General features: G+C 35.2%; 14 protein-coding genes and 1 long non-coding RNA gene across 22 annotated transcripts; 6 read left to right on the top strand and 9 right to left on the bottom strand.

Annotated features, from left to right (window-relative positions):
• Positions 1–3632: 3632 nt before the first annotated feature.
• LOC116123304 (probable serine/threonine-protein kinase DDB_G0292354) lies at positions 3633–9644 on the bottom strand. Of its 3 annotated transcripts, none has more exons than XM_031409097.1 (8): positions 9413–9644; positions 9171–9310; positions 8934–9084; positions 7508–7907; positions 6499–6540; positions 5133–5502; positions 3826–3903; positions 3633–3749 (listed from the first exon to the last, which is right to left on the bottom strand). In XM_031409097.1, the coding sequence occupies exons 4-8, from the start codon at positions 7891–7893 to the stop codon at positions 3699–3701; spliced, it is 927 nt and encodes a 308-aa protein (XP_031264957.1). In that variant the 5' UTR covers positions 7894–7907; positions 8934–9084; positions 9171–9310; positions 9413–9644; the 3' UTR covers positions 3633–3698. The 3 variants fall into 3 exon arrangements, with proteins under 3 accessions (XP_031264957.1, XP_031264958.1, XP_031264959.1); XM_031409098.1 differs by having other exon boundaries at positions 9440–9644; XM_031409099.1 differs by lacking the exon at positions 6499–6540 and having other exon boundaries at positions 9413–9643.
• A 2732-nt stretch (positions 9645–12376) lies between these two features.
• Positions 12377–16832, top strand: LOC116123284 (protein starmaker). 3 transcript variants are annotated; one of them, XM_031409073.1, is made up of 4 exons: positions 12377–12536; positions 12681–13017; positions 13777–16033; positions 16247–16261. In XM_031409073.1, exons 2-3 carry the CDS (start codon positions 12683–12685, stop codon positions 15995–15997), a joined length of 2556 nt encoding a protein of 851 aa, XP_031264933.1. In that variant the 5' UTR covers positions 12377–12536; positions 12681–12682; the 3' UTR covers positions 15998–16033; positions 16247–16261. The 3 variants fall into 3 exon arrangements, with proteins under 3 accessions (XP_031264933.1, XP_031264931.1, XP_031264932.1); XM_031409071.1 differs by lacking the exon at positions 16247–16261 and adding an exon at positions 16322–16832 and having other exon boundaries at positions 12379–12536; XM_031409072.1 differs by lacking the exon at positions 16247–16261 and adding an exon at positions 16322–16832 and having other exon boundaries at positions 12379–13017.
• A 601-nt stretch (positions 16833–17433) lies between these two features.
• LOC116123287 (vacuolar-processing enzyme) lies at positions 17434–21021 on the bottom strand. The gene is made up of 9 exons (XM_031409078.1): positions 20726–21021; positions 20489–20653; positions 20245–20401; positions 19785–19870; positions 19495–19694; positions 19016–19064; positions 18626–18835; positions 17984–18190; positions 17434–17800 (listed from the first exon to the last, which is right to left on the bottom strand). Exons 1-9 carry the CDS (start codon positions 20942–20944, stop codon positions 17618–17620), a joined length of 1476 nt encoding a protein of 491 aa, XP_031264938.1. The 5' UTR covers positions 20945–21021; the 3' UTR covers positions 17434–17617.
• A 3694-nt stretch (positions 21022–24715) lies between these two features.
• On the top strand, positions 24716–28164 carry LOC116123306. Of its 2 annotated transcripts, none has more exons than XM_031409101.1 (5): positions 24716–24820; positions 25301–25574; positions 25677–25782; positions 27412–27555; positions 27642–28161. In XM_031409101.1, exons 2-5 carry the CDS (start codon positions 25309–25311, stop codon positions 27888–27890), a joined length of 765 nt encoding a protein of 254 aa, XP_031264961.1. In that variant the 5' UTR covers positions 24716–24820; positions 25301–25308; the 3' UTR covers positions 27891–28161. The 2 variants fall into 2 exon arrangements, with proteins under 2 accessions (XP_031264961.1, XP_031264962.1); XM_031409102.1 differs by lacking the exon at positions 24716–24820 and adding an exon at positions 24832–24976 and having other exon boundaries at positions 27642–28164.
• A 199-nt stretch (positions 28165–28363) lies between these two features.
• Positions 28364–30140, bottom strand: LOC116123305 (probable protein phosphatase 2C 72). The gene is made up of 5 exons (XM_031409100.1): positions 29909–30140; positions 29448–29774; positions 29240–29357; positions 28924–29147; positions 28364–28845 (listed from the first exon to the last, which is right to left on the bottom strand). Exons 1-5 carry the CDS (start codon positions 30083–30085, stop codon positions 28654–28656), a joined length of 1038 nt encoding a protein of 345 aa, XP_031264960.1. The 5' UTR covers positions 30086–30140; the 3' UTR covers positions 28364–28653.
• Positions 30141–31904: 1764 nt separating this feature from the next.
• Positions 31905–34278, bottom strand: LOC116123295. Its single transcript, XM_031409089.1, has 3 exons — positions 33938–34278; positions 32855–33013; positions 31905–32442 (listed from the first exon to the last, which is right to left on the bottom strand). The coding sequence occupies exons 1-3, from the start codon at positions 34208–34210 to the stop codon at positions 32086–32088; spliced, it is 789 nt and encodes a 262-aa protein (XP_031264949.1). The 5' UTR covers positions 34211–34278; the 3' UTR covers positions 31905–32085.
• Positions 34279–35232: 954 nt separating this feature from the next.
• LOC116123297 (PITH domain-containing protein 1) lies at positions 35233–38764 on the top strand. The gene is made up of 9 exons (XM_031409091.1): positions 35233–35394; positions 35844–35924; positions 36194–36243; positions 36439–36516; positions 37114–37171; positions 37259–37308; positions 37510–37618; positions 37759–37820; positions 38476–38764. Exons 1-9 carry the CDS (start codon positions 35311–35313, stop codon positions 38516–38518), a joined length of 615 nt encoding a protein of 204 aa, XP_031264951.1. The 5' UTR covers positions 35233–35310; the 3' UTR covers positions 38519–38764.
• A 705-nt stretch (positions 38765–39469) lies between these two features.
• Positions 39470–43890, top strand: LOC116123294 (serine hydroxymethyltransferase 3, chloroplastic-like). 3 transcript variants are annotated; one of them, XM_031409088.1, is made up of 12 exons: positions 39470–39687; positions 40781–41021; positions 41102–41297; positions 41399–41573; positions 41677–41794; positions 41886–41998; positions 42107–42229; positions 42383–42487; positions 42625–42711; positions 42794–42901; positions 43306–43378; positions 43489–43890. In XM_031409088.1, exons 2-12 carry the CDS (start codon positions 40811–40813, stop codon positions 43761–43763), a joined length of 1584 nt encoding a protein of 527 aa, XP_031264948.1. In that variant the 5' UTR covers positions 39470–39687; positions 40781–40810; the 3' UTR covers positions 43764–43890. The 3 variants fall into 3 exon arrangements, with proteins under 3 accessions (XP_031264948.1, XP_031264945.1, XP_031264946.1); XM_031409085.1 differs by lacking the exon at positions 39470–39687 and adding an exon at positions 39852–40109; XM_031409086.1 differs by lacking the exon at positions 39470–39687 and adding an exon at positions 39852–40125.
• A 5637-nt stretch (positions 43891–49527) lies between these two features.
• Positions 49528–50917, top strand: LOC116123310. The gene is made up of 2 exons (XR_004127016.1): positions 49528–49880; positions 50172–50917. It is a non-coding gene; the product is annotated as an uncharacterized LOC116123310 (long non-coding RNA).
• A 15788-nt stretch (positions 50918–66705) lies between these two features.
• On the top strand, positions 66706–70391 carry LOC116123290 (ferrochelatase-2, chloroplastic-like). The gene is made up of 9 exons (XM_031409082.1): positions 66706–67030; positions 67750–68059; positions 68143–68286; positions 68480–68581; positions 68927–69030; positions 69130–69256; positions 69378–69530; positions 69733–69833; positions 69940–70391. Exons 1-9 carry the CDS (start codon positions 66945–66947, stop codon positions 70274–70276), a joined length of 1464 nt encoding a protein of 487 aa, XP_031264942.1. The 5' UTR covers positions 66706–66944; the 3' UTR covers positions 70277–70391.
• Positions 70392–71235: 844 nt separating this feature from the next.
• LOC116123292 lies at positions 71236–72574 on the bottom strand. The gene is made up of 3 exons (XM_031409083.1): positions 72470–72574; positions 71880–72073; positions 71236–71520 (listed from the first exon to the last, which is right to left on the bottom strand). Exons 2-3 carry the CDS (start codon positions 72059–72061, stop codon positions 71334–71336), a joined length of 369 nt encoding a protein of 122 aa, XP_031264943.1. The 5' UTR covers positions 72062–72073; positions 72470–72574; the 3' UTR covers positions 71236–71333.
• Positions 72575–73441: 867 nt separating this feature from the next.
• On the bottom strand, positions 73442–74527 carry LOC116123270 (calcium-binding protein P-like). The gene has a single exon (XM_031409064.1). The coding sequence runs from the start codon at positions 74525–74527 to the stop codon at positions 73442–73444; it is 1086 nt and encodes a 361-aa protein (XP_031264924.1).
• Positions 74528–77500: 2973 nt separating this feature from the next.
• Positions 77501–78575, bottom strand: LOC116123269 (far upstream element-binding protein 3-like). The gene is made up of 5 exons (XM_031409063.1): positions 78557–78575; positions 78166–78452; positions 77818–77907; positions 77679–77744; positions 77501–77563 (listed from the first exon to the last, which is right to left on the bottom strand). The coding sequence occupies exons 1-5, from the start codon at positions 78573–78575 to the stop codon at positions 77501–77503; spliced, it is 525 nt and encodes a 174-aa protein (XP_031264923.1).
• A 4538-nt stretch (positions 78576–83113) lies between these two features.
• On the bottom strand, positions 83114–85991 carry LOC116123281 (NADH dehydrogenase [ubiquinone] iron-sulfur protein 7, mitochondrial). Its single transcript, XM_031409070.1, has 2 exons — positions 85456–85991; positions 83114–83692 (listed from the first exon to the last, which is right to left on the bottom strand). Exons 1-2 carry the CDS (start codon positions 85860–85862, stop codon positions 83458–83460), a joined length of 642 nt encoding a protein of 213 aa, XP_031264930.1. The 5' UTR covers positions 85863–85991; the 3' UTR covers positions 83114–83457.
• A 1359-nt stretch (positions 85992–87350) lies between these two features.
• Positions 87351–90007, bottom strand: LOC116123268 (receptor-like protein EIX1). Its single transcript, XM_031409061.1, has 5 exons — positions 89818–90007; positions 89133–89197; positions 88888–88983; positions 88452–88513; positions 87351–87897 (listed from the first exon to the last, which is right to left on the bottom strand). The coding sequence occupies exons 1-5, from the start codon at positions 90005–90007 to the stop codon at positions 87351–87353; spliced, it is 960 nt and encodes a 319-aa protein (XP_031264921.1).
• Positions 90008–114176: the final 24169 nt, after the last annotated feature.

Raw genomic sequence — 114176 nt, 5'->3', positions numbered from 1 at the left:
ACCTGATTTGTCGCGTGAAATTAGAAAAGAGTGGGACCTAGTAGTAAAGCAGCTGTCAACAAACCTATAGAGTATAGACAACCTGGAAAATTCGGGCAGCTGCCCAATCAACTGACACGCTGCCCGAATTTGTCTATTTCTCTCACAAGAGTCACAACAGCCTATAAATGAATAAACCCTTCAATTTCTTTCTGCCACAAAAATTTACCACTTCACATCACAAGCTTCTCTATCTGTTCACCGAAATCCTCTGAAACGACTCTCATAACTCAAAAACAAAAAATGGCTTTTTCAAAGGCTTCAGTGATCACTTTCATGATGGCGGTGGTGGTAGCTGCCATGGCTCTTGGTGGTGCTGCTCAAGAAGCAGTGTCTCCTGCTCCAGCACCTCACTCCGGAACCGGCTCGATCTCGTCTTCTATGGCCTCTGCTGGGTTGGCTCTCGTCGTGGCTCTTCTTTTTGGTTCTACTCTCAGGATCTAAATGGCAGTTACAGTATGTTTGATGTGGCATTAGCTTAGAGGATTTGATCTAGGGAGTGGTTTCCTTTTTTTTATTTTAAATAATTTAATTAGGATTTGTGGAGTTTTGTGACTGGTAGATCTAGTGTTTTTGGAGTGAGTATATATACTATATGGAGTATGCGACGACGATATTGTGTGGTTGCGTTGGCCCTTAGTATTAGTATATAATAAGAGATTTATTGTATTTGGTGCTTCATTTCTATATATTTGAATCGTATTTTAATATTTTTATGAATTATTTGAATTTTTTTTTTAATTTAGTTTGATTAATTATGACTCCTTGTCCTTGTGTTTGGTTGTGGAGGAGAAATGAAAGACGAAGGAAAAAGGAATTTGATTAATAATATAAATATATAATTCTGAAACATTGACTCAGCATGTTTTTCAATATCAATGACAATAATTGACCAAGTGAATATATGCCATTCACATGACCTGCCAACTTGCAGTATTGGTACGTGTCATTTTTCCAATTCCTGCATTATTATTAATTTTATGAGAAGATTTTTATATGCCATTCACAGAGTGGATTAGGTGAGATTACAATTTTTATATTCACACCATTTAGTAGTTATCACCCTTTCATCACCGTGGAAGACATTTAGATCATGAATTTGCAGCCAGCTCTTTTCCTGTCGTTGAATTACATGTCTTTTCGTCTCTGCGTCTTTGACTCCTTTCGCCTTCCTATTCTTACCAATTCAGTTTTAAAGTAAATGGGAAATCGGCAATTAGTTTCAATCAATTCAGGATTTTTCTTTAAAATGAAATTACATAGAAGTTTAGAAGAGGTCAACAATGTTTGACCCTCTTTTCTCTTTTCTGATAAATTGTTCGGTCAGTTTGCACTTTGCATTACTTCAATTAATTTCTTTAGAATTGGTCTCCAAAGTGGTTTGAACTTATGCACTATTTCAATTAATCTCTTTAGAATTTGTCTCCAAACCACTTTGAACTTATGCATTACTTCAATTAATCTCTTTAGAATTCGTCTCCAAAGTGGTTTGAATTTAAAAAGTTAAGGCAATGAACAAACATTTTTAACCAAAAAAAAATACAAATAAAAATTGACCCCCTTTAAAATGCAATTAATTTAACGTTCCAGCGCATGATTAGGGGCGCATTTTGATACATTATTCTCCTTTTTCGAAGCAGCATTTTCGTTTTGACACATTATTCCTCCTTTTTTGTTTTTGGTTTTCCTTGGCATCGAAAGTCTCCTCAATTCCCGTTTCTCTTTTGCTGTTTTTTTACGTATGATAATGTGAATGTACTTTGAGTTTGTGGGTCCTGCTCCCATTAAACATTTCTTCAAAGGCCACTATTAATGTGACTGCTCATTACCATACATAGTTTCTGGTCATCCCGTGCTTCTTGTATCGTCCTATAACAATATCATGAAACCAAAAAAAAAAAAAAAAATTTGAGGTCGAATTTTTTATTAAATATGCATTAAAGAAATATTAATTTTGTTAATACAAAAAAATTGCATTAATAAAGAAATAATAGAAACAAAATTATTATTAATTTAAAAATAAAGGAAAAGAGTATATTGAATTTTATAAAAAATAGTATAGGAAAATAGAGAATTTAAACCACTTATTATAATTAACAAATATTTTTTTATAAAATTAAAATAATAATAATAATATATAACAATTTTAATTTTTTTTTTTAAATACAGTATTTCCAAAATCCTCCACTTCTATTTCACTCAAGAAATGGAGTTGTTTTAACATATACCGTCAGATCACATAAAGTCTGATAGATCATAGACTGATAAAGAAAATGTTACTAAAGTTTTGTTTAAAATATTCAAAATCAATGGGCACGAAGGCTTTCTGAAGACATCTCTTCTTAACAGCGGTCCAAAATGTTGCTTCCCTTACATCAAATCAATACTGTCCCGCCGTTTGCAGCAACAAACCAGGGTTACCCCACAGTGATTCAAATTCTTTGGCCTATTTGCCTAATGCCGCCACCACACCAGCCATATCAATCAACACAAGATATTAGATATTTACGAACGTAAGAACTAAGAAGCAAGTATCTTGTTAAGAAGCAAATATCTTATTGCTTGTATTACTAAAAAAATTTGAATTCAAATCCTTGTGACTATTAATAAAAGATAACTATTCCAAACTTATCTAATTCATTAATTTCAAAATCTCAAAAGATTAATTGAGATACCTACAAATTAATCTGAAAAAAAATAAAAAAATAAAAAAATAAAAATAAAACAATGATAATGAAAGTATAATAGATATATATGGAATTTTAGAGTAAACGACATATATTCCCACCCAAAGTTTTGCAAAATCCTAGGTTGGTACCCTAGGTTTTATAAATTTTAAATTCTCACCCTTAAATTAGGGGTGTTCAAAATAACCGGTTGGAACCGAAACCGACCCGACAAGTATCCTGGGTTTGGTTTCGATTCTTACCCAGAACCAATCGTCAATGGGTAGGTTCCGGTTTTAAATTTTTGGAACCGTTACTGTGCAGTTCCGGTTCTGGTTCCTATAGTTAGGAATCGAAACTGGAACCAGAAACCAGGAATAGAGATTAATATAAAATAAAATTAAATATTAGGGGAGTTAATAAAAACTTTTGTAGAAAAGTAACGTGAATACATTTATATTTATATTTCATAACATTTAAAGTGAGTTGGTTTGACTTTTGAGAATTTAAAGTAATAGAATTTGTGATTTTGAATTTATAATTTATAATTTTATTTTTGTTAACAAGTGCCTGGGTGGGTATTGTAAGTTTTTAAGGGTTTTTTTTGCCATTTTAAAAACTTTTGAGGGGTCATTGTGATTTTACAAGATACCCAGATCTAGAACCAAAACCATTGTTACAGGTTCTGATTTTGGATACCTAGGAACTGAAACCGTCGGTTCTGGTTTCGATTCCTTTAAAAAGTGCAGAATACCCAGAACCGAACACCCCTACCTTAAATAGATTCCATTTTATTTTTTTAACCCTTAAAGGCTTAATAGATATGGATGGAATTTTATCATTTCATTCTTCCAAGGGTTAAAAGTGTGAAGATTTACACAAGTCAACATTTCTCAGAAAAAAAAAAAAGAAAAAAGAAAAAAAAACCAACGCCTTTGATCATCCTCTTCATTATCTTTCTCCTAACAAATACAGCCTACACCGGGATTCCTCTTATTCTGAATCTGAGTCCATGTTACCCATTGCCTTTAAACCTCTAGGTCTCTGCATCAGACAAAATCAATAAGCTTCAACTAAAACTATAATTGAATTTGTGGGTTGTCTTTATAAGCTTAACTACCTTTTTAGAAATCTTCTTCTCCCTCACTTCATACCGTTCAAGGGTTAGATCACATAACCATGCACCTGGGCTTACCAACTGCAAAAATAAAACATACAAAAATGTCAAGCAAAAGAGAATCATTTAAAGTACCATTGTGCTTTATTTTATGAAGTTGAGGATCTCATGCCTTTAATTTATTTTTTTTAAAATGCTTTCTTCAAAATAACTTAGAAAAGGAATCTTCAACAGTAATGGCATTTAAAAACAATCATATGCAAATTGTGCTTTCTCCTCCCAGTTAGTGTGGTCCAGGCTGGACCAGACAGGAACCCACTATCTTAAATTATTATTATTATAAAATAAAAAATAGAATTGAAGAAGAAAAGCACATTCACCCCACCCAACAATCCACATATATTACAGGAATGCCCGCAATAATGAGCAAAGGGCCGTCCTGTCCTTTGCCCATTCTGTCTCTTTGTATCTTTATTTAGACCTTACTTTGTTGATAAGTCTTGTGTTGTCTACTTAATCACTATCGTCCACGTGTTCACCGATCCACAGTCCACCTAATCAGATACCAACATAAAACAACTGTACCACAAAGTTCCACTTTCCCATACCCTAACAAGCTAGCAGCCAGCTTTTGTCTGGGAACGTATTCCCTGACCCCACTTATTCACCCTCTTATTTTAAAATAAATAAAAATTATGTAAAAAAACCCAGTAAATAAAAATAAATCTGATTTGAAAGGCAAATTATTGTTAACATCAATCTGAAAATTCAATTCATGTTAAACAAACCTAATCAGAGTCTAGATTTCAATTGATCTGAGTGATGGTCCCAGTCCCACCGCAAAAAAAAATTATCTCTAATTTTTCGCACCCAAAATAGGACTTGGTCACTAAGACGCTAACGAACTTTAGGTCATTATTAGGTACATAGTCCAAGCTTTGATTGACACGTGGATATGTATATCTCACTTGTCACTTTACACAGTTTTATCTATTTTTTAAATAACAAAAAATAATAATAATAAAAAGCAGACCATAGTTTCACATATATCACACTCCGACCCAACAACCAATTTATAGTATAACTGCTAACATCCTTAAAAACCGTGTTCTGTTCCACCCCAAAAAATATCACCCTGCTGTTACTCACTTGTACCTTGTGCTCTAAATGTTATACCTCAACTTTTCCAATAATATTCTAATTCTAACCCATTTTATTTTCTTTTCAGAATAATTTAATCAAAACTTGAATCCTGATTACTAAAACAAGCTCAAAGATCTAAAATACGATGAAAACATTAGAAGGCTTACATTGAGAGTGCGTTGAATAAATTTTGCTCTCTTTTTGGGTCTTTGTGGGAGCTTAGAGCCTTTAATGGCCATGAAATCCTCTTCTTTTTCTTTGTTGGTCAAAGCAATCACGAATTTCGGTGGCCAAACAGATGGTGCCGCCTCGCCGCTGGCAGAAGAAGACCCTCCTTTTTTGCTGTCGTGGGCTGTTTCCGATGATGCCCCTGACTTGTTGTAATCATGATTATGATTATTGTTGTTGTTGTTGCTGGTGTGATGGTTATTGTTTCGGGTACCTCTCTTATCGTGCGCTCCCCTATCTGGAGACGCAAAACCTCTCACACCACCACCGTTGCTTTGCCCTCTCATGGCACTTGAATTCTCAGTGTTCCTAAGAATAACACAATTCACATACGCATCAAATAATTTGGCAAAGCATGTGAAAATATTGGAAAACAATTAAATTAAGTAAAGTACTTTGGAAAAGTAAAAAAAAAAAAAAAGTTGTGTCCCAGTGAATTTTGTAGTGGGAAAGTACGAAAATAACCTCGGAGTGATCTAAATTACAATCTGGACGAGTATTGCGTGAAAATGGGGGTGAGGTTTTGGCTTTCTTTGAGGAGACTTTGGCTTCCGCTTTTAAATGGGAAGCGTTGCTAAATTCAGTTTCTAGGAGAAAAAAAGCTAATGTTATTTGGATCTAACGTCCACACCTGGGATTTTAGGCCGTTGGATCAATTTCGCCTTTTGGAGGTTAAGGCTACGTGTTAAATTTTGGGTAGGCATGTAGGATAAAGCGGACCAGATTCCTTAACAAGTTACAATCGACGGCTGGAAATTTGTGGGAATTATAAAATGGGCTTAACTGGACACGTGGCACAGAACTCATTCATATCATATTTCCAATGAAACTATCTTACATATACGCGTATGGGATATAATCAAACATGATCAGTTGTAGATAAACTAGCTACAGCCTACAGCCGACGCCAATGCTAAAAGCCAAAATAGATAGCTAATAATTATTCAAACCATCTATTCAAAACAAATCTAAATACTCACAATTAGCAGCCAAAAATAAACAAATAAATAAATAAATATATTTTCCACAGCTAACACTTCCATATAGAGAAAATGCTGACCTTAGTTTATATAGAATTGCAGAATTTATACCCCGAAATACAAGAAAGAAGATTCAAGTAAAAGCTAACAACTTGAATCATGAGTATCAATTCTAGTATTCAAGTGCGCTGGATCTAGACACTTCTAATGCATGTAATTACACAGAACTGAGAGGATTTTTTTTCAGCGAATTGTCTCCTACAGTTTAGTTGGACTCAAATTCCTAGAGAGTAAGCATACAAAGATGGCGCTCTCAAGCACTTACCATGAGCTCTCCTTCTGAAAACCATTATACACTTGGACCAACCTGACCAATTTGAGAGTGGACAAATAAGAGCCTCATAAATATTCAGCCCAAAAACATATATATGCTTAAAACGTTCATGGTCGGTACAATTATCAAATCATCTAACTAACCTCTCTCTAATGCAATAACGTTATTTGAGGCTGAAATGTTATAATATGAGACCCATATGGTGCCATCAAAAACTGGTACAAGGACCATGTGTGCAAAGTGCAAACCTTTAAGAGTCAATGGCGCCAGCTCTGTATTCTTATCCTGTTATCCATTCCAGTTTCTACTACTTGAAGTAGATAAGATAAAAATGTCAATCAAAGTATCAAACACTGCAACTGACACACTTTCCCAACTATGTAGACAATCCTATAATCACGTAACTGAAACACGATCATTAAAGTTCTTCATCATCATATATAACATTTAAGTCATGTCAAGCGACAAGTACCCCAAAGAATAGTATGTACCACAGTACCAGTACCAACAACAATTAATGAAAGGAACTTCACCAACCCCCTATTCCAACAATCAATTAAGGAATTTACCACGTTCTCAAACCATAAAGTAAATCATGTTTCTAATAGTAAAAATTATTTATTTCAGAAATAGTATTTTTAAACAAAAAAAAAAGGGGGACCCATTAAATGATAGTAGATCCGGATCTTTTTCCGCGCCAATTTGATTAGAAACCTACCAAGAATAACCTATCAGTAATCTAATAACACAGACCCAAAGCGCGTCATGGGTCCACGCGCAACCGATCCGATTATCCCAATTCCCAACGGCAGACTCACACCAATTTCCTAGCAAACACCACCCCGTTCATAAGAGAGAGAATTATGGAAAGTTGAAACCAAGAACAAACGCCCAAGATCTACTATCTCATCGGGCAGTCTTTAACACGCACCGAAGAAATCGCGTATACATGTCTAAAGAAATTAACGGAAAAAAACTCATCCAACTAATATAATAGTACCTGAGAATGCGCTGAGGAGGCGGAGGTGGAGGCGAAGAGGGCCGTTGACGGAGATTAAAGTAACCATTACCGTGGTTATTACTACCATTAATATTATTAGCAGTAGCAGTGCTCGGCTGAATGGAAGTGTCCTTGTCAGTTCTGACGACCCGAACCGTTGTCCGATGGGCCGGGGCTGCCGAGTCGTCCTTGACCTGTACTTTCATGCACCGGAGCCTCTTCCGGTTACCCCATTGCAAGACAAAATCAGTCGATGTCGCTTGCCTTGTGTTAATCTCTGAGCTCGCTCTTAATAACCCACCGTCCCCTCCGCTTCTATCTCTGCCGTTACTGGTAATACCGCTACTGGTACCGTTATTACTGCTTCTCAAAGGACTCTTTTCCATCTCCTTCTGTAGACCTGTCCCATTCCGAACAACATCAACAATTATAACTAAACTACGATTATTTTCTGTAATCAAAGGTTAACTTGGACCGTTAGGGTGGTAACAAAGAAGGGAAGAAGACAATTTGGTTATGGCTTTCCCTTTCCGGCAAAATCCGCAATTGGGATTAAAATTTAAATTATAAAAGGATAAATACAAATATGTGATAGTTGTAAAAGATAGCATCTGACGGCTTAGAATTTCCCCAAAAATTCAAATAGAGAATAACCTTATAATAAACACAATAAAAAAAATTCAAAAATGAGTTAAGGTTGTAGAAGACGAGCACCAGAAAGCAGAAACTTATTGAGGAAGAAAAAAAAAACTATAAGAACAATAGGCCGGATGAGGCAACGAAAATGGTTAATATGAGAATTCTTTAGGTGGAATAATAAAATTACTCCAAAAATATACGCACAAATTACAGAGGATCTGAGGAAGAGTAAGGACAGAAAATACAGTACAAAGAAATAGAACAAAATAATTTTCTGAGGAGAAAGAAAAATGATTTAAACCAAGCTAAACAACCCATTTGGTTGAATGATTTAAGTTTTTAGATGAAGAAACGGTTTCAAGATGTTATTTTGCCTCAGTTTTCTTGGTAAACAGACGAGGCGTAGCTGGAGAAAAGACTGTACAGCAGCCATCGAGTGAAAATCCAAGAGGAGACTGAAGAAAATTCACCGTAAAATGGGAAAAAAAAAAAACCATCCCAGAAAGAGAGAGACCAAGTCAGAAGAATCATATCGACTTTTTAAATTAAAAATCGAATCAACAAAATATTTCGTCAAAACAGGTCGAATTGATCCTCCGACTGAAATTTATGGCAAGCATGGCCGGAATGCCTGAAAACTCAGAGCCCAGCTGAGCTTAGTTTCGAAAACCGAAATAGGAAGAAAAGAAATAAAATCAAACACAGAAGCCGATTCGAAACTGCAACCAGGGAAAACCATTCTCAAGTCAAATTGAGAAATTCTTGTTTATATCACACGACTCCATACCTCCAATATCACCGCACCGCCGTTAATTAACCAGTATATTGCTTTCTTTATATCAAAATTTCAACAAAATAATGACATTTCAAGGGCGTTAAATCTTCAACTCCTCTGATCTTCACTTTATATAACTGCTCCAATCTCTTTGAAAATGTATCTGCAAAACATAAATCGTAAATTCAAAAGGCTTGCATCTGGACGATGAATCAGACAGAATTAATAACTTTGTTTCGCGCTACATACCTCCGAAACTCCAACTACGTCACCTTCAATGAGTAAATTTCAATGAAACAAAGACCTATCTTCACAATCAGCGACTGTAAATCAAACAAATCTAGTACAAATTCCTTCTGAACAACCCCTTTAAATCTCTTTGAATGTATCTGCGAACAGAAAAACAAACAAATAAACAATTACCAGCCATATTTAAATAACTTTATCTCTTAAAAACAATACAAAATTACAGTTTGCTCTCATTTACACACCTCTAAAACAACTCTCTCTATCCCTACCAGATTCAGATTCTTAACATTCCTTTACAAAAAATTTGGCGAGAACTTTATCAAATTCTTGTCAATTCCCACCCAAAATCCTCTGTTTGGTTTCAGAGAAAGAAAGTGAACGAAAATTAACAGAGAAATAATAGAGGACAAACAGAACAGAACTACAGAGAACTTCTTCTTCTTCTTCTTCTTAAGATAAACGAAATACCCTCTCTCCCTAACAAACCCAGTTTTATACCCCATTCAGACTCTCCGTTCAACACCGAGCATTTCTGACCTTTAATCAGCAATCAGACGCTCCTGATTACTCCTCTTTCAAACCGTCAAGTCCCATCTATTATGAAGTTATCATGTGCCCGTGGCAAATATAAATTACCTCACGGAGTTTATCGATCTAACAGAATCTTTAACGACGTTGAATTTTTGTTAAATTATAGCACTTGTTTTTTTTTAAAACAATAATTTCAATTATTTTATCCGTAAATAATTTTTTTTGGAGCCGGTGGGGTGGCGCTTAGAACAGTGAATTGGCTAGGGTTAGTTAGTCAAGTGAGTGAGCTAATCATGGTTACTCTTAACCGGACTAGTGAATCTCTCACTTGGATATATCGTGTACATCAGTTTCGTTTCTTATAATTAAATTATCTGAAAACCAAATCACAAGAGTAAATGGATACCCTTTCAATTCAAATCCCTCAATTGAACTTAACATTTTTTTAAACAGATGTTAAAAAACCTCAGTTGCCGAAGTATTTATAAGATAGTTGCCGAAGTATTTATAAGATATTAATTAAGTTATTTTATTTTTATCGATTATAAACTATTTTCAAACTTATTTAAAATGTTAAAATTTTAATGTTCTTATATTGGTTTTATAAATTTGTTTTACCATTACATGAAAGATTATTCACTAACACGAGAATTTTTGAGATAATTATTGTGATTCATGTAAACAGTAAAATCTAAGGTTGAATCGAACAAGGTTAATTCAGTGAGAACAAGAGACACCGGTGTAGTATCAACCATAAGAACTTTGACACTTAAATCAACACGGTTGAGATGAATATTTAGTAAGGCTGAGAGTGGGAAAGAGTTTATCGGGAGTGTCTAGCTAATATGCGAGGCAATTACAAGAAGGTTAACCTCTTTATATAGTGAGCTACTGAAGTTTGAGTTCTTGTAGAATTATACGTTACCATAATAGGAGTTTGAGCAAATAAGAAACTAGTAGTCCTAATCCATGCAGAAGTAAAAGTATTAGTTCTGTAAGATTAGAAACCTTTGATGAACTTGGAAGTAAATATAACTCTTAATCCTATTGTGAGTGAATATGGGCTAATGGATTAGAGCCTAATTTAGCTTAAATGGCAGAAATGCCCAACCCGTGAAGTGGTCCAAAATATAAGTTAATCTAATTTAATCGTAGAGTGATCTAACTCGTGAAATAGCCTAACTTGTGGAGATGGTTGACTCGTGGTGTGGATTAGCTCGTAGAATGGGTCAACCCATAGAATGAATATTCTTACAAAATGAGTCATCCCGCTAGATGGTCTTTCATCATGATGGATTTAAGTATAGACCCAACCGGAATTAGGTTAAAGCACTAAGCTGTATATAGTGTTTACTTCGTTATTGGGTCTGATAAGTTCTAGTACGAATTTTGGCTTATACAATACATAATTGTTAAAGAAATCATTTTCTAAAAACTCTTTTTTCACAACCATTTCATTTTACTTAAATTTAGGTAAAAAAATTGTTTGGTCTTTTGAATTAAAAATTTCAGATTTAATGGTTTGATGCACTTTAAGCAAACATAATGATAAAAATGGACTATTAAAAAAATTTGATTTTTTTTTTAATAGTTTTAATTAATTGGTAACTAAAATGACACTTAAAAATGTTAAGTTGAAATAGATTTAACCAATTATTAAAGCCAATTAAGAATACTAAATAAAAAATATAGTATTTAAACCAATTGATTTTTAATAATTTAGAACATGTTTCACTATAATTCGTCTCAAATTCCAACTCTTAAATTTATAGTATTTACATAAATAAGCATATTTTCTGTTATAAATTAATAATTAGTGTTTAATAGTCTTAAAAGTGATTATAGATAAATAATACTGACATTTTGTTATGCCAATAACCTAAAATCACTTGTGAGGTGTCATTTGGAGCTGACGTGGAATTCTTGTCACTTTAATCTTGAATTATTTAATAATTAATTTTAAAAATTATAAATAAACACTCCTTTTAAAATTGTTGTGATTTTTAGAATCCACAATTATATGTTTGATAAAATAAAATTTTAATTCCTTGATGGATGTATAATAGCAGAAAAGGAACATGTTTCATTTCCTTGATATAGTTATTAATTTAATTTATTATTTAAGAACAAATTAATAATTTAAAAGAAATTAAAATAAAACTGGACTGGGGATGTACCCGGACCGGCCACTGCAAAAATAGACCCACTGGGGATGTACCCGGACCGGCCACTGCAAAAATAGACCCACATACAATAATAAGACAGCATTGCCTGAAGTCCTTGCTTTTATGTAAGGCCCACGATGGACCAAATAAGAAAGTAGTGGCCCTTGATAAATTTCAGAGTTTTTTTTTTAAGTTCAAATACCTGTATTATACATTCATAATACATTAAAGAAATGAGACTATTGTAATTTAAACAAATATTATAATTTATTTATTTTAAAGAAAATTGGAAGTAATTATTTTTATAAAAATATATTATCAATAATAATGCAAATAAACTGAACTTTCTCTATATTAAGGATTTTAACTACATTAGTTAATTAATTGTTATTTAATACAAATATTCATTATAATTTAAAAATAATAATATTCGTTATATTTAAAATATTTCATAATAAATATCTGCACAGTCCTTATCCTTGTAGAATAACCTGACAACCCTCGGATCAAAAAGTTCGTAAATATATAACCCAAGCAAACAGAAGGGAGGTTATTTTTGTCCAGAGAGTTGTCCCCTGAATCAATCCGATTAGGGTTCTTCGTCGAAGCTAGTAACATCAAAACACAGAACAATCAAACCACGCGGTTCCTGTAAACCACTGCACACCAGGTACGTTGCACGCGTTTCTCAATTTCTCATTAACGCGTCGAATTTGAATCGCGACGTTTCTTACTGAATTTTTTCTCGCTTGCACGACCTGGATCGTGACCGTTAGATCTATACTTTTGAACTTGGAGTTGTAATTGTGATTAGATATGTACAACGGCATCGGGTTACAGACCCCGAGAGGGTCCGGGACCAACGGTTACATTCAAACGAACAAGTTTTTCGTCAAGCCGAAGACGGGTAGGGTTACTGACAACACCAAGGGTTTCGAGGCTGGTCAAGGCACGGCTGGCGTCACTAGGAAGGCCAACAAGGAGATCCTCGAGCATGAGCGTAAACGTCAGATTCAGCTTAAGCTCGTGGTGCTCGAGGACAAGCTTGTTGACCAGGGTTACACGGAGGCCGAGATTGAAGAGAAGCTTGAGGAAGCTAGAAGGACGTTGGAAGCCGCCTCAGTTTCTGAGGAAAGTGGTGGAGATGCAAAGTAATTATTCTATCTCAATCTTTATGTTAAATTGCTTTTTCACATGCTAGTTATGGGAATTGGTTTGGTTTTATGGAAATTATGTGTTGATTGACTTTGCCTTTCCTTTCGGCTACAAGGTGATTACTGTTGTCTTCCTTGTTGGCTTTGTTCTGGAGGCGTAGATGTAATTCAGACTGGGAATTATTGAAGGGGAATTGTTTTTAATATTTCTCCTTTGTTCTTGACTCTGGAAAATTCTTGTGTATTCATATCTTTCTTTTAGGGTTTTTTTTCTTTTTCTTTTTTTTATTTTAGGTAAAGGAAGGAGCAAAAGAAACATTCTTTTCGTTCAATTCTACTTATGCGAGTTGTTGGAATGTTGTACGCAAAATTGTTTTCTAATTAGAGAAAATTTTCAGATAGGTTATGCTTAAGAATCATTTTTTTATCATTAGCCTTGCCATTATTGTTTTTATCATGTGCGTTTATGGAAGCTCACAGTTTTCTTTTAGTCTTGCTTATTTTATTTTCTATTTAATTTATATAGGCCATGTGTATTCACGCAATTGTCTTCCTAGAGTTGTCAACTCTAAATTATAGTTTTTACTGTGGTTCTTTTTTCAGGTTTAGTTGGAAAATGGTTTATGATTCAAGATGGACAATAGTTATTATCATTTTTATGCTTGTGATTTGGTTTGATGTGCTAGAAGATTATAATGATAACCTTTTATTGTCATGGGTTATTGATTTGGATTATATATTTTTTTGCTTGATCAGGGTGTCTGCAACAGAAACTCACAAAATTGCCGCTAGAAAGGAGAAGCAGATGGAACAATTTAGAGCTGCTCTTGGTATAAGTACGGCTGAAACTAATGAGAGAGCTGGAGGAGGGGACGATGGAACAGGTGGTCCAAAGAATGGTTTGAATGATGATAGCAATTGGCTTGAGAAAGGTGAACATGCTTTTTTGGATAGAGAGACCAGCTGGAAGAGACATATAGCAGAAGATGGAAAAGCTGAGAAGGATGATAAGAAAAAGGTTGATAAAGATGTGAAACATAAGAAGGATGAGCCTCGGCGCCACAAGGGAGATAGTAGAAAGAGAAGACATAGGGATGATTCTTCTGATTCGGATAGCAGTAATAAGCATAGCGAAGGGATTTCAAAGAAGCATCATAAACGTAGCCTGAGGAGTGATTCTGAGAATGAGACTGATAGTGACCATGGTAAGAAAACAAGTAAATCTTCAAAGAAGCACAAGAAAAGCAGAAAAAATTTAAGTGACAGTTCTGATTCTTCTAGTGATGATGATGACATTGGTAAGGTTAGTTCCAAAAGGAAAGTTGATAAATATGGAAAATCTCATAGGAGGCATGATTCGGATGATAGTTCTGATTCTGATGAAGGCTTCTATAAACAGAAGACTCAGAAGGGGAAGCAGAATATAAAAACAAGAGCACCACATGATTCTAAGGATGACTCTGATACCAGCAGTGGGATGGAAAAGAAAAGAAGTCAAATTGGAAAACAGAACTATCAGCAGGGTGGAAGCCATAGGAGAGAGGGAGAAAATTCTGATGTGAAGCCTCATAGGAAGAGCAATAATGATAGATATGGAAAAAGCTCTAGAAGTAAGGATGATGATGACTTGGTAAAAAGGAGCCATAAGAGGAATGAGTCAGATGATGATTCTTCTGATGCTAGTATTGATGAAAAAATTGAGAAGGGTAGGAGAAGCAGGAGACATGATTCTGGTGAAGAAGATTCAGATTCCAGTTATGAGAGAACAAGGTCCAAGGCAACTGAAAAGAAGTCATCTTCTCTGACTGATGACAGTGATAACAGTGACTCTCATAAAGGAAGCAGTGACAGTGATTCAGACAATAGTGGGAGTGATGACAGACATGAGAGAAGTGGGAAAAACTCTCTGGGTAAAAAAAGAAGTGGACGTGGAGATGCTGTTAATGATAGAGGTGGACAAAGTGGTCCTGGATCAAGTCTTGCTTTAAGTGACAGAAGGCGAGGAAGAAGTGATCTTGACAATGATGTCGCATTAGAGACATTGAAAAAACTAGAAGAGAAAAGTCTGCACCATTATAGGGGAGATGCTGGGGATAGGTATAGATCCACCTCTGGACATGAGGAAAGGATGGCAGGTAAGAGGAAGTTTGATGACGGAAACAGGGAGGAGCATACGGAATCAAAATTAAGAAGTCGGATTGTTGGGAAGGACACTGAGCACAAAGATCATCCTGCAGATGTGAACCTTGAGTCTGAAATGGGCTCTAGACTGTATAGAAACAAGGATATTCAGAGGGTGGATGATTGGGATTACAAAGAGAATGCAGGGGGAAGAAAGCAAAGCAGGGATAATGGGGAGCGTAAGGAGAGAAAGTACCAAAGAGATCAGGAAGAGCATGCTGGGGGAAGAAGGCTCAGTAGGGATGAAGAAGAGCGTAAAGAGAGAAGGCACCAAAGAGATGAGGAGGAGAATGGAGGGGGAAGGTGGTATAGCCGAGATGAAGAGGAGCGTAAAGAGAAAAGGTTCCGAAGAGACGAGGAAGAGCATGTAGGGGGAAGAAGGCACAGCAGGGATGAAGAGGAGCGTAAAGTGAGAAAGCGCTATGAAGATGAGGAAGAGCATGCAGGGGGAAGGAGGCACAGCCGGGATGAAGAGGAGTGTAAAGAGAGAAAGCGCAATGATGATGAGGAAGAGTATTTAGGTGGAAGAAGGCACAGCAGGGATGAAGAGGCGCGTAAAGGGAGAAAACACCAAAGAGATGAGGAAGAGGATAGCAAGTATAGAAGGCATGGAGAATATGATGAAGGGCTTCATCAGGGTAGTCGAAAGCATGGAAGAGGGGAGGAAGATGAAAGAGGAAGTAAAGGTCGTGAGCGTGAAAAACAATCTGATTACTCCAAAAGAGGTAGATATGATGATTCTCGGTCAAGTGAGAGAAAGAGGTACAAAGGTGATGATGATTGGGGCAGATATTGAGACTAGAGATTCTTTATGAGATTCAGAGTATAGCTGGTGAGTGTTTTTGTTTATAATAAACTATATTTAAATTTGTTAAACAAATGTCATATTTCACAAGTTTAAGCTAGAAGATGCCAATTTCTAATGCGTTGTACTCTGCTAAATTTGATTTTTAAACTTAATTACTGTAATTTCGGCAGAATTCTATCATTTGCTTTGTTTTGTGGTTTCTTTTTCTTGATTGAAGTTTTAAATGGATTGTTACAGCCTTGCCAAACCAATGATTGTCTTGATTTTGTGGGTTTATTTTTCCTGATTGAAGTTTAAATGGATTTTTTACAGCCTTGCCAAACCAATTCCGACTAAGTAGACATTCTTCAAGAGCTGAACGAGTTCATTAAGGTTTAGGGAGGTGGAAACTCTGCTGCATGTATTGGGTGATACAGAGCAACTGTTGATTTCTATGAGAGGTTTTTGATCTCTCATACAGTTATCTTGTACCAGTTTGTGAAGGCGTATTGCTGAATAAGATTTTCACTCTTTGTTGAATGAATGTGTACTTAGTTTATTATGCTAAGGTTACAGTGGGGAATGCTCGTGGCTTGGCTGGAAAACTTGGGTGACAAATATTACTTGCTATCTCACAATGTACTTGGTTTGATCTAAAGGGAAATGAAACCCTGAGTAATATGTTTTGATATTGGTAGATGATGATGATCTACATCTACCTGGTTTTGTTGTCTTTTAAGGATTTTATTATTTTAACATAAAACTTATTCCATGTTGTGAGAAACATGATTCTAATTCTTGAATCATAGTATAGATGATAAGAGTTTTGAGTATTATAATTTAACGAATGGTGTTATTATTTTGAATATAACGAAATGCTTAGTCATCCTTTAATCGATCCTGGAAGAGCTTAAACTGGCAATGGCAGCAGGCCAGCAGCTTGCATTATGGCTCTCTTGACAACGATTTTTATCTGCTCTGCTTCTACTGCTAAGCCCATGGATACTTAAGAGATTGTTAACATGTTATACATCTCCCTAGAATTACTGGCTGGATTTTTTATTTTTATTTTCATTTTCTCAAACGATTCCAGTTGGCTGCAAATGCTCGATGGTCTTTTATAATCCTTCTCATTTGAGATATATTTCGAAAATATGTGCCTTCGGGATGGCTATGCTTTTTTCAGGTGAATCTGACGGCTGAAATATGAGGCTACATTACAATTGTTTAGAATTACAGGATATACGGTTCTGAAGATGGCACTTTTAAAAAAACATTATAATTCCAAGCTTCTAACAATGTGTCCTTACTCGTCAGTTCTTAAGCCTCAGGGACAAGGCTCAAATCTGTGCCCGTTTTGAACATGCCTGCCACTCCCACTGGGAAAACATGTGGGCCAATATTGATATGAAAGACGAAGGTAAACATAAATTTACGTGCATACATTTGAAATATGCACTTTCGAATAACAACTGCTGTTCAGCAGAAAGGGGGTCCAAACGTCATATTTACACCAAGCAATCACAAGAGCAATCAAAATACATTAAGGTTATAGTCTGTATATGTTAACACACTGACACTATCAGACCCATGAACTGGCTTTATCATATTTGCACAGTTCTGCACCATTTATGCACTGAACCCTTTGTGGAGAGAACTCCAAGGATTCAACGGAATGCTGACACAAGCTTGTTCAGATGCTTCAGCCATCTTCTCCTTCTGAATTCCTGCGTTGCAAATGTTTGCAAGAGAACGCATATGTTTCATTCCATATTGGGATAGGGATCCACAGTGCGTCTCGAAAGTCCTGACCTGCATAGCGTAGTATGGCACAAGTTTTCAATGATTAAACTAGCCAGAATAAACCCTTTCTCAATAGCAGAAAATTTTCATGTTTCCAAAAATGCACCATCAGCAGAACTGGATTATATATGTTGAACAACATAGGAAGAAATAGGCACAAATATGAACAAAAAGGTTTAAAAAGAAGTTTACCAGCGATTTCAGGCAGTCCCAGTCATCCACTAGAGGTTGACCTGCCTGTCGAACAGTGTTCAAGACCTCTGGACCTTTCTCAATTCCAAATAAGAGCTTCCCAACGAGTTTGACGCTGTGGTCTATATGCACTCTATGAGACATTGCTTCAACAAACTGCTTCTGAGCTTCAACCTTCCTCAAAGAACCCTCAGGGGCCTTGCGGTACTGTACAAAATAAATGATAGCCCAAGTGAGTTAGGGTTAACACGTCAAAGAACCAGTTTCATAAATTATTGAAGACAGGGCCATTATTTTATCTCATTTTCCTTCACACTTTTCACATAGTGAGAATGTTAAATCAGATAATAAGATGTAAAAATTACATCCTATTGTAATCTTCCACCAACTTATTTTAGGCAAATTTAACCGTGCTCTTATTTTGCTCATCAGAGCTCCTCTCATGCTGCTTTTGGTATTCTAGAGAAATTACAGATCTAAAAGCTTCTGAAAAAATCACAAAAACCTCATGTTATCTACACCAATCTTTAAAGGAGATGAAAAACTACCAAGCATGTGTAAACCACATCATTACCATTCCATTCCAAATTAGAAAACAATACATCAATGAGATATACAAGTAATGGAATAAAAAGTACAAACCTTATCCCAGAAGTGCACGAGATCAGCATCACGCTGGTTAACAGCTTTTGAGGATGGCCTCAAGGAATTTTCGTCAATAAAAGTGTAATTATCGTTTGCAGGATTTGTACCCAAGTACAAGAAGAGATTGTCCTTGCTAAGCCCAATATCACCATATTGCATGACATGAGAGCCAAAGGCAGAATTGTCACTAGCAGTCCTCCTTTTAACCTGAAAACGCCAACATCATTCTATTGATGGTCAAAACCATTTTAAACTGGAAGGCATCCGTAACCTTCCAGGTTTGACACTATTCAGCAACCAATTATAGCACTTGTATGCACCCAATATTAGAGCCATCTGTAGATAATGAAATTCCACAAGATGATATGGTTGACAATAAGCTCTTACCAGTTCATACTGCTGGTGCAAAGTTTCTGTCCTCAGGTTGTGTATGTCACTGTACAAAAAAAGTAAGAATATTACAGTTTACACAAAACACTAAAACAGTGAATGAACTTTGGAATTTTCATTATTAAGGCAGACAATTTAACCAACCAAAGACAACCGAAGGGCTAAAATATGCCCAAATGGCAATTGTATAAAAGTTGGTCAATAAGTTGGCATGGTGCATAATTTGTATGAATGAGAAGCACATCAGCCACTTAACCCCTGTTTTTTGTATTTTATAACAGCCACTAAAATTATTCACGGGAAAGACTAGTGTGTAGATGTCCAGTCAAACCAAATAATTGACTATTTCTGATACTTCTATGACTAAGCTGCATGTTTCACTACTAGGATGAAACGAATTAAATTAAAATTGTTGCCATTAAGCTGCATGCTTCACTACTAGGATGAAATGAATTAAATTAAAATTGTTGTCATACCTGTCCTCCATCCAAGCAACACTATACAAGTCACCCAAACAGGTTTCGTATTCAGGTGGAGGACTAGGATTCTCCCCAGGGCAATAGGTCCCCCAACTGCTCTCTTCTGCATTAGATGCTGTGGTTGCATAGATATTCAAACCCTCAGGAAGAAGACCCTCAAAGATACTTCCAGATTCACAGGCTTCAAGATAAAATACCTACAGTTTTACATATGTAAATCAACAAAGTTGCAACTTTCCAAAAACTGTCAAAACACATACAGTAAACAGCAGTTCACCAATAATTACCAAGCTTTTGTAGGTCCCCAAAGCAAACTTCTTCTTTAAGACATCGATCAAATCGTTTGCATAAAGATATGGGCTGGTTGGCATCCCTTAATAGATAATGAAATAAATGTAATTCATGAAATGTTTCATTGGATTGCCATGAAGATAAAGGAAAGGAGAAAATAAAGATTTTACACTTATAACTATGCAGTTGTTTGTCCTAAATGTATGGTTCATATTAATAATATTCATAACCACCAAACCATATGTTTTTTGGGTATCCATGCAATATAACACTAAAAAAAGATGCAAATCTCCTATATAATAACATAAAGAAGAAACACCAAATTTAGTGATTGCTGCTCAACTCAAACCATAAATTAAAACATAAGATGAATACTGATCAAATACACTGAGAACAGAACACTTAATAAGAGGTAACAAGCCATGAAATCTAGTAACGAAGTTATGAAATACTAACCGAGCACCCCAGGACCTCCATGATCTGTGTAGTATATAAAAATATGATCGTTTGGACCACTATCCACAACCTTTCCGCTGCCCCCTGTTAGAGCAGTTTTGTTTCCAAGGATAGCAGCAAAGAAGTTTCCAACAGTAACATCTTCCCCAACATAATCCTTCCATAACAAAATAAACCACATCAATCACTTTGCAATATTAATATCAGATCACTGGGTTCCAGTAAACGGACAAACCAAACTAACCTTTGGAACTCCGTTGTAAACATCATCACCGTGCGGACTGTTGATGATCACTCCAGGCCTAGGGTTTTCTTCATTGGAAGCTATATCATCGTACATGAAAACAATAATATTTTCCTCTTTCAAACCGCCTTTCCTCAAGAGTTGGTAAGCGTGACAAACATCAGCCTGAAATGCAGAATTTGAAAATTAGAAAACAGATATCGCTAAATTTTGATAATTTCAAGGAATTTATATAACCTGGTGCCTGTAATTCCAGTAGCCGTTTGATCCTGCAATCAGGACCGCCCATCTCGTCCCCACAGTATCATCGTCGCCGTTGACCGCACCAGGACGGAAGAACCTAGATGCTTCTGAGGGTAATCGGAGGACGTCACCGGATATGTCTCTGGTTCCGACGACAATTCCGGAAAGGGCGGCAAGGAGCGTGAGCAACACGCTAGCTGTAACGCGCGTCATAGTCGAGGGGAGAGGATTGATTGGTGGAGCGAAATTTACAAAGGAAAGGCGGTTGCCGAGAGGAAATTTATAGTGGCGGGTCAATCACTCTTTTTTTTTTTTTAAAGATAGGGCGATTTCAGCTGGCACGTACACGTCAGCGAGAAAGAGAGAAACTTTTGTTAGGGACGGTCCCGATGCAACTGATTTTTGTTTATAAATTGTTAAATCCGGTGCATCTTGTCCGTTGGTTTGCATGACCCTTACTTTAACGGATGGATTATGGAAGCATAAGCCCATCGTTGATACGCAACGTTGTTTTATTGGCTGGATTTAACATTTTCAACTTGTCCAAGGAAAGAGCTAACTCAGCTGAGTGGAAATAGGGATGAATGTGTGAATATACAGTACTTTTGCTTTATCAATAAACATCAATTAAAAAAACAATAATTTAAAATAATTCCATAAATAATTGTCATAATTTATTATATGATGTCAAATGTGAAGGCAATTTTCAAGGCGTTTAAATATACTTATCCTTAAAAGACTGGTTAACAGTACAAGGATGTATGTAGCCTTGTAATGACTAATGATGCATTAAACAGAATTGATTTAATTTCAAAAGTGTGAATCTGTTGACCGTTTCCAAGCTCTCGTGATTTGCACACGCATGTACACTCTACCTCTTGTTATGCATTTACTTATTACGATCATTTAGAGTAAACTAACCCACCCAATGTTTGCCTTCATGACATTTTTCACCCAAATTAATATTATGTTACTATCTAAAACTGATTCTTGCAGCAAAAATTTTCTCTGTCACCACCGTCTGGACCTCCAGTTTCTTCTCTACAAAACTCCTCTCACTCTGACATCTGATTTCTCATCGATTGCTGGCCACTGCAAAGCTAGAGTTTCTTATTCTTAATTGATTTTCAACTGATCTTGACGGTAAATATTTAATCGATTACCACCATTCGATCCACCAACCTCTATTCTATAAAACCCTCTTACCCTGACTCCTGATAACTTGCCGAATGCTGACTGAGAAAGTAAAATGTATTTTGGGTATTAACGAAATATAAATGTTGGATTGGAAAGTTGTATTTTGAAACTTTATAGATGAAAAAGTGTCATTAAGACAACCCTTGGGTGGGAAAAAGTTTTACCTAAATTTTAAAGATTACATTTGATTATCAAGTAAACTAATAAAATTAAAAACTTAAAAACAATTCAAAAGTCATTGTTAATTGTATCAAACATATATAACAATGGACAATTTGTCAATTCATTACGGTATAAAAACTCTTAAGAGACTACTTGTATTATAAATTAGGTACTATATAGTCTCTATTACCGTAGAGATTATCATATTGAATAATACTATACTTATAACTGAATCATACAACCAAACAAAAAACATAGGACAAAATATTCATTTTACTTGAATTTTGTAAAATTTTTATCCGATTGTATACCTAGTTGTATGACACAGTTATAAGTATAACATTATTCTTATCATGTTTCGTGTTAGTATCTAATAGATGATCATGATTATGACATCATTTGAATGTACTCTTGAAGGTGTATTGTAGTATGTAGGGGTGTTCGGTTCCGAGTACCCTGTATTTTTTGAAGGAACCGCAACCGATGATTCCTTAAAATTTGGAACCGGAACCGGAACTAACGGTTCCTAGGTACCCAGAATCGGAACCTGTAACAACAGTTCAGGTTCCGGTTCTGGGTACCTTGTAAAATTACATGACCCTCAAAAAGTTTTTAAAATGGCAAAAAAACCGTTAAAAACTTACAAACATCACCCCCGCACACAACACGCCCCCCCCCCCCCCCCCCCCCCCAACTTGTGAAACTTGTTAACAAAATAAAATTATAAATTCAAAATTACAAACTCCATTATTTTGTAAAGATAGATTCTCAAAAGTCAAACCAACTTACTTTAAATGTTATGAAAATATATATAAACGTATTCACATTACTTTTTCTATAAAAGTTTTCATTCACCCCATACTTTTTAATTTTATTTTATTTATTCTCGGTTTCTGGTTCCGGTTCCCATTCCTAATTATAAGAACAGAACTGGAACCGGAACCGCACAGTAACGGTTTCAAAAATTTGGAATTGGAACCTACCCATTGACGGCCGTTTCTGGTAGGAACCGAAACCAAATCCTGTGTACCCGCCGGTTTCGGTTCCAATCGGTTCTTTTGAATACCCTAGTAGTATGGTATGAGTTAGATATTTTTGTGATTATATGTCCTTGTTGTGACAACATTTGGATGGATCTATTATAATAGCATACAAAAAACAAAGCAAGTATGGCCCATTATTTTTCTTGGGAGAATGAGTTGGGCGGAATCACTAGAATCATTTATAAAACAAAGTGGAAAAAGAAATGATGCGGACACATACTTTACTTGCACTCTTCATCCACTAATTCTACAGGCCCCTTTCATTTTCATATGGGTAAATCACCGTCCCTCTTTGTTTTTGTACCCAAATCCAAAAACTGGGGGCTTCATCTCATTACACAACATCATAATTCCTTGTATTTTTTATAATTTTATTATTGATTTCTCCTGCAATAAAATTGTAGGTTAGATGGTAGTGTGCGATTTACGGTAAACAAAAACGTCAGACTCGGGAGTTTTTATTGTCTTTATTTTCAAGCATGTTTCATTGAGTGACCCCGAAACATCCAAGACAATGACGCCTCCTTTAATTTGAATTTCTTATATAATTAAATATTATGTATATATTAATTAATTGAATGGACGAGAATCACACTATCATAATTGGCGGTGCTTCTTAAATCTCTCAATTTTTGAAAGCAAATGGGACACTCTTTTGGTGGGTTCGTCATCAATATCACTGTTTTAAGTCCTCATCAACTTCATTATTATTCTTATTGTTAAATACATTTCTATTATATTTAAAAAAAAATTAGTTTAAAACCTTATTTAATTCTAAAAATAACCCTAATTAATTTGGTTTAATTAGGATTTTTATTTGCATCTTTTTTTTTTTTTTTTCCTCTAAATTTCAAACTTAATTAGGGTTTTTGTTTACACCCCATTTTCCCTATTTCTTAATTAGGTTTTTTGTTTATACCTCTTCTTTCCAATTTCAAATTTGAAACCGACATTTCTTTACTTTAGATTCAGTAGCAGATACTGAAATTTCTGTTAGAGTAGGCCAAAATAAAAACTAATTGCACATTAATATTTTTGTTAAGGTGAGCCAAAATCTAGAAATTGCACATATTAATATTTAGAAAAAAAATTGAGGGTGGGCCCAAAATTAGTCTGGATCCACCCCTGGACAGATTCATATTCATATTGAGATTCAAATTCATCCAATTATGTGATTACTTTCTCCATAGTATTTAATATATTTTCACAAAACAAAAAATTATTTGAAATACAAAAAAGAAATGATTCGATGATTAAGAAAAATTCGATGTAGGGATTTATGCAAGCATTAAAATTAAAAAAAACATAAAATAGAGAACGAGTGCTTTAGAAAATATTATATCATTAAGGTTAAACTTGTTAAGGAAAAATATGTTAAAAAGCAAGGATTTAAAAAAAAATCAAAATTTTATTTTTTGGCCCTTTTAAACAAAATATCTGCGGCCCAAACTGGAACCAAAGCCTTTTACTAAAAAGGAGTTGGGTTGGGTTTGGATAATGGGTTGAACTGGGCTTGGAAATATTCTGGAGAAACCAATTCCTACTTCATCACCTACTTCCCTACATGAAACCCTAGCCCATAAAAAACGCACCGTTTGAAGCTCAGAGCGATATAAACTATTTCTCTTCCCGCATCGAAGTTCTTTCCATTGCCTAAACAAGTTTAAAAGGTTTTAACACTATACAGGTAAACAGATATAAAACAGCTTCATTCTTATATATGATTCTGACTAGGGTTTTACCAGGATTTGGTGCTTGGTTTTAGTTTATAATTATCTCTTAATATCACTCGTGGTGTTGTTTTTGCTATTTTTAGTTCTGTGCGGGGTTTTAGGTATAAAAGGTAACGAGTCAACTGTCATTGCTGTGAAGTTTTTGCTTTCTGAAAATAAAAACTTCTTTCTATTTTTTTTTTTTTTTTTGAAACACGGATTATCTTGATAATGGCTGCTTCTATGCTAATTTATGTTCATGATTTATAAGGTTTTTTTTTTAGTTCGTTTTTATTTTTATCTGTTCTCTATTACCTGAAACATATCAGTATTCAAGTCCAGTGTTACTCACTGCTTGTTTATGTGATTAGTTAATTTCTAATTGTTCTCTTCTTTTTTCTGCTTGTGAATTGTTCTTGAAATTATTAATACAACTGTTCTCTGCCTGTTTTTAGGAGCATTTATGGAGGAAGGAGAGAACATATTAGGAGCCATTTATGAAGATGACAACTTAGAAGATCTTGAAGATATTGAGATGCTTGATGTAGAAGAGGGAGAGCTTTTGGAGCATGATTCAAGCACACAAACCAATTTGGAGCAAAGCCATGGTGGGGATGCCAATGTTGGAAATGTGGAATTACAAAGTAAAAATCGTAGGCGTAGGGCAAACAAGAAGAAGAATAAGAAAAAGAGGAGTGGTCTAGGCCCAAAGTTTACTGACATAAACAGGTTATGTTTTTAGTGCACATTTGCACACATTTTTCAACTTGAAAGAGGTTGGGGTTTAGGAGTTTTTTGTGGTTCTAATATTGGAATAATTTATGTTCACAGGTTTGTTTCGGATACATGTAAGCATCTGAAGGAGAGAAAATCATACATGGTATACACTGCTGTAGGTTGCCTGGGGGTTTCTGCACTCAGTGATCTCATTAAAGAGGTATATCATATTCCATTGATTCTTTGTCTGTTGGATTCACAAATATATGATGCATGCAGTTTAAGGTTTCTGGTCTGCATTTAAAATTTTCATTGTGGGATGTGCCTGTGCAACTTGTTTTGGTAGAATGTGTGTTTATTTCAATTTCGTTTTGCAAATTGTACCTTTAGGTGGAGATCTGGGTGTGCTGACATTTGTCTTCAAAGTTCATGTGTTATGCACATAGTAGCTTTTCTGTTAGATACCACATTGTACACCTTTCCTCTTCACGCTAATGTCAGTCCTGAATCAATAATTATCATTAGTTCTGAATACTTCTGAGTATGACCTCAGCTTATTTCCTGATCTCTTTGCCTTGTTGACCATATGCTGGTATCTACTGTGTGGCCAGAAGAGGCTCTGGTCCCCCAAGCCTGTAAAACTTGTTTAAATTACTTAATCCCTTGCTTACAACTTTAACCCTTATATTTTTATTTTTATTTTTTTTATTCTTTGGCCCCCATAATTTACTGGTTTTTCAGACACTGGTTCCCCCAAACCTTAAACTCTGGCTCTGCCCTTGTGTTGGTATGTTTACCAATGAAACATTTAGCTGGTGTGCAAAAGTAAGATTCACTTTGTTCCTGTGAGGAAAGGTGAGAATTGGGTTGCAGTTGGATTTCGACCACCCTAGTGCTGACAATGCATATCCACTCTGTTTGAAGCCATACTACCATTCTTGATATCTGATGCTCTATATTTGTCTCGATACACTTGCAGATTTTTCTGGCAGAAGCCATTTTGCTGCTTCAAATTATGTGCTCTGAGCTGAGACATACCCTGGCTGAACCAATTCATCATAATCTTTTTGTGTAGGTTGATATAATTTTTTTCTTCTAGTTTTGTCACTCATCACTCATGTAAAAATACTTTCTTCCATGTAGTTTTCTGAATGTCATATGTAGAAACAGATATTTTGCCGATTTTGATCCTTGGAAAGGTGCTTTACAAATTTTTGATAGAAAAACTGGTTTGAACCTTCCATATAGATGAATTCAGATTATTTGTCATGCCAATGATAGACATAAGTGAGTGTCAAGATTGTTTTGGGCCTTCTTGTTTGTGTTTGTGTACTCTTTTTGTTGTTTGGCTCAACTTAAATTATTTAATAGCAGAACATGAGTACCTTTTTGGTTTCTGGGTCCTCATTTCACCATGTTTGATTTACAAATCAGTACATTTTTTATATAGTTATTTTAATTATGTTTATTGAAATTTTCTTTCATTATACATATTGCACTATTCTGCTGATAAGACATCATATAAACTTTACGTTTGATAAGTTCTGATTTGATCTCTGTTAGAAAAAATGTTGGTTGAAATTTGGGATCGAGCTGTGCAAGTATATCTACATCTTCTCTGAAGCAATTTCTTACAGTAATACGTAGGGAATTTATGGTTTACATATCTGAGCTATTAATTTCTTCTAGTCATGCTCATGCATATTTTTTTGTTCTGATGCTACCCCTCGATTTTGTTTATTGGGGATATTATTTTGTTATTAGATTTTGCATTTCATCTTTGCTGCTCCTGTTTGGTGAAATGCCACTTTTCTAATGGGATATCTGTGATGAAATGTTTAATTTTCAGGTGGATGCAATCCAGGCATGTGGAGGTCAGATGACTGCTGATGGCAGACGTTCCAGAACAGGTGGTGGCATATTATGGGGCATAATTAGAGCACGATCACCAGGTACCTACAAAGAGATAATGAAAAAAACAAAGGAATTTGAGGTGAGTTTATGGAATTTTTTGTATTGTTTATGTATTTTTTACATTTTATATTAATTTTTATAAAAAATTTAAATTTATTATCTCAGAAGCAATTCAAGCAACAAAATAACAGGCAAGCAGTAGAACAAACCAAAGAGGATTCCTCACACCGAGCAGATTTTGCTCTGACCAATGAAATCTCTCCCAGTATTCCAGATGGTTCAGAGATTGTGCCTCAAAATCAGCAGAAACAGTCAAGTGTTGAAGGGAAACACAAATCTGTTCGTGAGAGGATCAGGGTACCTGTATCTTATGATGATCTGCTTGTAGAGGATTCGAGAACTGAGTCACTGTGATTCTCAGAAATATATTATGACTCTGATTGATTTTTGACCGCGTGGAGATACATTTGTGGATACACCTTTATTGAGGCCAGAAACAGAAAATTTTTCCATCTTAGAAAAAGGGTACTGAGAATATTGGCTATTACTTTTTGTTGAAAATAGCTGCTCATTGTTATTGAGGCTTTTGGTATTTAATCTTGAATATATGATTCTTATAATTTCATATTAAGAGATTATTATAGTAGTATGGAGAGCCTTTATCTGTTTTAATTCTTGTCATAGCAGCTCCAAACATGGTTTTCATGCAGTTGAGTTTAGCAGGTGATGAAAATTAACTAAATTGAAATGGAGTGCGAAACATTTAGTCATAATTTGTGTGCAAGTTTGCTATCTTGTTCTAATATTATCTATATGAGTTGGTCAGGATTGTCACACTCTGAGAGTTGTGAACTATATAGGTAATGCCATCAGTGAGACCCTAAAATGGGCTTTTACCATTGTTGTCACCGTATTTAATACTTCTGAATTTATCAAACCAACACAATTGATGGTTTGATAAGTCCAGGAGTTTAATTTAGAATCATAAGATATTATTGTAATTTCCAGATCTGTAGCTTGATCTGTACTGAACCTTGGAAACCCATTTGATCGATTGGTTATGGTTATTTATCTCAAAAAAAAAAAAGCAACTGGAAACATATCATGTAGTAAAATGACTATTAAGTGTTGCAAGATAAAAACTATGGCTGCGCTGCGCCACGGCGTTACAAAGACGTCAAGGTAACTGGTTTTGTTGCCTGTCTTGAAGGTAGAGGCAAACTGCAGTACAATCATCTACTTTTGAAGACGGAAACTTCTTTTTCCATGCCATGGTTGCCGCCTCCACCACAGCTCTTGCAGCTTCCTGTTCGCTACCTGATTCCCATACAATGGAGGCAACTTGGTTGCTACTAAGCACATCGAATACCTGTTTACATAAACACAATCAGGATTATTTTACTGACCTTATAATCAACTTTTACCAGTCATCATGTACTGCACTTACCCCATCAGTTGCAAGAACAATAAACTGGTCTCTGGAAGTTAAGCGGTGATAGGAAACATCAGGGACAGAAATTATGCCATGGTTTTTGAGTAGGAAGTCTCCGAAAGCTCGAGACATTGCCAGGCCTGGGGAGTCCTCATGGGGTAGCCACACTCGCTGGATATGTGGTTCTTCCTTTAAAGCAAGTACTCGCCCATTGCACTTCCTTATTCTTTCTGCTTCACCTGCATTACAAAATCATTGTTATGATTAAATTTCTGAAGAAATATGAAAGAGTCTTGATAAAAAAAAAAAAAAAAAAAAAACAGTTTCTTACTGGGTAAGCCCGGCTTTAAATCAGTTGTTAATTGGACAGCCTTGACTTCTCCCTTCTCATTCACTGTCCCCAACACAGCCCTCGAGTCCCCAAGATTTGCTATAACAAGATCTTCACCCTGATGACAAAGAAGAGAACAATGAATATGAATTTTCCAAAACAGATTATAATTCTAGGATTTCTGTTGTGATTTGCTTTCATTTAATACCTGTCTTATGACAACTACTGCTGTGGTTCCACTGCAAGAACAGTCCAAATTCTCTTGAAGCTTGACTTCCTTGTCCACCACCTTGAAAGCACTAACACAAGCCTCCTGCCATTTATAAAATTCATTGCTTGGCACCTCTTCATCATCTACTCTGTCAATGCGGTTTTGCAAATTTTGGTTATTTGTTACTGTATTCTTTGCAAGAGCATTCATTTGGTCTAGTACCAGAGATGGCAACCGATCTCTCACAATCCTGCTCACGATGTGACCAGTCTTCCCATGACCATCAAAAACTCCACAAAACGCTCCATCTTCCATTCCATATCCCTGAAGAAAACGACAGGTTTAATAACAAAAGCTTGAAGAGCAATAAGGCCAAACATATCAAATCTTGAAGAAATTCGAGAATATATATCATGTTTAAAAAAAATCCAACAAAAGAAGGAGAAGCCGATACAAACCTGGCAAAGAATGGCGGCATCTTGGTTCAGTCCTTTGCTTCCTTGTTTGGAATAAAGAGAACCAAGTTTCTTAGAAACAATATTTTGTTCAAGGAATAACACATTATCTTCATGACCTTTGTTAATCTCAGGTTGATCATGAATCTCTGAAGATGCAGTGGATATGCAGATTCCCATATCAAACAGTCTTTACACAACCTTTCTTAATTCTTCATAGTCCACCCAACTTATAAAACTCCAATGACTCATGAATTAGTCTCTGTAATCATGGATTTAAGGACCCTAAACTGCGCATGTTAGCACGATAATAATTGTATATTGATGCATAAGTGGCTCCCAGCGAGGTCAAATCACACTCTGTTTCAATAATTCTTATTGTTTTTTATGTATGCTTTGTGTAATATTTTAAGACTGCCCCAAGATTCACTTAAAGAGGCATATGATGTGTATCATTAATTATAAGATTAATTAGTTTCTTAACTTAGGCACTATTACTAGCCATGTTAGCCGGTTCAGCTACGTGCATATGCCAATGCTTTTCCCACAAAAGGTGCTGTAAATATGAACTGTTTTGGATTATAGACATAACCATTTCTTAAAAGGAAAAGGATTCTTAGTGGATTAATAAAGAGAGTGTTGACTCTGGGACAACTTTGAAGCGCATTTACAGAGAAAAGTAGATTGGTCCCGGGTAATTGGAATTCGTTAAGAGTGGCTTAACTGTTCGGACAACTTCATGAAAAGAGATGCATACAGTTGGTTGGTCAACCCACCAAAAAGAAAATTTTTTAGCCATTGGATTAATATATAATCTATAGGCTTATAGAGAACAATTATGATTTATAATATTAATGCAAGCATGCACAGATGGAGTAGGACCACTTTTGATGAGTCATGCCCAAGTAGATCTCTTATCAGATCAAGTTTATCAGACGATCATGACCATTTAATCTGTAGACTTTTCTCTGCAGATAAGTGGGTGACCATGATCATGACTTGTTCTCAAAATTTGTTGGATGGGTTATGCCATTGTCAAACAAGTTGGAAGAAGATGACTTTCAACATTATGAAATCTTTAAAGAATTGGTAGAAAAACTTTAGCCACACAGGAAAGGGCAAGAGCGTTGACAGATAATTAAAAAAAACTTTAATGTTTATCATTTAATATGTATTTTTACTAATAAGGAAAACATTCCCAGCACCCACCAGTAACAGAAATCTTGCCGACCATTACAAGCTATCTTGAATTAACAGGATGACTTGATAACTTGATCATTTTTCAAATGAATGCATATTTTAATAAATACGTAGCTTTGTAAAATTGGGTTGATGAGATACTCTTGGCAACTTGGGTGGCTCTTGGTACTGCAAGGAACCATTGACTACATTTAAAGTAATATTAAACTTCATTGAATCTACACGATTATTCCTTTTCTTTAGTATCAATAATTGATCCCATTGATATTTATATTCATGAGGTAAATCATATGAAACTTGTTAGAATAATTAAAGAAGCCCTAATTTCAATTTTCAAGCATAAATCAATGGAGAGATGGCTTATGTTTATACATTTTCAGGTGGGCACTTGTACATGCCCTCAGTTTAGATGACAATAATAATCACAATCCCAGCCTCTGTGATCCTTTCATTTTTTTTTAAGCAAACTTCGTGCTTCTTTCTTTAATCCCATATCAGATCCTTTCACATGTTCAAGGAACTTCAATAATTCAGATTTCAGATAAATTTTATTATTGTAGACTTCATATTCCTGCTGTACAAAGATTGGTATAGATGACTACGAAATCTTATCATGGATTGCAACTTCAGAATTTTTAATATATCCATTATGATTCAAGGAAGCTAATAAGAAGCTTGAACATTGGAGGAGCCTTGTATAGTCCACGAAATGCAAGGGTAGAAGGATAACTCTGGATCCAACAGTATGCTTATGTCATTCACCACATAAAAACTTGGATCGAAAATCTGATACTATTTCATATTTAATAAGCCATTAATAATTTAAAAGAATTCACAATTTGTACACCGGAATTGGAGGGGCCGATCAGAGTATACATTCTAATTCAACAAATTATTTCAACAGAATCTAGAACCATACAAGTGAAAACCAGCTGCTTGGAAGCATAATGAACTAGTAATCAATTTGATAGTTGACATTCTCACTGGCTGGATACAGGAACACTATCTTCACCATTTGTTGTCTCAGCTGCAGGTGACTTCTTTGCAAGAGGCTTGGGTATGTCAACATCATCCTGTGAGCAACGCTGCTGAGGGTGTGATAGCAGCACACACATTTGACGGAACAGGACTCGTGCTGATCCCTGTCCACTTTCAAAGATATAGCCTTCATATTCAGAAACGTGTTCAAGGGCATCAACAAGAGCATCATAGACCACCTGCGGGCAGTTGTCAGGTCCAGGCTTGTCGTGGAGGTACATCACATCCATAGTGAAGGATTTCTGGTTTACAGGCCATTGATGTTGTGGTTTTATGGATGATCTGCAGTATAAAAGAAGCTACATGCAACAGAACATCAGAACCTAAGTTGAATTTCAGGAAAAAATTCAAGCACTACAGGAATGCTATATACAGGTCAATATAATTGCCATCCTATTATGATTTCAAATTCAGAATTAAGTCATTACATAGAGGAAATGGGGAATCCACATATCGGTAAGGTTTAAAATAAAGATGCCTCAAAGAAAATCTTAAAAATAAACGAAATTGTTGCAAATACTTCTTAAACTCCCAGAGGGGCCATAATATTGAGAAATCATATGATTTTCAAGTGAAAATGCACTAAGATTTTCTAAATTGAATACTAATAAGTTTGCACAAGAAGTAAGGTCAATAGATATAAAATTTTGCACTTTTTTGGAACAAAATGCATGGGCAAATAAATACAAGTGCGAAACGACTAAAGCTTACCACCCTGAGAATCCGGTTTTGTGCACGAGATTTCCTTGCTTCATGAGCAGCTAACTTGAAGAGATGGGTGAGATCTGCCTGACCACAAGAAGAAGTGGCCGAGAGCCCCCGAACTGCAGCCATAGCTGACTCTACATCGCTGCTGAACTCTTTCCGATGCTACAACATATCAAATAAGAAACATGGATAATTTCCAATCATTATAAAGTTTCAAAATTTTTGTTCACATTATATCATAAATTATTACTTCAGCAGCATTTTCCATTTAATGTAAGCATGTAACATATGAGTAATGTTATTGTTATAGAACTACGTGCCTCAATTGTCCTTAGCCGGGAGGAGTATCCTATGGACATACAAACAAATCAGAATCAAATATAACTTTAAGATTAGTCTGAAGGCAATCCATAAAATTATGGGTTATAAACGTCCAAAACTCTTAGTTTATTCAGTCATTCATACTGAAGTCATCAACTACCTCTTACCTGACAGATTTTGGCAATAGGAAAAACTTTGAAAGGATATCCAAGCTTGCATAACATAAAGTTTAGGAGAACCTATATTCTATAAATTTCTGCATCTTTATTCCCATTCACAACATAAATTAAGACAATTGCAAGCAAGAAAATTTAATAGATAATAAACAACCTAAAGAACCTTCAAAATAGCAAATGGACAAGTTACAACTTCAGGCAAGTGATATAAATACAAATAAATGACAAGTCGTTTACAAAATGGACAGTTAAGAGGAAATGAGCGGAAACTAAGAAAAAAAAATGTAGAATTGCAAAATAGTTAATTACCCAAGAAGCGGTTTTGGCGAGAGTGGCAAAAGNCCTATACTCTATAAATTTCTGCATCTTTATTCCCATTCACAACATAAATTAAGACAATTGCAAGCAAGAAAATTTAATAGATAATAAACAACCTAAAGAACCTTCAAAATAGCAAATGGACAAGTTACAACTTCAGGCAAGTGATATAAATACAAATAAATGACAAGTCGTTTACAAAATGGACAGTTAAGAGGAAATGAGCGGAAACTAAGAAAAAAAAATGTAGAATTGCAAAATAGTTAATTACCCAAGAAGCGGTTTTGGCGAGAGTGGCAAAAGCAAAACGGTGATCGGGGTTGATTGAGAGCTTGGCATTAACGAAGAGGAGGATAGCTTGCTTGATAGAGTCCAATCTAGTGAATGGTCTCCCATTAATTCCTGTTGATTTCATTTCCACAAGGGATTCACTGTCCACATCTATGCAAAATATTATGTCTTCGTTGTTTATGCGCCTTGGGGGCAACGTGAATCGCCCTGCTACTGAGCTTGATCCTTCTACTCCCTCCATCTCTCTCGACATTTTTGGTCGATTTCTCGGCTTCGGATTTCGGAGACCCCAATATCAACCAGATGAAAGAAACGCAGCGTTTTTTCTCTCTTATGGGAAATTTCTCCCCGAACATTAACCCTATTACTAAAAAGTCCAATGGTTTACAAAATATTGCAACTATTGTCCATAACTAAATGGGTGTTCGGTTCCGGGTATCCTGCGTTTTTTAAAGAAACCGGAACTGACGGTTCCTTGAAATTTGGAACCAAAATCAAAACCAACAATTCTGGTTCCTAGGTACCCAAAATCGAAACCGGAACCTGTAACGACGGTTCCAGTTTCATTTCTGGGTACCCTGTAAAATTCATGACCCCCCAAAAGTTTTTAAAATGGTAAAAAAACCCTTAAAAACTTACGAATATCCCCCACCTGGCACTTATTAACAAAAATAAAATTACAAACTCCATTACTTTATAAATATAGATTCTCAAAAGTCAAACCAACTTATTTTAAATGTTATGAAATATAAATATAAATGTATTCATATTACTTTTTCTACAAAAGTTTTTATTAACCCCTTACTCTTTAATTTTATTTTATATTAGTCTCGGTTCCCGATTCTGATTTTTAACTATAAGAATCGGAACCATAACAGCACAGTAACAGTTCCAAAAATTTAGAACCGGAACTTACTCATTGATGGCCAATTTCAGGTAGGAACCAGAACCAAACTCCAGCTATCTGTCTGTTCCAGTTTCAATCGGTTCTTTTGAACACTCCTAATAAATTATGAAGAGTTCGTCTTACAAGTATATTTATAAAAAAAAATTAAAATAATTTCTTTATAGACATATTTTAATTTCGGTTTTGGGATAAAATAAATTATTTCAACTACGTATTTTTTGTATTTTAAGGTTTAGAAATTCTGAATCGATATAAAAATAATTATTTTATTTTTTGAACCCTTAGAATTGAAATTGACGAAACGGTGCGTCTTATGTTTATCCATACTCCATAGATCCAAACATGACCGTTTTGCCCACTGCCTTTTTAATTTTTATATTACCCGAAATTTCTTCTGCTTCAGTGTTGATCGCGCGGTAGCATCAGCAGAGATTTAGAGGGCAGAGATGGCGTGTTTACATGATCACAGTTGTGAAGATCATGATTGTTCTTCTGATTGGTCTCTCTACCAACATATAGACCTCCCCAAGGTTAATCTTTTATCTCTTATTACAATTTTTATTCACTACAACGAATGAACGATCACCATTTTTTTTTTTTCTTTTTAGTATATTGGTCTTAACTATTACTTAATTCGCACCAGATACTGACACTCAAACCTTTTAAACTGCAATTCTGCATCCTATAATTACTTAAGAGCATCTTATTTGTGTGCCCTTGGCCCCTTCTGGGAGATTAAATGAAATTAGTGGTTGTTTGATATATTGCTGGCTGCATAAACTTTATATTCTTGATTACTTGTGTTGCTATATTTGTTTTGCAATCACATCGTTATTCTGGTGAATAAGGTGCTTGGTTGTATATTTAGTTGATTTAAACTAAATTCTCTTATGAAGAACTTGAAAATATGTTATTTTAGTTGTTTGCTTTCACTGATTTTTTTTTCTTCTTTTTGTTGGATTCATTTGTTGCTTCTTAGGTGTCTGCATTAAATGAGGCTGTTCCAGGAAGTGTTAAGTCTGTCTTTAAAGCGTGGGAGCAACGTCTAAATTCTTCTGGGGTAATTTATCTATTTATTATGCGTGTATCATACATATTACTATTCACACCAAGGATTTTCTACACAAAATCTGGGAATTGCATTTACAGCGAAAGGTGCTAACCATACATCAGAAAGATACTACAAAATATGGCGTGCCGTGGTTTAATTGAGATTTTTTTTTTTGGCAACTCTGAATATTTAACATATATCTTTGTATGATATATACAAAGTAATTAATTGTTGCACGGTATCTTAAAGCTAATTGCTAGTACTCTCTGTGGAGACAGGAACACCTGGAAAGTAATGATGGCGATCCAGAGTTACTTGTTTATATTCCGTGAGTTTTTACTTTTTGTTGTTTTAGAGTCCTTATCTTTTGCAACAGGCATTTTCAAATCAAACTGTTCTAATAGCAGCATTTTGTTATTTTAATATGATTTCCTATTTAATAGAGCTATAGTATCCTTTGCCCTGCGATTTTTCTGTTTTCAAAGAGCTTACAAAGAATTATCCTTTTGTCTGGTTGTGACAGCTTTACGTCAGATGTTAAGATCAAGAGCATTTCAATTGTTGGTGGTGCTGATGGAACAAGTCCTTCCAAGATGAGAGTGTAAAAGTTTAACCCTGGGAATTTATTTCTGATGTAATATGGTCAATCGCTGCAGTTAAACTTAGCTAACCTGTTTTTTAATTAATTTCTTTTAAGAAACTGTAAACAATGCATTGAAGTAAAAGATGAGGAGATACAGTTGTAGTAGACCTAGCATCCACAAATAATCAAAGGGGAATAACTAAAACTACAGTTTATCTCATCCATAGAAGGTAGAACTATCATATGATCCTAGTAATGTAATATTAGACCTTATGTATATTTTTAGCTCTTAAAGTAGGGAACAAAAGGTTTTGCTTTCTCTCTGCACTGCAAAACATTTCATTTTTTTTTTTTTAACCTTAAGATGGAAGTTTTTTCTGCGGCTTGATCATCAAACTATGTTTTGTGTCGGTGTTTGCGTGCAAACATGCTGACTTCAGTTAGATGTTAGCGGTTTGTATGAAGGAAACTCTTGAACTTGGGCCTTCATTTCCATGTCAATGATAATTTAAATTATGATATGAAGTTTGTTTTATTGTTTTGTTCCCAGCAATTTTTCATGAAAGAAAAAGGCATTACCCTGAAATTAAGTCTTCTCTTTAAAATCTAAATTAGGTTCATCAATCGGGATGGAATTGACTTCTCAGATGCACAAGGTATGCAAGCTGTTCAGGTACGCCTAATATTGGCATCTTTTAATGAGTTATTGATAAATTTAGCATTTCAAATTATATGAGATGTTTGTATCATCTGTTTCAAGGAGTGGGATTTGGTGGAAAATCTGCAAGGAGTTTTGGAATACCAGACGAGGTAATCCTTGATTATTTCTCAAACAATTTTATGTTTATAAGGGAAACTTCATTATATTTATTTCATGATGAGAACTATTCAGGTAATCATAAGTAATTCGTGGAACATGGATACCATGTATTTTTTTTGACAAACATCTGAATTTTGTTTCATTATCAGTTATCTTCCAGTTTCTGACAATATATTAGTCTATATTATTAGATATTCCAAATTTCAAAGTGTGGCAAATATTACATTACACTTCCCTGATAATTTTGGAGGTGAAACAACTCAGATACACTACATTGGCTTAAAAGGTGAAGCCACCCAGGTAATTTAATGCTTGACAAGTTTGATGGTTGTATTGTTGCTTTTCTTTTCCCTAAAAATATTTTTTTTCTTCTTCTTTCATGTATAATTATGAACTGATAGCTTCCTCTCTCTGGTTTCTTATTTGTCTCTGAGTAACAGTTGAAGAGGGATGTTGTTGCAACAATCGTTTATGAAGTGATGCCAAATCCTTCTGATCACAAGTAAGTCTAGATTGTCCTTGTCGAATGGTTTTAAATATATGGTATTCAGATTTTTATTCAATCTCTTGTGATTCAAGAGAATGGTGTTCTAAGTTTACTTTTTAGTTGTATGATGTATTTTATTTGGCAGTTTCCATCATCATTATGCATGAATTTTTGCATTAATGTGCTTTGTGAAAGAAATGAATGATTTTGCTCATTACAAGACGTTGACCAGTTTTTATAATTATTTTTTTTTCCAAGATAATGAACTTTTTTTAATTCAAGTGTAGCTGAAAGGTCAGTCTTGTGGGATATTGACGTCACAACTATTGTACACATATCTGAAATGAAACTAGTTAATCAGTTTCATAGGAGACTGACTTCACAACTATAATCCATAATATATCTGAAGAATGTGTTAGTGGGTTGGATCATCAATAGTTCACCTTAGTTTATTGTTGGCGGGTTGGAGCCATCCAAAATGTAGTTTGTGCTGAAGTGATGCTCCATCTTGATTTCTAATTTTGTTGATGTCGGTATTAAACCAGAAAATAGGTCTGATAAATTTTGATAACTTTATTTTCAGCCCCTGATTCAGATTTTTAACACTTTACTGAAGGTCTTTTTATGTGTCTAAGCCAGTTTTCTCACTTAAACTGATGGGCCTGTGCAGGACAAAAGCTGAAACTGGTGGGGGTATTTCACATGTGGAATGAAGAATTCATGTTTCCTCATCAAGATTTGAAGTACTTTTCTGCAGTTCTGACGACACTAAACAAGTTTTAAAAATTGCTGCCAAATATCTTGGTGGCATAACTTACTTGCTTTGACAAATGTTTTACGGAATCTTTTGTTTTCTCATAAAAGTTTTAGTAGTGATGCAACACCAGACTGGACGAGTGTGATATTCATATCTATTTGTCTTTTATTATGCAAATGCCCTTACTACATGACTAATTTCATTCCTGACGTGTCGTCTCTTCAGCCAGTTTTTCTGAATGGTCGCATCAAAATTTTGTAATGGGGAATTTAGCTACAGTTTCAGGGGACGATCACAAATGCTAAAATATATTGACTCCGCATCTTGAAATTAGGCGCCGGGACTGACATGTAAATTCCCAGAATATGTTCTGTCTAAGAATTTATCTCTAAAGTAAATCACCCTAACAATTTTCATTCCTACATGTGCGTCCTCTTTAAATTTGGTCCATTCGTTTCCTTTATTTATATTTTTTATATATTGTTTCATTTTTGAAAAAAAAATCTTATCTTCCCTTTCATATATTCTGATTATCACCTTAATACATTCAAGTATCGGGAATGATACAGTCATTGAAGGTTGTGCACCGATTTCATGCATCGAATGATGTGATAAAATCCTGATCATCATTCAGTTAAAATTAATTAACAGTCAAGATTTTGTCACGTCATTAGGTGTATGAATTCGATGCACTACTTCAATAACTATAGTATTACTCTTCAAGTATTCAACTAGAACTACTACTTCCTAATACAGAAAGATCCAAATCCAATGGCTTTTGACACATATTCGGGCTTGTTCAGGGGACCATCCTTGTGCCATACCATACCCGATATTTTTCACTCCTTATTTTAAGGGATTTATTGAGGTGCAGACCCCCTTTTGAAGTCTTTGCTCTGACATCCGAATCTGTGTTATCTTACTAAAAATATCGACGTGGTACTTTTACTTATTTTTTGACCTTTTACGACAATGGAGACTGCTCACGGTCACGGCGCCACCCCACTTCACTCATTTTTAGAGAACTAGGGTTTTATTCTCTTTTCAATACAAAATTAGCACTCTCTGAAGCACCGAGACAAAGGCTCAAGAAAATTCAAGGCGCTTTCTAGCTTGTTATTTGAAGTAAAATATTCTCTAATCTTTTCCAGTATAACTCTTATCATCAAAGCTTCAATTCTTTTCTTTATTTATTTATGTTTCTTGTCACTGTTTTTGGTTTTGAATTTCATATGTGATATAGCAATATGCATCATGACCCAATTTGTTAATATGATGTTAAAAATCTCTTGCGAGGCCTGAGGGAGGCTAGCTCAACCCAAGCCCGTTTTATAAAAGAAAAATAAATTTTCTTTATAATCCTAAAAGTCGACTAAACAGTAAACACACACATTATAGCCACGGGTCACTCCCCCACTCCAAGCCGACGCCGCAAACTGTCCCAACCACCGCGCGGAAAGCCATCCGCCACCCTGAAGTGACCACTAAGCGCCGATAAACGGCAACAAACGCTTCTGCGGGCAAGATTTTGGGGTTTATTCCATCCAGTAACCTCTGTCAACCGTTGGTCTTTTTCTTTTTAGCTTTTTCAATCTTGACTTTTAACCAAAAAAAAAAAATGTATATATATTAATATTTTCATTTTGAATTAATAGATTTAGTTCTTATTTTAAAATGATATAAATAATCTGTTCATGATGGTGATTCCACAACTAAACTAGGAGTTTAAATATTATATTAGAGTAAATTTGTATGCTATCAATTTTTTTTTTTTTCCCGTGATATCTCTGCTGTTTCAATTTTGTTTGAGCCTAATTTGCATATAGAATTTTGTATTTGTTCGCTCGGCAGTTTATAGTCTCAGTAGTAATACTATCATTCAGTTTGAAGTTGCCTTTAGTGTTTTTCTGTTCTCTATAAAATATCGATTATTTTTCATTTGTTCTTGAAGGATGTTCTTGAAGGAATATTGGGCCAGAGGTGCGCCCTAACTGGCAATTTCAATTAACAATTTTTTAGCTATTTTCAGTTCCCCAAATGGAGCACAATGGAACACTCACTATGATTAGCTTTCTTTTAATTAATATGATTATATTAAATTCAATTTTGCAATTGAGTCCTCATTTAGTTTATTTCATTAGCTTTCTTTTATGTAATATGATTATATTAATTTCAATTTTGCAATTGAGTCCTCGTTTATTTTATTTTCAATGTGTAGGATATTTGTGTGGCATTGATAAAAACCAAGATGCAGGCGTGTAGTGGTGCTGCTGTGAATGGTTCTTTGCAACAGGTCATTTGGGCCAAGAGTTTGCGATTTCCTTCGAAAGGGTCTGGTATGAGCGGATTCCCAAATCAGATTAAATTAAATTCCATGAAGCCATGCAAATCCTCTTACATTGAAGGAAGTTTGGTTACTGGGAGGCCACCATCTTCTGTATCTGTACCTGAAATTGGAGGTACTTGTAGTTTTGCTCTCTGGTTTTAGAAATTGTATTTCAAATCTGGCTGTTCCTTGAATTATAAAGTCCAATGTCAGGTAATGGAAGTAGCTTTGTAGACTATGAACTTAGTGAAGCAGATCCTCAGGTGCGTGAAATTATCAATAAAGAGAAAGAGAGGCAGTTCAAGAGCCTTGAGCTTATTGCTTCAGAGAATTTTACATCCCGGGCGGTGATGGAAGCAGTTGGTTCATGTTTGACAAACAAATATTCTGAAGGATTGCCTGGTAAAAGGTAAACCCTTTTCCATTTCAAGGAAATGTGTATTCAAGTTTATTTGTTTTATTTTTTATATTGTATCTTACGTGAACAAAACATCCTTTTATGTACTGCAGATATTATGGTGGTAATGAGCACATCGATGAGCTTGAAACCCTTTGTCAGAAAAGGGCTTTGGCAGCATTTCACTTGGATGAAAAGAAGTGGGGTGTGAATGTCCAACCATTGTCAGGTTCTCCAGCGAATTTTGAGGTTTACACTGCTATTATGAATCCACATGATCGAATAATGGTTAGTTGCTCTATATACTTTTTTTTTTTTTCTCAATTTCTAATTATGATTATTGTCCTACTAGAAATGTTGAATCCATAATATATTGTTGTAACTTATTTAGGGTTTGGACTTACCTCATGGTGGACATTTGTCTCATGGGTTCATGACTCCTAAAAGGCGGGTTTCTGGCACCTCAATTTATTTTGAATCCATGCCTTATCGACTTGACGAGTCTACAGGTGAAGCTGGTTAATTCTCAAAGTTGCCTAGGATATAATGATTGACAATATGGCTTAGTGGTTGATTAATTTTTTGTTGTATTTGAAACAGGACTTGTTGATTATGATATGCTTGAGAAAACAGCTATTCTCTTTCGACCAAAACTCATAATTGCTGGTGCTAGTGCATATCCACGAGATTTTGACTATCCTCGCATGAGGAAGGTAAGGATTTATTACCACTTCTGCGTTAATATCGGTTAGATAATGGCACAAAAGGTTTCTGCTCTGTGTTTGTGTATTCCTTAGTGGCTAACCACTTGGCATTGGAAGATTGCTGATGCAGTTGGAGCTTTTCTTATGATGGATATGGCTCATATAAGTGGGCTTGTTGCTGCTTCTGTCGTGGCTGACCCCTTTGAGTATTGTGATATTGTGACAACAACAACACACAAGGTTTGGTTTGAATGCTTGAAATAGTCTTGTTGTGCTAAATATTTCTGAATTTAGTTTTCTATAAAATGTTTCATAATTTTTTATCTTATTATTATTATTATTTTTTTTTTTTTTTACTATCATGACATGATAAATTTCTATACTTCCATCCAGTCCCTGAGGGGTCCAAGAGGTGGTATGATTTTCTTCAGAAAGGATCCCATCCTTGGAGTGGATCTAGAGTCTGCCATCAATAATGCTGTTTTTCCAGGTTTACAGGTTAGTTGAACTTGTCTCTTTTGCTTTCTTACCATGCGCCTGAATGATAGTTTGTTTTTGGTCTACATTGGAATTTGCTTCTATCTTCTTTAGTTATAATACTCTCTGTGGGCCATAATGAACACTTATATGTACAGGGTGGTCCTCATAACCATACAATTGGGGGCCTTGCAGTTTGCTTGAAGCATGCACAGTCTCCACAGTTCAAAGCTTACCAGGACAAGGTTATCATACTTCCATGATTAAGATATTTTCTATGGAGTATCCCAACTCAGTGGACTGAATTTAGTTAATTCTTTCATGTAGGTGGTCTCTAATTGCAGAGCTCTTGCAGGCCGATTGATTGAATTAGGCTACAAGTTGGTTTCAGGTGGAAGTGACAATCACCTGGTTCTTGTAGATCTGAGGCCGATGGTGAGTTTTTTGGGTTCTTGATATGATTTTTGAGTTTTCGTATTTAATGCAAGTTTCTCACTCCTTATTTTTTTGCCAACAGTTAGGGGTCCTGAAATATTTGTATTCTTTTTGCAAAGTGATGATTTTAGTCTTAATAGGAAGTTAATGTTAGAAACTGATGCGTTAGCTTACCATATGGTACAACATGACATATACTGTAATTTTGTGTACAATTTTAAATTGTTTATTGAAGTGCTGTTTTTAATGTTATAATATCAGACTGAATTCTTCAGTTTTGTGAAATTGCAATGTCTCAAATTATTTCACTTGACCATGCATAATGTGAAGGAACATATTTGCAAATGATATTTTATACCATTGAATTATTGGATGTAAAAAAGTATTTGCTTTGTTATTGACAGGGTATTGATGGGGCTCGTGCGGAGAAAATTCTTGACATGGCCTCAATCACCCTCAACAAAAATTCAGTGCCAGGTATGCCTTGCTTTGCTGGTCCTAATCATTTATCTTTTATAAAGTCCCGAGTGTTTTTCCTTCTATTTTGCTGTCATGGTACTCACTCCAGCTATTGTTAAATTGTAAAGGTGATAAGAGTGCCCTAGTCCCCGGTGGCATTCGCATAGGATCCCCTGCAATGACTACCAGAGGATTTACAGAGAAAGAATTCGTAGCGGTTGCTGACTTTATTCACGAGGGTGTGCAAATAACACTTGAAGCTAAAAAATTGGTTAAAGGATCAAAGCTCCAAGATTTCATGAAATTCGTAACATCATCGGATTTCTCGTTGATGAATAAGGTATCAGATCTTCGTGGTAGGGTTGAAGCTTTCACAACCCAGTTTCCTATTCCTGGAGTATAAACAGGTTACAATCTTTTGATATTTTCTCATAAGAACAAGAGGGAATAAAGGCTTCTGTAGTGTTGGAGAAATATTTATAATAGCGAAAGATTACATTTAAAAGTTTTTGAATGGTGTGGCCAAATTTTGATCTTTTTACTAATTAATTTGTTAATGCTTTATAGTTTATGTTACCGCTAAGCATAGAGAGATTTTAACTTGCGTCTTTTTAATTCTTTGGTACAACAAATTCAGAGCAATGCGTATTGTACCCTTTTTAAATTCTACTCTACTAATTCACCTGCCATGGCTTCATCACGACCATATATAACAAACAAGTTTAATTTTTTGTAACTGGACTGGACTAATAATAAGATCAGTATTGTATAAAGAGTAGATGGATGAACAATTCCAAAGTCACTCGGGCGATATTGTATGGAATATAAATGGTACCAACAATTAACTTATTTTAAAATCAAGATTATATGTATACAATTTTAGATGAGTGAGGAATCTTAGTAATTAATTTATTTCTATATTAATATAATTTGTACAAATTTTTTTTTTTTTTTTTTTTTATTTTATGACCAAGGAGGCCATGCGTAACTTTATTAATTCCGAGGCGCAAAAATGTCACATCTAACCTTAACCTACATGTTTGTTGGGTCAAACTAATGTTCAAAGGCTTGAAAACAGAGAATATAACGAAGGAACTTTTCCACAATAGGGAGGTTTTATTGTATAATTTATACATTTTTTTATTTTTTTTTAATGACCGTGGTATCCAGGTTAGCTAATGCATCACTCGATTAATCCCGGAGCGTATTAAACACCCTACAAACTTAATATTTCAAAGTAAGTCACAAATATAGTAGATAGTTTTAAGGTGATTTGAACCTAGGAAATCAACGAAGAGGGCATTGGCTGCGAGGCCAACCCTTAGGGTGCGTTTGGTTAAGGGTTATATGATATTACTAAGGTAAGGTAATTTTATATTACTTGATTACCATGTTTAATTGTCAAGTAATATAAGATTCCGATAATCTTCCAATACCAATAGTAGTTATTATTGGTAATATAAGGGTTGCGTTTGGTTCAAGGTAATATAAGATTAATCTTGTGATCTTTGTTTAATTTTCAAGATTCATTCGTTTAGTTGTCAAGTAATAAAATATTACGTAATCTTTTATTGCAAATAGTGTTTACTGTTGGTAATATTGAAGGTAATCAGATTACTTTCATAGGGGTTGTTAATATAAGATTATCGAGGTAATCTTAATTTTGACCCCATTCTGCCCTTAATCTTTTATCATTTCGGACACATTTGCCCTCATATGTCTACCAAATAACAATTGTCTAGACCCCCTATATTTGAGAATTTAGCTAAAACACCCTCGCCACAAAAAAGTTTAAAAGTTAATAAAATACCTCCAACTACCCAAGACCACCGTCGGCCGCTAGCCACCACCGCTGGCCGTCAGCGAAAGTCATCATATCGACACAAGACCGGTGGGATCTTTTCGGTTGTGTACTAGTAAGGATTTTTTCGGCCATAGATTTGTGATCTATGGCCCGCAATGACCAGATCTGGCCATTTCACGGCCAAAGGTGTGATCGTGAAACGCCATAGATCTGGCTGTGAAATGGTCGCCGTTTCATAGCCAAAGATCTGGCCTTTTCATGGCCAGATTTGTGGTCGTTTCACGGCCAAATCAGTAGTGAAACTGCCATATTCACGGCCAGATCTAGCCGGATTAGGCCTTACCGGCCCACGACCAGCCAGATCCGATTGGTCTTATGCCATTACGGCGGCTACCGGCGGTGGTAGGTGGGGGTGATTTTACTACAAATTAAAGTTTTATATGGTTGGGGTGTTTTAGTACAATTTCAAATATAGGGAGTTAAAAGAAATAATAGAATAAAATAATAATAAAAATAATATTATATTATTATTCAAAAAGGAGGGCAATTTAGTAATCTATATAACATACCAACTCATTTATCCTCCCAACTAAACATATTATTATAACATACCCACCAATTTATTCTAACCAACTAAACACATTTCTCTAAAGATTCCCTAGTAATTTATCTTTCCAGTAATATAACATTCCTCGGTAATATAATATTCCCTGAACCAAACGCTCCCAAGAGGTAATCTGATTATTTCCATTTTCTTAGATATTTTAAGATTACTTGGTAATCTTATTTTTGTTACAATTTTACCCCTTATTAATAAAATTTTTGGACAATAATGCCCTTGCTTTAAAAACAATTTACATTAATCTGCCATTACAATTTTATCCCTATTTAATTAAGTTTTTGGACAATAATACCCTTATATTTAAGACAAATTGTAGACCATCACCGCTGGCAACTGGCCAACCACCGTCGGAAGTTGCCAGGAGTCGATATGGCAGTTTTTCGACCATATTGATGGGTAAAAATGGCTAGATCTATTATGGTCATTTTTCGGCCAGATCTGTCACAATTTGGCCATTTCTAGCCATATAGCCATATATATGGTCACAAATGGCCATATCGGCACACAGATGCCATTTACGACCAACCGTGTGCTGTTGGATTGTCGGAAGCTAGCGGCCGATGGTGGTTGCCGGCGGTTGGTAGTGGCTGGGTTGGTGGGCATTCGTTGATTTTCCAAACTTTTATTATGGGGTTGTTTTTGCTAAGTTTTTAAGTGTAGGGGATTATATTTAGTAATCTAAATAATAATATTTAATAAGAGGGCAATTCAGTAATTTAAATAATATACCCACTAATTTATTTCAATTAATCAAACATATTTCTCTAAATATTCCTGGTAATCTTTAGGGGGCGTTTGGTTCAGGAATGTTAGATTACTGGGAATGTTGGATTACTGGAAAGATAGATTACCTTGAAAGATTATTGGGAATCTTTAAGAAAATGTGTTTGGTTAGTTGGTGGGTATATTATATTAATATGGTTGGTTATGGGGAATAAATTGGTGGGTATGTTATTTAAATTACTAAATTGTCCCCTTTACAAATATTAATATAATATCATTTTTATTATTAATTTTTGAATAATTTCTTTTAACCCCCAATATTTCAGATTTAGTTAAAACACCCCTGCTTATATAAAATTTTAATTTATTACGAAATCACCCCCACCTCCTACCGCCACCGCAGACCACCGTCGGAAGTCTCCGAAAGTCCCCATCAGCAACTCACCATGACCAAGAGGCTTCGATATGGCCATTTGCCAGATTTGGCCGTTAATGGCCAGATCCCTAGCCATTATCGGCGAGATCTAGGCAGATTTGGCCGTTAACGGCTAGATCTCCTAGCCATTATCGGCCAGATCTAGGCGAGATTTGGCCGTTAACGGCCATATCTATTTCGGCCGGAATAGATCTGGCCATATATGGCCGGAAACGACCATATCGAAGCCTCCCGGAGCCTCCCACCCAAACTCGTTCTTTTTTAGGGACTCCGGCGAGTTTTTGGCAGCAGTCCGTGGTGGTTGGCCGCTGTCGGCGGTGGTGGCTTAGTTTAGTTATGGAATGTTGTATTACTAGGAAAGTTATATTAATGGAAATATAGATTACCTTAAGGGGGCGTTTGGTTGGTGGTTATATGAGATTACTAGGGTTAAGTTATTTTATATTACTTGATTACCATGTTTGGTTGTCAAGTAATATAAGATTTCGGTAATCTTTCAATACCAATAGTGGTTACTGTTGATAATATTGGAGTAATTTACTTAACTTCTAATCTTATATTTCATGCTCGTACAAAGCGCATTGAATTAGACTATCATTTTATTCGCGGACTGATTGTTCAAGGCTAGATTCAAGTTAAATTTATTTCGATTGATGACCAGCTTGATGACATCTTTACCAAGCCGCTAGGACGTAGACTCTTTGAACGACACCAAGACAAACTACGACTTTTAAGCCTTATCTATATCTTCATTCAAATCACAACATCTTTACCTATCTTCATTCAAATCTCAACAACTGCTTATCTTTATCTTCTTTAGGTTTCTTATCGTGTTATCTCGTTCTTGTTATTCTTATTACTATCTTGTACAACTGGTACTTATCTTCTCATGTAAATTCTTTATATATGTTGATATTATAATTCAAGCAAGACACAAGAAATATAAAATATTTTTCCAGCCTATTCTTTCGTTTACATGAGGGTTAATTTATAGTTGAGGTTTGGGGGGGAAAGTGAAAAAAAAAAAAAAAAAAAAACTTCCCCCCCACGACTGTTGGCTACTTAACAATCAGTTGACCATTAACTGCTCAACTAGCAACCAATGGTCGGCTACCGTTAAGCAACCAACGATCAAATCAATTAATTTTTTTTGATAAAATATCATGACTGCCAGATAGACGAATCTGGCTGTTGACGGCCGAATCCGTCATCGATCTAGCCGTTGACGGTCAGATCTGTCATGTATGGCCATTTTCGGCCAAATCTCTGGCCTGCGGTGGTTGCCGGCGACCGGCAGTGGCTGGGTTGGTGGGGGTACTTTGTTGATTTTCCAAACTTTTATTATGGGGTTGTTTTTGCTAAGTTTTTAAATGCATGGGGGTTATATAATCCAAATAATAATTAATATTAAAAAATAATATAATAATAATATTTAATTAGAGGACAATTCAGTAATTTAAATAACATACCCACCAATTTATTCCTCCCAACCAAATATATTAATATAACATACCCACCAATTAACCAAACACATTTTCCTAAAGATTCTCAGTAATCTTCAAGGGGCGTTTGGTTGGGGGTTATTGAAGATTACTGGGGTTAAGTCATCTTATATTACTTGATTACCATGTTTAGTTGTCAAGTAATATAAGATACCGGTAATCTTCAAATACCATTAGTGGTTACTATTGGTAATATTGGAGGTAATCTGATTACCTCAATTTTCTTAGGTATTCTAAGATTACCAGGGTTATTTATTATTATTTTTTGTTATAATTTTATCCCTTATTAATAAAAATTTAGGACAATAATGCCCTTATTTTTTTAATTTATTTACATGAATATAGTTTTTACTATTTCACCCAAATTAATTAACTTTTTGGACAAAATTACCCTTGAATTCAAACAAATTATAGCCCACCCAAGCCACCGCCACCCACCTGCCACCGCCGGAACAGCACACGAAAGGCCGAAAATGGCCGCCGTGCGCCGATATGGCCATTTTCGGTCAGATCCGTCATTGATCTGGCCGTTAACGACCAGATCTATCACGTCTGGCCATTTATGGCGAGATCTATGGCCGGAAATGGCCATACGGCGCACGGAGGCCATTTCCCGCCTTCCGTGCGTCATTAGGTTGTCGGCTGCCGATAGTGGCTGGGTTGGTGGGGGTGCTTTATTGATTTTCTAAACTTTTATTATAGGGTTGTTTTTGCTAAGTTTTTAAATGCAGGGGGTTATAATAATCAAATAATTATTAATATTAAAAAAATAATATAATTATAATATTTAAATAGAGGATAATTCAGTAATTTAAATAACGTATCTACCAATTTATTCCTCCCAACCAAATATATTAATATAACATACCCATCAATTAACCAAACATATTTTCTTAAAATCCCCAATAATCTTCAAGATAAACTAACTTTTCAGTAATCTAACATTTCTTAAACCGAACGTCCGTAAAGTTAAATTTGTACAATTTTTGACAACGAAATAATCAGCTAAGATACTGTTACCGAATTGGCACTGGCTTGATTCATAATAAAGCCCAAAAATGACGTATAAGCGGCAAAAGGACAGATGGCATTACCACGAACGGGAGATTGTGCGACTGAACCTCCGCGCGGAGGCGTTGAAGATGATAGTCATAGCAGCCGCAGGACCCTGATGCACTCAAGAGTCCTCACGGTCACAAGCAGACTGATATAGTGCGTGATTGAGACTGGGCTTAACATCTGGCCCATATAAAAGATTTAGTTTCATTATAGCCCACTCAATCGCCCTCATCTTCTATCTGACAAGACTGCCTCCCTTCCCAGTAAAGCTAGGGTTTAAGGTTTAAGCCACCCTCTTCTCTCTGGATTTCTTTCCGTTTCGAAATTCTCTGCTTCAGTGGTTGAATCTCACAATTCATTCTTTAATATTTAAGGTAATTTTTTTTTCTATTTAAGGAAGTTCTCAGTTAATGTTTTTTTTTTAGAGTTGATTTCTGAATTCCTTTTGAGTTATCACAAAATGTTCTGAACTCTAATTTATTATTTTCAATGGGCGATGTGTTTCTCATTTAATTTGTTTTGTTTATAAGCTTTGCAATGAAAGTGCTTGTTCGTTTGATGCTTAAATTTCCCTCCTTGACGTCTATATTGCATTTTGTCAGCAATCAAATTCAGTTTTAATGGTTTTATCTAATAATTTCCGCATTTTTTTGATGGGTTTGCAGCTTAAATCTGAGCTCAATGCCTAGAAAATCTAAATCTGGCAAGGTACTTGAAAAAACGCAAGAAATTGCTCCTGTAGAAGATGAAAAGCCTTCTTCGAAGTCAAAAAAAGGAAGTAAAGAGATTGATGAAAAGCCTTCTTCGAAGTCTAAAAAAGTCAGTCATGAGATTGATGAAATTTTCGCTGGTAAAAAAAGGAAGAAACCTGAAGAAAAAAAATCCCAGAAGTCAAATAAAGATGAATCTGGTGAAACAAAATTGGTGAAAAGGAAGAAAGAAAATAAGAGTAAAGGAGTTGCAGAGGGTGGTTTCGCAGATGCTCCTTCTCGGCCTAAGAAGAAAACTGAAGATGGGTTTACTATCTACACTGAAGAGGAGTTGGGTATCAATAATTCTGATGCTGGAAACACTCCGCTTTGTCCATTTGATTGTTCCTGTTGCTTTTAGTGGTACTTGCAGATGGGTATGTTCTCATTTGAATTTTTGTTGTTCTCTTTTGCGATTTTTCATTTGTCATATGTAGACTATAAATTAAACATGATTCATCAGTGTTAATTTCCCCCATTTTTGATAATGAAGTTGTTAGACATAGAGTATGTATTATTAAAAGTGTTGAAGAGGATTTTGGTGCATTTGGATGTGAATAACTCTGTAAGTTACAGTAAATCATTCGACATAGAAATCAAGTGTAATACTAAAGAACTTCTCAGTCCTGAGTAAGATCTTTTCATGCAGGAGTTTGTGATTAGATGGATCTTTATGCTGGTCATCTGGTTTTAATATTTATTAATCAATTCGATGGATCTTTATGTAGGTTAATTGGTTTTCCTTTATTAATTCACCATCAGTGTGGTTTTGAGTTGCAGGATGCGTCAATTTGCTCTGTGTTGTGTATGCTATTTTATTAAGTTGATCATGGAGATGGTAGAATTGCAGTTTTTGCTCATATGGGTTTATAGTAATGAACAATGTGTAGGAATGTAGTGCTAGTCATTACCTGCTATCACATGATTTTATCTTTTCACTTCACTTTAGGTTACCGTAGTTGAGTTATAGCTTAGAGTTTGAAACATGTTAATGCTCATAGGAGGTTTTAATAATACATTCTATTTAGATTGTCCATTCAAGTCTCACGTTCCAAATATTTAAGTAGTAATCTTCTTTTGGTCCTTTTCCTGTCATCTCATTGTGACATTGCTCAAGCAGAATGTAAGTTACCATTGTCATCACTTCCAAAGCTACTATTGATTCAAGTCCCACATTCCTTGTTGGGAAAAAATTGTCAAAATATCTTTTGCCCCGAACTTACGCTTGGCATCACAGATTTAGCTAACTTTTTGGACTCTTATTGTGTTTTTATGGCATACAGGGTTCTTCAATTTTGTTGACTAAGTGGCAATTTTCCATGTCCATTGCTGATGGCATCATTATATGAATAACTAACGAGCGTATGAAATTTTGGTTTTGAAACTGAAAAATAATATTTAGGGTCTGTTTGGTTTAATATTTTTTACTATCCTATTCATACTATTTCCAAAATACCGGTTCTGTTTCCCTATTCTGAAAATACTGTTATATTATATTTAATTAGTTTTTACTATCTTATTCATACTATTTCCAAAATACCGGTTTGTTTCCCTATTCTGAAAATATTATTATATTATATTTAATTATTTTTAAATCTTTTAAGTTTATTAATTTAACTAAACACCTCCCCAAAAAAAGTTTAGAAATTGACAAAAACACTTCCACCTACCTATATTTGCCAAATTCTGGCCATCACCGTGGGAAGGTGGTCGGAATCTGGTATAATGGCGTATTACTAGTCGAATCTAGCCAGTAGTGCGTCGATCTATCATTTTCTGTGGATCTAGCTGAAAAATGCCAAATCAACGGTCAAAGATCTGGCTGTTGACGACTAGATCTTTGGTCATCGTTGACGACCAAACATGGTCAGATCTGGTCATTTGGTCGTAGATCTGACATTTTCCAACTAGATCCACAGTGGATTTGGTTGAAAAAGGTCATCTGGGCGCACGATCAGTCAGATCCAGTCAGTCATGCATCGATATGGTGACTCCGACCACCCTCCGGCGGTGGTGGCCGGTTGCAGTATTTAATGGGTGGGTGGGGGTGTTTTTTTGTAATTTTTAATGTTTTTATTACAAATGTATTTAGTAAATTAACAAACTTAGGAGGGTGTTTTTATTAATTTTTAAATCTTACCTCGTTATTCTTACCAAACTCTAAAAATATCAAAAATACTAAAATAAACGCACCCTAAACATTTCAAGTTGGTACTTAAATAATGTGACATCATTTCAGAAATATATACTGTGAACAACTAATTCATTCAATCAAACACCCTTTGATCTCATCTAAGAGTACATTTTTGATTGTAGAAGGGCATGGATCAATGTGTTACTTCAATAAATTTTTTAACAACAACATGGTTTTAAATCATCCATTCGGGTTTTTAAAGCCAAATGCAATTTTATGTGGGGATGTGTTATGAAACACTTTCCACAAGGTAACATGTGCCTGTCCTGCATGCATAAACATGTGACTTATATTTTGTGTAATATATAATACATTTCGTTTGATATATGTAAAAACACTTTGAAAAATTAAATAATAAAGTGATTCATTTAAATTATAAAAAAAAATTAAACTACAAATACAAAGTGAATAAACAAATTAAAGAATCAAATGCAACAAAATCTTATTAGCAATTCTCTCAATATTTTTAAACAAAGGCTTTATACAGTCAATTCTGCCGCCCATTTAGCCAACTAGACTCCACCAAATAGACAACATGCATGATGGTTAGCTTGTGAAAAGAATCTCATTAATCCAAAATTTTAATCCTTTGTATCTTTGGTGATTTGTCTTCATCATAGAGTGTTTACCTTTGATCAAAGAATAAGCTTGGAACTAGAAAATATATTTCTTTTACTTAAGACGATGTAGGTGTGGCAACACAAACAAATTATATCTCATTTTACTTCTATGATCCTTGACTCCTTGTATAGACTGAACATATAAAACAGAAGAGCCTAGTTCAGCAAATTTAAGTTATGGAGCAAGAGCTTTCCACCATAGTTGTCAGTCATCATATCAATCTGCAAAACAAAAACAGATGTCAGAAGTCAGGAAGGGAAATAGATGGAATATGAGGCTTAATAGTGGCGAATGGCCCAAGATAGAAAAAACAAAAAATCCGTACCCCTTTGTTGTCCAGGACTCCAGGCTCCAATTCTATCAGAAGCAAAGTTGGAGTAACTGTCAAGTCTTCCTAGAGAATTCATTAAATAATTATATCTAACTAAACCTTTATCATTATCCAACAATTTTTTTTTTATAAAATTAAACTTAAAAGCATAAAAGAAAAATATTCTGTGGAATTTATTAGGCAGCCATGCTGCCGGAAGCACTGCAACACTTAAATCCACTAAAACAACCCATCAAACATCAACAATCAACCGACATAAGTACAGAAGCACCACTAAGTGACCTGATGATAAAAGAGCAAAGAGATTTAATATAAGTTCTTGAGTTCAAATCCCTCCAAACATTAATAGAGGTGACCACTTAGAGGATTTACTCGATCTTTCATTTTAGAACCTAGGAGATTAGCTGAAGTACGCGCAACTTGGCTCGAACACTTCCAATCATCAATAAAAAAAAAAAAAAAAATCAACCCACATTTGCAATCTGAACATAGATCTAGACAAAACTATTGTAAATGATGCCCCTCCACCAATTGTCATCGATTGTCAAGTGAAGGGGCAACTTGATAAGCTGGAGGGTATTAGAGGTGAGCAGGGACCAGACCCAACCGAGCTCAGGTTTAGGCTCGGTCCCAATGGGACAGGTCCCATTTGGGACCAATCTCAAATGGGCTTGGGATCGATCATAGGCCCATGAAAACTTTCAAGGCCTGGACCGGTTCTTGGGACCAGTCCCATGGGCCTAAAAATTTTCATTCCCCCCCCCCCCCAATTTTATATCTATTTAGGGACTTAATCAAAACTATGTAGGGGGTTTATGTATTTTTTTAGGGGTAATTTGTAAAATTTTTAATTAATTAATTAAATATAAATGAATTTTTAAACGTTAATGACTTAATTCTTAATTGGTTATAGATTTAAGATGTTTTCAATAGAGGTGGGAATTTGGGATCGACCCAAAAAACTGATTCTAGAAGGTCTGATCCTAAAACCGAATCAGGACCATGGAGGAGGGCTCGAGCCATGGTTCGGTCCCTCCTCCAAGGCCCTAAGCTTAGGATCGATCTCAAACCTTTTTCCCCTTCTTAAAAAAACCCTTGAAAAAAAAAAAAAAAAAACCCTGTCGTTTTTATAAAATAGACAATAAAAATTGGAGTTAAAATGATATTTTACCAAAAAAATTTTAATTGATTCGACTGTTGGCTGCTCAACGGCTAGTTGATCGTTGAGCGGCCAATAGTCATGTGGGGAGGAAATTTTTTTTTTTTTTTTTTCACTTTCCCCCTAAACCTCAACTATAAATTAACCCCCAAACCAGCATTTTCTTTCACAACTCAACTCTCAATCTCTCTATTCCAATTCTCTTCAATTCAATTTATATTTACATTTATTCATATTTTTCAATTTCTTACATTTTTCAATTTCATCTATTATTCAATTTCTTTCATTTTAATTATTTATTATTTTTTCATAAATTCATAATGAATTTTTGAAATTATGCATTCGGAGGATCATTCTCAAATGAGTTTTACATTCCATTCACTGAAGAAATGAAAGGGTTTGATCTATTTTCACCATTTCCAAAGGTAACAACTGCAATTTCACAACCACAAACGGTTGGGACTGGGTCCAACCAAATACAAGCGAGCTGCAACTCCACAGCCTGACCGTCAAAGAGGGTCATGTCCGGGGTATGACAATTCTTCACCAAATCAAAATGGCTAAAGCCAAATGGGTTGGAGGAAGAGACGTGCGAGGAATATAATTTTTGTCTAACCGTTATCGACGCTGAGAATGAGACTTTGACGATACGACAGCACCTGGAAAAAAGCACCCCCAATATATGTAGCAGTTCCGCCAATCCAATTCAACTTCAACCGGACCCGGTAAGCAAATTCAAACTCAACTTAATTTTAATCCACAATCCTCAACTTTCTCAACATGACAATACAATAAAGTCAAAGCACGAGAGTGCATAAAATAATTCATATACGGGCTCTCCTATTTCTTTATTTAAAAATCCTTATTTTGTTGAAATGATTAAAAATGTTTTTTGTCCAACATTTACCCACATCAATAGAGGGCAATAAAAGGGACAAAAATCTTTATTTTGTTGAAATGATTAAAAATGCTTTTTATCTAGTGTTATGCCTCAAAAGTCACGCCCATGTCAGCTCATTTAATGTATTCTTGTACCAGCTGCCAAGCCCATATCTCCAAAGGTATTCTCACCAACCATATCTCCTTTCAAGACATGAATGGACGAGAGCCTTCCATGTGTCAAGGCAACTTGCAAAATACTCATTACATTGAGTGCAAAGGTGTATAAATGGGCAATTCTCTTCCCGAAGAAGAGGGCTGGGCTGAGATTTGAGCTTCATTTTCATTCTCTCTCTGTAAACACTGTATTTCTTCATCTTTGTATGCCTTCTGGGCAATATCATAGAAATAGTCAGAGATCAATAAAATAACAGTGGATGTAGGAGTCACTTGTTGAGCATCCGAACCACTATAAAAACCTCTCTTGCCAATCTTTTATTTACGTTTTCTGTAACATATATAATCTCAGCTTCATATTCAAATCTCATGGATCCATCACGTGTGATTCTTAAGTTCGCTTAGCGCTTCTCACATGCGAGTCGTTGGCGTCCAAAATCCAGCGTCAACAGTTTGGTGGCCCATGCAGGTCGATTCTCAAACCTGCATCCAAGTTCTCCGATTGTGTGGACATATCATAGATCGCAAGTGTCTGAGTTCTCCGATCACATGGCCAGATTGTAGATCGCACGCATCAGCTCTTCAATCGCGTGGCCAGATTGCTAATCACACGCATTAGAGCTTCCATCGCATGGCCAGATCTCAGATCGCACGTGTCAGAGCTCTCCGATCGCGTGGCCAGATCGCAGATCGCACAGGTTAAAATTCTGCAATTGCGTGGTCAGATCGCTAATCGCACGCTCAAATCGCACGTTTAAGATCGTTCAGATCACGTGTTTAGATCACCCAGATCACGTGGCCAGATCGCTTATCGCACGCTCAGGTTGTGCTCGTTATGTGCTCAGGTCATGCTCGTTATGTGCTCAGGTCGAGCCTAGGTTGTGCTCGTTTAGGTCAAGCCCAGGTCGTGCTCGTTACGAGCCCAGATCGAGCCCAAGTCGTGCTCGTTATGCGTTCAGGTCAAGCCCAGGTCGTGCTCGTTTAGCTCAGATTGAGCTCGTTTTGCTCTCAAGTTGAGCTCGTTTTGTTTTCAGGTCAAGCTCCTAACAGATTTCAGTTCGAGTTCTTCAGTTCGAGACTACAGCAATTCATATCAAAGACTTAGTTTCTGAAGCGCGATTACGCACTTCAAAAACTGGAGGGCTTCTGTTATGCCTCAAAAGTCACGCCTATGTCAGCTCATTTAATGTCTTCTTGTACCAGCTACCAAGCCTATATCTTCAAAGATATTCTCACCAACCATATCTCCTTTCAAGAAATGAATGGACGAGAGTCTTCCAAGTGTCAAGGCAACTTGCAAAACACTCATTACATTGAGTGCAAAGGTGTATAAATGGGCACTCCTCTTCCCGAAGAAAGGGGCTGGGCTGGGCTGAGATTTGACCTTCATTTTCATTATCTCTCTGTAAACACTGTATTTCTTTATCTTTGTATGCCTTCTGGGCAATATCATAGAAATAGTCAGAGATCAATAAAATAACAGTGGATGTAGGAGTCGCTTGTTGAGCATCCGAACCACTATAAAAACCCATCTCGCCAATCTTTTATTTACGTTTTCTGCAACATATATAATCTCAGCTCCATATTCAAATCTCATGGATTCATCACGTGTGATTCCTAAGTCCGCTTAGAGCTTCTTATGTGCGAGTCGTTAGCGTCTAAAATCAAGCGTCAACATCTAGCATTTACCCCTGTTAGTAGGGGTACAATTATATGGGACAAAAACTCTTATTTTGTTGAAATGATTAAAAATATTTTTTGTCTAGCATTTACCCTTGTTAGTAGAGATACAATTAGAAGGGAGAAAAATATTTATTTTGTTGAAATGATTAAAAATATTTTTTGTCCAACATTTAACCCTATTAATGGAGATACAATTATAAGGGACAAAAATCTTTATTTTGTTAAAATGATTAAAAAATGTTTTTTATTCAACATTTACCCTTGTTAGTAGAGGTATAATTAGAAAGGACAAAAAACATTTTTAATCATTTTCATAAAATAAGGATTTTCAGATAAAGAAACAGAAGAGTCTGTAACACATATAAATTTTGCTATGCACTCTCATACTCTGACTGCATTGTATTGTCTTTTTGAGAGAGTTAATGATTGTAGATTAAAATTAAGTTGAGTTTGAATTTGCTTACCGAGTCCAGTTTAAGTTGAATCGGATTGGTAGGACTACTACATATATTGGGGGTGCTTTTTTTCCAGGTGTCATTGTATCGTCAAGGTCTTGTTCTCAGTGCCGATAATGGTTGGACAAAAATTACATTCCTCGCACGTCTCTTCCTCCAACCCATTTGGCTTTGGACGTTTTGATTTGGTGAAGAATTGTCATACCCTAGACACGACCCTCTTTGACGGTCAGACTGTGGAGTCGCAGCTCACTTTTATTTGGTTGGACCCAGTCCCGACCATTTGTGGTTGTGGAATTGTAGTTGTTGCCTTTGGAAATGGTGAAATGGATCAAACCCTTCCATTTCTTCGGTGGATAAAACATAAAACTCATTTGAGAATGATCATCCGAATGGATAATTTCAGGAATCCATTATGAATTTATGAAAAAATAATAAATAATTAAAATGAAAAAAAATATGAATAATAGATTAAATTAAAAAAATAGAAGAAATTGAATAATATAAATAAATGTAAATATAAATATAAATTAAATTAAAAAGAATTTGAGAATTGAGAGATTGAGTTGTGAAGAAAATGGAGTTTTGGGGGGTTAAGCCTTATCTATATCTTTATTCAAATCACAACATCTTTATCTATCTTTATTCAAATCTCAGCAACTGCTTATCTCTATCTTCTTTGGGTTTCTTATCTTGTTATCTCATTCTTGTTATTATCTTGTACATTTGCTACTTATCCTCTCATGTAAACTCTCTATATATGTTGATATTGTAATTCAAGCAAGACACAAGAAACACAAAATATTTTTCTAGCCTATTCTTTCTTTTACATATTACCAAAAATTAAATAAATTCTTCTAATCTATCGGCATAATTCATCGTATTGCTTGTCCATATACACATGAACAAAATGGCATTGTCGAATGCAAAATAAGACATTTAGTGGATATTGGCTTGACCTTACTTGCTCATAGTCATGCTCCCTTTAAATATTGGCATTATGCCTTTGATGTTGCTGCTATGTCCATTAATGTTTTGCCTATTCCTATAAAAGAAAATAAATCTCCATATTCAGTTCTTTTTAAAGCCATCCTTTATAAGATATTTTCTTGGTTAAGTCGGCCAACACTCTTATAACACCAAACTCTCTTTTTCAAGTCTTATTTTCCTCCATTAAAAGCTTTAACTCAAGCTCCCTCTCTCAAAATTTTCATAGGATTTCAAGTTGAATTTCGAAGGAGATCACCATCCACACTTAAAGAACTTCAGTTTCAAGGTTTAAGGTGAGTTTTAAAACCCTAGTTTGTTGTTATTTTAAGTTAAAAGAGAAATTCATAAGTGGTTTGTGTGTAAGGTAGAAATGGTGAACATTTGGAGTTAAGAAGGAGTGTCTTTATGCTTTGAATACTAAGGTAAGGAAAAAAATCTCTCTTATGACTACAATTGATAACACCTAGGGTTGATGAAACTTACATATATTTATGTTAATTTGAGTGTGATGCTATGTTTTGATTATTGATTGTTTAAATGGGTGTGTTGATTGGTGTATGTATGCATATGGAGGATGATTATGCCAATTAAGAGAATTGTAGTTGGACGATGTTTTAACACTTTTTAGTTCTATAAAAGGGAGGTTTTTATGGTCTTTTATACTTAGAATGATATGGAGAATACTATGAATGTGCAAATGAATGTGGCATGGTTAAAAATGATTAGAATTCGGATTTGGCTTTTTAAGACTTATACTATACATACTTCGCTGAATCAGTCATAACTAAAGTTATAAAAGTCTGATTGAGCTGATTCTTGAAGTATTAAAAAGTTGAGAAATAGACCTAAAACTTTTATGTTTTAACCAAAAATCAATTCGAATTGAAATATGAGGAAAAAATTGTTTGAAAAGTGACAAACTGTATAGCATCCACCTCCTTAATAATCTTACTGTTGAAATTAATTGTGTTGTATGAGAAATCGAATGAATTAAGTTAATGAATTTAATAGGAAAATATTCATGTCATGGAGTTTTGCTAAATTGATTGATGAATTGTGCAATAGGCTCAGGGTACATGTTAAATGAATGAATAGTATGATTGAGCATCAGAGATGTTATCCCATATGTTTGCATTCATAATGGTAATGCATATAACTTATTTAGTTGACTTATTAAAAATTTATGAAATGTTAAAGAATGAATTCCATGAGTCTCTTGAGGTATAAACCAAGATTAGAGGAATGAAACCTTTGTGGATACCATGAGTCCTTTGAGGTGACAACCAAGAACAAGGTAATGGTTCAAATGAATCCGATCAGATAATAAAGACCAATGAAACCATCAAGTACAAAGACAAAAGAAATAGGCATGCCATGTTTATGAATATTGCATAAGTCATATATGTTCTATGTTATATTATATATGGTTATGTTATGACTTATGTTTATGAGAAAAGTCCAAAGTGTATGACATGTTTTATGAACTTGATAATGTCAATGAATGAAGGTCATGTCTTGTAGGTAGGTAAGATCCTGAGTAATATACTTGTATAATGAACCTTAATGGTTTATAAATGGTCATATTCCCTTACTGAGCGATTATCGCTCATCCCACGAATTTTTTTTTTTTAAATGTTTTGCAGGTAAGGATTGACGCTGAGAGAGGCTACTGGGGAATGACATGTACATGAAGGAATGCTTATGCTATGTTTTGAATTTTTGTTGTAAAATAACATCAAATAGTTTTTGGTTTATGGAGGTTAAAGTAAATTTGTTTTGATAAACCTAGTATGACCATTTCCTTGTCAAATGAATGAGAAAGGTTAAATGATATTAATAAATGATATTATATACTTATGATATTAATTTTGTAGGAAGCTAAATTTCTTGAATCATTTTATGGATATGGCATATTTAATATCATGCTTTAAAAAAAAAAAAAAAAAAACCAAAAACAAAACAGACAAACGTATAGGTTTTGAAACAAACTCATTTCCTAGGTGTGTCTTTTCTACGTTCTCAATGGCCAAGAGATACTTAGGAAATACCCGGCTAGAGAGGGGTTTTACAAGATGCCTCATTATTTATTTTGAATACTGACAAATCAAAATTATTTATTTTGGTCTATGTTGATGATATTTTTGTAATAGGTTCCAATCCACAACAAATTTCTTGGTTTGTTCAGAAGCTTCAAGTAGCCTTTCCTATCCGTGATTTAGGAACTCTTCATTAGTTTTTGGGAATAGAAGTACACTATTTGCAAAAAGGTATACGGTTGTCCCAACAAAAGTATGTGTTGGATCTTTTGAACCCGACAGGGATGTTTGCCAGTAAACCCTGTGCCACTCCTATGGCCAGCAGTCCTCCGCTCCTTCAATCTTGGATGCAGAGTCCTACTGCAAAGTTATCGGAGCTCTTCAGTATATTACATTGACACGACCGGACATAGCATTTTATGTTAACAAGTTATGTTAGTTTATGCATTGTCCTAATGAAGATCATTGAAAAGCTCTCAAAAGGTTGTTGTGGTATCTTCGTCATACTACTTCACTCAGCTTGTTCCTCTCCAAGGATTTAAATACGCAATTGCAGAGTTTTGTTGATAGCGATTTGGGGGGGCGGGGGGGCGTGTATTTGGGTAATAATTTAATCTCTTGGACAGCAAAGAAACAACCCAATATTGCTATATCATTTACTGAAAGTGAATATCGGGCTTTGGCAAATGCATCAATCGAATTAGTTTGACTTCGCTCTTTACTAAGTGAGCTTGGTTTCTTGTGTTCCTCTCCAACAACTTTATGGTGTGATAATATTAGAGTAATTTACTTAACTTCTAATCCTATATTTCATGCTCGTACAAAGCACATTGAATTAGACTATCATTTCATTTGTGAATTGATTGCTCAAGGCAAGATTCAAGTTAAATTTATTTCGAGTGATGACTAGCTCGCTGACATCTTTACCAAGCCGCTAGGATGCAGGCTCTTTGAACGACACCGAGACAAACTACGACTTCTGCCTGCAGAATCGACAGCTCGAGGGGGGCTGTTAAGCCTTATTTATATCTTCATTCAAATCTCAGCAACTACTTATCTTTATCTTCCTTGGGTTTCTTATCTTGTTATTATCTTATACAACTGCTACTTATCTTCTCATGTAAATTCTCTATATATATTGATATTGTAATTCAAACAAGACGCAAGAAATGCAAAATATTTTTCCAACCTATTCTTTCTTTTACATGGGGGTTAATTTATAGTTGAGGTTTGGGGGGAGAGAGAAAAAAAAAATAACTAGCAACCAATGGTCACCGTTAAGCAACCAACGATCAAATCAATTAATTTTTTTTTGATAAAATATCATTTTAACCAGCATTTTTATTGTCTATTTAAAAAAAATAAAGGTTTTTTTTTTTAATATTTTTCAAAGGTGTTTTTGAAAAAGGAGAAAAGGGTTTGGGCCCTGGGATTCCTCCATGGCCCGATCCAGTTTTAGGACCAAACCTTCTATGATCAATTTTTTGGGTCCAATCCCAAATTCTCACCTCTAGAGGGTACAAGTGTGGGAAAGTGACAACTACAAGTACCTCCCTTCTTCATTCTAAAACGCACAAAAGCTTTCTTAAATTTATTTTAGATCTCTCAAGTTTTTGTGTGTTTTAACTGAAGCCATAACTCCCACTTGCATCCCAACTTGACAACTTGTCAAATTGCCCTCACTTGACATTTGTTGGAGGTCCACCATATACAATATTCAAAACGAGAGTATTGTAAAGAATGCAGCTCACCAATTTTCAAATAAGGGATAACTTTACAAAAAAGGGTAATTGTACCTCCCCTCCCTGTCATTCTAAACACAAAATTTATTCAAAGATTCTCATTCCAACCCCCTTAAGTCTACTTTCTCACTTTACAGTAGAGGTGGCATTGGGGACTGGGTCCAAAAACCCAACCCCAAAACCTGATCCTAGGAGGCTTAGGCCCTCCTCAAAGGCCCGAGCCCAATTTTTTTGGATTTTTTAGTTTAATCTCCTGCACAATTACAAAAAAAAAAAAAAAAAAAAAAAAAAAAAAAAAAAACCTTATAAATTTTAAAATAAAATAAATTACAAGGGTAAAAATGAAATTTATAAAATTTAAAAAAATTAAAAAAAAATTTACTAACCTTTGGCCGCATATAAATTTTTTTTTTTAATCGGTTACTGCTAGCCACTTGTTTTTTTTTCATTTCCCACCCAACTACACTATAAATAACACTAAAATCTTTCATTTTTTCCACACCAATCAATCTCTCTCATTATTTATTTGGGTCCGAAAAACAAATAAATTGAATGAGATTTGATTAAAGATTTGGAGTAGAGAGATTGAGATAATGAGATATTGATTGGTGTGAAAAAAATGAAAGATTTTAGAGTTATTTATAGTATAGTTGGAGAGGAGGGGGGAATGAAAAAAAAAAGGTTTAAAAAAAATGCTGCCAACGGTTGGTAAATTTTTTCTTTTTTTTTATAAATTTGAAAATTTTATTTTAACCCTTGTAATTTATGTTTATTTTTAAATTTATAGGGGGTTTTAGTAATTATGCAAAGAACTAAACTGAAAAAATCTAAAAAAATTACATAAAACCCCCTATAAATTAAAATAAACATAAATTACAGGATCAAAATAAAATTTTATAAAATTTATAAAAAAAATAAAATTTTACTAACCGTTGGTTGCTACCAAAGGTTATAATTTTTTTTTTTAACCGTTGGCTGGTAGCCAACAGTCACTGCCAACCAATAGTTATAATTATATATATAACCTTCCCCCCCCCCCCCCCTCCCCTCCCCCTCCCCAACTACACTATAAATAAATCTAAAATATTTCATTTTTTCCACACCAATCAATTCTTATTTATTTATTTGGGTATGGGAAACAATAAATTGAATGAGAATTTGATTAGAGATTTGGATTATTTATTTGGGTCGGAAAACAAATAAATGAATGAGAATTTGATTAGAGATTTGAGTAGAGAGATTGATTGGTGTGGAAAAAATGAAAGATTTTAAGGTTATTTATAGTGTAGTGGGTGGTGGGGGGGGGGGGGGGGGGGGGGGGGGGAATGAAAAAAAAAATGTTATTATATAAATTATAACCGTTGGCTGGCAGTGTAGCGAACGGCTAAAAGAAAAATTATAACCGTTTGCAACGGCCAACGGTTAGTAAATTTTTTTTTTTAATAAATTTTGTAAAATTTTATTTTAATCCTTGTAATTTATGTTTATTTTAAAATTTATAAGAGATTTTATGTAATTGTGCAAGGGACTAAACTAAAAAAATTACATAAAACCTCCCATAGATTGATTAGTGTGGAAAAAATAAAAAATTTTAGAGTTATTTATAGTGTAGTTGTGGAGGGAGGGGGGAATGAAAAAAAAAAAGTTATAATATAAATTAAACCGTTAGCTGACAGTGACCATTGGTTGCTAGCCAACAATTAAAAAAAAAATTATAACCGTTGATAGTAGTCAACGGTTAGTAAATTTTTTTTTTTATTTTATAAAATTTTATTTTAACCTTTGTAATTTATGTTTATTTTAAAATTTATAGAAGGTTTTATATAATTATGCAAGGGACTAAACTGAAAAAATACAAAAAAAAATTGGGCCCAAGCCCTGGCCTTGGAAGAGGGCCCAATGGAGGCCTGGTCCCAAAACTGTTTTGGGACCAGACCTCCTAAAGGTCCAATCCTAAGATCAGGTTTCGGGGCTAGGTTTTTGGACCCAGTCCCAAAATGCCTACCTCTAGAATAATGTAAATATTATTAACGATAAAAAAATTATTTAATTGTTTATTTATGAAGCATGAATATGTGAAATGTGAATTTATGTTAAAAATTAAAATTAACTATTAATTTATTTATTATTTTTTAAAATTAATTAAAATTATAAAAACTTACTAATCTACCCCTGAAAAATACTAAAAACCCCTTATAAAACTTTATTTCACCCCTACAATATAAAAAAAAAAAAAAACAAGGAGAAAAAAAATTATCCAAACCCATAAGACCGGTCTTGGACCCATAGGACCAGTCCTAGGGACTGGTCTGGGTCCTCATATTTCTCATGGGCCTAGGATGATCCAAGCCCATGAACGACTGGTCCCATTTAGAAGCAATCCCAAACGGACCCAAGCCTAGACCTGCTTGGGACTGGTCCACCAGCTCTACTTTACAGTCTTTTGCAGTTTATTTTATTAGACTTACACCCCTAAAATTACAACAAAAACAAGTTTATTTTCAAACCAAATCAACAAATAATTCATTTAAATCATAGTAAATGAAAGCGAAAGATCCCTAAACTGTTCCTAATTATGTTCTCGATCTTCAATCTCCAATACCATGGAATTACAAACTCCCTTAAAAGATTTTCCAGAAAAAAAAAAAAATAAACTGTCCAGAAATCATTTGTAATGGATATTTAATATTTGTTCATATTTCATTATCTGGAAAATTGGAGTTTATAACCTCATGAATATCCAATCTTAGATGAATCCATTTCTATCGATACTGGATTTCATGAACTATGATTTAAACTCTGTGGCAATGTTGTTTTGAAAATCAATGTGTTTTGTTTTAGATTGCACTTTCGCTAAACCTTGGGGTGCAAGCACTCTTGTACCCGGACGGCACAGACAACAGCCCAAGCTGCTGCAGCTGGGAAACAAATAAATTTTTCAATAGAAAAAATTTGTTCTATCTTTCAAATGTTGAAATGGTTGCAAAGAGTAAACAATTTAGCTCCTTTAAATTTGAAGGAAACCATGTATGAGAGGCTCCCTCCAATCGTGTTAGAAGCTAAATTTAGGCACCATGCAAAAGGTTGCTTGTTTTAGATTGATAAACAAACACCCGTGTCTGACTGAATGCCATTACTCACTTAGAGGGTTTTTTTAAAGGAAAAATTGTAACCAGGTAATTGTATCATGAAACAACAATGAGATGAGTTTCATGGATCTTCTTCCGGTAAATTTATATGGGCTCCAAGCGGCAGACGGGTAGCCATGAGTAAGGCTCCTGCTGCTGACTCAGATGTGGAGCCACATTCAAATCATATGTTTGTTCAATGTTATATATTATTTTCGTAAACCAGACAAAAGACACAATAGATTTTCCCAGTTACCTGAGCAAAACAGCTCTGCCCAATTAAATTAAGCAAATGAAATCAGCCACCAAGTGGATTAACTCTATTCTTCAACTCCACATTGCAGCTGACACATAAATAAAGCCGATTTATTGTTACACATAGACGATACCCAGAAATAAACGACGCAAAAGAAAACGTAGAGATTTGATTACCATAGTTGTTCTATAAGACAGATTCGTCTTCACTCCGAACTCCATTATGAGCAGAGTCGAAACTGAAACACAAATTGCTCTTTTAGAAGCCATTTGGCTGCCCTAATCGACAGAGTGAGTGTTGCAGATGTTGTAGCCATTTAAAAGCAAACCATGAATGTAAATTTATAGTGGTTTCCTCAAACCCTAATTCGCTGTGACGATAAAATTACTGAAATTGACGAAGATATCAGCACTTCTTGAGGGTCAATAAAGTAACTTTTGTTACTTCGTTTTTTAATTTCCAGTGCTGGATTGACAAAAGCCTATTTGATCAATTTTATACACGATGTTGAGCCCAAAACCCAATGATCGCTTAACGGGCTGTCCATGTTTAGCCCAAAAGGTCATCATTTTATTAAAATTAAATATATTTAATTTGTAAATTTATAAAAATTAAAAAATATATATTTGATTATGCGAAGAGCGGACAACCTCTTTGGAGATTAAACGACGTCGGAGCACAGACCATAACGGCATAACCGACTCCGGAAGTTTCTGCGCTGGGACTTGGGAAGATGAAAGTTTTGCTAGGAGCTAACGAGAGGCCACGCTCAGGTCTCCTCCTTTAAACGCGTAAGCACGGTCAAAGAGAGAAGACCTAATTATAACTAGAGAGAGTCCAGTAGGCTTTCTTTGACTCATCAATTAAATCTTCTTTTCTCAACTAACCCTTTGAAAACCGAAATTAAATTTCTTCGAATAATAAGAAAAGTAAAACCCTACACACCCAAATCTCGTTTCGTTTTTCTCATTGTAAATCTCGTTGATTTTCTTGTTTTTTTATTATTTCTAACTGGGATAAGGCTTGTGAATCTACACTATGGTTGCAACATCTTGCTCTGAACTTCTGTTCCAAACGAAGTTCACTGCTTCCCATCCCCATAAACTCTATCGTAAATTCTCAAGGTATCAACCTCACCAAACAGACAATTATACTGAATTTTATCAATTGATATATTTTCTTTAGCTGCTATAGCCTATATGCGATCCTTTGAGTAGTATTGACTCGGCTGATTCTAATGTGATCACCAAATATTTTGATCATCTATTTGAATTTCTTGCTTCAAAGAAGTTTTATTTTATTTGTCGCATTTTCTTTAGTATCATAAGCTTATATTTATTTTTTCTGCAACTAAAGAATGTGCTAAGTCCTCCGTTTGTTCGTTTTTCTGCTTAAAATATAACCCATTTCTTATTTTCTTAAACAATCAATATTATCAATTGTTGAGATGTAGTATCTGCGACTATGTGATTTGCAAAATCATATCGAGAAATTGCACATTAATTAGTTATATTTGTTATTTTTCGTTTTATTTTATGTTACTTGTGTGGTGAAAATATATAGTTGTTCAGAAAATTGTGAGTCATTTGTTTATAAACCCGTGTTTCTGTGGTGTTCAGTATCAGTATTTCTATTATGCTTTTTCTTTCATTTTTTTATTGTTTGGAAGGAATGTTTTCGAGATGGCTGCCAAATTTTCTGCATGTTATGATTGTTAAACCGGGTGATTTTTAGAACCTAATTAAACGCTGGACCATACAGAGTAATGGCCAATGAATATTGATATTATAAATATTGAAGTTTGTTTTGGGGTATAATTAACTTGATATTCTTTTATTAGCAGGTCATGCTCTCAGACCACGTCTCTCAGTGGATCTTCATCTCAAGCACGCACTTATCTAAGTATTGATTCAACTATTAAACGAACTGGCAATGTTGGGGGGCCGTATGTTTATGGTCCTGCTCAAAAGAGAAGTGTAGTGGGGAAAACATTTTGTGCTGTGGGAGTAAGCACATATGGAGAAAATGTTGCAGAATATCAACCTCATTTACATGCCGCAGAAGATAAGGTCGGGGTGCTTCTTCTGAATCTTGGAGGGCCAGAGACACTTCATGATGTTCAACCGTTTTTGTTCAATTTATTTGCTGATCCTGTATGTCAAATCTCTCTTTTTCAGTTCTTCTATCATTTCCTTCATTGTTATCATGCCTTTTCAACATTTGTATTTTAATACAGGACATCATACGTCTCCCTAGGCTGTTTCGGTTTCTTCAATGGCCCTTGGCAAAATTAATTTCTGTGCTACGAGCTCCTAAAAGTAAAGAAGGATATGCTGCAATAGGAGGTGGCTCACCTCTGCGGAAAATAACTGACGAGCAGGTGCAACATGTCCCCTTATCATGGCATTCTTTTTGTGTTTTATGTGTTTTTGTCGGTGTATTTGGTTTACTTCTTATGCAAAGTCAACTATATTTTTTAACCTATGCTCTTTTTCTTTCTCCAATCTGTATTTAATATTTTTTTCTTGTTTGCTTGATAATTCCATTTTTACGGTTTTAAAAACTTGTTGCAGGCACTTGCACTTAAAATGGCTCTAGAAAAAAAGAACTTACCTGTAAATGTTTATGTTGGAATGCGGTATTGGTACCCATTCACAGAAGAGGCAGTTCAGCAGGTATGTTTTACCCCTTTCAGTAATGGTCTCCCATTTATGGGATACTTTTTGGCCTGGAGATGATCCACATAATTAATTTTTTTTGTATTTAACTGCTGCTGGTTGATGTCAGGGGTTTTATGGTTAAGTTTTTAAAATTTCTTAAAAGTTAAAGAGAGATAGAGTCACCTTTTTTTCATGTGTCTTTCCTTGAGATGCCTAGTTTGTTAAACTACCATGGAATTCTAGTCTTCAATTGCATATTGGATATTATGCTTTAACAGCTAAGTTAAAATAAAAAATATCGCATCCATTTTATAATTTGTAAGAGTCAATGTATTTAAAACATTGGGTTACATGATACAGATTAAGAGAGACAGGATTACAAGGCTTGTTGTGCTGCCACTTTATCCACAATTCTCTATCTCTACAACTGGGTCAAGCATCCGCGTACTCCAGGGAATTTTCAGGTTTTGTTTCTGTTTCAGTTTCTATTCTCTAATTTCTTGCTGTGGTAAATAAATTTGTCCTGAGTCATAAACCAAGTCTGAGCGAGAATGATATTTCAGGGAAGATGCATATCTGTCAAAGTTGCCTGTTTCTATTATTCGGTCCTGGTATCAGCGAGAAGGTTATATTAATTCCATGGCTGACTTGATTCAGAAAGAGTTAGAGAATTTCTCAAGGCCTGACGAGGTGCGTTTTAATACTTGCTCTTCTATATGGTTATCTTGAATACAAAACTGGTATATTTTAAAATTTGAAATATCTTGTTTGTGGTCATATGATGAGATTCTCTCGATATGTGGAACTATAGGTCATGATATTCTTCAGTGCCCATGGGGTACCTGTCAGTTATGTTGAGGATGCCGGTGATCCATACAAAGATCAGATGGAAGAGTGCATCTACCTAATCATGCAGAACTTGAAAGATAGAGGAATTGATAACTATCATACTTTGGCATACCAGGTTTGATATTAAAACCCATTTCATAAGTTTTCGTTTCCATTTTATAGCCTTCTCTTAATAATGAGCACCAGCTGCTGCTGCTGTCCCACTTTCTTTATTACTGGTTTTTCATCTTCTCCCTATTATTAAGTTGGAGAACGAAAATGTTTAGTTGCTTCAGCTTTCCATTTTTTACTTGTTTCCCCTTCTTTCTTTTGGTTAGAGTCGAGTTGGGCCTGTACAATGGTTGAAGCCCTACACTGATGAAGTTCTTGTTGAGCTTGGCAAGAAAGGTGTGAAGAATCTCCTAGCTGTTCCAGTAAGGTACATGACTAGTAACTGAAATATTAATTTATTGGTTGTGTAATTTTGATATGTGCTTCAAATTGGTAGTCGACAGTTTAATTAATTGTACTCGTTACAATTTCAGCTTTGTAAGTGAGCACATAGAAACTCTTGAAGAGATCGACATGGAGTACAAGCACTTGGCCCTTGAATCTGGCATTGAAAATTGGGGACGTGTCCCTGCCCTGAACTGCACCTCTTCCTTCATCAGCGATCTAGCAGATGCAGTAATAGACGCCCTACCTTCAGCTATGGCTATGTCTAACTCAAGGAATATCTCTGACGAAGATGAGCGCGACCCTATGGAATATGCTATCAAAGTGTTCTTCGGTTCAATCTTAGCATTTGTGTTGGCTCTTTTCCCCAAAAATGGTACTAGAATTCAGGAATCATCTCCTTTGAAGGTGAAAAAAGAGTTGTAAGAGAGCAAATATTTTAAAAAGGAGTATTACAGCTGAGTTTCGTATAAGCTGCCCATTTAAAGACTAAAAGTTTAAACATGGTAACCGGTTTTTTTTTTTTTTTTTGGGGGGGTGGGCGGGCGTGTCCTGGTATAGGGTTTTAATTACTAAGATCGACCAAGAATTTTGTTTATTATACAGGAAAGGTGGTATTGGTTTTTTTGTTGTAATTAGGGAATAGATCTGATCAGTGATCAGTAAAGTTCTTATGGTTTTCTGTTTGATGTTCTCTCGTTATGTATTGATAATAGATATAGATATTTGTGCTTATCCTTTTTACCTTGTATTTTTATTACAATTTTGTATTTTTATTGCAGTGTTGATATGTCTACTTAGATTTTATTTGCGACTGCCAATCAACCAGCGGAGCTGACTGATCAAGTGATTTTGCCCCCTAATGTGGATTAATCTCTCTCATTTAACAGTATAGATAAATTTCCTTCATAGCATCCTGGGGAGTCTGGACATCATTTCGAGAAAGCTAAAAATATTCATTTGAACCCATTTCAGAACATTTAAGATTAACAGGATCGATGATTTTTCAGATTAGCTTCTTAGTAATAGAGATTACATTTTCATTTTCGAAGTAACACAACATTTTAAATGGTGTTTCAAATATCTGATTTTAAATGATGTAAACATCTCAAGATCAAAACTCAAAACCAATCCCCATGTGGAACAGAGACAATGCTCCATCCCACCAGGTAGTGCCAGCAAACTCTTCAACCAAACTGAATGAAAATAGCCAAGTAGTAAGAAGAATATACAAATATCAGACACTATCAAAATGGCAGTAGTAACAGAATGAACAAGCCGTGCATCTTATTCTGGGATCAGAAAGAAAGTTTATTGAAATAAATGAGTTGTTCCGAGTTCTCTTCATTTTCTTTTTTGTCACAGAATTAGATTATAGTATGTATGTTATGTCACGACTCACGATGACAACAATCAGAGAAGGCAAAAATTAAGATAAGTGTAATCGGTTCAACTTCTGAAGCTATTCATCTCGGTGCAGCAGTCAAACATAGTAACCAGTTATTGTAAAGCCCCGGCCTATGATCTCACCGGCACAGAACCAGGCGAAACACTCCAGCCCAAACAAAGCTGCAATACCCGCATCCTCTATCTTCAGTTCTCGCCTATTTTTCAGTAAGTGCTTGGCATAATCAAGCTCTTTCCAAAATGCTTCACAACGGCCAGGAATACTATATCACAAAACAAAATAGACATACTGGTGACATAAACAGAGAATCTGAATTATAAATCATCATCAGCAAGAATGTGCATATAAATAGACAGAAAGAAGCAGAGGAAAAGTTTATAAAAAAGCATCTGTCCAATTATGAAAAAACAACAGGCATTCAGTTCATGTTTGAATGAAGTAACAGAGAAAATATATCCAGTTTAAACCAGTAAAGAATGGATGGAGCAGAGGCTGAAAGACACCAGACAAATTGACACAATGGAAACAAACTTAAAGATGGAAGTCAAAATCAGTGAGGTTTGACAATAATATCAACATATGTGGAACATAGAAGACCAGAAACAGGCTAAAGTGAGAAACCTGCTGAGGCGAGTGTAGAACAATTGCTTAGCAAGGAGATCACATTTCTCAACAGTTGGTGGCTCCTGGATGTATTGTCTGTTCTTTTCTAATAACTGCCTGTAGTATCCAGTTCCGTGATTGGCTACAAGCTTTGAGGCCTCAGTAGCTTTGGATTGCAACTGCACTAGCTTGGTTGCCATTAATTACCCCAACTATTCATCAACCAAGAAATGTGTAAAAAAATAAAAATCTAATCCAGCAAAAAGAAGTGGCAACATTGGCTATATAAAGACAAATGAAATCCCAAAGCGTAAAATGGAAGCAAATTCAAATGAATCGAACTTTAAGGAGCCACAGATAGGTGTATTAATCAACAACCGCGAATAGAGGAACAAAATTTGCATTTACGTTTCAAGCTATGGAGCTAAGTATAATTGAAATTTATCAATCTGGTAAACGGAGTTAACTAAGTCGAAACCCTAATCAATTATCTAAGAAGACATCATCGTGAAAACATAAGCATTTTGTTGATTATACATTATGACTAGTATATATCAAAAATCAAAATACAAATGCATTATTATATAAAAGACGGCATATTCAATTACCTTTTTGCGATTTGGAAGAGAACGTAGTTGGGTTTTCTTTTTTATTTATGCTTGTCTAAAGAGTAAATCTTAGTTTCTGGGGTGGGGCTGGGTCGGTTTCCCTTTCTCTGCAGTGAACGGTTTCCACTGCACTGCAGTGCCAGCGACTAATAAAATCTCGCCATGTCAATCAATAGGAAAATCATCATTTATCTTAAAATTCTTGGAGATAAAATTATTGTAATATTCTTATATTCAGTAGTACTAGTTACTGTAGTACAAAGTTCTGATTCAATCTTCATTCAAATAATTATTTACTTTCTCAAGATATGCATGTAATATAAATGTATGGTGGTTTAAGTTGATGAACATGAACTTTCTAGTTTCTACTTTAATTGTCAACCTTCTACTCTTTCTTTATATTTAAAAATATTTAACAAAGGAAAATTTGATTTTGTTGAAAATTCAGCCATGATCACATATGTTTGCGTGCGTTTAGTTGGATGCTGCTGATCACCAAATGCTCAAACCCAGAAATTTACATTAACGTGGGCTTATTCTTATCCCTCTCAACCAAACAAAAACGTTACTTTTAAATAAAAACCCTTAATTATAACAATTTACCATGACCAAGTACGCCTAGAAGAAACCTGCAGTTGCGTATAGTTGAGATTATTTCAAAACACCATAAATAATCGAATTCAAAAAGTCGGCCAATTAATTGCATAGTTCTTCAAATCAAATATACTTTAACAACCACAGCAAGGAAATGGAAGCACGAACATGCTTTAAACAGTGAGTAAAAACTAAAAAGATTGGACAAGGAAATATAATCATCATCCTCAATATTCAACAATACCACAGAACTAGATGAAGTCTTAAACATACAACTAAATCTAACTAGACCTAAACCACTGGAATACAATAAACCGTCATCAAACATACAAGCAACAAAAACTGACAGTTGAATACCAAGTTGCCACATATGCCTGCCTAACTTTGGGGTGACTTGGATACTCCACTCTGTTGAACAGGCTGAGAAGCTGGTGCTGCACTGCCATCAGCAGAATACTGTGAGTACCCAGCAGCATAAGAGTTGTAAGATGGTGGCCCCTGACCATAACCTGGTTGACTAACTGGTGGTGCACCATATCCATACCCTTGCTGAGCAGCTGCACCATAACTGGATGGTGGGGCACGTTGAGAACCTGAATCTGGTTGAGAATAGCCAGATGCTGGTGGCTGTGAATGGGGATATCCAGGCTGAACAGGTGCTGGCTGCCCATAGCCTCCTGCAGCAGTAGGTGACTGTTGGGTCTGTCCATAAGCAGGGGGATTGGGTTTCTGTCCTTGGGGTGGCCCATAGCTGGGATACCCAGATTGAGCTGGTGCTTGATTCCCATAGCCACCCTGAGAAGTTGGAGGCACTCCATAACCTGGCTGAGCAGCTCCTTGAGGTGGATAGCTGGCAGGGTTTGGGCTAGGCTGTTGACTGGTACCATAGGCCTGCGCAGGTGGAGGTGCCTGTGTTGAATCACCTGTTCCATACGAGGGAGTATGCCCCTCTTGAGTTGAATTGGTCACATTACCATAGCCAGATGCAGAGTTGTAACCTTGTTGCTGGTCATATGATGCAGGCTGCCCATACCCTGACTGAGGCGCATGGTATCCACCATAGCCATCTTGAGAATAACCTTGTCCCTGTTGGTTATAGCCAGATGCTGCTTGCTGATTGTAATTGTAACCAGAGTTATCTGCTGGAGCTGCTGTACCACCAGGGGCTGCTGGTTGCTGAGAAGACAGTTGTTGACTATAGTAATCATAACCACTCCCCTGGGTAGTTTGCTGGGACGGTGGTACAGAGGACTGGTCCCAATTGGTAGAATATCCACCAGATGTTGATTGGGAAGGATAGCCAGCATATGGAGGCTGAGACATGTTATACTGGGGTGATGGACCAGGATATGCTCCAGGCTGCATGTAACCATACCCAGGTTGTTGCATTGGAGGAGCCCCAGGTGTGCCCCAGTTTGTAGGTGGTCGTGCTTGATAACCTTGCTGAGAATATCCTCCAGCCATTGCTGGATTTCTAAGACGATTCTGCACAAAATTGTTTTTCAAATAACCAGACTAGACATTTCAACAATGCTGAAACAGATTAACAATGTAGTAGAACATATAATGTATGTGTTAAACATAAACAACTAAATATAAAACATCTTAAAATAAGCATAAGGAAACACAGAAAAACAAATACAACCATATAGGGACTAACCGAGTTCAAAGTACATTGGGAATGGGCATAAATATAAATACCTACATACCGTACTGGTTGATGGGGTTATTGAGTTACTCCAGCAGAAGCCCATCCTCTCTCTATTCGAAGTGAATGGGAAAAAAAAAAGAACCACGAGTACTATGCAAGCTTTTACATAAAAGCAAACAGAGACATAAACCCATTGCCACTGACAGGCAAAGAGTTCACAAGAATTTCATACTATACAATATCTAGCCAAAATATTCAATTGATGCATTGTATTTAACAGAAGCATCAATCTAAGCGTAAAAGCATCCTAAAAGATCAATATGTATTAGACAAAGAAGACAGGATTAATAATAGCCCCATCATTAATAGAAACAAACCCAATAAGTGTCTAAATTAATAGAAACACAACATGCCAAACTTAAGCACTAGTAAATGTGTAGATGCACTACAGCAATGATGTAAATGTAAACAATGCTGATTGCATCTAAGCAAGATACTATACACATATTCCTATATAAGAGAAGTGGTTGTACAGGGACTGATATAAATCTTAACTCACCACGCACACAACCAATCTACTTATACACGACAGTAGGGATGCTCTTTGACAAATTTGTTTAAGATACATTATTTATGTATGGACTGAGATTAACTTTAAATACAACTGAAAAGGGCTCATATCAAGTAAGAGATGCTTAATTGACAGAGATAACAAGTTGCAACCTTTACCAAAGATGAAGTGATAATTATAACGCACATGATAGTGTGCAAGAATAAAAAGATGAAGATGTGATCCAACTCTTCTGACATAATAAAATGTCCAAAAGTTTACAAAATCCTATAACTTTTGGTAATTGGTGTTCAGGAACAAAGCAGCTATGGCACATATCTTCAATTAATAACCTAAAACCCCCTCCACAATGATGAAGCACATTAAACCAATCATAAGGAGGAATATAATTAAGTTCAAAATAACTTTGATTAACCACCAAAATATTTCATTAAAATAAAGACCTGAATATTATTTAGTTTTCCACATCATTTCTAAACCCTGCGACTGTTAAAACAAAAAACTGAGGGAAAATATAGAAAGAAAATTCTTACATAAACAGACACTACAAAAGATATTATCCTGAAGCTCATATTCCAATATCAAAATCCATTCCAATAACCTTGTACCTCCATCAATAGTAAACTTGCACTCTCCCTCACAATATATATCGGAAATGGGTTTAGAGCCATACCAGAGCAATGCTGAGGGAACACCAACACAAAAGATCCATGTTGGTGTGACCAAAAGTCCACTATAAACTAACCCTACAATAGTTCTCAATAACAATATCAGTCACATTATACATGATTAATAAGCATATTTGGTGGCCAAATAAGTTATAATCCCAAAATTCCATTTACTCCGGAATACAACTATAGTAATATTGGTCATATGACACTAATAAACCAAGTAATCTTTCAAATAGCCACAAACGAAACAGAAAGAAAATAAGTTTAAAACCTGTCTCACCATCTTAACATCCAATAATCAGCATCACACCTTAAGAGAGCTAATGACAATAACAGTAATCTTCACAAAATATTGCAGTTAAAACTATTGAATTCATCTCTGTCCAATACTCAATTCACATATCCAAAATCACAACTTTAACTGAAGCAGTTCCAAATATATGAATGGCCGGAATTTATAATGCTACAAACTCCTAATTCAAAGCTAAACATCAAAGAAAATTAGATGAACACCCAGACTTTTACAACTAACCATCAACGGAATTTTTGACACTATATAAACATCATTCTTAACCAGCTAACTATTCGGCCAACAGAATCAGCATTAAAATAATTCTGCAGTTTTCAGGAAATTCCAAGACCAATACAAGGAAGAAGTAGTGAAGATGATACAGATAGATCCAATCCATTAATAGCAGGTTAAAGATTGAGAATCAGAAAACTAATCTTCTTTCCCTTTATATAAACTATAGCTAAGTCTAGTCATGATGAGACATATAATCTACTTCTTTATCACATGAAAAAATAGTGAACCGGTACAGTGACTGAGAGAACCAACTGCTGAACAAAGATAACAGAAAATTACTAGGGAAAAGATAAGCTAACATTGACAAGTAAAATGGACACAAAGAAAAAATTAAACAATAAAAAATATTTTAGGAAAAGTGTAGCAGAATCTTGACCCCAATAGAATTTTATATATATATATATATATATAAGAGAGAGAGAGAGAGAGAGAAGAGATCAATTAATAAACTAAGAAGAAAATCCAGAAACAGTTCCAACCCATACTTTAAACTGGACAGTAAGAAACAGTGTAACCTGCACTGACAAAAGTTGTGATACAAACAGAACATTTCACATGAATCCCTCTCAAATAACTATGTAATAAAGTGCACTACAAAGCAATATTCATTCATTAGAGAACACCTTTGGTGGAACTACTAACACTAATCTTCACATTCAAGGTTGAATCAATAAATAGCAAATAGAACTACAAGACTCAAATATAGCACGTAGGAGAGGACAACAAGAAAATGATCACAGTAAAAATACCAAGCTTCCCAACATTAACAGGATCCACCCACACAAAATAAATTGATATATTAAATTCATAATGCATCTCATTTTTTTTGTTGGGCAGGAACAACAGGTGCAGACACCATGCATCATAGAGTAAAAGCCTTAACTGCAAATTAACACAACCACATAGCATACCTCCTGATGCATTCATAACCAATTGTTTTGCACTTTCAATCTGTTCACTAGACCCATCTATCTGTACCGTCCTTCTTGTTGATGTTCGCCAGGGGGCAGTGAGGTATCACCTGCCAGAAAATCAACAAAACAAATGAAAAATAAAATTATATTTATTCGTAATTGTTTCACCCAAGCACAAGATAAACAGTATAGTAAAACAACAATTATCATTTGAGAACAAACCTGAGCCCTAGTCCTGGCTTGCATATTTTTGATAGTTTCACCTCCTTTACCGATTACTAGACCAACCTGCAATCAGGTACACCATTGGCAAAAATCTCATATCGGTAAAACAAGCTAACAAACACAAACTTCTGATTACCTTGTTGTTTGGAATTCTCATCACAAAACTCTCTGATCCAGCCTGTCCAATTAGCCTCCGAGCAACTATACCAGATCCCCTTGTTTCAGCCTATTCCAAACTTAAAGACATCAGAACGGAGTAATCAAAAGATGAATGACATTACATAGCAGTACTCAGGGATAACATATACAAAACCTATACAAAAGACACTACATTCTCTATCATTCCCAATCTAGAATAATGCAACTGTAAAGACATACATGATCTACAAATATATTTTAAGGATGCAATTGAAAAATGACTTAAGTAGAAGCACCAATAACAAAAGCAGAGGGTGGATGATTAAAGTAAGAATATTGGTCCTACCTCAGCAAGAACATCATTAATAAGCTGTTCTGCCTTAGCAATTTGTTCTGGAGTACCCATAAGCTCCACCATCCTACATGGAGAATTGAGGTCTGCCTCTGTGTCTCGAGTTACTTGAATCTTTGCTCCAGACTGAAGTTGAAGGCATTTGATTGTCTCTCCACGTTTGCCAATGATTACACCAACCCTGATATTTGGTATCTCGATCTTTTTACTTGTTCCGATTCCACCCTGGAAGCCACCATACGAAACGGGTATGGCTAAAGGCACTGGACTTCGCTTGACATCTAGTTTCGTATATTTTCAAATAAAGATCCACAAACAAAGTCTTCATATATCAACAAGAAAGAAATGGACATAACATTCAAAGTTCAAGTTCCATTTTCATAACCTGCATAAACCTTGTCCATTTTCGCTGCTCTGAACCAATCCTCAAATGAGATTATAACATTTTGAAAATATTTCAAGTCATATTAATCAGAAGTATTTTTATAATGTTTTTTTTCTTTTATGATTGAAGTTTGATTTATCTACTCACTTAAAACTAATTTATTGACCAAAAAAAAAAAAAAAATTAATTTTTTTTATCTGGAACGGAAAATATTTTTTACAAGTATTGTTTATTAAAATATTTAATATCAATCTTGCTAATTATAAGTATATTAAAGGCGATTTTTAGAGTATATTGTCTCATAGCTCCTATTATACATAAGCTAAAATATTGCATAATGAATAGGTTAATTAGTGTAGCATGTTTCTAATTGTGTTCTATTATTTGGAAACTTAATGAATTATGAAACTTCTAAACAGAAATTATACAAAAAGGAAATTAGCATGTTAGATATATAGTGGAACTCCATTGTTCAACCATTGCTTTAGGATCCACTTGGGTTGTAATCCAAAAATAAGTTTTAAAAATTAAGTTATAATGAAATGATCAAAATTTGTATCTCAATAATTTAAATTTCTGCTGATGTAATGGATACAATATTCAAACAATTGTTTCAAAGTTAAAAATAATTTAAAAAAAAACTGATAAAATAAATCTATTTAGGAATGTATTAAAAAAAAAAAAAAAAAAAAAGGTCAAAAATAGTGCTCGATTCAGCCGAAATCGNTTATTATTTTTGTATATATTAATTAAATATTATGAATGATATTTTTATTAAATAATAATTATTTTAAAAATTATACTAATTTAATAAAATTAATTATTTATTTAATCAAATAAACATTACATTTTTATATATATTAACAAAATTTTTTTCAAGGATTTGAATTCTATAACCGATCCAAGTCTATGTAAGTTTTTTCAAAATAAACAATTAAGAATTATACAAAAAAGAGCTCAACAACAAGATCAAGGATCTCAAAATAACTCTAGTTCTTTTCAATATTTTGATGATCTTAGTAGATCCGTAACTAATCTATCGGAATACTAAATTGTTATTTTAGTTTATGTTGTATTTTTTTTTAATTCTAGTTTTTTTAAATTATTGTTAATTTTTATTTTGAGTTATTGTAGTTTAATATTTGTATTGAATAAAGTTCTATTTTTAATTTTTCATCATTTTTTGAATTATATCATTATTATGAATTTATTATTATAAATAATAATCAAATTAAATTAAATATAAATAATCAAATTTGGTATGATTTTTGGTGTAAAATTTAATACTCAAATTAACTTAACAAAATTAAAAAAAAAACAAAAGAAAAAAAAGCAAAATTAAAAAAAAGAAAAAAAAATTATTGGCGTGGCGCTTTGGCGTGGGTTGGAGATGCCTTTAGTAAGGCCGAACGAGTTACACCTACCCAAGTTTTGGCAAAATGACAGATTGGTACCTAAAAGGTTTGAAAACGACAAACAGGTATCTTCCGTCATATGTTGTTAGTGATTTCCGTTTGCTAATGGTGAAAAGACTAGAATGCCCTTGGAGAAATATTAGTCTATTTTTTTATTACTTTTAGACCCCTTAAGTTTATTAAATTCATAAATACCCCCAGAAAAAAGTTTAAAAATTAACAAAAACACCCCCACCCACCCATGCTTGACAGATTCTGGCAGCCACCGCCGATGGTAGCCGAAATCTGTCACAACGATCTACACCACCACCGGAAATTGTCAGTAATTCACCGATATGGCATTTTCTGGCCAGATCTGGCCAGAAAGTGACGGCCAAAGAAATGGTCGTCGCTTACGGCCAAAGATGGAGTGTTGCGACCGTTGACGGCCAGATTTGGCCGTAGATCTGGACAGAAAAAGTCAGATTGACGCGTTACGACAAAGATCCGACGGGTCTGTGTCGTAACGCAATTTTCTGGCCAGATTCCGACGGTAGTGGCCGGAATCTGGTACTGCGGGTGGTGGGGGTGTTTTGTCATTTTACAAAAATTTTATATATTTGGGTGTTTAGTTAAATTAGCAAACCTAGGGGGGTTTTTAAAAATTTTAAAAAACTAAAATATCAAACTTTCAAGGGCATTCTAGTCTTTTCACCATCAGCAAACGGAAATCACTAACAACACATGACGAAAGGTACATGTTTATCATTTTCAAACCTTTTGGGTACCAAGATCGTTCTGCCAAACCTTAGGTATGTGTAAGTCGTTTTTCCTATTAGTAAAACCGTAAACTGCCATTTGGCATTCAGGGACGTAGCATTAGCATAGACAGAAAACCATAAAAAATTATAAAACGTCTACAATGAAATCAAGACCTGAAAAAGAGTTTTCCAGCAAGCTCTTTTCTCCCTTTTTCGTTATTAACCAAGTAACAAAGAAAGTAATTTCACTGCTCTAATTAAATAAAAATCCAGCCTCAGACTCCACCAAAGAGCGGTGAAGTCTACAAGTTATGCGCCAGTTACATATATTGCTGTCCTAGAACTAAAAGTCACAACCAGCGAATACTGAAAAACTATTTGCATTAACTACAAGTACAGTTACACAGACACTCAATTTTATTGCATCAAGTTAAACCAAAACAATAAGCATCTTCTAACAATTACATAAAAGGTCGTTTGGATCGGGGTATATATGATAACGAGAGTAATTTTCATTTATTTTGTAAGATTCCGATGTTTGGTTTGTAAATAATAAAATATTACGGTAATCTTTTATTATAAATAGTGTTTACTGTTAGTAATGTGGGAGGTAATCTTATTACTTTGTTAGGGGATGTTATTAAAACATTACCAGGATAATCTAATTTTTCTACCCATTTTGCCCTTAATTACAAACCATTTCGAACACAATTGCCCTCAAATGTCTGCCAATAACAATTACGCAGCCTCCCTACATTTTAGAAATTAGCTAAAGCACCACAGCCACAAAAATGTTTAAAAGTTAACAAAATACCCCTAACTATCAAAGACCACCGTCGACGTCAATCGCCATAATGGTGCACGACCGGCAGGATCTAGCCAGTTGTGCACCGGTAAGGCTTTTTCTGGCCATGAATCCAGCTTTTATGGCCATTTCACAGCCAAAGATTTGGTCATGAAATGGCACGGCCAGATCTATGCCCGTGAAATGGCCATAGATTGGGTTGCTTTCAGGGGCGGATTCAGCTCCTTTGGCCTACCCTCATATTTGAAAAAAAATTTTATTAATATATAGGCCATAAAAAATTGTTAATTAACATATATACCTAGACCCACTTTCAGATTTTTTAAAAATAAGAGCTATTATACATACTATATATCTAGGTCTACAAAAAAAATTATTATTAATATATATAAATTCCAAGCCCACATCAGATTAAAGGTTTAAAACTCTCTCCAGTGTTTTTCTACACAGCTTTACATGTTTTTTAATAATTTTATCCACAAACTCTTTACTCTCTCTCTCTTTCTCATGCTATTCTCTCTTAAAATTTTTGAAGACTAAAATTGTTAAATTTTCACTACTCAAGGTGTCATAATTAGCTCCGTTTTCTGTTTTATAGATTTTATGTATTTGTATTATTCATTTCAATTTAATTTATTTAAGGATTGAATCGTTTTTTTTCTTTTTGAGGTTTTTTATTATAATTTGAGAGAAAATGATATCAGTCTTGTGAGTTTATTTTGTATTTTCTGTCTAAGAATGTACCTGCTTTCTCAAATTAAAACCTTAACTATATTTTAAAGGACGTTATTCTTAATCCTTCACCCACCACTTTCCTACATTTTAAACGTCATCGTTCAATTGTTCAAAATTATTAAAGAAATTTGAGTTATTATCTATGTTTATTCTTAAAAAAATTCCCCTCTTTTATTAATTCACATTAAAAGTCGACGTAACGTTGACTTGATTTAAGTTTTGGTTAACTTTAGCTTAATTAGGCTCAGTTTGATCTACGCTATGAAAATTTATATTATAATATTTGAAAGCAAAAAATAAAAATATTAAAAGATGATTTTGTTCAAGGTTTACTCAACACTTTTACTCAAAATTTTGCTTCTCATATATTCATTTAAGTAAGAAAATATTGTGCTAATGTATATTTTTTTTTCTCATGTTTTTAATATTGTATTATTTTTTTTATTAAGGTTTGATGATTTTTTAAAGTTTTCACTAATTATTTGGCAAATAATGGCCGAGCCGCAGAAGCCCTCCCTCGACAAAAATCCTGGATTTGCCACTGGCTGCTTTCTGGCTATGGATTGTGATCCATAGCCATTTCCAGCTTTGCCGGAGCACGATTGGCCATATACGACCAATCGTGCGCCATTTCGTTGATTGTCGATGGTGGCCGACGGTGATGGCTGGCTAGCGGCAGTGACTTTGTATAGATGAGGGTGATTTTACTATAAATTAAAGTTTTATATGATTGGATTGTTTTAGCAAAATTTTAAATGTAAAGGGTTAAAAAAAATGATTCAAAAAATAATAATAAAAGACAGTATTATATTGATATTTAAAAAGGAAGACAATTTAGTAATCTATATAACATATTCACCCGTTCATCCTTCCAACCAAATATATTATTCACTAATTTATTTGAATAAAATATTCTCCTATAATAACCAAACGCCCCAAATAAATAAATAGCAAACAAAGGAAAGTTGAAGCCTGTCAAATAATTTTTACAGGGACTGAAGCCACTGCATACAACAAAAGGTCCAACTCATTAATTATTGGTGTAATACCACAAAAGGTCTTCCTGGATGATTGATGTATATTCAAAAACAGCTAAACATATCTCTCCCTTCACATGACATTGCACCAGTGCACAGATAAAATAGTTGGATTTATTATTCCATTAAGTGTAGTAGCAAAACTGCCACGAAGCAACTTCAGATATCCTCATTTGGTCCACCAATGGTAAAAATCCTTGCGTCGGTTGATCTTCTTCTGCAGCTGGAGAATGCCATAGAGTAGTGCCTCAGCAGTGGGAGGGCAACCTGGAACGTAAATGTCCACAGGGACAATCCTATCACAACCCCTAACAACAGAGTAAGAGTAATGGTAGTACCCACCACCATTTGCACAGCTTCCCATTGAGATGACCCACCTAGGTTCCGGCATTTGGTCATAGACCCTGCAAGAAATTCAAATGAACTTAGCCATCTTTAACTATATATGTTCACAACATTGAGAAAGTTAATCTACAAATAGCTTGGATCTTTACTACGTGCATTTTGGAGAAGGTTTCAAATTCAGTGGAAAAAAAAATTTCAACAAAAATAAGTACTAAGAATCTAACACATCATCCTAAAGTAACAGACACCAAAATAAAAATATGTTGCAGAAAAGATTGTCACCACCAGCAAGACAATATATGAAAAAACTATTAAAGAAAAGTCGACACACGCTATAGTCAGTCATATAATCGACAAGAAGCGTGGATAACGGCACAAGTGTGTAAGTGTGTTTGTTTGCACTACTGGATACAGAAAAACTGATACATATTAGTGATTGATGGAACACCCAAATAGCAAACCACTTTGCACATGGTTTCTCCACAGCCCAACTCTTAAGTATGCCATTTCTCCCCTTCTTTCATTTTTTATAATAAAATTCCTCAGAAATCCACATTTAAGCTTCTTCACCATATCCCTGCTATCAACAACCATGCAAATCAAATATAGCCCAAAGCCTGTATTCTACATGAGCTTGTGCAAACGGACCGACCCCCTAAAATTTGAAAATGCATTAAAAGCCCCTTAAAATTGCTACATACTTGCATTGTGCCTCCCTTAAAAAACTAATTCCCTCCCTTACTAGTTTTTTCCACACATTTTAATAAAAAATATATTCTTAACTTCAATAACTTCTTTTTATATTATACATTCATTAGTTTATTTTATTAAACTACTATGATAATATAAATAATTCTAGTAAAATAGTTTTAATGAACCCACCCTTACCTGATATTAGTTATTGCAATCTCAAAAGTTACTAGTGAAAAAAAAAATTGAAGAATTTGAGTTTTTTAGCATAAATTCTTTAATAAGGTGTTTTGATAGCATTGATAAGAATGAATCAAGTCATATGCAATGCTATTTAAGTATTAAATTTTAATGTTGCCCCCTCCCGCATAATTTTTTGGGTCTGCCACTGTGCAAACCCAACTTGATTTCTCAAGGTTTGCCAAACAAACAGGGAATTGTAATTATGCATCATAAACTAAAATTCTCAGTGATAAACTGAAAAATGTTCCTATGAACAGCTTTAGCTTCTAGTGTAATCAAACACTCAAAACTAATTCACCAGTCAATAAAGCTCTCTTCAGAGACTCATAAAAACCAGTTGACCCCATGTGTTCTTCTTGTAATTCTGAAACATGTAATCTAACGTCTACAATACTCGGTTGCTTATACGTAAGTACTACTGTACTACCAACATCTTTGTCTACATCTCCAAGAAAAAAATTAGGAACACGGGAGCCTCACATACAAAATCGAACAGCTTCATATATTCAATCTTACAAACAACCATTACCCATGAAAGATTTAATGCCTTTTGCAACCAGAGCCCAGCATCCACTTTAAAGCTGAACCCAACCCCTTACCTCAGCTAAATAAAAACAAGTTTCATCAGCCACTAACCCTAACAATAACACACTACAAAATTCTACTAATATCAATCTAAGTCCGTCCAAAAGCAAAAGATATGAAACAACAAAAAACTTGAGATTTAAAATTCATCTCCACGATTCTAAAACAACAATAGGAATAAATTAAAGCATCTTATGTACTAATCTTCCAAAATTTTATAAACCGAAAACACAAAAAAGAGAAATCTGACATTTTGACCAATTATTAACAAGAAACCCTAAGAAGAGAGGGGAAAGATAAATACTTGCGAAGAGCAGGGGCCATCTTGTTGGTGAGAGTGCCAGCGACGATCATACAATCGGACTGTCGAGGGCTGGGCCTGAAAATGACACCGAAACGGTCCAGATCATAACGAGCGGCTCCTGTGTGCATCATCTCCACGGCGCAGCAGGCGAGCCCGAAGGTCATGGGCCAGATAGAGCCACGGCGCACATAGTTGATGACATCATCAACTTTAGAGATGACGTATTCGGCCGTCTTGGATAAGGCAGGGGGCTGGGCAGAGGGCGAGGGCGAGAGAGGTGAAGGATGAGAGTACGAGGCGGGTGAGGGGGAAGGTGAAAGAGAGGGGAGAGTGGTGTGGAGAGAAGCGGCGCGTTGAGAGAGGAGGTAAGGGAGGCGGGTGGCGGTGTTTCTGGAGATCATAGCCATGGTTGATTCTGTTGAGAAAGAGAGAGGAATTCGGTGCCTGAACAGATTTGAGGAGGCGGGCAGTTGCTCTCCGTTAATAAAGAGACTGTTGGGAGCACTTTAATGCGAAGTCACTAATACTTGAGAACAGAGGGGTAATACTAAGTAAATACTAAATATGTCCAACCCAAAAAAAAAAAAAAAAGCATTTAAAAGATTCATCTCCATTTCCCATTTCATGGGTTTCTCTTTCGCCATTGAATTCAACGTAAGAATGATTAATATTACATATTCAAGCCTAAATCATGAGTGATACGATAAAAACTTTTAAGCATATTATTAAAAATATACTTAATTTAAATCTTTCTTTGATTATTTGAAAGCATTTGTTGGATTGTTATTTCTGCCAATTCTCTTTACACCTCTAATATAAGATCTTTCAGTTATTCCATGTGCTTACTGTTTATAACGTTAATGCAGGCCAAGCAGACGTAACATTTGTTGAATGCAAATTTTTCGACCCAATGAAGAAAATAATGGGAAATTTCATTATGCTGTGACTTGATTTGGCACAAGAAAATAATATAAAATTCGCATAGAGATTTGAACGATTTTCCAAGTAAAATGAACTTGGACAAACAATAGTTGCATCTGTAAACTGTAATCACTAACTGTATATGCAAAACATTTTTTTGAAGCCTCAATACGAATTCATATTTTGTATAATTTGTTGTGGTTTGTAATTATATCTTCAAATCCAAAAAAAAAAAAAAAAATTTACTGAGCTGAATTATGTCACTTGCTCATATTAACCATTCCTGCTTCTCAAATGGTTGCTTGTTTCCATTTGGGAAGTCCATTCATATACTGAAATCTATATGTTTATCTCAAATGGTTACTTTAGCTCCTGTTTCAACTTTCAAGCTCAAAGAAAGAAGACATTTTTTTTTTGTCTTATTACAATTCTTAAGTACATAGATCATTCAAGCTCCAAACATGAATAAAATCTAGCAAAATAGCCTTACAACACTACAAAATTTATGGCCAAGGTGATCCAAGAAACTGCAATACATGTACCTCCATCTTCTATTGAGAAGTAAAGAACCAATGAAGCTCCAAAAGCCCACTACAAATCCAGGTGCCATGCTTACGTAAAAGTAAAACCATTCCACTTCATCTTCATTGCCATCTTTTTCTCTTCCATTTTCATAATCAGGTGTTGGAATCCTCTCAGTGCAGCTTTTACAAAGTGGAGATCCACAAAGCTCATTACCAATGAAAGAAGAAGGATCGAAACTTTGTATTTGAGTGCCGGAAGGAATTTCTCCAACTAAGTTGTTGGATAAGTCCAAATGACTCAAAAAATTTAGATTTGAAATGCTTTGTGGGATTCCACATGAAAGTTGGTTTGAAGAAAAATCAATGGATTCTAATAATTTCATAACACCAATCCTCTCCGGAATCCTTCCTGTAAATGAGTTGTGTGACAAATTCAGCAATCGCAATGCTTCAAGATTTGTCACTTCCATTTGGAATCTCTCCTGATAAATTGTTTTTTGAAAGGTCTATACTTCTCACCAAATTAAGAATGGTGTTATATTCAGCCATTTTCCCTTTCCCAACAACTAAAGCATCCTCAAGAAACATCTGTATAGATAAATTTAAATAGGATGTATGCGGTTGATACACATATTCTATCTTGTTTCCTGAAGGGTTCATTGTCACCATGGCACTAAAATTATCGATACATCTTGGTATTGCTCCGGAGAGATTGTTGTAAGCAAGGTCTAAGATTTGTAAAGAAGCTAAATGGCAAAGTTCCACGGGTAAAACGCCATCAAACTTATTTGAACGAAGATTGAGAATCATCAGTTTCGAAAATCCTTCTCCAATCCATGATGCAACATTTCCGGCAAGCTCATTTTCCCCAATATCAAGCACTAGCAACTCTGAACAATTCTTTAATGATATTGGAATTGTTCCATTGAGATTATTTTTGCGAAGGTACAGTGACCGAAGGGAAGTTAAAGTACCCAAGGAAGTAGGAACAATACCACTGAATTTATTATCTCGTAAATTTTTGAACTATCATTGTAGCCCCTGTCAAGAAAAGGTCATGAAAGTTTTCGAACTATGAAGGACCCCTTGACAGATCCTTGACAATTTGATAACTATTAAGGATTTAGCAAAATTTGAACCAAATCCTTGACAGTTCCATAGTTGTCAAGGATTTAACTGAATTTTCAATTTTTTTTTTTTTTTTGAATTTTAGCCAAATTGTCGACAATTTTCAGACTGTCAAGATTTCGTTCGTTAATTTTTTTTTTTAAATTAGTGAAATTTCTTTATTATTATGTATTAAATTATATAATAGTCAAATGAAATGCTTCATAATATTATGGCCATTCAACAATATGTAATGAGACATCGAACAATTGATCGAATATCACATATATTACTGTTGCTTTGAGTAAATAAAATTGAACAACAGTATAAATTTTACAATATTGAATAAACAGTAATGAAAAATTTGATACATAGTTTTTGATCTCATTGGTCTCTAATATCACTGAAACAACAATATATAACTAAAGAAAGTTTGTTACGTACATCGCCCATTCTGCTCTGACTTCATCAGCCTCCACATGTTCGTATATTTCTTTCCCCATAAACTATAAAAGTAAACACAATAAGACTAATCAACAAATATCAACTATATGTTATTATTCCAAAAAAAAAAAAAAAAAAAAAAAAACCAACAAAAGAAATTGATATACTCAATTCATAATGCATCACAAGTAAAATGGGGAAGAGGACAACAAAAGAAATGAGTCACCAGCAAAAATACCAAGCGTCCCAACAAATAACATCAGGATCCACAAGCAGCAAAATAAATTGATATATTCAAATTCATAATGCATCTCTTTTTTTATTTTATTTATTTTTTTTTTTTTTTTGGCAGGAACTAACATGCAATCGAGTAAAAGAGCCTTAATCTGCAAATTAACACAACCACATAGCATAACTCACTGATGACTTCATTAACCAATTGTTTTGCGCTTTCAATCTGTTCACTAGACCCATCTATCTGTACCGTCCATTCTGTTGATGTATTGCCAGGGGGCAGATGCAGAGGTATCACCTGCCAGAAAAAAAAAAAAAAAAAAAAAAAAAAAAAAAAAAAAAAAAAACAAAACAAATGAAAAATAAAATTATATTTATTCGAATTGTTTCAACCACAGCACAGAGAAAACAGTATAGTAAAACAACAATTATCATTTGAGAACAAACCTGAGCCCTAGTCCTGGCTTGCATATTTTTGATAGTTTCACCTCCTTTACCGATTACTGACCAACCTGCAATCAGGTAACCCATTGGCAAATCTCATATCGGTAAAACAAGCTAACAAACACAAACTTCTGATTACCTTGTGTTGGAATTCTCATCACAAAACTCTCTGATCCAGCCTGTCCAATTAGCCTCCGAGCAACTATACAGATCCCCTTGTTTCAGCCTATTCCAAACTTAAGACATCAGAACGGAGTAATCAAAAGATGAATGACATTACATAGCAGTACTCAGGGATAAACTATACAAAAACCTATACAAAAGACACTACATTCTCTACATTCCAATCTAGAATAATGCAACTGTAAAGACATACATGATTACAAATATATTTAAGGAGCAATTGAAAAATGACTTAAGTAGAAGCACCAATAACAAAAGCGAGGGTGGATGATTAAAGTAGAATATTGGTCCTACCTCAGCAAGAACATCATTAATAAGTTGCTCTGCCTTAGCAATTTGTTCTGGAGTACCCATAAGCTCACCATCCTAGTTGGAGAACTGAGATTTGCCCCTCTGTCTCGATTACTTGAATCTTTGCTCCAGACTGAAGTTGAAGGCATTTATTGTCTCTCCACGTTTGCCAATGATTACACCAACCTGATATTTGGTATCTCGATCTTTTTACTTGTTCCGATTCCACCCTGGAAGCCACCATACGAAACGGGTATGGCTAAAGGCACTGGACTTCGTTGACATCTAGTTTCGTATATTTCAAATAAAGATCCACAAACAAAGTCTTCATATATCAACAAGAAAGAAATGGACAAACATTCAAGTTCAAGTTCCATTTTCAAACCTGCATAAACCTGTTCCATTTTCGCTGCTCTGAACCAATCTCAAATGAGATTAAACATTTTGAAAATATTTCAAGTCATATTAATCAGAAGTATTTTTAATGTTTTTTCTTTTGATTGAAGTTTGATTTATCTACTCACTTAAAACTAATTATTGACCAAAAAAAAAAAAAAAATTAATTTTTATCTGGAACGGAAAATATTTTTTACAAGTATTGTTTATTAAAATAATACAATCTTGCTAATTATAAGTATATTAAAGGCGATTTTTAGAGTATATGTCTCATAGCTCCTATTATACATAGCTAAAATATTGCATAATGTAGGTTAATAGTGTAGCATGTTTCTAATTGTGTTCTATTATTTGGAAACTTAATGAATTATGAAACTTCTAAACAGAAATTATACAAAAAGGAAATTAGCATGTTAGATATATAGTGGAACTCCATTGTTCAACCATTGTTTAGGATCCACTTGGGTTGTAATCCAAAAATAAGTTTTAAAAATTAAGATAATGAAATGATCAAAATTTGTATCTCAATATTAAATTTTGCTGATGTAAGGATACATATCAAACAATTGTTTCAAAGTTAAAATAATTTAAAAAAAAACTGATAAAATAAATCTATTTGGAATGATTAAAAAAAAAAAAAAAAAAAAAGGTTTTGAAATATTTCAACTTCGACCAAAAATATTTTCATAACATACTTCAAATAAATTATTTGTGTGTTTCTAGGAAATTACTTTTGAGTATAACTTTGCACCGGCAAAACTTAAAGTAGTTTTGAAATTAAGTAAATAAACTGTTGGAAATTAAATTTGTTCTCCTCTTAATAGTAAAATGACCCAACATGTCCCCAAAGACTTGACATATCAAATGAGTAAAGAACCTCCTCTCCCTTCAATGTTAGAATGAGCACCTCAATGTTGTATAGAGTAAACGATTTTTTCCCACCCAAACAATGGCTTAATGGTACTTTTGCACCCACAGATTTTTAAAATACCACTTTACTAACCAATTTATATTCCCTTTTTTATTCTGGCATCAGTGTGACCCCATACTACCACCATTCTCTTTCTTGATCATCATTCACTAAAACCCCCAACCCTACTGTTAGAGTCATGAAAGTGACTCTATTTTGGTGATAAAAATACCTCATGTGTGATTAAATTGAAGTATATTGAGATAATTAAAGAATTTATGAATTTATTCACGAAAATCGTTTCCTAATATTGTTCTTATGAATTTAACGTGTTTGGAATGATTTTGGAAAGTATATGAGTTGATATTAGGTTGTGGTTTATGGATTAAGGGTGATTTTGTCTCATTTATGCTGTTTAGGGGGTAAAATGTCATGTTTCAAGGGGCTGATTTTGTCATGTTTCAATCATGTAGGGACCAAATTAAAATTTGCCATATTTTGTATAAAACTACAGCTCAAAGAAGCAGATTGGGTGGCTGCCACCCACCAAAACTCTTCACCTTCTCTGATCAAGCTCCGGCGACCCTTCATCTCCTTTTCCGGCGACGTTTCGGCTTCCCGTTACTCTGGTCACCATTATCCCTTCATCACCACTGTGAAACACGCACGCCACCGTGAGCTTCATCTTCCCACAGCAACGTTTCGTCTTCCCGGCCAGATTTAGCCATTTTTCTATGACGTTTCAGCTCCCCAAGAGTCGATCTCCCTTCCCCACGGCTGGATCTAGCATTTCCAAGCTTCAGCTGCCGCAAAAACCACCGGAATCCGTGATTTTGCCGTCGAGCATCTTCATCTTCCAGCCTAGATCCTTCTCATTTCTGGTGCCTTCTCACCTCCCCAGTACCTGATCTGAACTCCCCATCACCAAAGCTTTCCATCAGTACCTTCGGATCCCATTTCCGCCACCGTTTTTCGGAAGACCCACCGAAAAATTAATGTTTTTCGGCGAGTGCGGCTGTTCATATTCCGGGCTGTCCGTGGGTCATTTTCGCCCCTTCTTCACATCATATCGCTGTCGGTTACCTCCTCTCCGCCATGATCAGCTCTGTTTCCACCATTTCAGCCTCCGTCATCACCACCATGAGCGGCTGAGTTCCCGGTTGTCTGTTACGGTGTAGGCGAGATCGAGATTGACTCCATTGATCTCCTCGTCAGCTCTCGACTAGTTGGATGAGCCCGAATGTTGGATATTTGGTTAAGTTTCTTGTATTCAGATTATATTTGTTTTCGTTTCAGTTTGTTTGCGATGCTTTAATATTATTTTGATGCTCGACCTGTTGAATTGATAATGTCCATTGAGAACGTTTATTGATATATAACTTTTCATATAATTGAATGTCGGTTTGAGATTATTGAATGTTGATTATGACTTTAAATTGCTTCGGTACTGATTGCAATCAAGTTGTAGTAGCGTTTAATATCATTTCTACTAGGAATGCATTTATTGTGTAATTAGTTGATTGGATGATACATGTTTTTAGGTTGTACTTGTTAACGTTGTACCAACTAGTGGTGTTTAAGGGTTTAGCATTTTTCGGTTAGTCAATAATAGTCTTTAACCAATCGATCTGTAACTAAGATGACGGGGAGACAAGATAGATTATGCTTAGATTACCAGGAGATATTTCTATTGATTTGCCTAGCCTTGTAGGATTAGGAAATTAAAAAGCGAGGAGAGGAATTGTGAGAGTTGGTCTTGAGTCAAACCGAACCCGTAGCGACAACGCTTTTAATATTGTGTTTTAGTTAGCAATTTATTTAATGCTTTTAATTTCCTACAAGTAATTAGTTTCCTTAGTTTTAATCAATCATTTTGCTAATTTCTCTTTCGTTAACTCAAATATGCATTAGGTCGTTAGTCTTGCTCTCTGTGGATTCGACCCTGCTTACTGCTAACTACGGTATTTAGGTTTAATTTTGTGACCGTGACGACCGGTCTAACACCTATTCCCACTGACCACACCAATCATCTGCAATTAAGTAATTAGGGTTTGCACAATTGCCCTTTCAAGTGAAATTCTGATCAATCCTAAGTTCCTAACCACCAAAATTCTCATTGGCCTCCCCTCTTCAAAAGCCTCAATTGCCTAGGTTGAGTTTGCTCTATGTTCACCATCAAAATATAAAATTGGATAATGAAGTGATATTTTAAAAGTATGTGAGTAGCAAAGTGTCATTAAACCATTATTTGGCTGGGAAAAGTCTTTTAACTTCGGTTCTATATCAAATAAATTCTAGTGTGTTTCCAAGAAATCATGGTAGACTTATCTTCTTCCAAGTCATTACAGGATATTATCAATCAATGTATGATAATGTTTTATAAAATTATAAGAAAAATAAATATAAATTACAAAATAACTTAAAAGGGAACAAAATATTAATGGAGATGATCAGATCTAATATTTTTGTGAAGATAAAAATGGTATTTGAGAAGGGGACAATTTATATAATTTTAAATATTTTAAGTTAAAAATCAAATTCATATTTAAATAATAATAACTTAAAAAGTGTTTTAGGGTTTTAATAATAATTATTAAAAAAAAAGTCATTCTACTCCTGGAAATGAAAGTCCTTTGGATATGCATATTTTTGTAAAGTCATCTGACAAATGCGCGTTGGAAATTAAGTTTGATTGTGAAATGACCCAATATGTGTACAAAGACTTGAAATGCCAAATGTATGTGGAAATATTGTACACGTTATTTGGGAAATTAACGTCTCATTTGACATTTATAAAATAAAACTTTTAAGGGTCAAGATTTTTCATTTATTTTTCTTTCACATAAAATAGCATTTAGTGTAAAGAATTAACAAAATAAACAACCAATTTTTTTTAAAAAAAAAAAAAAAAAAAACTCAAAACAATCTATAATTTTTTTTTTTTTAATGACATACCGAATTTGTTTTGAGAAATTTTATAATAAAATAAGTTGTAATGTTGCCTATTCAATATCGTGGAGTTTTTATAATAAAAATTTAAATAAAACATATGGGGAAAAAATGTTATGTGTTGGATTGTATATACAGCCTTAGTTAAAATCTTATTTTATGAAATAATAATAATAATAAAGAAGGATGAGACTTTTGTGAGATATAGAGAATGAGCTAAAATTGTTATACCCATTGTTTGAGTAAACAGTTCAGTGTATTTTGAACTGAATCTTTATAGAGAAAACAACTCTCTTTTATATGAAGGAGAAGAGAGTTGATACAACATAGTTTTAGTGAAAGGAGACTTAAAGCTGATTTACAATTTTGCCCTCTCTTACTCTTCGATCAACATCTCCCTTTAATTGAGACTGGGATATCAACTTTTCCTTTTCGTTTCTAGTTGTCATTTGCATTCCTTTCATGACTTGTTACAGCTTCAATAGTTGTTAAAATTGCTGAATGCTATTAGTGTTGGAGTTGTTGAGTTGCTACAGACTTTTGATCATGAACTTTGTATAACTCTTGTAAACTTAGAACCACATCAATTGCTCTATTAACTTAAAACCACACCAACTGCAGATGCCTTCCAGCTGAAACTAACCTCAGTAGCATAAAACTGCATAACTGAAGCTGTTAAGGCCAAAAATCGTCCTTGGCCCAAATAGGAAAACAGGATCACTGGTGAAGAAAAGACGAGGCCCAGTCCTAAAGACCAGGCCAAATCAGTCCCATTTGATATGAGATACGGCCGACCCAAACCATCTGGACACGGGCCTCCCAGTTCGGGATCACTTCATGGGCCCATAGGCAAATTCCGAGCCCACGGCCCACTGATCACATTCAAGTTCCTGATCAGTCTCCTACTCGAAGTCACTTTCCTGATCAGAATCGCCTTCCTATCCGGACACTGATAAGACAGCAGACCACGACCCTAATTCTTCTAGGGTTTGCATCAGAGTCATATTAGGACTCCCTACTCCCACCAGGATTGGGAGACCAGACAGTCACTATATAAACAGATGCCAGCCCTCTCACAAAGGACATTGACAATACACCTTCACACCCGAAGCTCCTACTTGAGAGCTTCACATCACGGTCGTAGTCATAGTCTCCAACTAGACTTCCGGTAACCTTTCTAATCCCTAGCCCTCACTATATTAGCCTCTTTCAGCCTTGTAGCCCTCACTATATTAGCCTCTTTCAGCCTTGCTGACTTTAGCGTCTGAGTGCCTACGGCAAATACCACCCCGGTGTTTTTCGTTGCTTCACGCGTGTTTCTTTACGTGTGCAGGTACAACAGATTGCTAGTGGCCTCAACCTCACAGGATCAATCCTTCCTTCCGTACCAGTAGATTTTTACGTCTATAGAAACAACCTTCAATTTCACAAGTTCCCACTGATCTACATAACTCTGTAAACTTAGAACCACACTAATTGCAGAAACCTTCCAGCTGAAGTTGCATAATCTATTTTCAACAGACTAAACAACCACAACATTGCACAAGACTCCATTTTTAACACAAAACAAAAAAGAACACAAGCTGAAACTGCATTTTTCACAACACTCCACAACCTGCATTGTTCACAACACTCCACAACCTACATTGTTCACAACACTCCACAAACTGCATTGTCAAAAAAAAAAAAAAAACAAATTCCATAAATTGATACTGCATAATTTGCTACTCCACAAAACTGAAAATGCATAACTTGCTACTTCATAAACTGAAACTTCCACAAATTGACAAACTGAAACTTCCACAGATCGACAAATTGACAACTTAAATTCTAGAGTTTCTAAAGGAACTTAGTTCCATGGTTTACAGTTCAAACCAATAGAGCCAAGTGTTTTTAAAGAGAATTCATTGTTCAAATCTGCCACAAGTTTCAGAATGGAGGAATGTGTTGAACCAGTGATGAGAATGTCATCTACATAAATGAGAATGTAGAGAACTTGAACTGAATCCTTGAAAATAAAGAGGCTAGAGTTTGATACTAAATTCTGAAATCCTCTATTCAGCAGAGCTTGCTTGAGCTTGTCAAACCAAGCTCTTGGCGCTTGTTTAAGACCATACAAAGCCTTATTAAGTTTGCATGCATAAGAAGAGAACTCAGGATGCTCAAAACCAGTAGGCTGACTCATGTGTGTTAATAGTTTCACTCAAAATTCCATTAAGGAAAGCATTATTAACATCAACCTATTGTATATCCCAACCATTTAAGATAGCAAGGGTAAAAATGATCCTAATTGTGGAGGGTTTGATAACCAGGCTAAAAGTTTCAAAGTAGTCTAAACCAGGAGTTTGCTGGAATCCTTTTGCCACCAACCTTGCTTTATATTTTTGCAATGAACCATCAGCATGAAATTTGGTACGAAAAACCCATTTATTACCCACAACATTCATTTAAGAGGTTCTAGGAACAAGGATCCATATCTCATTTTTTAAGAGAGCATTATACTCCTCTTGTATAGCCTCTCTCCACTCTCTACAAGCAAGAGCTTCATTCACAAAGGAATGTTCAGGTTGGGTAGTAAGAAGCTTGATTACTAGAGCAGTAATGTTTTGTTAGGTAGATTTTGCTTGGGTAAGCAAAGGATGGAAATTGGTTGGAAAGGGTAGATTAGGGACTCGTGAATGAGAAGGAATATATGCTATTGGGTGAGAGGATAAAGTAGGAGTGGTGGAAACAGATATTTCAGTATTTGAGGGTAGGTTAGAAGTAAACTTGGAATGAGTTGAATTAGAAAGCTGAGACGAAGAGAGATCAACTACAAGCTAACAGCCATGAGACTTTTTAGACAAAGAAGGTTGTGTGGTTACTGTGGAAGGTTTAGAAACTAAATTGGCAAGTGGAAAACAGGCAAGATCCATAATAAAAGGACCTTTTGGACACTGTAAAACAGACAAATGATTTTGAGTAGTGAGTATGAGGAGGCAGAAGTGAATTGATTGGAAAAGACCTGGACGATGAGCAGGACATGGAAGAGTTATCCTATAATTTTGAGTTAGAAGTTGAGAAATTTGGTGCATAATTTAACTAAGGAGAAAGAGAATTAGCAGATGGTGAAACTTCCTTACCAACTGTTGTAGAAGAGCAAGGAAAGGAGTAGAGCTTTGCTGTTTGTATCAATTGTACAAGTCACAAGGACAAATGGAAAACTGCCTAAGGTGGAGGTGATATTGATATCAGGAGAGGACTGATGTGTAGGTGCAGGAGATGGAAAACCAGTGGCAAAAGGAAACTGTGTTTCATTGAATTAGACACTAGGTGTAATGATAATTTTATCTTCAGCAGTAAGGCATTCATAGCCTTTATGGACAAGACTATAACCAACAAATATAGATTTAGAAGAGTGAAAATTCAGTTTATGTTTATGAAAATCCCTTAAGTAGGGAAAACAAGCACAACCAAAGACTTTTAAGGAAGAATAAAGTAGAATTCTACCAAACAAAATTTGATAAGGAGAGATAAATTTCAATACAAAGGAAGGCATTCTATTTATTAAAAAAAAAAACAGCAGTTTCAAAGGCAAACCACCAAAAATGCAATCGCATGGATGCTTGGGCAAGTAAAGTAAGACTAGTTTTAGCAATATGTCTATGTTTTCTCTTACTGCGCCCATTTTTTTTATGAGCATAAGCACAAGAATGTTTCAATTCAATTCCAACATTAGTAAGGTAAGAAACTAATCCTTTGTATTCACCACATTGGTCAGAATGTAAACATTTTAGTTTGGTTTTAAATTGTCGTTCTACCAAATGGTGAAACCTGATGAATGTGGAACTAACCTCAGCTTTGGTTCGTAATGGAAATAACTAGGTAAAACGACTATAATCATCAATGAAATGTATGTAATACCTAAATCCTTCTAGTGAGGCCACTGGTGTTGGCCCCCAAACATCACTATGTATCAGTTCTAAAAGGTGAGCAGCTCTTGATTGAGACACAGGAAAACTTGTTATATGTGTCTTCCCTAGCTTGCAAGCATCACAAAAAGACAAGACAAAACCAGATTCTAGAGGTTTAATATGAAGTTGAGATAGAGTTTTATGAAGAGCTTCAACATGTGGCTGCCCTAGTCTATTGTGCCAAAGGTTCATGTTTGTAGTTGTGTTAGTAACTTGAAATGCAGATGATGCAGTAGGCAGCATATAAGAAACAAAACCAGGGTGGTTTTCATTAGAAAATGGAGCAGAAGGCACTTTGGTACAGTCAGACAGAGCAGGATCAGTAAGTGTTTCATTAACAAGTGATGTAGGAAGCTCTTTGGTACAGTGAGACATAATAGGCAATACATCATGAGCAAAATTAGTGTTGCAAGTAGTGTGCAATGATGTAGAAGACAACATAGGAGAAGTAGATGCAATATATAAGAAATGTTGAGTAAAATCAGACTTAGCAAACACACAATATTGGTCAGATTGGTGATTATGAGTATTTAGTGAGGATTCAGACAATGGAAAGAAATTAGAAGCATTTTGTTCTTTCAAATTACTCTGAGATGTTAAAGCACAGTTATTTGCAACAAGTAGAGTACACTAAGCAAAATTAGGATTAGAACCACTATGTGCAAAAACAGGCAATGACATAAATCAGAATTAGAGAGAGTATCTTTAGTCAAATTGCACTGAGAACTGTTATTTATTGGAGTTGAACTACAATTAGGAACAGAATTTTCACTATTGTTTGAACTACTTGGAAGTAAGCTAAAACCAAGAGTGTTGGATTTACTATTAGTAGTAGTAGATACACTCAAGTTACACTTAGAAGTAATGCTAGAATTTAAAGACTTATTCATAACTATGGAACTAAAACCTTGGGAAGGGCAATAAGATTGGTTTAAATGAGGAGTAACTATCTGTCTAGGACAGCCAAAGGAATTATATGAAAACACATGAGTGGATGGCAAGGTAGAGTGGATGTCCAACTGATACAAGCCAACTTTAAGTCCTCCCTACAAAGGCACTATTTGAGTGCCTTTGTCCTTAACAAGATAGCAATTAGAGTTAAATTCTACCACCACATTGTTATCTTTTGTAAATTTGGAGATGCTAAGGAGATTCTTAGTTATTCTAGAGAAACATAAGACATTTCTTAAGTATAAACATTTACAATGTAAAGAGCTGGGTAATAAAGTAAAGCCAACATAGGATATGTCTAGAGACTCACCACTCCCAACTTGTAGTTGATCTATACCATCTTAGCTCCTGCTTGCTGCTAAGTGATGAGGATCAGAGGTAACATGGTCCGTTGCTCTTGTGTCGATGTATCAGGCTAGATTAGGTGGTGTGGTAGAGGAAATAGTCATAGGTGTATGTGAGGTTGAAGATTGAGTAGGGTATTGGTGAGAGATAAAGTAAGCCTGGCTAGGTTATTGTGTTTGGACATTAGGAGCTGAGAAATTGATTTGTGTTTGGGCTGGTTGTGGAGTGGGAAAGGATGTTGTATGATAGGCTTGGTTGGGTAAGTAGGTTTGTTGACTAGGGACTGGAAAACTTGGCTGGTTAAGGACTGGAAAGTGTGTATGCTGACTAGGAACAGGAAGGTGTGACTGTGGATAAGCTTGCTGTGAAGTAAAGAATGAGGTAGTACGACCTCTAAAGGGTAGATTACTGCCAAAAGACTTGCCACTAGTAATAGCAGACTAAGATCTAGAACTAGACTCTCCAATATAAGGAAAAGTGCCAAAATGAGATTGAGAAGTTCTAAACTGAGGTGGAGTGCCATTTTAGGTAGAATTAAACCTATGATAGCACTGCACTGCTATGTCCTACCTTGCTACATACTTGACATACAGGTTTACCCCTACCAGTGCCTTTGCCATGACCTCTTCCATAGGCCTAATATCTTGATGGTCTGTAATGTGTGTGACAGCAAGTTCAAAAGTTCCACCAAAATTATTTGTATGTCCAAAATTACTTGGATGTGCAGGAGAAAAATATCCATTACTAGGTGTAGTTAGAGGTGCATAGACTAAATAATTGGGTGCAGTGGGTAGGTAAGTCTATGTAGGGTAAGTCTGTGTAAGAGGTGTAGTGTTTGACAAAAAAGGCAATTGATGAACCTGATGAAGAGCATTAAAGCATCAATAGAACCTTGTAATCCTCTTGACACAGTATTATTAAGAGAAGCAACATGCAGTGAGCTATTAGCAAAATCTACATTGTTAAATTTCTTTAGTCGCATTTCATATTTTTGGAGCAGGTATTGTGCTTCTTGTAAAGATATTGAATCAAACTTACACTCAATTCTAGATGTTAGGTTCACAACAACAGCATCGAATTTTGGACCTAAGTCATCTAGTACATACTGAAGTAAGTGTCCATCAGTTATAACATGTCCACTAGTTGTTAAATTCTCAGCAATACTCTTCATTTTCTTAATAAACTCATTAACACTCATATTTTCTTTTTGAGTATTTTGCAGGAGATTCTTCAAATGAAGAGCTTGTGCTTTAGAGTCAGTAATGAACTTATTTTCAAGAGCATACCAGATTTCAGTAGACCTGGCAAAACGGGTGGGTGGGCCGGGTACGGTCCGGGTTTTACGGGTACGGGTCATACGGGTGCGGGTCCTTATACGGGTCGATATATACGGGTCCAATATTTTAGACCCGTGCCCTACCCTATATGGGTACGGGTGGACCTGCGGGTGGACCCGTTTTTTCTCTCTCCAGATTTTAGTTTTTTTCACCCCTAACAGTTTTCAATTATGACAATTACACCCCCAAAATTCCTACAATTTTAATTTTTGACATTTACACCCCCTAAATCAACTACTCTAAATTCAATTCAATTAAGAATATAAATAAATATGAACCAAAATAAATAAATAACACATAAACAAACAATAACATATAATACAAAACTAGAAATACCAACCAAAATAAACAAATACAAAATCACTAATACACAATTACACATAAACAAACAAAATAAGTCAATAAACTATAAATACGAATTAAAATAAACAAATACATAATTGTTTATTTCTAAAAAATAATATTTCTAATTTAGTATAAACAAATAAAATCAAACATAATTGTAAATAAAAAAAAAAAACTCTTGATATAATGAAATGCACAATTATATCAAGCCCATTCTCACTGGCTGGCTCTGTAGCCTTGTTTCGGTCTATTCTCTCTCCAAATCCATCCCCAAAAGTGGAGCCTTCTCGTCGTTAATATCGAAGTTGAGCGTAGCCCAGTTGAGAAATGAAGGGCTGGTTCTGGGTGTTTTTTGTGTTGGCAAGACTGGTGGCCACTTACTGGCAACAAGCGTTTTTATGGGAGGTGGCTTTGAGTGGGGTCCATGAATTGAGGGTTAATGTTTTTGAAAAGGTTTTGCAGAGAGGCTTGGCGTTTTTTGAAGGTGGGTCTGTAATTTCGAGTACCTTAAATGCCCCTTGGTTTGTAGAGTCATGTAGATGTCTCTGTAAACCAATTCTACTGCTGAATTTTCTGTGTCTTGCAGACTTGCAGATTCTATGTTCCTCTCATTGGTGAGTGAGTGAAAAACTCTTGGCTTTGTTGTNGCGCCAGAAAATGCATCTTTGTTGGCTATCCCATGGGACAAAAAGCTTACCGCTTATATGATCTCAAAACCCACCAATTTTTCTCAAGTCGAGATGTCATTTTTCATGAGGAAGTTTTTCCTTTTCATACCACAGTACCCTCACCAGAGACCACTATTTCTCAACCTGAAATAACAGAATATTCTACTGAGTCCATTCCTTGTACAAATCCTTCTACAACCTCATTACCCGAGACCACTTCCACAGAAAATTTCTCTCCCCTATCTCATCCCCAGCTCCTCCTCCTCGTAGAAGTGAATGCGTCAGAAAACCATCCACTCTTCTTCAAGATTTTCATTGTGGCCAAGTGAGTACAATGCCATCAAATGCAACCTTCCACCAGAAATCTTCAACCAAGTCAGGTACTCGGTACTCTTTAAGTAACTACATTTCATATGATTCCTTATCTTCTAATCATAAACACTTTGTCAATGCCATCTCAAGTGTTCTCGAACCAACCTCATATGCACAGGCTGTATTAGATCCGAAATGGCAAAAGGCCATGTAACGTGAACTTGATGCACTTACTACTCAGAAGACATGGTCTTTGGTTCCTTTGCCTACTGGTCATCGTCCCATTGGGAGCAAATGGGTATATCGTATCAAATACAATTCCAATGGCATGATTGAACGCTACAAAGCACGGTTAGTTGCCAAAGGATTTTCTCAACAGGAAGGCTTGGATTACACTGAAACTTTTGCACCTGTTGCCAAGTTAACAACTGTTCGATGTCTTTTTGCTGTTGCTACTGCCAAACAATGGCCATTATACCAAATGGATGTGACTAATGCCTTCCTCCATGTTGATTTGGAGGAGGAGGTATATATGACTCCACCACCGGGTCTTTGTTGACAAGGGGAGAAGCTTATATGTCGACTGCATAAGTCACTCTATGGACTTAAGCAAGCCCCTCGTAATTGGTTTGCAAAATTCTCTCATGCTATCAAAAAGGCTGGTTTTGTTCAATCACATTCAGATTATTCTTTGTTTGTGAAAACTAAAGGTCCATCTACAACTATAGTGCTCATCTATGTAGATGACATAGTGATAATAGGCAATGATGCTACTGCTATACAGAATCTCAAAGAATTTTTGCATCAACAATTTCACATGATCACAGAAGTTCACCAAAAACGCGCCCCATCACATACAACCCCATATCACACACTTCTCGTAATCTGCCCTAGGAATACTCTAACCTGGATTCCTATACCGAACACAGATGTTCTTCCCTTAAATGATTATCCCACAACCACTCAAGATTCCACAGATTACAACAGAAATCAGACACAGAACTATCAAGAACCCTAACAGAACGATGAACACGAAAACAGGCTCTCTCTCTCTCTCTCTCTCTCTCTCTCGTCTCTCTCTCTCTCTCTCTCTCTTTTTATCTACGATTTACATGAAGACCTTTTCTTTTATAGTGTTGACCTGTGGCTTGATTTCATCCGTTGGATTGTCTCTGAATCAACGGTCAGGATTCATCTTGAAGCTGTCCAAAACGGCACCGTTCCACTAATATGCAGTACGACGTCGTCCAGCATTCACTCACAACATACCTGTTCGCAAACTCTTCTGTTCAACTCTGCCCGTTGAGTCTTCTTCAACCCCTACTTTGATCTTGCACTCCGCAAAAAATGAACGAAAAATTGACACCAAACATAAAGACCTAATTGTTAGTATATTTTTAAATTTGGACTTTATCATTCATCCAAACGTTAAAAAAATATTTTCACAATTTTTGATGAAATATCTCATTTTTTTTGTGATGATAAACCAATTATTACTTTTGAATCCGTATTTTAATGCAAATGCCATCCATTTGAACCCACCAATCAAATGGCCTGGAATCCAAGGAAAACATGCTAGTGCCACATTTATCTTCATATATGTCCTACTTTTAACTACTTTAAGGCATATATATAAGCTCTGCTTTTCTATCTTGGTCTCAGTAAGTTAAAAAATAAGGCTAAGTTTCAAATAGGAGCTAATCACCCAGAGTTCAATGGCCAAGGAAAAACATATTCAAAAAGTCAATAATTTATGCGTGTTGAGATTTGTTGAGATTTGATTAACATTAGTTTTGGAGATAATCTCTACTGCACATATTTAGGAATTTCTAATCCTTTCTTTCAAGGGAATTAGCTGAGTTTTATCTTCTTTCCTTGCTTATCAGATCATGACTTGATCTGCATATGTGTATATATTATAGCCTTTTGGCAAAGAACGTAATATAGAAAAATACAGCTTTCTTAATTCTCATTTCTTTCATGGTATCAGAGCAATGATCCTATTGCTTCTGTCAATTTCCGCATACTCTGAATAACACATGTCCACATCTACTATTAATTCATCAGACCCTTTGTTCCTTCACCCTTCTGATCACCCTGGCATGATCCTTGTTCCAAAAGTCTTAGATGGAACAAACTATGCCATGTGGAAACAATCAATGCTGATCAGCCTTAGTGCCAAAAACAAATTGGGATTCATCAAAGGAACTGTTACCACTCCAGGTGAAAAGGATCCTGAATACTCTTTATGGCAGCATTGCAATGCTATGGTACTATCTTGGTATTCAATTCTCTAAGTCAAGACCTTATACACAGTGTTCTCTATGCTAAAACTCCTTCAGAGATTTGCAGACCTTGAGAACGATTCTCTCAAGGGATTTTTCTCATCATTATCAAACTCACACGATCTATTGTTGAACTAAAACAAAATCAAGAATCCATTTTTTCTTATTATACAACGATGAAAATGTTGTGGGATGAACTAACCATTTGCAGCCCCTCAATCACATGCACATGTGAAGGTAATAAAGTTCTAAAAGAAAAGAAGAAAGAATTCGGCTTGGTCAATTTCTTATGGGACTCAATGAGACATACTCTGCTGTCGAGGACAGATTATGCTCATGCATCCTTTACCAACTGTCAAAAGGCATAGTCATTTTTATGTGAAGAGAAAAGCAGCGAGGTCTCGTTGAAACAAAGAGCAGTGATCTTATTCATGCCATGAGTATTCATACTTATGATAATTCAAGGAGTCACAACCTGTGGCTTCAAGACAACAAAACAGTGGTCATCCACTCATTCCAAGCCTCAAGGAAATCGAAAACCTCTTCATTGCTCTTATTGTGAAGGCACTACTCCACACTGTGGATCAATGTTATTTCCTCAATGGGTTTCTTGTTGGACACAACTGCATGGCAAAAATGTTCAGCCACCCAATCAAAGCAGAAAAACCATTGCTTACCAGCTAATACAAAGTCATTTCAGACTCACACAAGCCTCTCACTGATCTGAAAGATGGATGCATGAAGATCAAGCATATCATGCTATAACAGTATAGTCATAGTTTAAAAAAAATTTCAATCAAATTGAAATAAGTAAGGTAGAACATGTTACCTTAAGTCCTTAGCAACCTTGGAGACTCTTAATTTCAAGAGAAACTAAGCAAAAGAGTATCCACACCAAGGGAAGAAGAGATTTGACCAAGAGGAAAATTTAGGGTTCTTAGAGATTTTTCTCTACACAAAAATTCATATACCATTTTCTTTTATAGAATCCTTGTAAACAATTCAATAATTGTTTGGACTTCCTTAAACAATCCCATAATTGTTATGAAGTTTTTAAACTTCTTTAAATTATAACATTGGATTAACATTTAATCACAATTAACATTTTAACTCTTAATTGTTTACATAACAATTTAACCCTTAAATTGTTTACAATTACAACCCCTTGTAAAATCCAATTTAATATAAAGAAAATGATTATATAAATAACTTATTACCTTTGGTAGGTGCTAGCCAACCTTGGATAATCACTCTCTTTGGCTATTTCTTCATTCTCCTTAGTTTTTATGTGTGACCTCTTAGGTTCACTGTGGCCTAGCCGTGGACCCAATATCACACACTATTTCGTATGTTTTGTTATAACTCTTTATGAACAAACTCCCACTGATTTGGTAGGCATCTAGCAATGCTCCTAACCCCTAAGTCACAATGAATATACTCCAACGACCTTTTACAATCATACATGTTGTATAATCAAATCCTTCCGTTGTCTAATCCCTAAGAATGGATTCATGGTATGTCAAAATCCTTATCTTAATTTAATTCAATACATATGGAACGTGTCACCATGAAACACCTTTCATGTAACTTTTATATACCCCGACCAGAGATTTCCCTTTTCCAATGTATCTTGACATTTGTCTAGGAACTTGATATCAATCTTACCAAGTCAACGGATCTCATCTTGACTATCACTTGTCCTCACACATAAACAACACATGGCCAAATTGGCTTATTAACACATGACATGATTAGCCTCATGTTTATACACCATATGAACCATATGCGTTTATGCAGAATCCAATCGTGATATCTCAGGTCTAGGATTAAAAATACCCTAGTATGATCTTATGATAAATCATTGACTACATTTTAAATGTCCATGTGATTCATCATAAATGGCCATATTCAATAAACAGTTCACTAACCGCGTATCCATGCTAATGCCCTAGTGATATAACTTTTATAATCACCCACACCAATACCATCACATGATATTCTACAGAGGCATTCAGCATGCCTACTATGTAATATTATTGCCCAATTAATATTACCTATGTAGGGAATACTTTGATGATTTTGATCTTCTAAAGATTTGTATCATCCGGACATTTTACATGTAATACATATATATAAATGAAGCAATAAACCACATGTGAAATAAGAACACTTTCTTCTATTGATAAGATAAAATGTATATACAAACTATATACATTCACATATATATACAAAACTTAATGCCTTGGAACCGACGACACGATTGGTGCCTAGGGCATACACTAACATGATCCTACTCCTCAATTCACTCCTGAGGAACTTGCTCAAATCAAAGCCTTTTTAATGGTAAAAATCTGTCCAAGCAAACTATACAGGTATTTCGCCCCCTTCTGTTCTTCCTTTACTGCACAAGACAAACTTGAGTCACTGGATCATTGACAGTGTGCCACAAATCACATAGCCACATCCATTTCAATCTCCTCTCCTCTCTCTTCTCAAGTAACCTTGCCTAATGGTGCCTCCTCTGCCATAACTGGCATAGGTTCCACCCAACTTTCAGCTCACATGCATGTTAAAACAACTCTGTGCTCCCTCTTTCCATGTCAATTTACTGTCAGTTAGTCAACTCACTGCTACCTAAATTGTTCTATTAATTTTTTCCTACTTTTTGTGTATTACAGGACCTAACTTCGAAGAAGATGATGGTTTGGGGAAGCAATTTAATGGCTTGTACTACTTCGTGCCATCAATAAAGTCTGATCACCTACTAGATCTATTACTTATCATGTAGATTCCACTCCAAAAATTCCATGGCACCAGCGGTTAGGACATCCCTCCAAGGCACCTTCACAGTTTTTGAGTCATGTTATTCCTTCATTTTTATTTAATTCTCAACATTTGTGTGAAACTTTCCATTGGCTAAGCAACACGGCTACCTTTTTCTTCTAGTACGATTCAAACTTTACATTCTTTTGATCTTCTTCACTGTGATATTTGGGGACCCCTTCGTACTGCAACTCATACAAGGGCACATTATTTTTTAACCATGTTGATGACTATACCAGATTCACATGGATATTTCTCATGCGCATTCAAATCCGAAACACAAGGTTTACTAAAAACCTTCATCTCTTTTGTTAATACTCAGTTTAATTTGCCAAGTTAAATGTATTCGTAGTGTAATGGCTCAGAATTCATATCCATGAAACAATATTTTTCCAATCTTGGCATATCATTTCAAAGCTCTTGTCCATCTACCCCTCAACAAAACGGTGTATTGAACGAAAGCATCGACATCTCTTAAACATTGGCAGGCCTTAAGAATTGATGCTAATCTTCCATTCCAATTTTGGGAGAATTTGCTTACTGTCACCTACGTTATCAATCGACTTCCTACCCCTGTGCTGCAACACAAATCTCCCTATGAAATGTTGTATAACAAGCCACCCATTTACTCTCACTTGAGAGTGTTTGGATGTCTTTGTTATGCAACAAATATGCACCCCACTCACAAATTTGACTCTCCGCACGCGATCTGAGACTGAGAGATCAGAGATGAGATGTTGAGATGAGAGTGACTCTGTGAGAGGGAGGCGTGAGTGTGAACTGTGATCTTTGCGTGATAAAAATTAAAGACTTTTAGGGATTCAGACATTCAGTGAATAGTAGTAGCCTTGGCATATACGGGTGCCCGCGGGTGCCCACGGGTTCACCCGTATGACCCGTGATTTATTGGACCGGGTACGGGTACGGGTCACAAAAAATGGGTTTAATTTATTGGACCCGTATCCTATATTTTTTACCCGGGTACGGATCGACCAGCGGGTTCAAACCTATTTTGCCAGGTCTAGATTTCAGTAGCAAATTGACACTTAGAAATGTAACTAAACATACATTCTAAAATTGATGCTAAGAGCCAAGTAACAATGAATTTATCAGTCTTTTTCCATGCTACATAGGTTGGATTAAGTTTTTCCTTAGCTAGGGTTCCATTCGATTGGGATGAACTAATACTTTTAGAAGCAACTAAAGGATCAGGACGTGAAATTGCACCTGTTAGATGCTCTTCCAATTCATGAGCTCTGACAGCTAATAGAACTTGAGACCTCCAGAATCGATAATTATCCTTGTAATTATCTCTTGTCAGCTTCAGAGTGATTACTTGCAAACTGGATAAAAAAAAAATTGAGGATTGAGCTGGACTGAGGAGCGTTGTCTTCTCCATAGTGACGAATTGAACAGAGAAAGCCAGGAATCGTTGCTATAGACGTTTGTCTTCAACTCTAATACCATGTGAGATTTAGAGAATGAGCTAAAATTGTTATACCCATTGTTTGAGTAAACAGTTCAATGTATTTCGAACTGAATCTTTACACAGAAAACAACTCTCTTTTATATGAAGGAGGAGAGTTGATACGACATAGTTTTAGTGAAAGGAGATTTAAAGCTTATTTACAATTTTGCCCTCTCTTACTCTTTGGTCAACAACTTTGAACTAAGAAAAAGTAAATAAGCAATGGATGTTGAACATGTGGGTAAATTAATTGGAAATGCTTTCCAACCGTAATAAGCTTGCTACTAACTAACAGAAAATTAATTTATTGACAAGATTTTAAACAAACGATTATTTTGAGCAGAAAATGCTTCCGTAGAAGCAGTTGTTACCAGTCTTCGTCTTTTTTTCTATTTCTTTCTAGTTGGATTATTTGAAGCAGAAAAGTATCTAAGCTCCTTTGAGCTTGATTGGAATAAAATTGAGTGTCTGATTGATTCAACTTTAGAACGATTTTGCGGAAAAATCCCGGTCTGATACCATGTTGAAGAAGTTGAAGATGATGGAAGGAATGTATTTGGGGAAAATCGTGTTCTGTTATTGAATAAAGAAGGTACAGTGTTTTATATTACAATAACTTTCCTAACTAACCCATTAACTGGACAAACTAACCTGAGTTAATAACTAACTCAAGCTATACAACAGCTACTCAACAGATTAGATTGATGGAGTTGAGTTATTGCATGTAAGTACGCATCTTAACACTGTGCTCCCAACTGCCATTGATGGAGTATTGAAATTCAGCTTCTTCAAAGTCTTCTCACGGGTCAGATAATTTTCTGCTCACCCATGTGGGCTGAAGGCAACAGGCACCGTGAAAATTACGCTGCTTTGGGATCCCATGCTTCAAGCTCTTTCTGAAACAGAGTGCTGATTTAGGATTTGATAAAGGATTTAATTTAATATAGAACAAGATTACTGTACTTTGATTTCATTTCTTAGAGTAGTAGATGAATAATTGAGTCAGAGTTCAAACCGTTCTGGAAGCGGGGAAAAAAAAAAAAAAAAAGAAACAAATTAAGGGTGTTGAGTCTTGATATAAAGATAAACTAGCACTCTTATTAAAGAAACTCTATCGATTACATTGCCTCAACTCATTGACACGCGACAATTTGCTGAGTGCTACTACTTTATTCACCTCCTCATCTCCAGCTAAAACGCCAGATAAGTGAACTTTATTTCTTTTACCACTAAATACTTCATGCACATCTTCATCTACCAGTACCACTCATCGCCGTGAATCTAATCGGGTATACGGAACTGACAGCCCTGGCTTGTTGCAAATACGAGGCAATTCACTGGCTGTTTCATAAAGTTCCTGAACCTCCTCACCTCTGAACTGTGCCAGTCGCCGGTGGTGCCTCACCGTTTGCTCTATGTTCTGGCAGCTGCACCTAATGTCTACTTCCTGCAACTCCTGGCAGCATTTTTGAAGCACTATTGTCCCTAATTAATGCCAGTGCTGAGCCCAGCGTCCCCCTTGGCCCGCCTGCATCTCCTTTTGCACGTACCTTGTTATGCAATCAACCAAGAAACAAACGCAAACCAAAATGAAAACAAGAACAACACACACAATCAACACCGGATTTTTACCATGGTTCACTTGCCCTATTTGAGCAAGCTACATCCATGTTGAACTCCAGAAAAGGGGAGTTCGCTGCACTATGATTAACTAAACAACCACTTACAGTCACAGATACAAGAATACACCAAAAACCCCAAATCAAACACCTCTGATTCAAACTCGTAATCTGCCCTAGGAATACTCTAACCTGGAATTCCTATACCAAGAACACAGATGTTCTTCCCTTAAATGATTATCCCACAACCACTCAAGATTCCACAGATTACAACAGAAATCAGACACAGAAACTATCAAGAACCCTAACAAAGAACGATGAACACGAAAACAGGCTCTCTCTCTCTCTCTCTCTCTCTCTCTCTCTCTCTCTCGTTTTATCTACGATTTACATGAAGACCTTTTCTTTTTATAGTGTTGACCTGTGGCTTGATTTCATCCGTTGGATTGTCTCTGAATCAACGGTCAGGATTCATCTTGAAGCTGTCCAAAACGGCACCGTTCCACTAATATGCAGTACGACGTCGTTCCAGCATTCACTCACAACATACCTGTTCGAACTGCTGTTGGCAACTCTGCCCACTGCTTGAGTCTTCTTCAACCCACCTATTTGACTGCACTCCAAAGATGAACGAAAAGAAATTGCACAACCAAACAATTAAAGACCTAATTGTTAGTATATTTTTAAATTTGGACTTTATCAATTAGCGATAACAAACGTTAAAAAAATATTTTCACAATTTTTGATGAAAATTCTCAGTTTGTTTTGTGATGATAAACCAATTATTACTTTTGAAGTCCGTATTTTAATGCAAATGCCATCCATTTGAACCCACCAATCAAATGGCCTGGAATCCAAATTGAAAACATGCTAGTGCCACATTTATCTTCATATATGTCCTACTTTTAACTACTTTAAGGCAATATATATAAGCTCTGCTTTTCTATCTTGGTCTCAGTAAGTATAAAAAATAAGGCTAAGTTTCAAATAGAGAGCTAATAGCCCAAGAGTTCAATGGCCAAGGAAAAACATATTCAAAAAGTCAATAATTTATGCGTGTTGAGATTTGTTGAGATTTGATTAACATTAGTTTTGGAGATAATCTCTACTGCACATATTTAGGAATTTCTAATCCTTTCTTTCAAGGGAATTAGCTGAGTTTTATCTTCTTTCCTTGCTTATCAGATCATGACTTGATCTGCATATGTGTATATATTATAGCCTTTTGGCAAAGAAACGTAATATAGAAAAATACATCTTTCTTAATTCTCATTTCTTTCAATGCGTTAATTTTCACATTAGCTAGCATCATTTTCAAGCACACAGGAAGTATAGGCTCTTTGTTTATTGCACAAAGAAAGTATTGTCCCTTTGTTTATTACAATACTTCATTTGATGATTAAAGTACAGAAAATCATACAGCTTCGAAAAATAAATCTATATCTAACAACATTTATTTACAACACTGCAAAGCTTATTGCCAAGGTGATCCAAGAAACTACAATACATGTACCTCCATCTTCTGTTGACGAGTAGAGGACCAATGAAACTCCAAAAGCCCATCACAAATCCAAGTGTCATGCTTACATAGAACCGGTTCACTTCATTATCATCTTTTTCTCCTTCGTTTTCAAAATCAGGGAGTTGGAACAATTTCAGTACGGTTCTGAAGAAGTGGGGATCCACAAAGTTCATACATCAAAACAAGATGCATCAAAACCTTGAATTTGAGTGCTTAAAGGAATTTTTCCCTTCAAGTTGTTATTGGACGAGTTCAAATGATGCAAGAAAGTCAATTCTGAAAGACTTTGAGGGATTTCACCCGACAACTGGTTTGTTGAAAAATCAATGGATTCTAATGATCTCATAACACCAATCTTCTCTAGAATTCTTCCAACAAAAAAATTGTGTGACAAATTCAAAGACTACAATGCTTTGAGATTTGTCAATTCCGTTGGAATCTCTCTAGAGAAATTATTGCTACAAAGATCTATAATCCTTACCAAATTAAGGGTGTCATTATATTAAGCAACTTGCCCTTTCAAATTAAGTACTCCCTCATCCGAAGCCCTGTCATGAACATGTTCCTCTTAACCATTTGGAAATGGAGGTGATCGTTATCTAATGTCGTTATCGTTTCTGTTATTAATTGAAACCATTATCTGACCTTTGCTAAATTGTCCGTCTCTTAACATTCTTACATTTTTCGATAGATTAACGTCCATTACATTTTTTCGTCAACCGATGCCCGTTACATCCTTCTATTTAGGCATTTACTAAAGCTCATTATACTTCTCGTCATCTTACGGCTGTTCTCTTTTTATCAATTATCGTTTGTTACCCTTTTCGTCTAAACGGTTGTTACATTCTTTGTCAAGAACCTCCGTTATATTTTCTGTCAGTAAACGTAACTTATATTTTATATAAAAAAAACCCTGTTACCTTTTTCCGTCAAGTAACTTCCATTACAGAGTCGATAAATAAAGTCCGTCTAATTTCAATCAATGAAATAAGTAAGGTAGAACTGTTACCTTAAGTCCTTAGCAACCTTGGAGACTCTTAATTTCAAGAGAAACTAAGCAAAAGAGTATCCACACCAAGGGAAGAAGAGATTTGACCAAGAGGAAAATTTAGGGTTCTTAGAGATTTTTCTCTACACAAAATTCATATACCATTTTCTTTTATAGAATCCTTGTAAACAATTCAATAATTGTTTGGACTTCCTTAAACAATCCCATAATTGTTATGAAGTTTTTAAACTTCTTTAAATTATAACATTGGATTAACATTTAATCACAATTAACATTTTAACTCTTAATTGTTTACATAACAATTTAACCCTTAAATTGTTTACAATTACAACCCCTTGTAAAATCCAATTTAATATAAAGAAAATGATTATATAAATAACTTTATTACCTTTGGTAGGTGCTAGCCAACCTTGGATAATCAACTCTCTTTGGCTATTTCTTCATTCTCCTTAGTTTTTATGTGTGACCTCTTAGGTTCACTGTGGCCTAGCCGTGGACCCAATATCACACACTATTTCGATATGTTTTGTTATAACTCTTTATGAACAAACTCCCACTGATTTGGTAGGCATCTAGCAATGCTCCTAACCCCTAAGTCACAATGAATATACTCCAACGAACCTTTTACAATCATACATGTTGTATAATCAAATCCTTCCGTTGTCTAATCCCTAAGAATGGATTCATGGTATGTCAAAATCCTTATCTTAATTTAATTCAATACATATGGAACGTGTCACCATGAAACACCTTTCATGTAACTTTTATATACCCCGACCAGAGATTTCCCTTTTCCAATGTATCTTGACATTTGTCTAGGAACTTGATATCAATCTTACCAAGTCAACGGATCTCATCTTGACTATCACTTGTCCTCACACATAAACAACACATGGCCAAATTGGCTTATTAACACATGACATGATTAGCCTCATGTTTTACACCATATGAACCATATGCGTTTATGCAGAATCCAATCGTGATATCTCAGGTCTAGATTAAAAATACCCTAGTATGATCTTATGATAAATCATTGACTACATTTTAAATGTCCATGTGATTCATCATAAATGGCCATATTCAATAAACAGTTCACTAACCGCGTATCCATGCTAATGCCCTAGTGATATAACTTTTATAATCACCCACACCAATACCATCACATGATATTCTACAGAGGCATTCAGCATGCCTACTATGTAATATTATTGCCCAATTAATATTACCTATGTAGGGAATACTTTGATGATTTTGATCTTCTAAAGATTTGTATCATCCGGACATTTTACATGTAATACATATATATAAATGAAGCAATAAACCACATGTGAAATAAGAACACTTTCTTCTATTGATAAGATAAAATGTATATACAAACTATATACATTCACATATATATACAAAACTTAATGCCTTGGAACCGACGACACGATTGGTGCCTAGGGCATACACTAACATGATCCTACTCCTCAATTCACTCCTGAGGAACTTGCTCAAATCAAAGCCTTTTTTAATGGTAAAAATCTGTCCAGCAAACTATACAGGTATTTCGCCCCCTTCTGTTCTTCCTTTACTGCACAAGACAAACTTGAGTCACTGGATCATTGACAGTGTGCCACAAATCACATAGCCACATCCATTTCAATCTCCTCTCCTCTCTCTTCTCAAGTAACCTTGCCTA

This window comes from Pistacia vera, unplaced genomic scaffold (assembly GCF_008641045.1).
Source record: "Pistacia vera cultivar Batoury unplaced genomic scaffold, PisVer_v2 Contig141, whole genome shotgun sequence".
NCBI classification, from domain to species: Eukaryota; Viridiplantae; Streptophyta; class Magnoliopsida; order Sapindales; family Anacardiaceae; genus Pistacia; species Pistacia vera.
The sequence above is the reverse complement of the archived record's forward strand: the minus strand, read 5'-3'. Positions and strand labels throughout refer to the sequence as shown.

Coding starts and splice junctions, on each gene's coding strand:
- LOC116123304 (XM_031409097.1), bottom strand. CDS start 7,893: ATGGAAAAGAGTCCTTTGAGAAGCAGTAATAACGGTACCAGTAGCGGT. Junction 6,541..7,507: donor CCTCCTCAGCGCATTCTCAG/GTACTATTATAT, acceptor CAAATTGGTCAG/GTTGGTCCAAGTGTATAATG. Junction 3,904..5,132: donor TTATTCAACGCACTCTCAAT/GTAAGCCTTCTA, acceptor TTATTTTTGCAG/TTGGTAAGCCCAGGTGCATG.
- LOC116123284 (XM_031409071.1), top strand. CDS start 12,683: ATGTACAACGGCATCGGGTTACAGACCCCGAGAGGGTCCGGGACCAAC. Junction 13,018..13,776: donor GAAAGTGGTGGAGATGCAAA/GTAATTATTCTA, acceptor TTGCTTGATCAG/GGTGTCTGCAACAGAAACTC.
- LOC116123287 (XM_031409078.1), bottom strand. CDS start 20,944: ATGACGCGCGTTACAGCTAGCGTGTTGCTCACGCTCCTTGCCGCCCTT. Junction 19,695..19,784: donor TGGGGACCTACAAAAGCTTG/GTAATTATTGGT, acceptor GTAAAACTGTAG/GTATTTTATCTTGAAGCCTG. Junction 17,801..17,983: donor GGGACTGCCTGAAATCGCTG/GTAAACTTCTTT, acceptor TACGCTATGCAG/GTCAGGACTTTCGAGACGCA.
- LOC116123306 (XM_031409102.1), top strand. CDS start 25,309: ATGGAGGAAGGAGAGAACATATTAGGAGCCATTTATGAAGATGACAAC. Junction 25,575..25,676: donor AAGTTTACTGACATAAACAG/GTTATGTTTTTA, acceptor TTATGTTCACAG/GTTTGTTTCGGATACATGTA. Junction 27,556..27,641: donor AAAAAACAAAGGAATTTGAG/GTGAGTTTATGG, acceptor TTATTATCTCAG/AAGCAATTCAAGCAACAAAA.
- LOC116123305 (XM_031409100.1), bottom strand. CDS start 30,085: ATGGGAATCTGCATATCCACTGCATCTTCAGAGATTCATGATCAACCT. Junction 29,358..29,447: donor CAGTAGTTGTCATAAGACAG/GTATTAAATGAA, acceptor CTTTGTCATCAG/GGTGAAGATCTTGTTATAGC. Junction 29,148..29,239: donor TTTAAAGCCGGGCTTACCCA/GTAAGAAACTGT, acceptor TTTGTAATGCAG/GTGAAGCAGAAAGAATAAGG.
- LOC116123295 (XM_031409089.1), bottom strand. CDS start 34,210: ATGTCGAGAGAGATGGAGGGAGTAGAAGGATCAAGCTCAGTAGCAGGG. Junction 33,014..33,937: donor TCGCCAAAACCGCTTCTTGG/GTAATTAACTAT, acceptor GATATGTTGTAG/CATCGGAAAGAGTTCAGCAG. Junction 32,443..32,854: donor AAAACCGGATTCTCAGGGTG/GTAAGCTTTAGT, acceptor TGTTGCATGTAG/CTTCTTTTATACTGCAGATC.
- LOC116123297 (XM_031409091.1), top strand. CDS start 35,311: ATGGCGTGTTTACATGATCACAGTTGTGAAGATCATGATTGTTCTTCT. Junction 36,244..36,438: donor GAGTTACTTGTTTATATTCC/GTGAGTTTTTAC, acceptor TGGTTGTGACAG/CTTTACGTCAGATGTTAAGA. Junction 37,309..37,509: donor GTTTTGGAATACCAGACGAG/GTAATCCTTGAT, acceptor CTATATTATTAG/ATATTCCAAATTTCAAAGTG.
- LOC116123294 (XM_031409088.1), top strand. CDS start 40,811: ATGCAGGCGTGTAGTGGTGCTGCTGTGAATGGTTCTTTGCAACAGGTC. Junction 42,230..42,382: donor TGACAACAACAACACACAAG/GTTTGGTTTGAA, acceptor ACTTCCATCCAG/TCCCTGAGGGGTCCAAGAGG. Junction 43,379..43,488: donor CAACAAAAATTCAGTGCCAG/GTATGCCTTGCT, acceptor TAAATTGTAAAG/GTGATAAGAGTGCCCTAGTC.
- LOC116123290 (XM_031409082.1), top strand. CDS start 66,945: ATGGTTGCAACATCTTGCTCTGAACTTCTGTTCCAAACGAAGTTCACT. Junction 68,060..68,142: donor TCAATTTATTTGCTGATCCT/GTATGTCAAATC, acceptor ATTTTAATACAG/GACATCATACGTCTCCCTAG. Junction 69,834..69,939: donor CTCCTAGCTGTTCCAGTAAG/GTACATGACTAG, acceptor TTACAATTTCAG/CTTTGTAAGTGAGCACATAG.
- LOC116123292 (XM_031409083.1), bottom strand. CDS start 72,061: ATGGCAACCAAGCTAGTGCAGTTGCAATCCAAAGCTACTGAGGCCTCA. Junction 71,521..71,879: donor TTCTACACTCGCCTCAGCAG/GTTTCTCACTTT, acceptor TTTGTGATATAG/TATTCCTGGCCGTTGTGAAG.
- LOC116123270 (XM_031409064.1), bottom strand. CDS start 74,527: ATGGCTGGAGGATATTCTCAGCAAGGTTATCAAGCACGACCACCTACA.
- LOC116123269 (XM_031409063.1), bottom strand. Junction 77,908..78,165: donor TTAATGATGTTCTTGCTGAG/GTAGGACCAATA, acceptor AGTTTGGAATAG/GCTGAAACAAGGGGATCTGG. Junction 77,745..77,817: donor TGAGAATTCCAAACAACAAG/GTAATCAGAAGT, acceptor ACCTGATTGCAG/GTTGGTCTAGTAATCGGTAA.
- LOC116123281 (XM_031409070.1), bottom strand. CDS start 85,862: ATGGCTATGATCTCCAGAAACACCGCCACCCGCCTCCCTTACCTCCTC. Junction 83,693..85,455: donor ATGGCCCCTGCTCTTCGCAA/GTATTTATCTTT, acceptor AATTTCTTGCAG/GGTCTATGACCAAATGCCGG.
- LOC116123268 (XM_031409061.1), bottom strand. CDS start 90,007: ATGGAACAGGTTTATGCAGGTTTGAAAATGGAACTTGAACTTGAATGT. Junction 88,514..88,887: donor TTGAAAGCGCAAAACAATTG/GTTAATGAAGTC, acceptor TTACTTTTATAG/TTTATGGGGAAAGAAATATA. Junction 87,898..88,451: donor GTCAGAGCAGAATGGGCGAT/GTACGTAACAAA, acceptor TAATAAATTCAG/TGGTATTGTTCCTACTTCCT.